General features: G+C 44.0%; 1 protein-coding gene across 13 annotated transcripts; it reads left to right on the top strand.

Annotated features, from left to right (window-relative positions):
- The first annotated feature begins 671 nt into the window (after positions 1-671).
- Positions 672-77,667, top strand: sept9b (septin 9b). Of its 13 annotated transcripts, none has more exons than XM_036530042.1 (11): positions 672-708; positions 33,283-33,945; positions 60,723-60,914; positions 64,196-64,324; positions 65,348-65,429; positions 65,560-65,697; positions 71,709-71,826; positions 73,831-73,926; positions 74,331-74,427; positions 76,716-76,767; positions 77,506-77,667. In XM_036530042.1, exons 1-11 carry the CDS (start codon positions 687-689, stop codon positions 77,636-77,638), a joined length of 1,722 nt encoding a protein of 573 aa, XP_036385935.1. In that variant the 5' UTR covers positions 672-686; the 3' UTR covers positions 77,639-77,667. The 13 variants fall into 13 exon arrangements, with proteins under 13 accessions (XP_036385935.1, XP_036385927.1, XP_036385910.1 ...); XM_036530034.1 differs by lacking the exon at positions 672-708 and adding an exon at positions 14,612-14,701; XM_036530017.1 differs by lacking the exon at positions 672-708 and adding an exon at positions 24,874-25,014.
- Positions 77,668-144,179: the final 66,512 nt, after the last annotated feature.

A 144,179-nucleotide genomic window follows, 5' to 3' on the forward strand; every position in this document is an offset into this window, starting at 1 on the left:
CACTCTTAACAAACCTAGGAGTACTACCTGTTTCACATACGCTGCCGGTGTGTGCAAGTGGCGCTGTGAAAGTTGCACTGTCAGCCTCTGCGTACCCTACTCCTCCGTAGGACGCCGACGTCCTTAAGTAATACTATGTTTTTTGATAACATATTTATCAACCGTAATATGTTTTAATGCTATACGCGCCAGTATATCACCAGTGAGGAACACAAACGTTTCTAGGGTGCAGGAACTACACCTTAAGTTGAAAGACGAGTGCACAAGTTCGCTCCGGTGTTTTGCTGAAACGCTCAAACATCACAACTGACCGGCCTAATTCGTTTGAAAGCATGTAATTAATTGGTTCACGGCGCATGGGAGACGGTGAATTACAACGTCAGTAAGTCGTTTCTCATACTTTGTAAACACTGTTTCAGATACCACGACAGCAATACGAGGAGCGCAGGTGCCTAAAGCAGACGGACACTGCTGGAGCGGAATAAAGAACAGTAGCGCAGGGAATCACAGCTCCTACGTCAAAAGCATGATAAGACAAGCTTAGAAGTACGACTACAGATGGAACCCTAGTTGGAATCTTCTTCAAGTGTGCTTCAACCAAGAGGAATATTTAACGCTACCACGAAAGCGGGGGAGTACCAAATTATTCTTCAGGTTGCTTCCCTGGTCGTTCAGTAGAACGGAACATGAAGAAAACTTCAAACTCAGGTAGATTACCAGAAAAGGTTCTGTTTTATGCCACATCAAAACAATTTTTATGACTTAGCGTACTCATTTAGCCATTTGTCATTTTACACGGACACTGTAGCTGGCAAACCATTCCGGTGATCTGATGGTAAGATATGTTTTGCTTACAATTTGCGTGACTGGGGACGTGTGGTTTTTGTTTTGAAAGTACTCTATAATACTCTGTCTGACCCTGTGCAATTTAGGGGTGGTGATTTAAATGGGCAGTACACGTGTGGTGAGTGTTACTGGAGGCGGTATAGTTCTCGTGATCTGCTGTCTTTTGACTTACTGAATAAGCAACTGTTTGGCAAACTGTGCTTATCCTAGCCTTAAACTCCGGCAATGTTTTGACATCGTAGAGGTTCAATGAATGAATGAATAAAGGTTTAGTAAATAAATTCTGAGGTAAGTCACAATCTGAAAATTATCTTTAAAATTATGTTATATGTTTTATATTTTAGTGTTATTGTAAAGATCTATTATTCTGATTCATAAATGGCGCGCTTTTAAAGAATCAATGGAATTTGATTTTTCCATTTGATTTTTAAGGTTTACAAGAAATAGCAGGATATGTAAATAAAGGACGATGGGTGGGTATTAGTAGCGCTTCAATGTATGTACAGTTTGAGGTTTTTGTCGCTGCAGGTGAGGACTGTGAGATTTTGTGTGGAAAAACATGCGCGCATGATTATGCGCATGTATGCGCATAAGAAACAGCAATAAGGGTGACGGGTTTGTATACTCAAGGTCTGTGTGTCGTTTTTCATGTTGCGTGTGATACTTGGGTGTACTTTACAGCGTGCGTTTACACTATGTAGAATCACTCAAATAGTGAGAGATGAACAATGCGGTGGTAAGGAGCTGAGCTCACACTCCAAAGATTTGATTCTCTCATGTTGTACACACGGTACTTTAACCTAATTACACCAATAAATATTCAGTTGTATAAATGAATAAAATGAAAATTATGTAAATTACTCTGAATTAGAGCATCTGCTAAGCATGTGTAATTATGTAGTGAGTAGCAAGGGCTTATTGGGCGTTTGAATATGCCATTCATGTCCTACAGAATTTCTTGTTTTTTCAATGATCTGCAGCTCAAAACCTAAGAATAATATCAATAGAGTGCAGTCATCAAACAATAACATAAATGAACAGAAAGAAATGGGAAAAACTGAAATGGCTTTGGATTATAAAGAAGTCCAATTACCAAGAAGAAGATTGTGGTTTAAATAGCAGATCTATCAAATTTAAACCATTAAACCATACATTCACAGAAGATAATATCATGGAAAATAAAAAAGATCAATGGTGTTTTTACATTTACATTTATTCATTTGGCAGACGCTTTTATCCAAAGCGACTTACATAGGTTACAGTTCTTTTACAATGTTATCCATTTATACAGCTGGATATTTACTGAGGCAACTGTGGGTTAAGTACCTTGCCCAAGGGTACAACAGCAGTGTCCCAGCGGGGATCGAACCGGCAACCTTTCGGTTACGAGTCCTGCTCCTTAACCACTATGCTACACTGCCGCCGTATTTTACAGTCAACACAGTGTAAGAAATGAGAGAACAGTCCTGGCAAGTCTTGGAAAGTAGAAAGAATGAGATTTAACATTAGCAGCATGGCCCGTCAGTCTGCTGTGCAGAAGAGAATATCTGTAGATGTGAGGAAATGACAGAGGAGCATTACAAAGGTAGGCAAGAAGCAATGTTCTGAAGGAAGTTTGAATGTCGATACAATGGAGTGAACTCTGCATGCAAACTAGCCATTATTATGAAGCTTCTGGAATACTGTGCTTGTCTTTGTGTTTGGTTACAGCAACCAACAGTAAACAACCAGTGTTTTGCTTTGGGGCACTTCATTTTTAGTTTGTGGTGTTACAAATTGTGATGAACCCTTTGGTTGACAATGATTATCATGAAGATAAATGTTCAGTACACTCATGAAAATGATAACTGGTACCGGGCCAGTTGCTGCTGTTGTAGAGATGTGGAATGCCATCCATCCATCCATCCATCCATTGTCACTAAACACACGGTCCCTTAGAGTGTCGCACTGAGCCTTAGACAAACTGAGTATGCATGATGTGCAAGGTCGGACAAGACCCTTGACTGGATGCCAGTCCCATTGGACACACACACACACACACACACACACACACACACACACACACACAAGCCCACACACACAGACTTCCACAAACAAGGTTGATGGAAAGACACTATTTGACTTGAACAGCATGTCTGTAGACTGTAGGAGGAAAGTGGAGCACCTGCAGGAATAAAACACTCAAGCAGAGCAAGGTTCCTCACTACCCAGCGCACCAACTAACAGCAAAGCTCCGGAGAGTAAACCACACTGTAAAACCCACTAACATTCATGCGGTCCTTATCACATTCTAAACTAATAAATCTATATACAGAGGAATGTATTCCTCTCACCATACCCAACAAAATAATGTAAAAAAAAAAATCCACACATGTGTACCATATATCCTGTGAAGAATGTCACCGCTGTCATCTGAATAACTTTTTAGTCATTTTGCCTCAGTGTATATTGCATGCATGGCTTGAGATCACATAAACCAAAGAAAGGAGGAGAACAACAAAGGTCAGCTACTTCCTCTGCGAGTGCAAGCTGACAGAGTGAACCCTGGGGGAAAAGCTCCAGGATATCCACAGCCATTAAAGCGGACTCATTATGCATCCTACTATGCTCTCCTTTGTGCCCCACGCTGACATGCTAGCCCTCAGGCAATTAGCTGCATTAAAAATAAAGTCTAATAATACACATGCTGTTGTCCTCTGTTACATGTGGCACAAGTCACCCTTGCTCTGTGACCGTGATCAAGCCTGCTCTCTGCTTGTTTCTCCGAATACAAGATTGCATCTTTCAGTGTGCATTGCTCATAAAGATGGAATAAAAGCCCAGAATTACTTAGGGAATGTCTGAGCCTCTGGACTTGCCACAGTCATCACCGCAGCTTTCCCCAGCGTTGCTCTCTTTCAGAGGCATGACTGTCCTGAGTGGTCATACCTTCCCATGTGAATCATTACCGCACGCAGGCTTCAGTTAATCAGTATTCTCTAAGAGGTTTATTGATCATCGGGATCTGGATAAATGTATGTTGACAGTGTATGTTCTTGATTATTCTGTATAATATTCTGAGCATTTGAGTCAGGAAACACAAAAGCCCAAAACACAACATCAGAGTTTTTTTGTCTTGCAGAAATATTGCTTTTAAGCACTGTCATTAAGATTTCACATGCTATTTTCACATGCTATGCTATTTATTCTTGAATATTTGACATTTATACATATAGTGTATTACAAAGTATCATTAGAAACATCACTTTATTCTGTGTTTTTTTGAGAAAGAAATTATATCTTGCATATTACTTAAATATTTTGGCATTATTTTTATTAATTAGACCTTAGTGATTTACCCCAATCTGATCAAATATATTGGACTGTTATATAAGTGCTCCGTCATCTCATTTGTCAGAGATGTGATTTGGGAAATTGATGAGACTTTTCAACCTGTTTCATATCAAGCCTAGAGAATCAAGACGTAATGACACAAAGAGGAACCAATACACCCAATATGTTGCTTAATAAAAGAACAATTCAGTGTGTTATCAGTATGCTACTCAGTGTCAACCGTTGCCTCCTATCTGTGGTGTTCGTAGCCAGTAATTCCATCTAAACTTGCAAGACTGCCAAATGCAGCCCCTAAATTATAGGCCATGATCTGTAAGATCATGAGTCAAAATTTAAAAGCCTGGAATTCACCATGACTAAAGTGACTATATTTCATACTGCAGTTCATATTTTGTGTTTGGTCATTTAAAGTATTTTAAAACTAATTTTGTGAAGTACATCTACACCCATAATGTTTTCACACAGTGTTGAGTAAACAATTTTATGTGAATTCCTACCTCCCAGTGGCACTCACACTCCTTTAAGTCTTTACTCCATTATTTTATTTGGTTGAAGACTGGATATATATATTTTGCCTTTTGGCCACAGGTTTTTTCTTGCACCTATTTATGTGGGTTTCAATCCAGCATTTCATCATCAGGCGAAATATAAGTGAATAAGTGAATCAGGAAAGAAGTAATCGTCGTCTTCATAAAGACAAAGCCGACGTGTACAGATGATTTGTTTTTTAGCTGTACCAGAAATAATCCTAACTTGGAAACACTTTCTAAATCTTGGGGATTTGCATCAAGAATAATATTTTCTTCACATTTTTCTAAGAGTTGTGTAAAGCATGATCTCCTTATTTGTCCATTTCTGAGCTCTCTGGAATAGCTGATGGCCACCGAGTAACGTAAGGCTCGCCTCCCATGCTAGGCTGTCCTGATGGAGTTTGTATTTGTAATCTGCAGACCCAGGAATGCACTGATAATGCCCATCTTCGAGAGTGTGTGAAACTACACAGACCCTGTTTACCAAAGGACACCTAGTAAAGATTACCCCGGCACGTCTGCTCAGGCAATCATTTGGTCTGCTCAAGAAAATGTGAAAAGCGTTGACACATTCATGTTTTTGGTGTGTTCCTTGCATTTGAAGAAGTTTTCCAACTGGCTTCTATTTGAGAGAGTCCATCCTGAAGAAAAGCATAGATTGAAGCCTACTGATACCAGTTAGCTATTTTTACTTCTGCGCTTTAGATAGATGCACAGTGATGACATGAGCTTTTTTTTTTTTTTACCTTTTTCATCTGCTTTCTTTGTTATTTTTACTGTTCATTAGTCATTGTGGCTGTGTTTCAGTAACTGTTTTCGGCTTCAAAAACATCTGGTTTGAAACAAGTATAAAGTATATTTTTTCCTTTGTCAGCTGGGAATAAGTTCTTGTTTCATCTTAAAATAATGAAAAGCAAAAAAAGCTTTCCTGTGGAAACATGTGAAACAGACACTTTCATTACCAGTAAAGACTTTCACGATACACTCAACTGACTGCTATACTTCAGAGAGAACCCTAGTCAAGCATTATATGTTTTATGTTATGTTTTTGATACTCACATCCATTACATTACATTATTGGCATTTAGCAGATGCTCTTATCCAAAGCGACTTACATAGAGTACGTTACAATGTTATTCGTTTATACAACTGGACGTTTACTGAGGCAATTTTGGGTTAAGGGTACAATAGCAGTGCCCTAACGGGGAACTGAACCGGCAGCCTTCTGGTTACAAACCCTGCTCCTTACCACTGCGCTACATTGCTGCCCACTACGCTAAATCCATAGCTGTGAGGTGGTTTGGATGCATAGACTAGAGAGATAATCTCTCCCAACATTTTGACAACTAATATTGCTGCCATTTTACAGTATTGGGTTTGCCGTGCGCTGCGCTTTCCAACTTTCCACCTTTCCACCTTCAGCTTCGTTACTGGTGGACTGAATATGGGTAATATTGGTTTCTGGACTTCCCTGTGTACTAGAACAATAGCTCAGTTGTGGATAGACCTCGTGTATTTTCCTTGAAGAGACAAAGCTTTTAAAGGCCGTTGCATGTACAGAGTACAGTGTAGTTATTTGCATGTGTACTGTAGCTATGAAGCAGGAAAGCACCTGCAAGGTATGATGTCATTGGGTAGTTAAAAATGGCCTTTCAAAATATTTTATAGGAAAGCAGTAAAATGGAGCCCATAGGCTGTAAAATACCCAGTGCAGAGTGGCTCATAAACCAGCATTGTACTGATGATCATGGGAAAATGACCCTCCACCATCCTGCCCTGCTGCTTAAACAGAGATCCACCTCTTATGCAAACAGCGCTTTATCAAGAGCCGGAGAGAACCTACTCTTGGTTGTCCCCTCTCATTGTTCTTCTACAACGAGTGACTGCATGAGGTATATTTGCTCGTATATTTTTGTTCACCCCGGTGACTTCCTCCTTATATTCAGAAACAATCCATTCTTAATTTTGCCATTTTGGAATTGCACCCAACTGAAATGCCCACAAAACAGCAGAATGTAAAAACATGTCCACACAGAGATGCACAAGGAGACATGCATATGACTCTAACTTTGGCATCACTTCTGATAATGTCTAAAAAGCAGCTGAGTCTGTGCAGGCTGTGCACATGATGAAATGCACTCAGCTGTGGTAAACACATGAAAGCATCTGTCTCTTTGGTCTTTTTTTTTTAAATTGATGTTTTGTGCCAAAATGCTCAGGGCACAGTGTTATTGCACTTTATACTGGTCTGAATATACAGGTGCTCGGTCTGTTAATGCATCAAAAATGGATGCTTGTCTGAAGACTGCTTTCATTCAGTCAACACCTAGCATGTTGGTAAAACTTAAAGCACACTGGCCACTCAAGCCGCAGGTAGTGACAAAAGAACACCGGGTATGTCTTTTCATATTCTCCTCAGAAATAATGGACATACCTGTACAATGTTGTAATGCTCACAAGTTCCAGCTTTATTTGCGAACTGCCTCTTTAAACTCAACACCACAAGTATACTGTAATCAAAACAGAAGTAAATAATTCATACACTAACGCTATTTAAAAACCGTGCTTGTAAGAATCTTTTTAACACTGACTGCCTATTGTATTGTAGCTATCAAAGCACTGACAATTTGCACCATGACACAGCAGTGAGTTATCTTTTTTTTTTATTTATTTATTGCATGTAGTTTGAATGAATAAGTATTTCACTGATGTTCTTGCACTTGGGAGATGATTTGGCTGTTTTTAAAAGTTTATGCATACAATTCTCTGCTTATTGCCATAAACCAATCAAAGGTCAGTGACTGAAATATGATGATCACGCAAATAGTTATAGGCTCTTCCGTTTAGCTGAGTGTGGTAAATTTCACCCTTTTGTGAAGGGTGGAGTTTAGGGGACAGTATGGACTCAGTCAATCCTTTGCTCACTTGCAAACCTAATACTGGTACACACTTCCTGTGGAATCACTGGTTGCAAGTATGTTTGAAACACGTGGATGAGGGAACGAGTGGTTCATCCAACACAGGGCCATAGCCACAGCAGTCATGAACAGGTGACGGAGAGGGACACTTTTGTAGCGAAACCTTACCCTGTTGCTGTGCTCCTCATCTAGTGGAAATTATTTTGATTGTTCTGGGTGCTCAATACAGTATATCTAGGATGTGAAAGTATGGAGTTATTTTTGAAATATGCCCTGCTTTTAACTCTTCTCTGGTGGGGAATGATGAGATTTTGGCAGTGAGGAACTGAATGTGCAATGGCAGATCATTTTGTTAGCTGCTCACGTAAAAAAAAAAAAAACAATGAAAAGCAGTTCAGTGCTTCCGCATTATGTCATTTCACAGTACATTTATGGAGCGAGCATTAGATCATTTATTAACTCAACAGCAAGGCACAGACTGCAGTGCTAAGGGGAGAAAATACCAGAATAGTAAATGCAGTTATTTTTTATCTTATTATGGTAATTTTTAATTTGACTAATCAAGCAGCTCAGGAAATGCATCAGAGTTCAAACAGACTCTGAAAATGTGAAAGTATTGCCCTGAAGGGCTGTTTAAAATCAGTTTTTGGTGCTTTTTAGTGCCACTTCTTTTGTAAAGGAAAAACACATGTTGTTGTTGCAAAAGGGTTGTTTTATACACTTTCATAGCTGGCTCACTGAAGTATTAATAGCAGTAGCAGTAGAGATAGTACTGGGGATTCATTTTGTCAGACAGATTGAAATTAATACATTTTCCTACTCACTGTGCACGGTGTTGTTTAATAGTTTTCAGACAGTAGTTTCTGTGGCAGAATAATTTTGTCTTTCTGACCCAAATGTTCAGGCAGGTTTTCCTGCTATCTATCACCATGACAACAGAGGTCAGCAATCCTGTATAAGTGGGGGTGAGGGGGCCCAGCGGCGTTAGGTAGGGGAGAGATTGCTGCCGTTTCAACGCTGAGAGAGCCTTGCTGGCCTCTGTATGGCCTGGCAGTTGGGGATGGAAAATGTGCATCGAGGTGCTGTTTTTTTCTGAGGACGCTGTGTGGCTCTGCCTCTGTGCTCTCCCTGACCACACAGTCGGATTCCACGAGAAAACCAATGACTGTCTTTCATCCTTCTCTCCCCCCCCCCGCCCCCATCCTTCCATTCCTCCACCCCTTCACAATGCTGGTTACAACACATGGCTCGAGATACCCAGAGTGTGAGTCATGTCTCCGCAGCTCCAACCGACTCACTGCAGCTTCTTATAGAGTTCATCACACGGGGAGCCACATCACGTAGAGCACAAACCTTCAGGCATCTGCTCCCATCCAGCTGTGTCTCTGAGCCGAACAAGAAAAACAGCGAAGTCACTGAAGCAGCAGATACTGTGCAAATCTTGTGACTCTTTAAGAAGGGTTCTGCATCGCTTTTCTTTCACAGTAAATACTGTGTGCTTTTTTTTCCCCTGGAGACATGTGTTTTTTTTTCCTATATGAAAAATGTTGATTTTCACAAATCTCAATGGGCCTATTCTTCTACCAGGAAGAGACTCCTGACTCATTGGACTCGATTCGTCACTCATCCTGTTAAAGATTTCACATTCAGAGCAGACTGCTCGGTGCATGGACCCGCAGCCATGGAATGTGGCTGGTATCTCTGAGAAGGACAGCAAACATTACTGAAATACTGTACACCATGACATCACCAGTATACAGGGTTCCTTCATAAATAGAAACTGTACTGCATTCCCCAAATTATGTATTATCTAAAACCCCAGAATCCCAAGGCTGAAAAATGCCAACATGTCACTGTGGTCTGTGCTGATGGGAAATGAGCTTATGTGCAGTTTTTGCGACGATGATCAGCCACTTCTCTGATCCAGAGCAAATACAATTAAGATGAAAAAGCTTAGCTTTTCAAAGTGTTATTAATGTGATGATACTTGTCGCTGATCAATGCAGCCTGAGCACAGCATTAGCTAATAGGCTTTGTTATTTTCAGTTGAAGCCCCTTTGTTTGTTTTACAGACTTGATGTACCATGGAAAAAAATGGTAGGAAAATACTATGGATGACCTGCTCAATTAATGGTTATATAACTGGGGGAAAATGCCACGTGTAGCACATTTTATTCACTGTGGTCCTGTATTTAGATATGTGTGCTCTGCCAAACTTTTGAGACATTGTTGCCAAATTCCACTTTCGCAAGGGTTACTATTGTATGTATCAAGAAAACGAAACCCTGTCGGACCTGTAGATCGAGACATCAGTGTCTTCCAGTGCAGAATTCACAGGCCCGCTTTATATGCCCCCTTGCTTCTGTGTGTGTGTCACAGACACGGGGACCACTGTGGAAAAAAAAAGCAGGGCCTTGTGAATCCAAATGCCTGGTCTTTCTGTCAGACCCAAAATCACAACAGGACAAGGTGAAAATAGTGAAAGTAAAAGATGGTGTGAAGCGTGAAAGGTGATCTGTGTGTTTAGAGGGCGGGGTCAAAGGGCGGTGAGCTTGTGATGGAGGTCTTCATGTGAGAGAGAGAGAGAGAGAGAGAGAGAGAGAGCGAGCCAAGCCGGGTTGGACTGTTAAACTAGAGGATATCCCATTTTACTGACTCTGCTGCTCGCTTCCTCCCGGCTTTAATGAATACCTTATGGAAAGGAAATATCTAACATCTCCATAGTCTTGCTGGGAGTGATACGCTGCAGTCAGAGCAGTTTTGAAGCTTGGGGTCAGAAATACACGATGAGGGTTGTTGCATGGAGGGCTTTTTTTGCTGATTCCAAACGCTGATCAAATCTGATGCCTGCGGTATTCAAGACCACAGCATGTTCACGTGCTCATTGTTGAGCTCCCTGTGTAATTTGCTTTTGGGGTCATGATTTTTTAAAAAATCAGTTTAATCGATTTAATTTTAATAAAAGTATGTGTAAAACAAGATACTTTTTTAATTGCAAAGCCGTAAAGGAACAACGCATATGAATGACTGGTGCCTCCTCTCTTTCCATGCCAATCACATTTTAACAGCATGTACATTTACTCAGTGCGGTGAGTAGTTGAGATTTGGCACGAGTTTGTTTTCTGGCTTTCGGTAATGAGGTTTTCCGCATTTCAGCTGTGCAGCGGCAGGAGACAGACCCTTCAGAGCAGTTAAGATAGGCCTACAGACAGCTTCCTGCCAACATGTCAAGAAACAGACCTCGGTGGTGAGAGCTGTGTAGCTGCTTCATCCCTCCCTTTTTCTGCAATGGCAGGAACTGCCAGGATAGTGAGCGATAAACAGAAGAAAGAAGAGGCCCCTGAATCCACCAGTCCCCGTCTCGTTCACTCCTCTGGAACACCGGAAGGTAACCTCAGGGGAGGGGGGTGGGGGAGCTGGGAAATATCTGGCTGCCATCAGGGACTGGAAAAACTGGATCAAATAAAGGGCATTGCTCAGTCATTGCTCAGGCAGGCTGTAAAGGCTTGATTCATCTGCACAGCAGACCAAATGGGGGCATTCGCAGTCATTCTGGAACACGTATGAAAGAACACAAGTCGGTGAGAGAGGCATTTGTGGGCCTGTGGTGCACGCGGCACAAAGGAGGAAGAGTACAGCAAAGGCGTCAAGTCGCAGACTGGGGTCGTAGTACGCCCGCTTAAGAGCAGCCCCCCTCCCTAAACCTCTCAGCACCTCTGTCAGAGGAGGTCGAAGCCCCGGGCGAGCCACGTGTGCTGGGGACACTGGAGGGGGACAGGAAATTTTATCATTCTTCTCCCTCTCACTCCCATTCTTCTCCTCTTCTTAATGTTCCTTCTGCTTCATTTCACGTCAGTGCCCTGAGGATGTCCTTATAGAATGCCCATATTGCAAACGAGCGGTCGGATTTTATGTAACTGCATTTCTGTGTTTGAGTCATGTGTTTGTTCATAGGTCACGCACAGAAGCGACGGCATAGATTAACGTCTGTTTCTGTGGCTTGACTGCATTAGTCTTTGCGTATTACATGCACAAGGGTTGTGCATGTTGTGTACGCGTTGTATCTGTGTGCTCATCTGTGTGCACATCACAATACTTAACCTGCGTGTGTGTGTGTGTGTGTGTTGCGTGTTTGTGTGTGTGTGTGTTTGTGCGTTTGCGTGTGTGTGTGCCGCGGTCTTTTGAAGCAGGCAGGTTGGGCTCACAAGCCTGTCGACAGGTATGACACAGGACTACACAGCAGTAATAAAGATGGAGGCTTTGGCTCCTCCACTGTGACCCCGAAAAGTATGCCGGTGCAGTGGGAACGACCTTTACTCGCTCCACGAGTTAGGGTCGTGCTGGACAATGACTGCAGCACTTTCACACAATCGTCCAGAATGGTGAGAAGCTGATAGGTCATCTCACCTTCTGCTTGGACAGCCAGCCAAGGCGGGCGACCAAAAATGGTGTTCATAGGTATGGGGGGATGAGGTTTGATTTGAGAAGAAATGGGTGACACTGTGATGGATTACTGTTGACTCACTGATATTCCCCAATCATATTATTTTGCTGGGCAGAGACTTTTTTTTTTCATTTGGTCAGAGAAGTTGGTGATGACAGCACATGGCAATTCTACCTGTTATAAGCTTCATGAAGTCTCACTCTACCACCATTACCAATTTCTCCAGTCACCCAGAGTTGTATCACGAGCTGCAAACAGCCCTTCTAAACAGCACACTATGTTGAGCTTAAAAAGCTATTAATATCCCACTTAAACCACCCTGAGTAACTTCCGCAGCATTGGTCACAATTGTAACTGCTGCAAACACGGTAACAGTGTTCAGTAGTACAGGAAGAATGGTTTGAGATCTAAAAATATGTTTTAGCTCGACGACTGTGTGGAGCTCAGCCTCTCAGCTGCCGCTTGTCCCTTGTGCTGAGATGAATATGAAAGCTTATATGAAGATGAAGCAAGGAAATGGGAGGGTCACGTGTTGCTAATGCAGTCACCCAGGGCCTATGGCGATTTCTAATATAGGCAGATTTGTTTACGCGCTGTGTAGAGCCCTCTGGCCAATCGTGCTCTGAGTCAGGGGATGTCATAGCTGTCGTTATGGGCTTGGGGGGAGGGGGTCTTTGCGGGGGTCCATGTAGCAATGAGTCACAGTTTTACAAGGTGGGGTTATGATGTGGCAATCTATTTTTGACAAGGAATTACATAATTTGATTAATATCGCCTTCATGCGTTCGTGCACATTTCGGATTCGCCGAAGCCATGCGTGGAGGAGGCATGTGCGTAGAAATAACACACGGATTGCCCAGGGAGTTCAAAACATTTGCGGAGCCCGAACAGCTGACCTGGGTCCTGTTCCATCTCCAGCGCGAGTGTCAGATGTGGACAGTCAGATATATACGTGGCTCCAGTTCTCAGACTGGGAAGGAGCGCTGTTAAGAAGCTCCTTGCCACTCACAGCACTTTGCTGGAGTAGATAAGAGGCTGGCCTGCGCTTCGGGGGGAGGCAGCAAGTGTTTGAAAATAAACCATTTATCTGATTTCGGCTTGAACGCCTCCCTTTGGGATGCCGTTGTTTTCTGCTTCAGCTGTTTCCCCTTTATTGCACGGCACTACAAGTCACTATTTCCAGGGCTTTGTGAGCGTGAGGAGGGGAGGGATGTGCTAGCCTGGGTTTAATACAGCTGCCATCCGAATCTAGAAAGAAAGAGACTCTCACTGGAACAACCGAGAATCCATCCGTTCGATTGTACATTGCCACATGTTTGATGGTTGGGAGTGTTTGGGACTCAAGCATTTTATTTTGCACAAAACAGAAAAAGAGCGAATCGATTAATAGAGGAGTTGATGTGGAATGGAAATGAGAACAGAAATAGTCGTCAGCTTCTAATTTGTCACACTGATCTTTGGAATGAAAAACCTTTTGAAGGGTGTAGTGTGGTGAAGTGTAATCAGGATGACTTGCAAAAAAAAAAAAGGTATGACACATGTAACTTCCCAAGGATACATTTGGAGAACATACCTCCGTTTGTGATAGAGAGAGAGCCATAAAAAATGGTGCACAAATTTATGTTACTGTGATCTCAGAAGGAAGAGGTCAGCCTTTATACCAGTAAGTAACCATGGTTGCAGTTCACAGTAAAATCAAAATGGAAGTATTCAGTATTGTAAATTTATGGCTCTTTTTACACTCGGAATTGTTTGGCATCCTTATGGAGTCATGGGCTCACAGAGTGACTCTTGAACTCAGTCAAGTGCAAAGGAGATGCCAAAGGTCAGAGTGCATTCTCTCTGTCTGAGTAACAGTCCAATCCAATAAGCGAGGGCATGGAATGCCACAGGTCCATTAAATGAGTCCTTTATTTGTTTTTCCTGATTAGTGTTAGACTGAAGAGCCATGGAGTCTGAAATTAGATTTGTTCTTAGTTGAAGAACTTGAAAGTGTGATTTGAATTTCTTCTCCTTGCAGAAGTTTTGCAGACTTTTCTCTCACTTGAGCGTGATGGAGATAGTGGCGTTTTGTTTTGCCAGAGGGTTTACTTCTTGTAAATAGCTCACACAACTCAAGACTGGGGGCACAGGAATCAGATGGGGGCTTGAATTCCCGAAGCGTTCTAGCAATAAGTGGAGTGGGTTATTTTGGGCTGGAGAGTTCAAGTCACATGGCTTGGGTTTCCATTTCAAACACACAATACAGCTTTAGTGTCAAGACAGAAAAGAAAAAAAGCAGAAAAGAAAAAAGCAAGTAAAAAAAGGCAGCAGAAACTCCGTATGATCAGCACATGGCAATGTGGTAATTCTGGATGCATTCATTATCATAGCAGACTGAAGAAATTAAACTAGAGAGAGAGCTAGAGAGAGGGAGGGAGAGGCTGAATAAGCGTGTATGTGTGTGTGTGTGTATGTGTGTGTGTGTGTGTGAGAGAGAGAGAGAGAGACAGAGAGAGAGAGAGCGAGAGAGAGAGAGACGGAGAGAGAGAGAGAGAAAGGGGAAGTCTCCAAAAAAAGGAAAAAAAAGTACACGTTCCATGTGGCTGTTTGAGGGTGTGATCTAGTTATGGAGGGAGACAAAATCGCAGGTAAGTTACGGCTCATTTACAGTCTTTATCAGTTAAGGGAATTCTTTTTTCGGGGTCATCTCAGTTTGCCTGCATTGTTTCCTCTGAGTAACTTTCAGTGCGCTGCCGCTTGCCCGTGTCGTGGAACCGCTCAGAGTCAGTCTGGTTTTGTTTGGCTGCAGTCAGCAGTCAGACTCAGAGGGCTGAAGCCTCCCTTTTACTGCTTGTCCTCCTGCTTTCCCCTTTGACTACCTGCCTGTCCGCCTGCCTGCCTACCTTACCTGACTGTCTCCCAGCAGCTGTTGGAACTAATGGATTTCATGGATCTGTCGTCTTGGTTTACAGTCAGGAATTCTGAATGACAGAACTGTGTGTGCTCTGAGTTTTCTTGTAGTTTTGCTATTTCTTCCCTTAAATTTCTGCATTAATCTAAAGGGACTATATTAACAGGAAGGGGGTTATTTATAGCATGTCTTCAGCACTACTTATATCTGTAGTGTCACTTTTCGCTGCTGTAATGGTAACCATGGGGACAGTAGTGCTCAGTTGACAGACCAGGCGTGTCCAGTGAGGGGACATATGCAGAAGTCTTTGAGGACAAGAACTGTCACTGTCGTGTACCTTTATGTGTGGATGTAGTGATTTTCTGAGGCTTCCTGTGTGTACAATGAGGAAACAAATACTTTATTTAGCTTGAGGGTCCTTTTTCCTTTGTGTAGGTTTCCTATCCGGCCACATGAGTTGTTTTAATGGCTTTATGTTAATGAGCACTTTTCAGGCGTACAAGCTGTTAACCTGAGGCTGGGAACATCTACCTAGGGGACAGAGTAATGTTTGAATGGAGTGCTTTTACTCGACCTACCATGTTCAGCAACTCCGTAACCTTCCCCCCAGAGAGATGACGTTCTCCCCACTGCATTCCCCAGTCTCCAGGGCCCCTGGTGACTAGCTCTAATGGATTCTACAGAACTAGACGCAACTCAGATTGTGAATGGGGAAGGAGGGGCCGGGGGGAAATAGTGTATGACAGAGATCTGTACACGGAGTGTGGGGGTCTTCCTGTTGCCATAGCAAATTCCCAGCTGTCCCTTGTAACCATCACGGGCCCTTCCCATGAGAGTCCTCGCTCTGGGCTTGTGCATCGTAGATATCAGATATAGCTGCAGACTGCACTATTCTTTATTGGAGTGTCTACAATGCATTTTTACTTTGCAAAAAAATGCTTTCTAAGTATGAAGTTAGTTATTAACATATGATTGAGTGGAAAACCGTTAAAGGAAACGAGTTCAATATGTTAGATCCTAAGATATCCTCAGAACGATTGATTTACTCATCATAAGATTTAAAGTACTATTAGAATCACAAGGGTTTCTTGCACTGAAAGAAAATGGGCCAGCATTCAATAGCCAAATGGAGGCTTTGATCACGTTTCAGCGATTGTTATCATTTTTGCTTTTGTCTCAAGTGACAGTGCTTTTGAAGAATGCGTGAAATCTCTGACACGTGAGCCGTGAAAATTAATTAGCGCAGCGAGTTAACCACAGGGGGTGCTCTGTGCTACCCAGAGAGAGAAGTCTGAGCCCGAGGGTCTTGTGCACCACAACCCATATTGTCACGCTCACAACGACTGGCAGAATGTCTTTCTCTTTGCAAGAGGGAAATGCTGTGGTCAACCCTTAACTAGTACCATAGACCTTCCCAAGTTGGCATTTAGCCTACTCTACTGTACTGAACATCCTTTTGTGTGAAGGAGACTGGACAAAGATTTGCAATACATATATGGGATCAGGAGATTAATGTTGCACTGTAGGAAAAGGAGTATAATCTGGATGTAATGACACATCTCAGAGTCTTCAGTCCTCAGCAGGCTATTTGGTGCCACTGCATGGATCCAATCAAAGCTGTGCCCTCATGCAGTTTTAAAGACAGCCACAGGGTGGCAGTGGTGGTTTTGTGTTGTGTATCAGTTTGTTTGAAAGCTGTAGTCCTAAACCCAGGCACCAGCTGAAGTAGATATCCATTTCAGCTTTGCAAAATGCTCCCTGGTGATAATTAATATTCAGCACGATGATAACTTTCCTGCATTTAAGTGCTGCAGCAGAATCCCGGGAGCTTGGTTTCTGCCAGGTCAATGAGGACACACTCTGTTGTTGCAGAGAGGTTTCCAAAGCCCAGGCACAGTTTTATAGGGGGAAATCGCAGGCAGTGCAACTTCCTGGTCCTGCTTACTTCTTGTTTTGGGTCAGTCTCCATGGCGACTAGCACAAAAGAACAGCAGACGAACAGTGTTCTGATACTGATTGGATCATTGTGGTGTGGGACTGCTGGCTGTGAGGCAGCACCTTTTGTGTACCTTTTTATTTCCTTTTGTGATCGCTGCCTTGCTTATTGCTTAACATTTTGATGCATGGCTTTAATTGAGATATAAAGTGATAAATAGGCGCTACAGACCTAAATAGGTGCTACAGGCTTACAATTAAGGACTAATAGCGGATTTTCAGGTACAATGCGTTGGACAACAATCCATTGCCATACTTACAGGATCTCACTGTGAAAAATCATGATGTTTTTGGCTGAGGCGTAATGACTTTGGAGCTGCCGTGACCTTGACAAAGTTGACATCACATCTGTCTGTATCCCCTCAATAAACACTCTCTATGAAAATCATCTGTAACACATGAGAAATGATATATTTTTGAATCAACATGAGTAAGCTGTGATGGCATTGTGCGGGAGCCTGGTCTTGCATCGCGGAATGTTGGCATTAGCTGACTGAGTTAATGAAGGTATATGGAGTGAAAGGGGCAGTGCTGGAGAGCAGGCAGAGACAGGTGGGTGTCATGAGTCCTGACATTGTTGGGAGCCCAACTTTCGTTCCCTAATTTGCAAGACAGCTTCTTGCGACCAGACCCATGACTGAGTGATAACAACCAGCCTTCTCCATGTGGAGTGGTGGCCTGGCTTTAAAAAGCTGAAACCTTTAAGCTTTTTCAATTTGCTATGCCTGTAACACATTTGTGAGTTAAATGATGGTTTGCTCATCCATTGTAGAATGGCTTGGCAGTTCTGTTTTTGTAACAATACTGTGACAGTATGTTTCTCTGCCAATGGGACGAGAGGTTAGGAATGAACAGATTAACAGCTGTGTTACTGGAAAAGAGAGCAGTGAGGATAGCAAGACCAAATCGAAAATAGCAATAGGCAGGGGACTGTTTGAGAGATAAGAAAATGTTTGGTTAGCTTTTGGACAATGTTCCTTTTTGTACCTCTTCTTTTACCTCTGTTAATTTTGTTTGTTTTTGCTTGAGCCGTTTTACAACTGCCCTGTGTGTAGTACATGCAGATCCACTTAGCCTTTACTCTTTTAAAACTGCGGGTCCCATCTGGACACGCCGACGCTGCACGAGGAGTGCTCCTAGCTTAGACACCACGGAGGAAGTTTGAGTGCTATCCGCTTTCCATAAAAGAACTGTATGGGATTTCCTCTCTGAGTCACAGCTTAGTGCGTTTTTTTTTTTTTTTATCTTCCTCATTCCCTCATTGCTTTGATTGTTTTTTGAATATGATTTCCACGCTAGTGAAGAAAGGTCTAAAAAGTAGCTTTGACTTTGCAGGAAACCGGGCAAGCTGAGTTCCTGGAAGCCACACCTTTGGCGTAAAAAGCACACTTCGGTGCCACTATTCTTGTCAAAGGGGGCGTTGGGTAACTTGTGGAGGCGTGCCGGGGGTAGGACCGCTCCGGCTTCCCCCGGTGGAAAAGATCTAACGTGTGAAAGTGCACACTCAGGTACTCCATGTGCTCCCCGCTGTAGAGTCCGCGTGTGAGACTTTGGAGAACAAACATACGTCGGCGCAGCGTTGGCATGTTTAGCGTTAATAGGCGCGACTGTGGAGGGAAGTTTTACAAGTCTTTTTGAGCAGTGCTTTTATGATTCTCTTTAATTTTGCAGTATTTTTCTGCTCTTGATGTTTTATTGAAGGTTTTTTTTTTTTTTGTTGACATCAGCTGCAGTGTACAGCAATGAAACCAGGCTGTCTAGAGCTGTAAAGAGCAAAGCAGTCGTGTTAAAAACACTGGAAAGTAGAGCATTACTAAAAAGCCTAAAGTAGATGCCAAAGTAAAATTTTGTCTGGGTGGAAGTATGCAAACCTTGAACGCCCTGGCCTGATTACGAGGTTAACTGGTGGTGACTGGGGCAATGAAACCTTGTGCTCTCGGGTCATGTGACCCCCCAGGTAAGAGCCAGGCGCACCCAACTGTGCGAGAGCAGCCAGGTAGATCTGCTTATCCTGTAAATGCAGCCAGGGCCCTGCAAGGCAACCGAGGCAAACAAACTGAAACCACGTGCATCTGGGGAGCGATGTGTGAGGTTCGATGAGGGAGGGGGCAGGGGAATGAACGGAGGGTCGGGGGTGTATGAGTAATCAGCTCTTCGGCGTGTGGCAAGTCAGTGCCAAGAATGAAGACTAACATACTACCCATCCCTCAGGTGTGTCATCAACAAGCCAACGCTCTAATTTACGCTACATGACAAAGCAGCTCTCTGTCTCTGCACTCCCAAGATATCTATTACTGTAGGCGTTTTTTTTTTGTTGTTGTTGCTTGTCACACATTAAGCGATTAAAAATGTGTGTTTGGACTTTTTTTTTTCTGGGGACTTCTCCAGATGTTGTTTTGTAGATCAGGGCCTGATTACTTGGCCTGAGTTGCTGATGTGGAGCGTATATATCTGTAATGTGAGTTGAACGTATACAGGCAGGGAGAGGTGAATAATACATTCAGTGTTCCGTTTGGCTCATGGAGGGCCAGGGCCGTGTGGAACATGGTGCAGCGTACACCCTGCAGAAGGACTCAACACGCAACCACACCTCCTACACACACAGCGACACATGGACTTCCTTAGTGAACTATTGCACAGAAAGTGTTTCCTATATAGCCTTGTGAGGAGCCCAGTGATGGAACCTAGACTATCAAAAGATGCCAGTTTTTTCCCACCATTTCCAGCTGCACACGGCACAAAATAGAACTCATGTGGGAATACATAAAGGCCTATACATCACCCAACTGTAGAATTGTTCGGCATTTTATGCCATTTCTACGGTTTCTAACGGAAGAATCCCTTGAACTCAAGTGCAGATTAAGGGCTCTGTACAGCGTATACTTAAAAAAATGAAATATGTCAAAGATCCCTTTTGAATATGATGTGAAAAAAATCACACGTGAATTATTTGATGAGGACTGCATGGTTGTGCACTTAAAGGTCTTTTAGTAATGCAAAGTCTTTATTACTGTTTTTGTGGACCATTTCACTGATGTACATGCAATGCCAGTTTGGAACAGATCGCTCTGAGTTTGATTCCTGTGGCAAGTTGCTATGTTTGTATTGGATGATTGTTAGATTGGATTCGTGTGAACCAAACTCTACTCTGCAATATGTCTTCAGTATATGGTAAATTAACTTCTTGACATGCTTATATGCGGATGACTTTCATCCCAAGTACACAGCTCTCATGTGCTATGCGGTGTGTGCTGTCTGGGCAGAGCACGGTGTAGAATGCAGAGCAATCACACCATTCCAGAGTGTGCCCAGTATTCAGAACACTGAACATTACTGTGTGACTGCAGGGTTTGTGTTTGCCAGTGTATGCCTGAGCCACCTAAGAGCAGGGACTGAGCAAATGGCCTGTCTTAGCACTTTCCCACTACCCTCCCGGTCTATCTTAGCCTTTGCAGGTGCTGGAGTAAGGGAGAAACAGAAAAAGAGACAGAGTGGGCCTCATAGTGTGTGCACATAGGTTGCAATGTGCAATGATCTCTGACAGATGGCGCTGTTCCCTCCTCTGGCAGCCTGCTGCGTCAGCCACCGCCTCCTGCAGGCACCGACGCCACTTCTGGAGGAGGGCCAGGCCGGCTGCCGCTGTGTCCTTGGATTACGTCTCCGTGCAGCTCTGGAATATGTTTTCCAGAGCCGTGCTGCGTTCCTCATGCCGAGTGGTGGTATATAACACTGTATGTAGCTATAGACGCTATAGAACTCCCCCGCAAACATAATGGTATACATAAAGCAATCGCATGGATTGACGTGGCAGTTAATATGGATTACAGTCCAGTTTTGTCCCGCTAGACTATTTGGCACGGAAAATGTGGAGACATACACTTATTATGCCAAGAAAACAGCAAACAAAAAAAAAATTACAGCACTCTGCCTTCCAAGTTGCAGGAGACTTCAGACTGGATAAGCGATGTCGGCAAATGGAAGTTTAGGTAAGCCTGGGTCTGTCTGTGGCCCAGGCCGTCACAGGGCGAGCCATAAATCAGCCCTCGTTTTCAGGTTAGCACACTGTGCGGCCCTGGGTGTTTCACTGCAATGATGCTACAGTGCAGTTCCCTTTGCTTCCAGAGCTGCTTCCAAATCCCCTGAAGAGGAGTAGCTGCATGCAAGCGTGAGTAATTAGTCCTATAAATAACAGGCTCCTCCAGCGGTGCAGGGCAGTGGCTGGAGGGTCCAGGGGTCATCCCAGAGCCCCGTGACGAAGGGCGTTTCCACTGCAGACAAAGAGCTCTTTGGTGAACGCTCCCGGCAGGGCAGGGGTCTGTCTTGTCTTGTGGGGCGGTCCAGAGCACCCTGCCCGTGGCGCCCGCTTCCTGTTCCCCTCAGGAGCCCTGGTGCTTCGTGCTGCGGCAGTTCGTGCGCGTCCAGCACGCTCCCCTGATCCCCTTCGCAGGGTCACGCCGGGGGTTGGCACCCCCCAGGCCAGGCCTCCTGCACATTCCTGCTAATTGCTGTAAACCAGGTGCCGGTAGAGAGGAGGAATGCGTGAGAAAGAGAAAGAGAAAGGGAAGGGAGAGTGGGAGAAAGTGTGCAGGTTCGGGTCAGGACCCTGGATGCAAACAAGGATTTTTCCAAAACGTTTCTCCTTGGGACTGTCTTTTGCTCTACTGTTTAGATCTTCTGCTTTCTTTGGTGATGCATCCCTTGATATTTTTCAGTACTGGACTTCAGGTATCTCCTTAACTTCCTGAAATGTTTTTCTGCCATTGATCATAACTACAGGAAGATCCATAAAGGAGTCAATATGTTTCATGTGTAGGGATGTAATGATAAATCGGATTTTGCGATGTTGCGATAAAAAATGTCTCAATACCGTCATGGGACTGAGACGAAATCTGTCAGGATATTACATGGTTATTTCGCTAGTACAGCTGCGTTCTACTATCTCTCCTTGTCGAAAATTGTATTGCTTTTGTTTTGCAATTGTACCAGGGGCGGATTGTTCCTTAGGGCGATTGGGCGACGCACCACCAAAGGGTGGGCTTGCACTAACGTGCTTTCATCATACGTAACCTGGTGTAGGGATCGCTGGGGCAGCCAGCGATCTTGTCACATTCAAGGTCAACATGGCTAATGTTACCCCAACTCAGAGCAACTCGATTGTGTCATTAAGAGAAATACTGTTCAGTCATCATAGTAATCATGATAAATTGGCAACTAAAGAATTAGGACCACCCAAACCAAATTTAAACATCAAGCAAGTATCTACAAAGGGGGGGGGGGGGGGGGGATCATATAATCAAGGATTTTCACAGCTAACAGGCTAACAGGCTGCAAAGTAGATAGTGCTTTGTTTGCAATGTGACTATCAAGTTAGCTATCTGACTAATTTGCACAATGCAGTGTGACAATGTCTAGTTAGCTAGCTGTTAATTTACCCATTGATTTACCCACCTTAGCCATCATTGCAGCAATTGCCCCCCCTGAGAGATTTGGCAGGAGCCGCCACTGAATTGTACATACATAGTTCAATCATTCATTGCCAAAAACAATTCATGCCAATTTTTGCACATGCTTAGGCCATGGCTGGCTACTTTTATTAAAGAAGGAAAGCAGAAGCAGTTTAAGTTAAAAGGAAAAACAAATTTTATATGAATAAAAAATGGTGATTTATTATTTAATAAAGGACATTTTTTCAAGTCATCATTTTTGTGCGTTTTTAATATCGCGATAAATATCGTATCGTGGACTTTTTATCGTGGTATTATCGTACCGAGAGTTTTTGGTATTGTTACATACTTATTAAAATGTGTATATGCCTTTAAGAATCAACTGTTCTCTCTCTGCTTTCTTTCTTATAAAGCAGCTGCGCTTCAAAACACAGTCGATTCCCACAGCATGATGATAGTGCAAGGACAGGTCAGCAGTGTTATGAGTGCATCACTGCACTGATGTGCAGTGTTTGCAGTGGTTCCCACTCATCAGAGCATGGCCTGTGTGTGTACGTGTGTTTGAGGATGAGTACCCCCCCAGTATGTGAATGAGTCAGACCTACAGAGAGGTCCAGCTCTGTGGTCTCAGACAGGAAGCTCATTATTCACCCCTCCTCAGAGATCCGTGGAGGAGGGAGGCAGTGGGATCAGGGGCAGTTGAGGCAGGGGAACTCAGAGGTGGAACGCGCGCTGCCGGGCCTATCCCGCAGCCCTGGAAACTGCTGGCCTTCCGAAAGGAAAGCGGAACACGCCGTAAAAACACGGTGTTCAGGAAAGGAGCACTCGGCACACCGTGTCCGCGGGGTGGAGGTTGTTCTCGTAATGACCTCAAAGAGCGGTTTTAGCCTGAGATGGAGCCCAACGCGCTTGCCCATTGCTCCCCGCCCCACAGCCCTCAGTCCCCTGTGAGTTTGCACTCCGCACGCTCCATGAGAGGGAACATTAGCATGTCATTGGCCGCATCATAAGGCGAGAATGTTTGTTTGGATTGGGCCAGGCCTTGCAAACCTCATGTCTCTATGTCCAGGCTGAATGTTGTTTCAATGAAATGCCTCTTGCTTAAAATCATTGTTAATTATGTAGTTGTTGTGAATGCCTTATTAATTCTGAATTGTTTGACAGATTTCTCGATAGGGAGAAAGAATAAACTCACGCAGCAGGGTAGGGGACCTATAAAAGGAAAAGATATTTTTGCCTGCTGGTGTTATTCTTTGTTCAGCATAAAGGGCTGAAAACTCTATTCTTGACAATTGTTTGTTTTTTGTTGTTTTTTTTTTGGTCACAGTATTACCACACAGACTTACTTCTATGTGAAAATCAATTAATCACTAGATGAGAGGAGGATGTATGACCAAACATTGACTTGTCAGGGAGATCTTTTCGGTAATATGTTATAATACTGCCAGGAAATTCACAGGTCTGCTCCTTCCTTTTCTCTTGGAACTTGCCTGCTGTAATAAAGAATGTGGTTATGACTCGGCGCTGAGGCAGCCTGAAGCAAGAGATAGCTGCCATTTTAGGAAATTACTGCTGCATTTTAAACAGTATTTTACTGAATGTTCCAGCCACTTTATCAAATGTCTTTTGTTTGAAAGCGGAGAAAAATTATGTAAATCAAGGTAGGCTAGTGTTAGCATTAACATAAATTGACAGTTTGAAAGGGCCCCACTGTTACTGAAAGTTTAGCCTGACACAGTCAAAGGGTCTTTGTGTCACATGTGTAGTGTACACTTTACAGTTTCTCCATGTACCATATTCACTCATTATTTTTACTTAGTATACATTCTTACCTGAATTGTGCCCACCATGCTGAAAATACACACAATCGTTCAGTGCACAAGTATGCACACAGACAAGATTTTTAAATAATCTTCAAAACAACACTACTGATTAAGGCTAGTCCTGGAATTGGCTGGCTTAATAAAAGGTAAGTGGTTTAAGGTTGTGTGTTTGCTTGTCTGTGTCTCTGTATATGCGTGTGTGTGTTTGGTGGGGGATTGTGGTGAGAATATTTGTAAATGTGTGTGAATGTGTTATGGCTCCGATTGTGCATGATTGTGTGTGAATATGCGTGTGCGCATGTGTTGTATGTGTGTGGATGTGTGTGGATGTGTGTGCGTATGTATGTGTGTGTGTGTGTGAGAAAGACAGAGAGCGAGAGTGGGCGTGGTAGTGTTTCTGAGGGGAAAGCAGGAGCATTCACATGGTGAGACTGCCCTGGTGAGTGAACCACAAGATACACAGTGAAGGAAAGAGAGGGAGTTAGTCAGAGAGACAGGGAGGGGAGGGGATTGTCAGAGCTCTTTCATTCTGAACTCGAACATGTACGAAGTAGGGGAGGAAGCAAGAAAAATAAGTTGGTCCTTTAAGAAAGTTGTGGGCTTGGATCTGTGAGTCGGTACTTTTTTTTTTTTAGCTTTGCCTCCTAATTTGGGATTTGTTTGAAATCCAGAGAGCCTCTCTAAAACGTTGCCTTGGTTGAGAAGGGACTTCTTCATCCTGGTGTTTTAAAAGATGTCTGATTCCACTGTTAATTCCCACTTGGAAGGAATTATATCTGATTTTGAAGGTTGGTCTTTTTTCATTTTATTATTTGGCTTTACTACTCTGTGTTGTTTTGTTCTTTAACTCTTTTATAGACTCTCCTGTGTAGAGTAGCTGCACCAAAACAGAACAAGATGTTTAGAAAAGAAAAAAGTTTGCTCAAGACTGTGTGTATCTGTCAGCAATGATATTTTATTTATAGAGTCTTAATGAAGTAGAGTGTGCTCTTTAGCTTCTCTTGGTCTGACTCAGTTCCTTCTGCTGTTTGTGTCAGGGGGATCATGTGGGCATCTTGCGCCGGGGTCTTTCCAGAGCAGTGTGCTATTGATTTACCAACCGCGGCCTTTGAGGCGAATGGTATTGACAGCCGAGCACAACAGGAAATCTCGGCGCTCAGATAAATGAGCGAGGCGCTTTAAAGAGAAATCTGTCTGACTGATTAAGTCTGCAGGCTAACATCTGGCTCCCCCTGCTCTTTCCTTACACTGGTCTCTTTTTCAGCATTCTGCCCTCCTTTCATCTCCATGATGCTGGCATTGATTTTCTCTGTCATCCCCCCTCCTCCTCCTTCTGTCTGATTCTCTCTCTCCAGCTGCGTGGGGGCCTGACAGATGCTGTACTCTCCGATTATTGAAGCACATGGCTCCTCATTTTTTTCCCTCAAATTCCTTTCAGAAACACCTAAGCACTTGTTGAGCTCTGTCTCTGTCAACACCAGTTAGCTTCTGGCTTTGTCAGGCGTATACAGGAACAGGGGGGAATTTGGCCCTCCGAACTGCACAGAGATTGCCCTAAATTGTCAGTTCGCCTCTGAAACTGGAGAGCAGTCAAAAAAAAAAACTTTCAGTGTCTTATCAGGCTCATCCTTTACTGTGATACCTAAGCATTGGTCATCCAGGGAGTTGCCCAGGACCTGATGCAGCACAGCAGTACCTTGCAGGAAGGAAATATGCATTTTTTAGTTGATAGTTTCTAAAAATCGCACCATTTGTTCTGTTGTTCCTCATTGGGTCACAGACAGGACTGGTGGCAAATTCTGACAGTACGCCACACGTCCAGAGCTTAGTCAGTGGAATGAGTCAGGCAGTTCAGCTGAATGCATAATGTTATGTCAGTGGATTTAGGCCAGAGCCATGACAATACGATATTTGTGCAGTGTTGTGTGCTATTGTGTGTCGGTACGCGTGTGTTTCCTCTTCTCGCTGCCGTATTCCTGTTTTATGATTCTGCTGTCTGTGCCGGTCCCCTCTGAGACCAGAGATGGTGGGAGACGCTGTAGGTTTCGCAGGGGATGAGGGACCGAGGGCCGGGAGAGGAAATTCCACAGAATGTGCAAATTCTGTGGCCAGACAGAATGCGTGTTTCAGTGCCTAGCCTCTTCAATATGGCCTTACATAGGCCTGTGAGTGCTCTCCCCCCAGTCTGTGACCAGGACACTGTGTGTTTTTCCAGATCGGCTATAGCTTTGCACACAATGTTCAGGGAAGAATCAGGGAAAGCTGGAAGTTAGGACAGAACAGAATAATATGTGCACGTGCATGGATGCATGCATGCGCGTAGGAAGTGCCAGGCACTCAAATGAGGCTAGATGAGCCATTTAAACAACGTACGCTGTAATTTTGCGTATATTCATATCTCTAAAATGAGAATGCTAAGAGGAAGTGAGAGTGCTTTAATAAGCATGGAGACAGAATGACAAATGAGAATGTGTTAGCATGTCAGGGACGTATCTGAAATAATGAGCCGCAGTTTGGAAATTAATGCTGCAGGCCAGTTGTGTTATGAAATAAATACATTGCAGTGTCAAATGCAGTGTGGATAGATCAGTGTTTTGTTCAGGCAATGACAACGTGCCTCCCTCTTCACCACTGTCTTCCAGCATTTGTCATTGCTTCCTGTGTGCTTCCCTCACTATCACGCCTGCATTACATCATCTGCTTTTGGAAGCGTCCTCTCACATCCAGCAGACTCTGTGGTGTCATAGCTCCTTATATGCTGCAGTTTAAAGCGTGTGAGGAAGCGTCAGTCAAAGCAGAGAGACTCCTGTCTCCATCCTTATCACTTGTGTCAGCCTATAATTCCTGCTGATTAGGGCCATAGCCTCAGAGTGGGGGTTTCAGAAACTGTGAATGCAGCCAGCCCCTTTGCGGGATGGAGCTTAAGTTTTAGTACTTTTCTTCTTGGACGCACAATTTGAAACCTATACCCTAACCATAACCTGCCCTAACCACAGTGGGATTGCCTGTGAAGTTGAAGCCTCTCCAAACCAGCAGAGCCCTACAATCCACTAGTCATCTCAACAGGACAAATACAATACTCAGTTTAGATCTGAGATTGGTCCTGGAACTGTCCACGTTTGTCAATGGCACTCCCTCTATGGGGTCAGCTGATCATTGTTTAAAACCATGTGAGGATTTTTGGGTAGGAAATTGGTCTGAATGGCAATTCAAGTTTCAAGAGATTGTCATGATTGCAACGTGTGACAATTGTATTGAAAGGCAGGCACTTTCATGGCAAAGTGGATTGCAGTAGATAAGCAAATATCAAACTAGACGGGAACTGGGTTTTGTCACTACCTGCAATTCATGTCTAGACTCTTTTCCCTGGAAATACTGACATCAATGGCATCGTTTAGCGCAGGCAGGTTTACGCTTTCAAATTTTCAACACTTTTCGTTACACTTTTCAACACAAATGTTTACGCTTTCAAACCTTTTTTTAGGGCTGAAGAAGTAGGAAGTGCGCATGCTCTACCTGCTGGTGAACTGTGAGGTGGGATCGGCCTGCAGCCAAACGGCACACATTTCCAACAGCTGCATGTTACTCTGAGTCTTCTCTCTCCCCCTCCAGATTCTTTTGAGATGCACAGGGGGGTGGCAGCTGGGGTGGGAGTACCACCCTTAGTGTTTGTGCTATTGAAAGACTGTGATTTAAAAGCTGCTGAGCTTTAAATAGCCTAACATGTTTTGAAAGAGTGTCCACGGGATTAAGAAAATGTTACTGGGTGTGAGAGTGTGAAACCAATAAAACCTTGTGCAATCAGATAGGACAGGCAGCAAATATATGCTCCCTTTTGGTATATTAGAACTAAAAAGTGGTGTATTGAAACTTCCTGGTATGTCAGTGAGTATTTGGTTATCCTCGTGCAGCCATACTATTCTATTGCAATATGTGTTCTCGCGAATTGCGATTCTGTTTCTCTGTGTGATTCTGTGTGATTCACCTGAACTTGTGGTTGGACAGAAGGGGGTTGTGATTTCTGTTAAAGAGCACTGTTAAAAGAATGTTAGTGATGTGAATTGTGAAACAAAGAATAAGTGGTTTGGTAAGAGTCAGCAGGAGCAGATCTCAGGTCCCAGTATGGTGAAAATATCCTGTTTTCCAGCAGAAAAACACTCAGGAGAGTGACAAGAGAAACTGTAGTTAAATGACTACCATCAGTCCTATGCTGAGAGAGGTGTAATTTTTCTCATGATCTATTTAGAATAGCAACCAGAGGGACAGCGCAGAAGCTTGGAAGATTTAGCAGGTTAGGATAAAGAGATCAGGCACACATACACACACCAGCACACACACCCACACACACACCGGCACACACACCCACACACCCACATGCGTGCACGCGCACACACACACACACACACACACACACACCGGCACATGCACCCACACACCCACATGCGTGCGCGCGCACACACACACACACACACACAGAGCTACATTCCTGCTCCCAGCATTGCAGGGCTGATACAGGGAGGCAGTATCAGAAGAGTACGGTATGTGTTTTAAACTGTACTTGAGTGAAGCTGGTTGAGGGAGGCGCAAGGCGTCTGCCAGGTCCAGAGAGAAAGGCTGTGTGTTTACCTCACAGTGCAGCGGAGAGCGGCCCTGACTCCAGCCTGTCTGCAGAGGCCCACTCTCCTCCAGTCTTTCCCACCACAGCCGAGCCCCATCTCAGAGTGCGGAGGATCCAAGGCAGGCACTTCCAGGGCTTGAGCTTCCAAATTGCTGTGGGACCTTGCTCTGTCTTGGCTATCTTCATGAGGTCATTGGTTCCAGTTTAATATTCTCATATTTGTTATACACAAATCTGCCCAAAATTGTTTTCACTGAGCTGAGCTGGAGGTCATGTCTCAAAACCTCAAAACCACCTCAAACTGTTCAGACTTTGCTGCGTTGCTTTACTATTGAATGCTGGCACTTCCTGTGCTCTGTAAAATAGTACATTACGGGCCTGGTATGAGCTCTATCCGGTTACAAGTATACTAAAATTTTATTTCCCCAATTACTCTGTTGTCTTGGAAATACATTTTCTATAAAAATACAAAGAACACACTCACACACACACACTGTCTCACACACACACACACTCACACACACTGTACACACACACACACACACACACACACACACACACACCCGCATATACACACATGCACATTTCTGCCCTAATTGGGAAACCTCGTCAGTCAAACGCGTCTGGCGTTCGGGCCTCAGAGAGGCCCTCTCACTCCTCAGATGTGGGCAGCCGTCTGGGCCTTCTGTGAGAGTCCCACACAGCTGCTCCTGAGGGGATCTGTCGAGTCCGGTCTATGCACTGATAGAACTGACCACTTGCAGCACCACTTGTTAGTGTGTTTTCCTGCTGCTGGTGACAGACACTGCAGACACATACCCTTGGGGGACTCTGCCCACGCTTCGCTTCTCTATGTGTCTCCATGCCTCAATATGGAGGACTTATTTGAGACAGCTCCCTCTCCTCACCCTTATTACCATCACACACAGATATCACATTCATACCGATTACGTGTTTAACCTGGTAGGAACTTGTGATCTCAGCATTGTGTTTGGAACAGACAGACATTCGACTGTGGTCAGTGGTGTCCTGTTTGTGAAACTTTTCATGCCAATTTATTAGATGCCCCTTGTGCTCGCTACCTTGCAAGTCTCCCTGGATAAGAGGACCCGCTAAATGATGAAAAGTGTAAAAATGAAGCAATGTTTATTGGGATTATGTTGACAATTTTATATATTATAGCCTGCAGTTAAGAAAAATGATAATAATCCTAAAGATTGGTGTTGTATCATCAGTATTGGAGGATTTTGCTACAAAAATTAATTATTGGAAAGATTTTTTTTTTTTCAATTTTATATTCACAGGGTAACTGCACTGCTGGTGTGGGGAGATAACATACTTTATCAGTAATGAAAAATCCATGCACGTGCACATTGCGCTCTGGAATTGCACCTGTGTCTTTATCAGCAGTTTTTATCACAGTGTCCTTCTGGATCTGTGACAGTAGAGCTGAAGCAAAAGGATTCAGGGGTAATGCAGGTCGGCGTTAGCCTTGGGTAGTGAAATAAAGAGAAATGGAAACCCATTTGGACTACAGCAGTGGACTCCTTCCTTCTCAGCTGCACCTTAAAGCACAAGACAGGATATGCAAGGTGTGGAGAAACTTAACAGTGCATCTTATTTCTGTTGAAAGAAATCTCACACTGTAGTTCACATAATTTATCCACCGAACACTGACACATTTCCAGGGAAAAGGTCCTCTGTGGGGTTCTTCTGGGTGTGTATAGTGCTGTTGTGCAGTGGCCAGAACAGTTAGAGAAAGGACACTCGTAAACACATGCTTCTGCCTAAGAATGTGGGGTTCGCTGACTGCTGGTGTGACTCAGGCATTTTCCTGTATGATTGCTCGTAGTGCTGCGCTGTGGTGATCCAGCAGCAGCTGGTTGCAAAGCCCTCTCATAAATTACAGCCTCCTATGAGGATAGATTTAACAATGTGCTTCCTTTGAGGATAAATTGCGCATGAAATGCATAGGTCAGTAGGGCAGGGCATCAGCAGTAGAATGCAAACAAAGCTACGCTGCTCAACTGTGTAAAGACATTTTGAATCGAAGAATTTATATTACAAAAATACCCTACATTAGAGGGATAGACAGTTACGAACTGTAACGAACATCTGTCCAACCACAACTGTACTGTATATCAGGCAGCTTGGTTAGATGGACTTTGTACTCATTCTTTGCAAGTCACTCTTATTAAGAGCTTCTGTCGAATGCCAGAATGTAATATAACGTATAACAGCACATGTCTTTAGTGTTAACAAGCCATAAGTGAGAAAACACATGGGCAGGGCTTGCGAGAGTCAGAGCAGACTATCCAGGGCTCTTTGCTGGACCGTCATCCAGGCACCCGTAGAGAGAGAGCTCACCAACTTTGATGGCTCCTGCTGACAGTGGTCCGATGTTTTCTCTGGAGGAAAAGTGAGTCGTGGGTCCAAACAGCATGACAGCAGTGTGAGCTGTATTGGCCTGCTAGCTGCCCGCTGTCACGGGATGCAGGGATAAAGCACTCCATTCTGCTGTGCCGTGCGTGGGGGAGCACCCCCCTCCCCAGGACCTGCTGAAAGGTCGCTGGGTAGGAATTCCCAACAGTCCTCAGCAGCTTCCACAGACAGGGATGCCTTGTGCTGTGGTTTAAAGCTCGGGAATGCAGTGTCCCAGGAAGTGAAAGCAAAACTCTCCGAGGCTTGCTTATCGGGAACAATGCAACACAGACCTCTGAAATGTACTGTACGTTCGGTTTCAATTTTCTGAACACAAAATTGCATGTAATGTCGTCGATCAATCTGGGCAACTGGGGACTGGGTGTTACTTTTTTGCTGAATCATTGCCAGTCTATTATATATATCACCATGCTTCAGCAATAAACCAAAAGTGTGTTTAAGTGTAAAACAGTTTAACATGTTCCAAAAAAGGAACAATTCCTTGAGTGTTGCCTTTGGATTGAATCCCTTGATTGAAGCCCAACCCACAGTCATCAAAGAGTATGAGAAAAACTGTTTGGTCTGTTAAGGAGCATTACCCCGGTAGAATTCTTGATTAGATCCCAATAAAATCACACCGCTTGTCCTGTTCTTATTTATTTGGGCAGGTTATACTATTCCACAGGGATAACCGAGGTCGGCCAGCTATCACAGAGATGGGATGTGGGGGCGGAGGGGTGCATGTCACTGAAATAACGAGGACACAGGATCACACAAGTGTTTTTACTACACTGAGCTGACAGACGTCAAGAGATATTCTCCTGGCAGGAAGCTTTGACCTGATGCTTGAAGGTTGCAGCTCTGGCACAGCAAGTGGGTATTCTACACATCGGAAATTTGTCTAGCTCTAAGCATCCGGTGTCATTTTCAAAATATGTCTTTTGGGAGCTTAGGGCAAGAAATTGGATTATATCTCCAGCTTGTGCATATAGAAAAACCTTTTGATGAAACCGGATGAATCTAACACTGGCTCCTGTACAGCTTTGGGTTTAAAGAGAGGGCAATGGGAGAAGGGACAATTACCCTGTCTTTTAGTGCACCGTTCCCAGCTCCAGGTTTTTATTATACATGCACAGGAGCTAAGAACTATCCCCCTGGCTGTCACAGGTTCTGGGACAAGCTGCAGTGAGGGGAAGTTCTATGCACTTTTAGCCGGTATGGCCTGGATGTCTGTGTGCTTACCTTCAATACTGATACTGAGACCTGCCAGAAATGGGTTCTGCATTTTATAGATATGACACAAATTGGTTCCTGTCCAAATTCATCTCACCAGCAAAAAAGTATTTTGATCTTGGCCTGCAGTTTTTACTGTTCTGTCCCAGGGAAAGACTTCCTTTAAGAGATTATTGCTAACAGTGTAAGTGTTTTGCTTGCATCTGTCTACTGTTTTCTTTTAATTTTCTTTGTTGGTTGCATGGTTTGCTTTATTATTGAAATACCTTATAATCTTGCCGTTTTCCTGGTGGTGACTTTGCTTATTTATATAGAGGAAGGGGGTTCCCATGATGCTGACTGTGACTGTGTTTTGGATAGACTACTCTGCTGTGACCTTCCCAGCAGTTATTCATGCTGATATAACTTGGGTTTTATTGTTGACTGAAATGTTTACTTATTGCTATACTTTATCTTTTTTATGCTTGTGTGTCGTCAAATGATTTTTGTTTAGCAACAAATCAATAAAAGCACATTAGAGTTCTGTAAGTGAGTGTTTGTAAAGGAATTCAAGTTTGTAAACAAACACATTTCAGTTTATGTAATTTTAAACAGAATATTTTCATATGCCAAGGAAGTTAGACATTGACATATAATTTAGTGCTGCTATGGAACTCATATTTTTTCGGTATATGAGCTGCAACCATGTATCAGTTCATAACTGATCTCAGTCCAGTGTTTTAAATATATGATCAAACTTCATCAATGTAAATGTCAATGACCACAACTGTGTCCTGTTCTGCAGCTCTAAAGAGGTCATTTGAAGTGGAGGACGTAGACACGTCAACGCACCCCTCCCCGCACACTCGCCGAACGGCCAACCTGAGGACGCCGATTTCATCTCCGAGCCAGCGCTACCAGGACCAAGGGGCCCGCAATTCCGACCTGAGCCCAAAGGTGACCCCAGAGGCCAACCAGCGCTCACCCAAGCCCACCGTGCGACGCGCGGAGCTTCCGGGAGGACGCACCCCAGAGCCCGTGTCCCGTAGGACGGAGATTTCTATCGACATTTCCTCCAAGCAGGTGGACAGCTCCCCCAGCGCCGGCATCTCCCGGTTCGGGCTGAAGAGGCCAGAGGTGCTCGGCCACAGCAAAACCCCAGAGATGGCACACAGACGGGCGGAGATCAGCCTGAGCAGGCCCCAGGAGACCCCACCGACCAGGAGGGCCGAGGGCCCCGTACCCGCCTCCAGGATCCCTGAGCCTGTCCACAGGAAGGTGGAGCCCCCCAGCCCGGGGGATGCTCCGACCCGCAGACCTGAGATTAACATCATCAAGTCCCCTGAGGTGCCGGCTCCTGCCAAGTCCCCGGTGAACAACATCACCCATGCGCCCAGCGTCCCGCCCGGCCACGCCCAGAACAAAGCACACCCACCGCGTGCGGAGGTCTGCATGCGGAGTCCTGATGGTAAGACAGCTTATATGCTGACTCCCCCTTGCCTCTGCCACTGTTACCACAGTTCTAAACACTGTGGCTTTTAGAGGGTTTTCACTTCATTTAAATAATAGTTTATTATTTAATTATTTATTTTTGTACTTTACGTTTCATATTTCACAAAGTTAATATCGCCTTGTTTGCCAGAAAGTTGTCTCATTTATCATGATTTATCAATGCCTGTCTATGATACAGACTTAGAAATGAGCCCCTGGCCATATAGAGCTGGCCACTCTTTTAACTATGGCAAGAGCTAGTGGATAGATCTAGATCTCTGTTGATATCACTATGAGCTAGAGAGGCTTAAATGGCCTTAAAGAGTATTTGCACCCATTGCTATTTCATTGCTTAGGTAACATTGGAAGCATAACATGTTTTTCTGCTAGACAGAAATTTGTAAGATTGTAAAAAGTGGCCATACTCTAAGTAAGGCACATGAGAATTTACCAGGGTGGGATGTTATGTGATTATAGGGCTGCAGTGGAACCTGAGGATCACAGGGTCATGGGTTTGAATCCAAGCAGTTGGTGAGGATTTGAGGGAGGATGAAAGAGAGGGCAAAATACTGTCTAAGCAAATGAGACATGACATGTGAAAGTTTTACTGTGTTTTGCAAAAACACAGAAACACAGAATCACAGCCTTTTCTGTTGTGAGGCTGAGCAAACTGTCCTCCATAGGGCTGGCAGTTTAGCATAGTGGTAAGGAGCACGACTTGCTGGTTAGATTCCCCACCAGGGCGCTGCTGCTGCAAGGTACTTAGCCCATAATTGCCTCAGTAAATGTCCAGCTGTGTAAATGGATAACCATGTAAAAAACAATAACCTATGTGAGTCGCTCTGGATAAGAGCATCTGCTAAAATGCCAATAATGTAATGTAATGTAATATGGGGGTCTGTGTTGTCAGTGACAGAAGTGTCCCTATTGGAAAGAATGAGTTAAGCGTGAAAGGGCCTCATCTGATCATTCACACTAACTCCCCTGAGGAATGGGCCTAATGTGGCATTGCTGACTTTGTTGGGGGGCTGACTGCTCTGCTCTGCTTGGTGTAGTACTGTGATCTTTTAATGAATGGGCTCTTTTAATGAGTGAAACCATCAACAGTACTTGCTCACGGAGAGGAATCATGAGATCTCATGGTCAAGTCGCCATGTTTTTTTTCCTTTTTTTTTCCAAAAGACATGAGATTAAAAGCATTTGAGTGAAGTTAACCAAAGCGATGGAGATTTACCCTGGCCAGCATTTGATCTCTGCTGGAGATCTGTGAAGTGTGTGTGGGTCACTGAGTATCAACACTGCTCCTACACGAGAGACTGCAGAGGCCCACTGAGCCAGGGAGAGGAGCAGAGCTCCTTTAAGTTCCCTCATATGGGAATTGCGTCCAGACAGTGGAGAGAGGAGTGCCTTTGTTTAGTCTTGGCAGTCAAACCACAGGAGAAACATCACAGAGCAGTGAGATTGCACTTAAATGAGATAAGGAGAGATTAATCTGGTCCGACTGGAAAATGAAACATAAATATTGATTTTCACTAGCCGGCATTTCAGAAAGTGGAGGATTCAGCTTGGTGCACCATTAGGAAGTGTACAGACAAAGTATGATCCAACAGGCTGGCAGCCCATCTCATCGTGAATGCGCTACAGCTGAATCAGTCTGCCTGCGTCTTTTTCAGAGTAACACTAATGACAGAGAAACCCTCAAAGGGTGTACGCGATGTTACTCTCTCTGAGAAATGTCAGAAATGCATATGATTAAGTTGTAACTGAGTCACGACTGGGTAAAAATAAAATAAATACAGCATAAAGATGGAAACGTTGAGTATGAATAAAGTGTGTGCTACAGAGCCAAGGCTTAGGGGGCCTGCTGTGTAACTTCTGTAAATCCCATTTTATATCCCTGAGGTAGCCTTGCTTGGGCTGAGCTGCTCTTAGTCACAGGGACAGGTGTGAGGGAGATCATGGCCAGCGTAGATCAGAGACTTCCCCTCTGATGGCTCCAGTCGCTGCCTTTCTGCTGGCTTTGGGGAGACAATGACCTCACCAAATCCTACTGCCCGTCCCTCCACTCACTCTCTCATTCACACACTTCCTCACTCACACTCTCTCTAAATGGCTGACTTACTCATTCACTCACTCACACACCCACTAACTGGTCACTTGCTCATTCACTCGTTCACACACTCAGTCACCCACTCCCTTACTCATTCACACACTCGGTCACTCACACATTCTGTTTCTCGCACCCATTGAGCAAACAGGCAAACACAGGCAAACATTTACTGTACAGCACCATTTCAGAGAGCTCCATGTGCACAAAGCTAACAACTGTCACAAAAACACACACACACATTGTAACACACCCCAGAAAGGGGGAATTTTCCCTCGTTGTTGTGTAGCTGTGTGATATATCTAATAAGTGTGAAATGAATTCAGCAGGTTTGGCTGTGGTAGTTTGAGAGAGGGTGACACAGACCATGTGCTGATGTGTTTCTACTCTAAAGGGCTTGGTGGTCTACACCCGGCCGGGAGTGCAGGGAGGTGTGACATTCCAAATCTGGATTTCATAACGGCGCAGTGTAAAAATAGGGACCCTTCCATTTGCAGTGTTTACGCTTCCTCTGAGAGTAAGTCACTGCTCTGTCTGTCACCACGTCCCCTGCTCATTTTCACGCCACATGTGCATTTGACCAAGGGCCCTCACGATATTGAACGAAGTGAGGATTTATTGTTCTAAAATCTTGTGAGAAGGGTTTGTTGTAATAATTCATAAGTCCTTAATTGACTAAATGAGATTATTTTTGCAGCACAATATGTCATAGAGCCTGAAGTAATATGTGGCGTGTGGTTAATGTGGATTAATATAACTCACAGGACAAAAACAGGAAAGCAATTCATAATACCCACTTTTTGTTCTGAGAGAGTTATAAAGGCCTGTTTGATTAAAGTCGCTGTTATGGTACGTGTCCATTAGTGCCGTGATTCCTGTTCAGTGCAATGGCTCAAATTTTCCTCTTTGGAAGCATGAGACAGAGGAGAAATATCCAGTCTAGGGGGAAACATTTTCAAGATGTTTGAAAGGCAGCGTCTGACACATTTGGGTTCGATTACTGGTCCTCTACTCACAGTGCAGATTGAACGCTTCTCGGCCCAAGAGAGGGAGGCAGAATTGGGCCAAATAGATTCCTGTAAACTTGTGGAAAAAAAGACAGGCAATGTGAAAAGCCAACTATGATCTAATATGTCAGCATTTAGACAGAGGGTCCACAGTGTGAAGATTGCTGAGGGTTGCACCTCCTTGGTTTTCGGGGGATGAAAGCTGCTTTGTCTGTGTCAGAACATCATGCAGAATAGTGTAAGGTTATCCATTTTTAGACAAGGCACTGTTTTTATGATCTGACCTAATGCAGTTATTTGTATGTTGGGTTTGGCCCTCATCGGGAGATTTAGCCTTATAAACAGGAATTATAAGAGCTCTCCTCAGAGCTATAAACTTTCAGAGTACTGTCTTCGTTTTACATACGTGCTCTTCACAATGTCCCTGGTGACCCACAGGGTCTGACAGCAGGTAGTATTCTTACATACCTGCTATCTCAGGAAACAAAATAGCCTTGTTTGTAAAACTATAATTGACTGCCTGGCTTGTAACCTGAAGGTTGTAGGATCAACGACCAGGTGCCTGAATTACCTTAAGTGCATACCCAGATGCTGCAGTGGGTAATTGGTAAAGACTGACAGGTATGGAAGGTTCCCAGGATAATTGTGTTTGCTAAGCAAACAAATAGTATAACTTGCTGGCCATGTCATATTTCTTGGGATTGCAGTGGTTAAGGTATCTGAGTATTAGGTTCAGTTCCCAAGTGGGCTACTGCCATTGTATGAGAAAGATATTCAACCTGAATTACATTACTAAAATACCCTGCTGTGTTATTGGATGATATCTTAAAAACACAAAGTTATGTAAGTCGCCCTGGATAAGTGTGTCTGCCAAATAAATAAATATGAGGAGGTCTTGCTGTGCTCCATCTGGGGAAGAGGGGTATGTAGGGATTTTCTACCTCTGTATTACACTGCTGAGTTCCTTCTCACTTCAGGAGGTCTGAGTGAGTTATTTGCCTACAGGGACTGGTCTTATTAAGGTCATTTTCTCCCCAAATTAAGCGTGACCCCGCCTTGAGGCCCTAGGCCACCCTGATGGAGTGCTCTGTCTGAGTATGTGAAGATGTAATCAGCAGGTCGCCAGTTTCATTGAAACAGAAGGAGTATCATTATATCATTTTCAAAGCTCCTAAGTACTTATAATACACTACAATTAATCAATTTTAAAGTCTGAAGTTGTATAACTGAAAAAATGTATCTATTCTACTAAAGTGGATGTCATGTACAAAATAGTATTCCTTGGCCAGTTAATAGTGAACGAGCACTTCTGCTCCGGCTATAGAGTGACCGCATTCAGAACTTTTTTCCGCTGTGTGATAGAGGTGTCCATTTGTTGTGGATGTGTCAGATAGGCTGCTTCCTTTCAAGTTCTTTTTTTCCAAAAGGAAATGACCTCACATGCGTACACGCACACTTCCCCGGTTTCCTTCCGCCTGCTGTCAGAGCGATTGTTTCCCCTCGTATTGACCTCGCTGCAGTCCCTCTGGAGCGTCACCAGCCCAGTTCAGAAAAACACTCCAGCGCAGCTCAGTGGTCTGCGCTGAACCGAACCCGAGACATTATCGAGCTTGTTATATTCGAGCATTCCTCACCGCTAAACCATTCAACTGTGTACACGTTTCAGTGCATTTCGACGTCAGGTTGCCAAAACAGCAAATCTTGCAGATTTGAAGTTCGCTTTAGTGTTTGTTCTTAGGAGACCATTGAACAGTAACAGCAGTCCTAAGATGATCAGCATGTTTCTGTTAGCTTACGTCTTAGCTTGAGTCAATAGCTTATCACATCAGCATCATCATCATCATCTTTATCATCATTGTATTTGGTCTATTGTTGTGTACTTTCATTATGAGGGCAGCATTTTGTACAGAATGTAGCATAAGCTGTGACAAACAGGTTATATTAAAGAATAAAAAATATATACTGTAGTTTGTAAGTATAGTTCTTTACATGGCTGTAGACTCTATTTCCCAATGTCTGTGATTCACGCCCTGATCTTCCCACAAAGCATATGATCAGTGGGCAGTTGCTTGAATGTTGCAGTTCTCACACTGCCACTCCACAATAAGAGCCTCTGAAGTTTGCTGTTGTCATGCATAGTAATTATTGAGTCCAGGTCCATGAGTCATATGCCTAAAAAGGTTCTTCTTTCGCATGGGGCAGGTGACTGCTCTTTTTTTTCTCTTCTCAGGAATGAAGTCTAATGATACGGGTCTAATGAGACTGCTGTATCTACATTTCATTAATGTTGCTGCTTGTTATCCTGGGGTCTGGCAGCATGGCAGGTGCATTGCCTAAATTAAAACACGGTGAGAGGAGCCCGAGCTGCTGAGTCATTGTCAATAATGTTCTGACCTGGACATAAAGCACCGTCAACAACCCTTTCTCACCTCCTTCATTTGCTCACCTCTGAAAAAACACGACCTTTCTCCCCGGTGACCCCCTGGGAAGGCAGTCAAGTATTTGCAGGTGTGAAACTGAGCGGGGAAGAACTCGGTCACTGAGAGAAGGAGCGAAAGCTGTGTGCTGCAGTGGGGCTGATAGATTGGAGGCATCCAGAGAGGAGGCAGAGCGTGGCAGGCGGTCCGCACAGGAGCGCCCGGGCAGCTGCGGACAAGCCGGGCCTGAATGGACCCCCCCCCCCCCCCCCATCTGCAGCACGCCTGGCTGCGCTGGCCCCTCACTGACACGGCCTGATGACACCTTGAAAGAGACCCGTGACGGCATAGGAGCCACGTGAAGGGTCCGTAAGTAGCAGCAATCAGAGCTCACCCGAGCGTGTTGAAATGACACGAGGAAAGAAGAGACGCCCAGGTCCCGTTTTCTTAACCTTTTGAGGGAGGGAGGGAGCAAGGAAGGGTGGGTTGGCTGGGGGTTTATCATCAGCTACGCCTGCATTCCAGGGTCTGTAACCAAACACCTATAGTGTAGTAATTTCACAGCTGCCCCCCAACCTCAAAACCGCTGGTACACAAGTGGAAAATTAGCGATGACAGAGGTTTCCTCGAGTCAGAGGCCATCCCACGTTGGGGCGAGCCTTCTAGTGTTTTGTCTGGCTCCGTTCGCTATCCTGTGTGTCACAACATGAACCTCTGAGAGTCTCACACCAGATGAACCCTTGAGAGGAGAGCAGGAAGGCCCTGGAGCCATGTATTCCAGAGTGGCAGATGTGCAAAAAAGATCCCAGGCTGATTGGAGCAGCGGCCCGCAGGAGCTGTGCTGTGGTAACGGTATTTTGCACCTCATTGTGTGCATTTGTATTGTTAACACAAGTTTATTGCTGTTTTTGTACTATTCTTGGAAAGACTTTTACTTTACTGTTCTTTTGTAACTGGAATGGAAGACAAAACTCAGTTGCTGCGGAGTCCTGACACACATTACCTTTCCCCTCTTGAAATCCAGGGCTTTTTAGAAGTCTCTTATCAGCCTGTTTCGCAAGCATTGCCCTGCCCTTTTACAATGGGTCCAGCTCTTTATGAGTACCCCAAAGCCGCTCCACCCTTCTCAACCTGTGCAAATTTTGGCAACGTGTGAGAACCTGGCCCTAATTCGTTGCCCTCCCTTAGCAAATCATGTAATTCTAGTCAGACAGTTCATCATTTGTCAGGACATTGGATCCCTTTTTGGCTCTCCATGTCTTCAGCTTCCCCAAGAGCCAAAATGATGACCTGACCTTCTCATCACTAAAAACTGATCTATATGTTCACACATGTAAGTTGTGAGGTGAGGTGTGTGATAGAGGATTTCTGCACCACACTCATCTGCAGATTGTGAGTGAGTGGAGCAGATGGAAGTGGTTACACCTCTCAAGCGGGAGGTTGTGAGTTCTTCCGTAAAATAAATCTCTGCTATCAGATGAAGGTGCTTCCTTTTGGAATATTCAAGAACCGATCTGGTTTCTTTTTGTTGTTTGTGTTTTTTTATCTTATCATTTATCATATGAAAATCAGGGAACTCTGTGTTTTTCTAAGGGTAAGGTGGGGGTAAATGTTTGTTTTGTTTCCTCAGAGAAGTCAGCTGAAGACAATATCCTAACAAAAATACATTTTCTTAATTTCTCAAAGACGTGTCTGAGAGAGATGATCACCATTACAGGGAGGGAATTGAACGTTGTCTCAGGGACATCCAAAGTTTTTGTCCCTTTACATAGATCTTGTGGTAGAAAACATGTTGGGTGCCGTGAAAATCACAACAGCTGGAAATAGTAAACTTTCACAGATGAATACTTTGCTGCTTGCTCCCAAGAGAGCGGCCAATCTGATCCACTCCGACAGAAAGTGTAAACAGGAATTAAAGCATTTAACACAACCAGGTGCTTAAAATAGACATATGCTTGTGCTTGTGATTCTTTTGGATTTGATTTCTTCTGAGAATATATGAGGGGGGAGTCTGACAAGGATTTAGAATCCCACCAGTTCCACAAACGCCGTCTCTAGAGGAAGAAATTATTGCGGTGAAGGAGGTAGTCTGAGCTTTGTCCCAATACCAAGGGAGCAGGCAGTCAGACACAGACATCCCCCAGCTTTGGGCAGTGGTGTGGCCCAGGTCAGTAATCTCACAGTGTAATTGCATGCTCTGCTGGTCATAGTCTGTTACTCAGCACTTCCAGCAATGTAATTACACTGGTCTTCTGGAGAGGTAGGTGGGGAGGCAAGGCAAAAAAGAATCAATCAGAAGTAGTTATTGGCAGCAAAAGGTTACTCGTGGAGTATGGCACCATTGCTAATCTGAGGCTGCACAGCTGTTTATAGAGCTGCATTCCTTCCAAATGTAGTCTTGCCTCGGTTTTCTTTAAAGGTGCAGGACTGAGGTAATTGCACACCACAGATGGGGAGTTGCATTTTAATTGGTTGTAGCTAACAGCCCCCAGCTACTGTGCAGGTTCTGCAATAAACAGTAAGGGGCGCTGTCACACAGGTGATGTTTGATCTGTGTGTGCAACAGACAGGCAGGTAGTGTCAGTGGAGAGTGACTAGATCTTGTGACAGCATGGCGGCATAGTGGTGAGGAGCAGCACTTGTAAGTGAAAGGTTGCTGGTTTGATTCCCCACTGGGGCACTGCTGCTGTATCCTTGGGCAAGGTACTAAACCTAGAATTGCCTCAGCAAATATCCAGCGGTATAAATAGATAAAATTGTAAACTAAGCTGCTCTGGATAAGGGCATCTGCTAATTGACAATAATGTACTGTAATGTAATGTAAATCAGGGTGAAAACAACCTGCAGCAGACAAACGCGTCACACACGCCTGTGCACATGAATGTACATGCACTCACATACACATGCGGCCTCTGATCTCTGGCTGCCGTTCCAGGACCGTGTTCAGTATGAGCAGTGGCATTCACGGCTGTCCTCTGCCCTGGTAACAGACTTTCAGTGAAAGTGTTTGCTTCTCTGTTTCCCCTATTATTTTTAGCCACCTGTAAAGTAAGTACCTCCTCCTGTCTGAACCTCCCCAAGATAGGATGTCAGGCAGATACTGTTAATAAATGATGAAATTTTAATTGGTGTGCTCTTATGCTGTTGTAAAAAAATTCCCATGAGGCAGCAGTACACTTGGAGGGAAGTGCTTTTGAAGGAAAACAAGTACCATAGCTGAAATTTTTGATAATCTCTATTCTTGATGCTAATCCCCCCTGTTTTTCTCAGAGGTGGCAGAAGCTGATGTCTTCACAAAGCCAATGTGTGTGTCCATAGTGTGTATCAGGGCAGGAAGCCCCCCCCCCCCCCCCCACCAATCCCCAATTCCGCTTGAGTGAGGTTAATTCACACTGCATCAGAGGTCTGGGGGCGGGAGTTCAGAGTTGGTCTCTGACTCTTGGAGTAGGCTTTCCAGTGGAAACGGAGAGCCGCCTCCAGATAAGGGTCTGCGGAAACGTCCGCTTGCTCTGTGCCGCTGGCGGAGGTCTGGGGTTAGAGAAGTTTCCCACCACGGAGGAGTCCTGCAGAGTGATCCTTCCCCTGACGTCTGCCAGGGCCCCCCTGCTGTGTGTACTCTTGCTGGGCTGCTATCTTCCAGCAGACCCCCACTACACTCTTACACACACCACTTCCTGTGACCCGTGTGGGGATCACTGCTCCCGGCTCCGGAACCGTTCTGTCTTTTCCACAGTGCTGCTTCTTTCCACACTGACATTTGAATAAATGAAACAAAGTGAAACCTCTTACCTTTGTCTGGGGGCCTTGCGTATGAAGATGAGGCCTTGATGTCAGGTCCATTATTCTATAGCCGCTGAGTGTAGCAGTTGTTCCGTCTGTAACCACTGTGTGAGTAGTGGACCTTTTTCTTGCCGCTTTGTGTGGTAGTGTTGTCTGTAAGAGTGTTTTTTAATGCTTTTTAATGCTTTATTCCCCTTTATGCAATCCTATTTGAGAATTGCCAATTCTGCACTCATGCAGGAGTGTTGAGGTGGGATAGATGTAATCCTCAGATATGCTTGCATGGAGCCAACAGCTATTTTTCACACTATAAGCCACATAGCACACCACAGCGGAGTGGGTGATCATTAAAGCATCGCTACTCCTCAAAGATCATCTAAATAAATTGCTAGTGCCATATCAATCACAGGGTGCCAGAGAGCAGTGAGATGAGGGTACCTTGGCCAACCTACCCACCCCTGTCCCCAGCAGAGCCCCCTGTCTCTAGTCACTGTTTCTAAAAGTGGTTCTGTTTCTGGCCATTTGGGTGTTGCAGTGGTCCAGTCACTAGCAACTGTGTATAGCTGTCCTCCTGTCCTCCTCCTAGCAGCTGTGATGTTGTAAGTAAGTGTAGCATAGCGGTTAAGGAGCTGGACTTATAACCAAAAGGTTGCCAGTTCGATTCCCCACTGCGGAACTGCTGCTGTACCCTTGGGCAAGGTACTTAACCCGCAATTGCCTCAGCAATTGCTGGGTAAATGGATAACATTGTAAAGGACTGTAACCTATGTAAGTTGCTCTGGGTAAGAGCATCTGCTAAAGAATGTAATGTAATGTTTGCAGCCATTAGGTATAGAAGTGGTTCTGTCTCTAGCCAAGTTCTGTGTATAGCAGTGGTCTTTGGTTGCTTGAGACATTAATGGTGTCTCATGCTGGCTGTAACAGACCTTTCTGCTGCAGTCTTGACATACCACAGACCTTATCCCAGCATTAACCACAAGGATAGACAGGATTCAGGCCAGTTGTTTGATACCGATAGGGGATTAACTCTCCCTAGCCAAGACCCCATTCAGAGTTAGGAACCCTGCAATGGCAGCTGCTCTTTTCTGGACCTGCCTTTCATGCAGCCTTGGTGCCTGGGTTTGAGTCAACCAGCAAAGTCACTATCACTCAGCTGCAGTACGCTGATAAAAGCACTGGCAAGGTCTGACTGGCAAAGACTGGCTCGTGGGATCTCTCTGGAGTCAATGAATTTTGATGACTCAAGAGTTTTTTTGTTGGTAATTCCTATGATTAACTGTATAACTTTTAACCAAAAATAAATAATATTCTGCACTGTGTATTTTTCTGATTAATGTTGAAACTTCTCTGGTATTGATTCCTTTGGGACTAAGGAAAAGCTTAATAGAAAACAACATCAGGTAACTTGTGGCTCTGTAAAAATGTAGTAACTCCTGGTGATGAGATTAGTTGCAGGCAGCCATATCAAGTTGTAACAAAATGCTGTAAAGTGGATAATCCAGGTAGTGCTGTGCCTGGTCAAAACTAGGATGAAAGGCATCACAAGAAAACCAGTTCACTGCATGTGATATAGAAGGTAGGAGTGTGACTTTCCTTTTGGACATTATAATAGCTGTGTTCCAGAGCAATGATGGGGGCACTGTACTACAGGAGATGTTATGCAGAGACATTAGCAACAGTCTGCTTGTTAAATACCATGTTTCTTTTTTTCCGTCTGGAGATCTAAAAAACCTTTCCCCTCCTTGGCCCCCTTGCTTAAATGGCCGAATAAATCCTTTCCTTTCGACTACAATGAATTTCTGGAGAGGAGCTGCACATTGGTGGTGGACATGTTATACCGCCAACTCTATAGTGCTGTCAAATCCTATTGTTGATAGTGATACTATTATTACAGACACAGCACTGTACCGCAGAATATGGCTGATGTTTGTCTGTTATGCATTTGACCTGAGATAATACACGGAGAATGCATCCACAACTGGAAAGTACGGGATTAATGAGTGTGCCTCAAACAAAGCCCTTATCCGCTCGACTGAACTCTTGTTTCTTCTTAATCACTGGGGTGCGTAGCATAAACAAATGCCACTACCTTGGGATTAATTATCTGTAGCGGCCTTGCCAATACAACGTAGTACGCCATTACAACTTTCCGTGCAATCATAGTGGTAATGTCACACAAGGGAATGTTTCTGCAGAGAGGAATGCGAGTTGGAACATTGCTGTACAGTGGTGTTTCTGGAGCAAAGGGCAGAGGTATTGCTTCAGTAATACTCTACATATTATTTCTGGTTTCCAGATAGACAAGAATCACCACTGAAATTGTCAGTTGTTAGTAGAGGCTTGCTAGCTTATAGGATTTGGTAAGCAGTTCAGTTACTGATTTTGAGGGATTTCTCATACTACTTATTTTTGTTTGTGACTTTCAAAAGGGAAAACATCAACCAATAGCTTCAAAAAAGACGACATAGATGAGTAGCCTGAGTAACGTTTCTTGACCAGCGAACATACTTTATCGGTTCCTGCAGGGAGCTTTATAATGCTAGCTTGTCAGCATATCCCACTAGATCTCATGTGTCGTTCGGGACCTTCGTTTCCCTCTCCAGTCCATGAAGCAGTGAAGGATTTTCATTCCCGATCACTCTGACTCTGAGCGCTGTCCTCCCTGCGCTGGAAAGTTGCGCAATCGATCCTCGACATCAGAACGCGAGCCTGCAAGAACAACCACCAAAAAATATAATTACAGATTGCGTTTTTTTTTCCAGGGTGACTCACACGGCTCCCCTTGCTGTGATGAATTAGGAGCATGGACTTCCCGCGGGGACTGATCCGTGACCAGTGTTTATTATTAAGGTTGAAGGCGCAGAGTAAACTCTGTGCTCAGTGCTGAGCGGCGGTCAGATTGAGAGCGTAGCTGCATGAAAACCTCCACATCTGAAAGTTCAGCTCCGCGGCTCTTCGCTGGGAGGGAGGACAGACCAGACCCGCCTGTAGTTGAGAATCCGTAGCTCCGGAGGCAACGGAATTCTGTAAGTATCCGTGTCTGTTGAAGGCAGAAACGGATTGAAAATTTCAGGCTGCGAATGGTTTGTGTTAAATTCAAAGGAGGTTGTGTTTTCATCTTTTAATTTAGGGGGGGATCGGAAAAGTTCAAAACCCCTCTCTTTTCTCTCTTGGCATACGACCATTGTTTATCTCAAATAAGGGCTCTCCATGGTTATAACAAAGATGTTGCTCTCTCTCTCTCACTCTCTCTCTTTCTCTCTCTCTCCTCCTCCTCCTCCTCCTCCTTCTCCTCTTCCCCTTTATCTTTAAAGACGCTGTGGAGTAGGCCTAGATAAATGTAGCCAAACTAATACTTGATTAAAGACGATAAAGGAGGAATGGAAAAAGACAAGGGGGAAAAGATGGTTAGAATGTGTGTTTTGTGGCTTTGTGGAAGCTTTGCATCCTGTCAGTGGATACAGCACAGGCTAGCCTTTGATTACAGCACCGTCCACACAGACTTTTTCCTGTGTCCTGGGAGCTGACTGGCGGAGAACTGAGCAACACAGCTGGGAAAGCTTCAACGGCTTTCAGCTTGCGGAAACACCGTGATAGAAAAAGCCTCCTGTTAAACAAATGGCTTCGCTGTTAAAACCACAGATTCCGACAGTTTATCCACTTTGTGGTCGCTGTTCAAACATGAAATTCAGGTTTCCCCAGCACATTAAAAATATTACGGGTGAAAATGAAAGCATGAATTTTCCTGTTGCAAGAAGGGCTCTGGTTTCAAAAGAAAATCTAAAATATGTTAAAAACAAGTAAAATCTGCTTCAGTTTTGGTATTTTCATGAATGTAATACATCAGCAGGAAGCCAGCTGCTGCTACATGTTCTGGAGGTTCTGGTCCTGACATGCTTGCATGGGTGGCAGCAGCTTTGAGCCCCAAGCTTCACTGTACATGGCGGATGATCTTTTTAAAGGCTGTCATTCTGATTGTACAAAAATGCAAAAGGGTATGTGTTTCTTTACCTGATATAAAAATGTATATCTTGTCCTTTGGTTGCATTAGACCATAAATCCCTCATGCATGAGGAAGTCATATGTGCAGCTCTCGCTTATCTATGCAGATAGTAGATAGTCATGCAAGGCAGAGAGCTGCTTTAGTGAGCATCCTTGGGCTGGTTTGGTAATTTGTTCCATACGCTCACAGCTCTCTGTGCCTCCCACAATCAAACCTGATCTCACTGTGGAACACAGAGCTATCTCCAGGGAGAACTTGGACTGCTGGGGTTTCAGTTGCCTCTTTGTATGAGCTCATAATGGACATGTTGCTGACTTTGAGCAACATCAAAATGGCTGCATGAGGGAACGAATTCAAACCAAAACAAAACACAAATATGGATCGAGACATGCTACGATTCAAACCCGATTTTCTGGGAGCCAGCTAGTTTTTGGAAAATACAGCGCCATAACTCAAAATTTTTTTCTTAATTGTAAGCAGGGAAGTTCTGATGACAAACCTCTTGGGTTTCATTTCAGTTATTATTTACATGCAGTTAAGAAAGTGGAGAAAGATGTTATTCCTCTCTCAACAAACACATTTGCTGCTCTCTAAAGAGCATCAACCACATTGTGCCAAATGACTGCGTAAAGTGCTGTAAACTTTAGTTATTTTTAGATATACCTTTTCTTTTTGTGCATTACATTGCAAACAAAGTCACTTCTCTTGCAGTGACAAGTAATTTATGCATTGTGTTAACTCGTTTTCTGTACATAAACAGTCAGTCAGCATCCATCACATAGCGTAGTGTCACCCTTTCAGCTTCACCTTAGATGCTGAACCACTTGTGGTCACAGACAACCTGCTACGGTTGCTTGCTGGTGATACACAGCTTCACCTGTGATGAGAAACAACCTTTGGCTGTATTAAACATTGCCTTGGTTTATCTCAATATTTGTAAGAAGTCTCTATTTGAAAAGGAGAATTGTTTAAGAGCTACTTTTAGCACAAATGCAGTATGGCGCATCATATGTTGGTTATCTGATGCAAAGTAGTTATTGATACAAATCTACAAATACATAATCTGCTTGAAACTGTGGACATGACATATTGACATGTCATATTGACATGACTTCCAAACCATGATTTATATCTATATTCACATTATTGCACATTATTCTTAATTTAGCCCTGTTCTACCTTGTTATTCATTTTGTTGTGTGGGTAGGCAGGGAATTCATGTTGGAGTGAATTCATTCTGGAGTAAATAATTTGCACCAGGAGCATATTCATGGACTGCCATAACCATTGCAATGTGACATATTTCTGTTTCTGAGTTCATCTCAAATCCATGAATACCTGAAAACCCTTTTCAGAGAACAACTGTTTTGCTGAATCATCATTTGGGGAGGATTTGGGGGGGGGGCTTTTTGAAAGCTATAAATTCTTTGATGACACAAAGGACAGAGAACTGTCTGTTTCATCTGAAGTTAGCCCGGGGGGGGACCGTAGACCCAAATACAATGCAATGACAGCCTGGATTCACATTGTGCTGCATGCTATGTGAAGAGGCTTTGCACCACAGAGCTAAAAAGGGGTAAAGATGCCAGCTCTCTCTGCTACAGCAGACGCAGGCTGCATCCACAATGCTCCCCATTGACGACCAATGAATGAGGGGTGTGGTATGCCTGGCTGTGTGTCACGTGATGAGGGAGTGGGCGGGGCTTCAGAGTGCCTGTGAGTGCAGCTGGAGCTCACAACGGGATGATTGAGAGTGAGCAGGGAAGGGTGGGTAAGTGAGAAAGCTCAGTGTCTCTTTATGTTCACGGTGCCGTTGTTTCTCTGAATTCTTATTCTCCTCACAGCTGCTCTACCTGCAGAGGCAGGCTGCAGCAGGGGTTTCGCACAGACAACGCGCGCGAGAGAGGGAGGTTGTGCAACTACGTTTGGCTCGCGAGAAACTTTGTCAGGTGTCTTGTGTCCTCGCTGGAGAGAGAGAGAGAGAGAGAGAGAGAGAGGGAGAGAGGGAGAGAGGGACTGAGTTTATTACCAAGGTGAGAGAGCAGATATAGGCACTTTAGCTTTGCGTTAAGTTCAGTGCTACACAAGTCTTTTTTTGCTTAGTGTTTCACATTGCAGTGGTGAGAAAGGAGAGAGAAGGTGCCTGTGTTGCTCTCGTTTCTCCTTTTTTTCATGTGTCTGCAGCTCCTCAGTGCGCTTGGCAATCAGTCAAGCAAGGTGGGGAGGGCTCTTCCTCATCAGGTTCACTCTGACTGCTTGTCATGTTTAGAGGCTCTGTGTAATTTTGCCTTTTTTGAATTTGTTCCCTACTTGAATTCGTTCCCTTCTTTTTTGCCTACATTAGGGATTGTTCAAAGTTGATTTTGATCCATTGCAATGTATCAACAAATTGTAGGGCAAACATTCAAGGCAATTTGCTGCAGGCAATTATATACATCTGCTTTCAAAATCACTCTTAGTTCAAGGTGAGTTTAGATTCCAGGCTTCTTTTAATAGACTAAATATCTGAGACTTCCTTGAGTGCTTTGAGTTCAGAGTATCCTCTCAGACTTGCACTGCTTGCATGGCAGTTCAGTTCTTATTAGCCGGTTTCACTTGCACATGTACAGAAACATTGCCGGTTGATAATTTCATTAAGAGCATAGTTTCAGCCTGTTTGTCTCAATCATGTTTTTCAAGGCATTGCTGAGGACATACTGTCCAAGGACTGCATGTCTAAGGACTTTTGCCTCAATGTCCTCTCCTCACTGTCTAGAATCAGATTCAATTTCAAGGCGAGGAGATACAGTGTCCTTTCAGCGGCTGCTGTTTTGGTGCTGAGTTGATACTTATTATATATCAGTGTGTTTGTTGTTTTTGAAATATTCAAGTTCTTGGTACAGCATCCATGTCCAATGTTTCAGCCTGGATTTTCACTCCAGGTGTCATAGAGAGGTGCATTCTGGGTTAGTTTTGACACAAACATGCCCTCAGTGTAGGCTGCGGGTCAGCTCTTGAATCCCATGTTCCCTACAGTCAGGCTGGTTGCTACTGACGGCCTTCATTTTCAAATGACACAGAGCGTGAATAATATAAATACAGCTTCTGAGCTATGCTTTACCTGTAGAGGGAGTCAATTTGACTAAAGCCGTCTGAAATGGCAGGTGTCTCACTCCCGGAGAGTGCTGATCTGTGATGAGTGTCAGGGCCTTGTGTTCAACCCTTCATTTTCACATAAACCGTAGTGACACAGCTCCTGAACCAAAATGTATATGTAGTAATTTATTCTTGATAGCTTTGATTGTTATGCTGCATTTCTGCGCCAGAACTGAGTACTTCAAGCAATTTCAGGGGGCTGCGGTTGTGAGGAAAGAGCAAGGGTTGGTGCGTGAGCACAGAACAGATTTATAGCTTGGGAGGGTAGGCATCACCAAGCAACATGACAGAGAGCAAACCAGGCTAAGCAGTCGCATAGCAAGGGGAAAAAAGTCACATGGCGACAGTGTGGAAGTCACCACTGACTATAATGAAATGTGACTTTATTTTTTTAAAGTAGGCCAAAATGGCCTCTTTGTGTGGGAGGCATGTGTCCTGCCCTGCAGATACTACTATTGGGTGTTGTTGTAACGTGGGCAGTTGACTGGAGCTGAGGTCAGAGAGGCAGATTCTAGCACCTGCAGCCCTGTCCCCATTCTGCTGACTCTGTGGCTGGAGGTCATTCTCCTATAAAGTCAGTCATTTGAGGATGAGGGATTTTGCATGCTTTTGGTTTTTGTATCCAAGTGAGCAGTGGAAAGTGGAATACTCATTAAAGTACTGTACTGTATATTTACATAAAAAGTCAGTGATTCCTTCTATTCTCTGGAAAATGCATAAAGAGTATGTTTCAGCATATGACTAATTCCTAAACATCTGTGAGTCTGTAAAATCAATTTTGATGTTGTGGGTGATGTTGCTAATGTGGCTTTGAATTAATGAAAATGTGCATTTCTTATGAAAATGTGGCATACAAACTGAGGTAATTGGTGATCTCATTTTGAGGACATTTAATTAAAATGTTTGAGTTCTAAAATAAAAATCTCAAAGGCCAGCGCACCACTCTTTTCATTTAATTTCTCTGATGGAATGCCACGGTTACAGTCGTACTGGATTTTTACAAACCAGCCAATAATTTCCACTTCATATTTGGTGGATATTTGGTTTGCTACGTTTTAAGTCACTCACCACCATTTGCAAAATCCCCAGAATGTTGAATTTATTGCATCTGTGGCTGAAAGAAAAGAAACGTGCCATGCTTTTTGAAGAGTGTAATTACAGGAAGCGGGGGGAGGTTGGATGAACTGTTTAGCCTACGGACAAACAGTCAGAAGAACTTTGTTGAGGGAGGAGGTGTGTGTGCGCGCGCTTGTGTGTGGGCGGGCTCTTCAGGTGTCTGGATGCTGACAGGAGACACTTTTCTCTGGCTGCTGCAGAGCAGATTTTTAGCAACCTGTGTGTTTGTGTGTAAGTACACACACTTCAATGGATAATGCTCTGAAACAGTGGCTATGTGCTCAGTGTTCAGTTACATTACATTACATTACATAGGTTACAGTTCTTTACAATGTTATCCATTTATACAGCTGGATATTTACTGAGCACCACAATTTACTATTGTGGGTTAAGTACCTTACCCAAGGGTACAGCAGCAGCGTCCCAGCAGGGATCGAACCAACAACCTTCCGGTTACGAGTCCTGCTCCTTAACCACTATGCTACACTGCCGCCCAGTTATGGTAATAGTCTCGTACTGTACCTCTGTCTGCATGCCTAGTTGGAACTGTGTAGTATTTCTCCCAGGACTCCTGCTTTTGTCCCCCACCCTCCCATCCTTCACCCTCAGGGGTCTGCTCGGGTTGTTTTTAAAGTTCTCCTCACCTGGTTTTCGCGGAGCGGTTTCTTGTGATTCTCAGTGTCTCGGTTTTGCGTTTTCTGCATGTGTGCGCTTCCTGCTTCACTCTTTCTCTCACTCCGCCACTGTCTCGCACTGTGGCAGCAGGTCATTATCTTGCCTTCCAGAAGTTCATGTGTAGAAAGCCGTATTTTAACACCCGGTGACACCATCTGCTTCATGCTGCACAGTGGCAAAGGTCACATTCTGAGGGTTTTTTTTTGGGGGGGGGGGGGGTTGAAATCACGGTACTGAAAGATGAGGTGGACTGGTGGCATTCTTTATCTACTCACAGGGGCAGATATAGCACAAGGCATTAGAAATGCACACAGTGCTACGACAGCATTATCACACAGCAGACTGGATTATACTAGGTCTTCTTACCTTTTGGGTCTCTCCTCTGACCTTCAACTATACTGCATGTGTAAATGAATTTCAGTGTGGGTCATTTCCTTGTAATGCAGCTTAATGCCAGAGCTCAGCAGTGCTCTTATAGTAAGCACACCTCTGTGATGTAAGTCCTTGCCATCTCTATATGATAGGGTGTCTGTTGTCATCTTCATGGTTTGCACAAGGGTACACCGTGTAACATAGCTGTGTGTATATCTGCAAGACTGCATACAGGATAACATTTAACCATTACTTCCCCCTCGTTTACTGTAAGCAATGGAAATGCCATCTCCTTCCAAAAATGTTGGATGAAGCTTGACATTTATTTAGCTCCATGTTCACATTAAGTCATACTGTTCACATACTTATAAGCCGGAAAAAGTGGGCTTTCCTCCCTTGTCATTCACAGTCTGGGAAACCACCTTCCACTATGTTCCTTCACCCCTGTTAAGGTTTCACTGGGCTTCACCCTGACTGCCTAGAGAATGGTGCTCTGTACAACCCCTGTCTAGAGAAAGGGGCCCTGTGGAACTGGGTTAGACCCTTGGACTGCTGGCGGCTGGACAATCCTTTGGTCGTGCAGTTTGGTAAAACAATCACGCAAAATTACATGCTGCACAGGGAATGAATCATTGTCATAGTTTCTAGATTCATGTTTCCTTTTCTTTTCTGTGGTATTTGGATTTCTGGTATTAAATTTTTGGATTATACACAAAGGGGAAAAAATGCTGTTACTGTACTTGAATTGAAAACAGGAAAGCAATGTCCAGTTAAGAGTCCCTAATGGAACCTTTGTTGAAACACTTAAAGTTCTGGAACAGCATTGTTTAGTTTCTCAGTTTTGATTGTCGTTGACCGTAAACACACACACACACAAATGCCAGCACAGTGTAATAAGAGATCAATTCTTATCAACGTGATTCCTAGAACAAGTATGATAAATGAGGCGTGTAGGGGGAAAAAAGTGTACGGAAAACCGAAGTTGGTCAGGATTTATTATTTGAATTGCAATGTGCAGTATTGGGTTTCGCGTGAATGCAAATAAGGAGAGGTATCCACTGGAACTGTGGCGGCATTGTAGTGGAGCGGGCTGTGGGCGCACAAAGAGAACATTCCTCTGGAACAGAGGTGTTGGCAGGACAGGCATGCTGGGCGTTAGCGGCGCAGGGGTGATGGGGGAGGAGCTGGGGGGGTCTGTGGCAGGGAAGCTGCACTCTGGCCTTTCTTACAGCTATGAGATCCACGGCTTAGTGCAGAAGTGGAAGGGACACAGCATGGACATAAGCAATCTTTTGACTGGTCTAAATTCAAGCTGAATGTGAGGCTTGAACCTGGACCTAAAGTCTGTGGCTTTTTTCTTTGTTTTTTAAAATTAACAGTATGATGGGAGATGAGTGGTCTCCAGTAAGTTCAGGTATGTGAAAGTCCCTGTTCCCTGAGTCTGTGGGTGGGGCAGTGTGGGTCAGGGCCTGTGTGGGTGTCTCTCTGCTGTTGAGAGAAGCTAAGGGAGGCTACTTGCTTACAACATTTAATTTACATTTTTGCTACATGATTTATTTCCTAATTATTTATTATTCAGATGCCTTTGTCCAGGGTGACCTGTAGAGGATTAGACATTACAGTCTAACCCTTACTTAGCACCTTTATATAGGACATCATTTTAAACATCCTGTATTCTGTTCAGATACATTCACAAGTATAAGTGCGTTGCCCAAGGTTCCAGCAGCAGTGTCTCTGGCAGGTGACTCATAACCATGCTGTTTCGAGTCCCATGCACTAACCACTACACCCTGTGCTGCTCTACATAACAGTGGCTGAGTGGTTAAGTGTGGCAGGTAAATGTCGTCCCAGCAGCCAGACTAACTTCCCTTGCACGCTTTTGATATTTGTGGCTACACAGTCTGCATTAATGTTTTTATTTGTATTCTTTTTAAAAGTGATTTCCAGACACTCAACATTAATCTGAGGCTCTGTGATGAGGCAGAGTGGGCTAATATTCACTGCATATGCATTTGACTTTGTGTGCATTGATTATTCCTGCTCTGTTCAGTCAAATCAATACACCATCACTTGCCACTGAACTTCAAAAATCAGCTGTGAAAAATGATTTCTGATATTGTTCTTGCGTACACAATCATTCAGTGGTTCTTCAGAAACAGACGCTTGTCTAATTTTAAGTACTTTACCACAGAAAAAATCTTCACTGTATAATATGTAGCTACTTCAAAGTTTTTGTATTGGAAATGACCAGTATTATTGTATAACAACAATGAGGATGTCTGCTGCAGACTGGATGATGAATATTTTTTTGCTTAGCTTCTCAAAACCTGAGGTGGTTGTCAGTCCCACAGACTTCCTGTGGTGACATTATTCTCCAGAGATGGCAGTTGAAAGCTTTTTGACAATAACATAAACTGTGTTAATATGCAACTAAATTACTTAAGATGCTGTCATTTGGTGTGATTCCTCCAGCCTGTCTTGAGAATTCTCCTTTTGAAATGACATTCTACTCATTTATTTGCAGTTGGTTATAAAGTCAACCATCAACTAAAACTAATGCTAACCAGATCAAATCTGGTTAGTTATTTTATAGATACTCTAGGGGCCTATGCCTTTGAAGGCCCTACAACTCTGTTTGATTGTCAGACTGAAGAAATGATGTAGTTATTTTGTAATCTGGTAACAAGAAAAGTCCTGTAGCTAGAATAAGGAGGAAAGGAACCCTTATATGGAGGCGAGTCTTGTCTGTGTAGGACAAGTGACTTGTTCACTTCTCTTATGCCAGCAAGGTCATTAGACAGAGGGTAAGTTTAGATCTGTGATTTATGTTGGTTTAATTTATCAGACAGCAGAGCCAAGAGATTGGAGCACGAGACAGAAAGTCTGGATGTAAATGCTTACCCTGCTCTATAGCATGTCTTTCCGTCTGACTTACTCAAGCTCTGACATGCAATCAAAGGTGATGGGAACCACTCTGAGAAACCACCCATTTATTTTTATGGTTAGATTTTTTTTTTTTTTTTTGCATAATGTTGGCAAACATTTTAGACTTAAAGTAAACATTTTTACGAGTGTCAGCACTGAGGTAATAAAGATTTGACAGCTCAGAACTTCTCTGGGCAGTTCTATCATTGCAGATTCACCTCTAGTCTACCTTACTAACAAGGATGGTGTAGGTCTCATACTGAAATCAGATTTGACAGAGGCAGTTGATCTGAGACATGTGAAAGCAGCTCATTTCTTCTCAGTTCTGTTTTAATTCGAAGGAGAACTGAGCTGAGGTCTGTGCAGTGTTCCCACAGAGTATCACCTGGTCCAGGCTGAGGGAACATCTGTGAGAGACAGCACAGAAAGTCCTTGAGATTCCTGCTCTGTCCCTTTACGGCCTGCTATGTAAACAGTTTGCGTCTCTCAGGGTGCAGAGCACAGTCGGGCAGATTTATGCCCTGCAGTAATGCTCCCGGTCCAAACAGAGAGGAGCAGGAGAGGCGAGAGTGTGGTGCCACTGTCTGGGACTCTGGTTTGGATTGGGGGTGGTGGCAGTGTGGGGGGAAGCAGGAGGAGGAGGAGGGGGAGGTGTGGGGGAGGGTTGTGCATTTGCACAGTAGGACATCCGGCTCCATAACGCAGTGATGGATTGACTGCCCGCTAAATCAACAGATGTGCAAAGCAGGTCACTGTGACGCAGAGCCGTAAATGCCACTGAGTCACCGTTTTCCTACCTCCTTCCACTAATTGAATGCTCCACTTTGTGAGTGATATTTACACAGTGCAGAGACGTTGGGTCAGAGAGAGGTAGGCCAGCGGAGATTGCCGTATTGCCATGGATACAGCAGGCAAAAGAGGGATTACCAGGCTATCAGGGTTGGGTTTACATTTTAATGATTGGCTGTGGAGTCTTCTGCCAGGTTCAGACAAAACAGTCATGTGGGGAAGTGAAGATCTGATGCCCTGTTAGTGGAGATTATCGATATATTGTGAGAAGAATGGTTAATTTTTCATCAGCAGGGGTCGGAGCCAAGTTTTCAAACAGCGCCATAAATGTAATCAATCTCCCAGAGTTTGGAGACCGAAGCAGAGATAACACCCTGAAGGTGGGGTCCCTTTTCTCAGTCTCTCTGCTGCGTGTTATTGTGTCTAACACAGCGGTGAAGAATATCCATTCAGATCACAAAGATAGAGTTTCGGCAGCGGCTCCACTGGGACCTCATGAGAACCATTCACTCTGAGAGGAAGCTGACTGGAGAGAAGCCCTGAGCTGCTGTAGTTACAGATCATAAAGCTCGGCCTGGAAATAGTGCGGTTTATTAAGAGCTGGGTTCCCAGGGTAAGTGAACATGGAAAGAGATGAGACCTTTTGTTGTATGGGAAGATTGGCCTTCTGAGGGCGGTGGTAAGAGGAACAATTAATGCAGGCTGCAACTGCTGAATCACCGCAGTAAACGCAGATGATTCAGATACTGTTCACCAAACGTTTTGTGTTGTTTCGGCATCTCTCTACAGAAGCAATGATGCCGGTTGCTGAAAAGGTTCCACAGTTCAGGTGGAAACAGTTCAGTTAAATTAATTTCATAATTGTAAACATCAAAAGCATCTTTGGTTCTTACTGGGGCACTGTTGGCTGACATTGCCAGTTTTTTTTTCTCTTGAAGGCACACTGCCCTGAAGAATAACCAGCACAATCCCCAGAGGAAGGCAACAAAAAAGCAACACTCAGCACACAGAACCTTCTATTAGGAGTCTAGATAATGTAGAACAAGGGCTGTGTTCCAAGTGGCATTTTTACTCACTCACCCTAAGCACTTTTTCTAAAAATGGCAAGTCATCTAGAGGATTGTGTCACAAATGAGACTAAGGAGCTTGGTGTCTCCCTAATGCTCCCTTGTTTCACCAAATTTACCATAGATTATAAGGTAATATAGCACTTAAAGAGTTAAACAACTACATTTATATGCAGATGTTTTTTTGGGTTTTTTTTTTGGCGATATCAGGTGATCTAAATATAAATACAGTGAATGCCAGTTGAAGGAGAGCTTGTGTTACAGGCTTTTGGAATGTTTCTTTCTTTGCCAGCCTGACTACTTACGCTGTGTTTCAGTGTTCAGTAGCCAGTACAACCCTCATACTTGGCATGTGTATTTTAGCGGTTTGCAGTTCAGTTGTTTGCCTGGTAGGGAACAAACTGAAAGTGAATAGTCTCATTAACCCAAAGTGAAATTGCAGTGTTTACTTAAGAAAATTTTAAAACTTTGCTTCCTGGAGCTGAAAGCACAGGCACAGCTTATTTGCCTTTTTTTAAACTCACTGAAAATATGGAAGAAAAAGCATTATCTTTATCAGCTTTGATTTTTCATCATTGGATGCTTAGGCTTGCTAGTTTCAAGAAATCAGGGTTATTATTTACTAAATTTTATTGTTTAATCTGTTGCCAAACTTTCTTGGATTTCAAGGCACAATTGTTGGCAAAATTCTATTTCAAAGGCCAATGCCCCTGTCCCCCAACTGATCTGTCCACAACCAAACATGTCAAAAGTAGCAGAGACATGGTTGACAGCCAGCACATGGCAATCTTGAAGACATGCCAGCCTGATGTCAGTGTTTGCCGTGGTCAGCTGGGAGAAGTCTGCCTGAAGTGCGACGGGGCTAAGTCATTTGAGTGTGCTCACAACAAACTCTCACATGATGCATTTGTATCAGCGCGTGCTAGGAAAACAACTCGAAAATAAGGGCCAGTGACAAGGGTGCCTGTGCACTGTAACTAAGGATGTTTGGATAGATGGGGCTTTGTTCAGACCCACTGGGTTGAGGAGTGCTACTGCGCAAACACGTCTCGCTGTGAGATGTGGCTTCTGTGTCACGCACACAGGTTTCTCAATTATCTCTCTGCCCTATCTCCTGACTTCCTGCTCTTTCAGTTACCACAGAATGAAGGGGCGGCGGGGGGAGGGGGGAGGGGGGAGGGTGGCTAGGGCTGTGTGAAGGGTAACCTGTACACTTGCACATGTATTCTGTAGAGTAAAACTAAAGAAGTCCATTAAAAAGAAAAAAACTAGCACTAGTGTATTAAACAATAAGAACAGACATTATACAGTGGCTGTGACTACTGTAGTTGATCCCCTTATTAGTACCTTTTTGCCATCTGTTGGTGAAACAAAGGTAGTGCCATAATTCTGGGGGACCCCCTTGGAGACCAGTTAAATGACAATTCTCCATCATGGCCTGTGCAATCACAGCCAAAGATGCTTTTTGTGTGTATAACCATACCCTGATCAACAGTCTGAAAATGCAAATGCTAATTTCAAACATGCAGCCTACATTCTAACTTATTCTGTAAATGAACTTTACAGCTTAATTCATTCTATGGTGTCTTTTTCTTTCTGCAATGCTGGAGTGTTTAAGGATTGGTTAAGCAACCTTCTTTTGTGATAAATAAATTGCAAATAAATGTTAAATTAAATTGGTAAATAAATGTTAGAGAAGTGTCACAAAATTTAAAGATTAAATTTTCAACATTTCTTGTATCTCTGATTATCACACAATCAGGAATTTTTTTTTCCCTTCTGAAGTTGTGTCTGCACAATTTTTGTACAGTATGTGTGAAGTTTTGGAAGTCTGTTATACGTCCATTCGGTGTTTGTGTGTAAGCTGTGGTAGTTGGCACATTTATCTCTCTGATCATAAGTGTATGCAAATGCTTCTGTGTCTGCACACCTCACTGACAGGATCATATCTGTCAGAACGAGACAGACATTGGTGCCCCTCCTCCTGTGAGGTTCTTCACTTTGTGTGTGTGTGTGTGTGTGTGTGTGTGTGTGTGTGTGTGTGTGTGTGTGTGTGTGTGTGCGCGTGCGTGCGTGTGTGTACGCGTGCGCTACCCCGGCAGACGCAGAGAAAAGCCGACGTACGTTAGGATCCTGTAGAAACTGCTGTGGCTGCCAGCCCTCAAGCTCTCACCCACGTGTGAATTGCAGCCGTCTTTTTCTTTAGGTCTTTAGAGCCAAACCTCCCTCGCTCAGGTAAGGGGTTGCGTTTACAACTTGTGCTTGATCAGCTCTTTAAGCGTCCATGATCTGATTCTGGATGACAGTGTGAGCAGGATTTCCTTACCCTGCTGTGAGAACTTAACTGACACAGACGAAAGGGCACATGAGTCAGAGGAGTTTACAACAGGCTTCACATAGTCGTTATGCACTTGGAACGCTCAGGTTTATTTGAAAGAGGAAGTTGGTTATATCTGTTGTGAGTACCGGAATGCGCTGGTTTGAAGTCATTGGACCGAGCCCAGAGCAGTTCTGCGGCAGGGTCCAGTTTCAGCAGGGCTGATATTTCACTCTCACTAGCTGGACCAAGATGTAAGCCTGTAGAGGATGTGCTGTACCTATGTTCTCGATATGTTTTATTGTATGTGAATATACTCAGCAAGAGATTGTAGATTTACCATTCACAGAGGAAATGTTTCCATATTTCTCGTAGTGATTGTCTCCATTTTAGAACCTGGATTGTCAAGTGTTTTCTTGAGTATTTATAATATTCATGCTCTGTCCTATGCAGAGCCCAGTGATTTGTTTTTATGTATTATTCTGCCAGTAGTCTGTAATAAACCCCACCCCTTGACAAACTTTGACTTGTGGTGCTATGTCTGTTCAACATCCTGTGCTGTTCACTGAATGCATGTAACGCTCTGCCACATGTCTGTTAGAATAGCATTGTTTCATAACATGATCCAAAATGCACTCTACTTGTGCATGCATGTTTTATTGAATGTCAACTCCACCACAGTTTAAGGTTTCATGATATGTCTGTGAAAGATTTTTTTTTTCCACCAATTTATCCATTGCATCTACATAAAGTATCAGGTGGAAATACAAAATTTCATTTTTTTTTCCTGTGTTCCTCAGTCTTTGTACTCTAAAAATGTTTGATTTGCCAGTGTATTTACCTGAATATCCCTTCTCTCTGTCTCTCTCTGTCTGCCTCTCTCTACTGATGCATAGGGAGAGACAGAGAGGAGGGATATTCAGGTAAATACAGAATTTCATTTTTTTCCTGTGTTCCTCAGTCTTTGTACTCTAAAGACGTTTGATTTGCCAGTGTATTTACTTGAGTATGCCTCCTCTCTGTCTGCCTCTCTCTATGCATCAGTAGGGTCAGAGGTCATTCCCAGCTACACCAGCACCATGTCAGAGTCCGCCAAGCCAGCCCAGCCCCCCCAGCCGCCTGTACGCAGCGAGAAGCCTAATGCAGACTTCAGCTACGTGGGCATCGATGCCATCCTGGAGCAGATGAGGCGGAAGGCAATGAAGCAGGGCTTTGAGCTCAACATTATGGTAGTGGGTGAGTCCAGGCCAAGCAAATATGGACAAAATCACATTTAGATACCTTCAACCCAACCAGCAAGTTTTCCTGGTAAAAAAATAAATAACAGTTTGTTATAGTCAATGGTGTCTTCTACACTGCTGCTGCTACTGCCAAGTGATGTTTTCTAATGCACGATTGTCTAGTTTGGTGCTATTTCTGTGTTGCCATTTGGTGATGTCTCTGGTGTGAATTTATCAGTAGCCTCACAGAAAAACTTGTAGAACCACCCCCAAATCACGTGCGCCTCGCGATTCTGGTTTGGAAAAGCTAACGCATGCAGTTATCATAAATGAATCTGCACTGGCAGGCTTCAGTTTGAGAGATGTTTCACTGCAGCAATGAAAAGAAAAAACAAAACATAGAGACATTCAGGAAAAACAAAACAAATGATATATACTGGAAGGAAAAGTCCCTGACTTTAATGACCATAAGAGGGAGAGCTTTCTTACTTCGCAATGATATATCGTGCACAGTGCACTTAAATGCTTGTGTGCATTTTCACAGGCACGCACCCACAAGCATTTAAGCCAATAAAAGGCCACCTCTGTGTCTGAGAGCTTCCCAGCACAACAGTCTGGGGGGTCATAAACCCACCCTTTACTTCACTTCCTTTTGATGGTGTCCTGTCTCACAGTGTGTGTCTCACTGGATAAAGAACTTTCAGAAAGCACAAGCCCTAAGGAAGTGAAAGGAAGGTAAGATGAGTAGGGACTATGATGCGAGTAAGTGGTGATTTGGGCTGCTTACAAGGAAGACAAATAATTTCAGTTCTGTCCCCCCACACAAAAATGAATGTAACTCTAATCATTTAGATATGAAGGCACATTTTCCAGAGGAAAATGTTTGTGTTTGAGCTGAGCAGATTGCTGTTGTGTAAACACGGTACAGATGTCATGGTTACAAGGAGTTCACAAAGAGATAACCAGGATGTTGAATATAGGGCATATTTAAATGATGTCTCATGGTGCAAGTGGCAGTACCATGAGTAGGGCCACTTTCCTTAGGGGTGATCTGAGGATGAGACTTTTGGAGTTCTTTACTGTTCTTTTTCAATGTGCATATTTTGCAGAATTTCAGGCCCGAAGCACCCACAAGCTCACAGGAAGTACCACATGTGATAGGCAGCAACTATCACACATACAGCTCCTGCACACTAAAGTGTCAAGAATACTATTGCTATGGTCAGGGTTTCAGCCGTGGTTTAACAGAAACCTTTGTAAACTGTAACAGCAGAATTTTCTGTTTGAGAATTTTCTATTGTCTGTGATGATGTATGCTCAGTGAATTTAGATTAATGTAGATACTTTTGTTTTGGCTAGTTTGAGTCAAGTTCAGTGCCACTGGTATCAAAGTGAAGGACTTTATATATTTTGTCATGCCAATTTTTCTTAATTTAGTATTAGGCAAGGAGACATTATAGTCTGGACAGAGATTCGGGTCAAGGGGAGTGACTTTGTGTCTGGCAGCCTGTATATCCAACACAGCTGATGTGAGTTTTAATGTCGTGTTCACATTCCTGGTGATGCAATTCGTGCAAGATAGAACTAAGCTGATGGAACACGGCCAGCAATTGTGTTAAGGAATTTAAAAGGATCCACCACGTGTGTGGGTCTGTTTCCATTGCAGAACGAAACGGCCGCTTGCAGTGCGCAAACGGCAATCACTGAAAGCAGATACTCGCATGGAAGAGATGAGTGTTTTGCACACGCTCTCAGCAGGCAAGCCTCTGGGCTGATACAGCTCTGGAGCCAGAGACGAGAGTCTGGAGCCATTTGAAAAATAAGACGCTGGCAGCTTTTAACCTATGATTCATGCTGCTGTGCTCTGTCTGCTCTTAGGAGGCGGGGGGTCTGTAAAGCCATGGTTTTGTTGGTCAGCGTGCAAATTATGAATGAGGAATTGGTATAAAAAAAAAAAAAAAATCACAAACCCTGAAGTATTTTTCCCTTCTGCTTGGTGGCTGAAGGAGCTCCTTGAGGTTCTTCTCATTTCCCTCTGTTGATTAGAGCAGCCGCGGAAGTGTGTGGGGCCCAGTGGAAGGCGCTGATCTCCCAGGCTTGACTTTACAGGCTATCATCCTGCTCTGACCTCCTGTGCCCCCCCCCCCCCGCGCACGTTTATTTTGTGCCCTCTTTTTTGTAGTTTGACACAGAACAGATGGTTTCTCTGAAAGGATACCCATGTGTTTCTGGGCCCTGGGAGGCAGGCTGTTTCCAGGCTTATGACACTGTGGCTCCATGCTTTGTGAATTGGAGCACTGTGCTATAGCTCAGGTGTGAGCTCTCACTCTCTCTCCACACTCACTGTTCATCTATGTAAAAGCTGCTCTGTGTTCAGCATGGGAGTTAAAGCTCCTCCCTCCCTCCCTCCCGAATGAAAAAAATAATTTTCCTGAAGAACATGCCCTCCTTAAATATCTCTTGATTATAATCCAGTGCAAGTGGGAACTGGATCAAACACCCCAATCACAAACCTTTTATTTTCCTTGGGTTGCATTACCTCAGCTGTGGAGAGGGGTGTTGTATAGTAAACGTCCCACAGCAGTAATCAAGGGCCTTGCTTTTCCTACTTGGATTAGATCAAAAATGCCATTAATGCACTGCCCTTTAGAACCTGTCCTGCTGCTAATGCAAATGCAAGAATTTCGTTTTGCATTTTGTTTTCAAGAGAACTGTGAAACCACAGCTCTGTAGCAGTCACTTGAGGTTTCCATTAGAGACAGATAGCAACTCAAACTTTGACATTTTGCTCAGTTTGTATTGCGGTATGTGTGTACAGCATGTATGTGCAGGGTGTTTGCCTGTCTTGTATTTTAAGCCACCTGTGTGGTAATGTCTGTGATGGACCAGGCTGTAAAGATGCCCATGTTGAGAGAGAGAAAAGGGGAGCTGGCTTCCCTGGCCTGACTCCAGCTGGCCCTGTTGTGTGCTGGTGATGGATGTTGATGGGGAGGTGGACCGTGGCTCTCTTTGCTTCTCAGGAAACAGTGGGCCTTTGTGTTCTGTCGCTCATTGTGCTACCAGTCAGTTTGCCCACTGTGGCTGAAGTAACGGCAAAGCTGACCCTCTCCTGCCACCTACTTGCGCTCAGTAAGCAAGCGTAGCACCTTGTGTAAAGCGTCTGTGCCAAGGATGCAGTTGCCTTCTCACAAAAGGTTCTGTGGGAAGGGCCTGGTCACAATTGATCCCCAAGGTTTAGTTTCTTTTTCAGCACCTGCTTGAGAAGGTAACTGATCCGCTTGCCTTCTCTCCATACAGGACAGAGCGGTTTGGGAAAGTCTACGCTGATGAACACCCTCTTCAAATCCAAGGTGAGCCGTAAGTCTGTGCTTGCCACAGATGAGGAGAGGATCCCTAAGACCATCGAGATCAAGTCCATCAGTCATGGTAAGCAGGGAACGGCAGGCAGTTCCTGTTGTTGGTCATTCATGTTACATTAGTGAAATGCCGCAAAATTGCAATAAACTGTCTGGATATGATGCTTCACACATGAAGTATTATTTTAGAGAATTTCATTGCCGTAGTTAATCATGTTGAACATCAAAACTTTGAAGGGCAGAACAAATAATGAAAGGACTGTAAATAGCCCACTGTTGGGCTAGTCTGGTTTGTCTATGTGTCTGTATGACTCACAGATGTCACATCTCCATGCACAGTGTGTTAAGTTGCCATAATGTTAACAGCTGCTGCTCATATCTCGTGAATGTGGCCATTTGTCTGTCTTCAGCACAAGAACAAATGCTAAGAAATTGGCGGAAAATGGCTGGAAACTGAATTCAGGCAGTGATATTTAGCCATAGTTTTCATCAATGTTATGCCAGCATACTGGAGGGAAATAACCTAGACATTGCCGATGAAATGTGAAAAACGTGCAAGCACGAACATAGATATTCTCAGACTCCATATATTGCACTTTGTAAAAGCCGTTTTTCCACCTTTTTACCTGGCAATTTCCCACAATTCAGCATGTTAAGTCAAAGGTGGCTGTTGGGAGGAATCCAGGAATGCACATTGCTCCACGCAATCAATCCAATCGGACAACAGGGATCTAGATGTCTGTTTCTAGCATTGGGGAAAATGTTTAACCCTTACGTAACCCTAACATCAGGAAAGCGAAACTGCCTGATGTGACTGAAAGACGAGCACTTTCCTAATTCAAACTTTTCCCAGTACTTCATACAAAATTTTCAAACATTTTGTGTCCACATGCACATCTAAATTTGGTGTTCCTCTGTAAACCCATCACTTACTTAGGGTACTGAGAGCAACCACAGATATAAGTCTCTTGAAATTGTGTTCCTACACATACATTGAGGAGAAGAGGAGGATAATGATGATAACTATTGTTATGATTATTAGTATAATTATGATTATTGTATAGCTCTTAACCCTCACTATTTCCCTCTGCAGACATTGAGGAGAAGGGCGTGAGGATGAAACTGACGGTAATCGATACTCCAGGCTTTGGGGATCAGATCAACAATGAGAACTGGTGAGTGCTGGTTTAGATATATGAGTGCAGAGTGTGCAATTGATAAGGCCTTTCACTGGACCCTCACTGACTGCCTGACTCGCTCACTCATTCATTCACCCACTCACTAAGTCTCTGTCTTGTACCAAAGCTGGCAGCCCATCATGAAGTTCATCAATGACCAGTATGAGCAGTACCTGCAGGAAGAAATCAACATCAACAGGAAGAAGAGGATCCCAGACTCGCGCATCCACTGCTGTATATACTTCATTCCTCCCACTGGACACTGGTCAGTGCTCCATTACATACACACTACCCAGAGCACATACACTATATGGACAAAAGTATTCGGACGCCTGACCAATACATTGTAATGACATAGTATTCAAATACATATACTATAATATGGAGTTGGTCCCCCTTTTGCAGCTATAACAGCTTCCACTCTTCTTGGAAGGCTTTCCACAAGATTTTGGAGTGTTTCTGTGGGAATTTGTGCCCGTTCATTCTGTAGAGCATTTATGAGGTCAAGCACTGATGTTGGACTAGAAGGCCTGGCTCGCAATCTCCGTTCCAGTTCATCCCAAAGGTGCTCGATGGGGTTGAGGTCAGGGCTCTGTGCGGGCCAGTCATGTTCTTCCACACCGAACTCATCAAACCATGTCTTTATAGTCCTTGCTTTGTGCACTGGGGCACAGTCATGTTGGAATAGAAAAGGGCCTTCCCCAAACTGTTGCCACAAAGTTGGAAGCATAGCATTGTCCAAAATGTCTTGGTATGCTGAAGCATTAATATTGCCCTTCACTGGAGATAAGGGGCCTAGCCCAAACCCTGAAAAACAGGTGCCAAATACTTGTGTCCATATCGTGTACATGCACATGCACATGCTCTTACCTCTATCCACAAAGCAGAGGTCCAAAAGTGCAACCAACAAAATCACAACAGCAATGGTGCACACAAAAAGCAAAAGATCCAGCCTGAACATGTGAGAATCCATCGCTCGACGCTGTACTAGCCAGTGCCATGATGAATATGGAATGTATTACACCCTAAGTTCGGTATGCGTACATATACATACAAGTGGAAGAAACGGATTTAAAAGGAAGGAAAAGGGGGAAAAAATGACATGTAGTGGATGTCAACACTGTGTACGCTCTGTAAAAATGTGCACATCAGAGGGTGGATGTTTCCTGTAGGAAGGGCACAGTCATAGATCAGTCATGTCTCCAGAGGTGGTGTGGTGAGCTGAACTTTAGGCAATGTGACTTTGAGGTCGTTGTAGAGAAGTGACTGACAGTCAGACCCGAAGTAGGCTTTCTGCATCCCTACCCTTCCCCTACCCAACCTCAATGCCCCCCACCCCTTCATACTTTGGACCACTGTTTGCTTCTTGCCCTTAACCATTTCTTCCCCTTTCTCCATAACCCACAAGTGAAACTGATCCTTTTCATTGAGGCTCCTATCATATCTGGAATCGGGTTTCATAAAGGCTCCTTTCTCTGTGTAATTAGACAACATCTGGCAAAAGAGGGTGTGGCCGGGATCTTAGTTTCTTTTCTTTCATGCATCATCTGTGCCCGGTGTTCACTTGGAAATGTCCAATGATTGATTTTTATACATTTACATCTATGGTGACAAGTAACTGAAGCCAAGTCTCTCTACAATGTTTAGCTCTTGAATGTTTTGCTGTATGAGACTGCACAAAGACAAGCTTCTGTGGTGATCTGGAGTGTAACACAGATAAAATACACAACGAAAGATCAACAGTCAATTAATCTTGGTAGACATGTCAAAACAAACGTCCATCACTGACAGTTTCTGCACGTATTTTGTATGTGCTTGTAATAGCTTAGCCGTTGTCATGTTTGTATTTTGCTTGTACATGAGACACTAAACCCTGCTGTGTTGAGGTCAGTGTGTGGATGGGTTTCAGAGGGGAGGCCAGTGGTGGTTCTTTGCTGTCTTGGAAGTGAGAGCTCTGTGTTTAATGAGTGACATGCTGTGAAGAACAATAACGCAGTATACACCACTAATGCAGCGTGTCAGGAGGTCTTGCAGAAATGAGCAAACCTTCATTTATTTGCAGTCTGACCCACAATTTTGGTTTTCCAAGAAAGAGGCATCACTGAAGATGTCCTCCCACTTTCTGCAATGAGAAAGAATGGGAAGATGAGCAGATCTACAGTGAGTGACTTTAGGGAGAGCAGATGTGTAGATGAGGGGGGACTGCGGGGAGAGTAGGGCTTCGTTGAAAGGGGTCTGCAAGATGAGCATGTCTGCAGCGAGTGACAGCAGGGAAAGTCGGTCTGTAGGTGAGAGGGCACTGCAGGCAGAGCAGAACTGTAGTATGAGGGGACTGAAAGGAGAGAGGGTCTACAGTAGGAGAATCATTCCTATTAAATCCACTGATAATCAGCTAGATCTGAAGTGTTGCAGGAGACTGAACAGAGCTTGCCAGCCCTGGAGATGGAATTGCTCTGTTGGAGCCGAGGAACACAGATGGAGAAACGTTTGCTAACCAGACTGCAGTCTCTCTCCTGCTCTCTTCACGTCCAGTAACAATAGTTTTTCCGTGACTGGAAACATGGCACGGTTCCATTTAGCCCTGAAACGCTGCCTTTCCTTGTGTCTGGAAGTTTCTATTTCTTCTTCTGCTGTACAGACATCTGGATTTGATTTTGCTGTATTCTGCTGTTTCCTTTCTTTAACTCTTCTCTACCCACAATCCCACACAGAGACTGAGGGGTATTGCAGCAGGTCAGGAGTGGGCCATGGCCCAGTTGTAGATGTCTTCTTGTACCACCACTATTTTTTTTTTTCCTGGATACTTTTCATGAAATTGCCAGCTAAGGTATTTACAACAGTCTCAAAGTGGTTTATTATTACTTTTTTTTCCCTTGCAAACAAGTTTTTCTCCTGTATACATTTTTGGAATGTAGATGAAAGGAAAGTCTGTAATGTATACAGTGTTGTAATTAAGGAAGCTACAGGCGCATGTTCTGTCACTTCAACTATTTACAGTATGTCAGGCATCAGTCTGACCTGACACTGTACCATATGTCTGAGGTGTATAACCTGTGCCAAATATGTGCATGGAGTATTAGTGTCTGGGGAAGATGGTGTGACCCAATGTGACCTTCTCCATTTACACGTCATGGCTCACAAACGCACCCCGTCATCCCCTGTGTTGTAGAGCAGTTGCTGTTCATGTGTGTGTGTGCGTGCGTGTGTGCATGCGTGTGTGCGTGCATGTGTGCGTGTGTGCGTGTGTGTGTGTGTGTGTGTGTGCGCGTGTGTGCGTATGTGTGTGCATGTGTGTGAGACTGAGCCTCCCAGTGAGGGCTGCTATGTCAGGCACACTCCTCCTCCTCCTCCTCCTCCTCCTCCTCCTCCCCCTCCCCCCTCCATCCTCAAAGCAGCTGCCCGAGGACCGCACTCTGCTGGCAGTGTGTCAGCTGCTGGGACCGTGTTGTCAGTTCCTGTGTGTCACACAGTATAAGCCTGGGCCCAGTTAAGAAGTCCAAAAAAAACAAAAAAACAACAAAATAAAAAAAATCCAAGCCACCCCCATAACCCCCCCCCCCCCCCCCCCCAGCCCTCTACCGGAAGCCTGCAGCACCTGCTCTCCCAGGGGCCCTCTATGTGGGAGAGGAAATGGTCAAACAGGAAGTTACAGGCTTCCTTACTGCCACCCGGAGATTTTGGGAGTGCACTTGACCGGCTGAGCGGTTTTTTGCTGTGGAGTTGCACCCTCGAACCCACCCTGGTTATCTGGGGTTGGGAAAGAGGCGTGGGTATAAAGACATCATGAGTTAAACACATCGTGAGTGGTATTTTGCCCTGCGGCTCGGTTAAACATCGACAAAACGGCCAAGAAGACAGAGGGGGGTATGTTCTGTCACCAACTGAGCTTTTCCCTTCCAGGGGATTTCTTCCCGGGTGGAATCTGTCTCATGTCTTAAAAGGGGGTTCTTAACTGTGCTCTCTGTCTGTGTTTTCAGGTCATGTGCTTTCATAAATGAATACTCTTTTCAGTGCGCTAGCTAGTGTCTGTAACCAATTACTTCGATGTGCTGCCAAATTCATATTTTATTGCTCCTCCTGTCTGTGCCATCAAAGCATAATGAAGAAATTACAAGGAAAAGAATGATTATAGTCTGAATGTAAATTCAGTAGTACTGGTAGCATGACGGTATATGACAGTGCAGGAGATGCTGCGACAGTATAGTCTGGCTTTAAGCTATTTCCTTTTAAAAAAAGTCCAAAGCAAGTACAAGTGTGATCCAAAAGAAGAAATCCATACCTATGGTTTTAGTGTACGTGTTTGTGGTACAGCAGAACATTGTTCATTGTTCGTTGAGGAGATGACAGCAACACTTCCCCCTTGGATTCCTCCTCATGTCCTTCACCAGCAGTTCCCTGAGAGAGCAGGCCTAGCCTCAAAGTGAGAAAATAGCGCCATGACACAACCAAGAACTGCAACTGTAGGAGTCGTCCTCATTTGCGGACGGTTTCAAAGAGGAAAGAGCGGGTCAAAGCAAAGCTGTCTGCTCTGTGTGGTTGCTCTTTCCTTTATATGGTAACATCTTTCTCTTCCTGTTTTTTTTTTTTTTTAATGAGACCACAAATTGACTTTCGGCTGAATGATTCAAGACACTTAAGCCCTCTCTTCAAGTAGTTATGTACGATGACTTATTTTAAGAGTCCAGGGGGTAGGTCTGTCTGTGTGTGTGTGTCTGTGTGTGTGTGTGTGTCTGTGTGTGTGTGTGTGTGTGTGTGTGTGTGTGTGTGTGTGTGTGTGTGAGAGAGAGAGGGAGAGGTGTGAGTCAGAGACCAAGTACATGGGGATGTGTGTTTCTGTGTGTATGTATTTTACACACTTGTGCCCATGACCATGCTTATGCATGCGTATGTCTCTGAGCATCTCCTGTCGGCACAGCTGAGGACACGGTGCCCCCCCCCCCCCGGTCCCTGGGCTGCGCCATGTGAAACTGACAGCTGGCAGGGCCGGCGAGGGGGCCGGCGAGGGCTCCGGTGCGACGGGCGCATTTGCCATGGGTGTTTGGGGTGTGATGTATGGGAGCGTGTGCTATCGCGTGTCTCCCCCTATAAAAATGGATTAGCCTTTCATGTTTATCCAGCGTTGCAGATGTCAGTCTCATGAGCCTCCCTGCAGCTGCTGCAGAGCTTTTGAACTCTGGCGCAGAGTTTCACAAGTCTAATTGGAGAGGATTGAAATTTGTATTAACCAGAGGCTCCGCTGACAATGCGTTTCACTCCGAACCGAACAAGCGCCTGCTGCAGAAAGCAAAAGTGGCATCCTCACAAAGGAGAGAAAATGGCCGTCTGAGAGAATTTTCAGTCTGTCTTACCAGGACTCCGCCACATTTCCCCCACTCTGTCTCACATCCTAAGGGAAGCAGGGCTGCTGTTTACGAAACAAAGCAAGATGGTTAGATTAAAGGATGAGAACTGCCCCTGATTTTGTAATGCCGATTGAAGTCAATTCACTGACTTATTAGGCATCGCCATGATAGTCACCGTAACACGGTGCAGATTAAAGATATCGACACCATCTTCAGGTCGCATTGCTTTTGCATGCATTTGCTGTCATTTCAAGGGTGTTGGACTCTGGTGAGCGGTCATACTTGATATACAGTTGCGGGTGTAACTGTGCTGAAAGGGAATATATCTCAGTAATTAGCTTTTACTTCTGTCCAGTCAGCGAGAACTTGGAGTGTTCATAAAACTGTTTCCTGTTTTCTCTCTTTAATGTTTGATGTCAGTTCCAAATGCAGATTTTGGGCCACTGCCGACAGTGTCGTATTTGCTGCTGAAAAACCTCCCTGCCAGTTTTGTGAACATTCATACTGACTTACTTTTGATTTCTCCATAGACACCCTTGTGCCATAGTACCTGAGAGGGGGGCAGGAGACATGCAGAACATTATGGAGATTACAACTGGAAGTGCAAGCATTGATCTAGCACTACTCTTTTATCAGATGTGAATCAGTGAGTGCAGTGATGTTGCCCCCTGGTGGCTTTTCTGTTAACCTGCAGGCAAACACAGACAGTGGGGAAAGTGTGTTTCATTGCCTGCATGCCATGGTCATATGATCCATGTGGTTGTTTACTGCATCATGCCGTTTCCTGGTGGCAAGCAGAATGAATGGATTAATTGTATCCCCTCTGTTCTGACATGTCTGGCACATGCTGGCCAAGTTCCCATCTGAAGCTGAGGGGTAGGAGGAGCTGTCTTCTCAGCTGTGTTTCCCACTGAATTCCTCTTGTCTGTTTCAGCCTGAGGCCCCTGGATGTGGAGTTCATGAGGCGCCTCAGTAAAGTGGTCAACATCGTCCCTGTCATCGCCAAGGCTGACACCCTAACTCTGGAGGAGAGAGACTTCTTTAAAAAGAAGGTAAATGCAACCCCCCCCCCCCCCCCCACCTCCACACACATTAAACAGGTATGCATGCGGTTCTGTGTAGCTTCTGCCAGAGCTATGATATGTTGGCAGCTACTTTGTAGGGCAATATTAGAAGTCTGCAGAAGGGAAGGGGTATGAACACTTTTAGCTACTGGACAGATACCAAAGATTTAAATTCATAGGGGTGAAGGACAAAAAAATACCACATAAGCATTATAGTATTTGCCTTGTAGCTAATTAGCTGCGTTGCAGGATCACTGAAGTCCACAACTGAGGGTAGCACCCCTTGAAGGTATACGTGCCCTGTAGGGGTGGAGGTTGGAGTGGTGTGGGTCAGCTGCAGAGCCTGCTCCCCAAGAAACACCCCCCCCCCCCCCGGACAGCACTCTGAGGGGCAGAGAGCTCTTAACTTCCTGCGGCTCTCCTGCATGAGAGGAGGGTGGGGAGAGGAACAGGGTGCCGTCCGCTTCCTGTTTTTCCCGCCCCGGCTCCCCGCAGCGGTGCCGCGCAGGCCGTGAAAGAAGAGGCTGTGATCCCCCGTTGTTTCCTTGTGTTCCTCTTGGATGGCACTCAGCCCTGAGTGGAGGTGAAGGCGGATGGGGGATGTGCATTTCCCTCGCTCTGGCAACCCCTCGCTCTGGCAACCCCTGTCTTGTTTTATTACAGCAGGATACATACTGAGAGCCGCTGGCTTCTGTTCCAGTGAGAATAAACAAGAAAATTGTCCAAATTTGATTGAAGCACGTGGGCTTGTAATGGGATGTTTTGATTGGCTTGTAAGGGCAGTGTCCAGCCCACAGACTTTGATGTTGTTCCCTACGGCCAGTGACTTGCTCAGGGAACAAGGAAAGCTTTTTGTATCAGTGGCTTTCTGTGTTAAAACAGCTGCGCTTCTTTCTTGCTACATGCTGATGTAACTGTGGTGAGGCTTGATCACATTACTTTCCTTGCTTTATGGCAAGCAGACATTTGATCATCATCTAACAAGACAACCATTCATTTAAATACTATTTTTGACAACTGTTTTCCTGCCTCTGGTTTATAATGAGCGCACACAGGAAATCACTCATTTTATATGCAGACAATTTGCGAACAACGATATGTTTTTGCAATTAACCTCTGTTTTTAGATGGTTGGAAAGGGTTGTATGTCAGTGCCCTATAAAAGCTTTGCTAAAGGTCATCTTGAACAGAGCTTCAATTTTTTGTGGCACTGTAACTTCACTAATCTTTTTAGGTGTTTTTTTTTCATCACTGCTCTAAATGAAAATTCAATAAACTCATCCTCTTTCCATTCTGAAATTTTTTTTGTGGAGTGTCTCTCTTAGCTGGAGATGCATGTGATTTTTTTCAGTCTTCTTCTCTGTCTTTGTATGAGAGAGCACAGGACTGGCAGCTGTTGGTCAGCAGAGGGCTCATGCCTTTTTGATTCCAGTGACTCGGACTTCTTGAGCCCTCCCTTCTTCCCTGTGTGGGGTCACTAGACCCTCCCTGGAGCCCCACCTAGCTTCCCCTCCGTGCCCCTCAGCCTCTGCGCCTGACGAGGGCAGTGAGTGTTGTTGTACTGGGCTGGACGACACCCTCCTCCACCTCCACAGTTCCTGCACAGTCAAGGCAATGTGTGGGATGACTAGACGGCTGCGTCAGTGCGTCGGGATAGGCCATTGTTTCAGACACATCCTGCCTGCGGACTCTCCCTTCTCATTCCAGAAGTGTGATTTGCGTTGACCACATACTGGTGCCTGCCGTCATCTTTCTGGTGTTCATGATTTTACTGTTGCAATCTGACTGCAGTGCTGACCGGATGTGTAATCTGCATGTAGATATGTAATGTAACACAGTTAGGGAGCACAATGTCATGTCTGGCTCTGCTTTTAATGATGACCTTAATTTCAGCTGGGGTGTCATGTCGGTAGAATGTGTGCACTTGTGTCCACACTGTACATTGACTGTATTTTATGTGTGTGTGTGTGTGTGTGTTTGTGTGCCCACACAGATCAGGGAGGAGCTGAGAGCCAATGGGATCGATGTGTATCCGCAGAAGGAGTTTGACGAGGATGCAGAGGACAGGATGATCAATGAGAAGATCAGAGTGAGTGTGTGGCAGTGTCACCTTACCTGACCAAACACAGTCCCCAGTGTCATGATCCCACTCACCCATTGTGAGGCCAACATCTACCCTATGCCTGTGACAAGATTCATTTCACTTTTGACTTTCAGTGTGTGAAGATAAATGTATACATTAATATATGTTTTCACTTTGTTTGAACTGCTTGATGATGGTTTAAAGGTAAATTCATTATTAGTTCTTTTGGGTTGAGTGCTTTCTGAAACGACTTGAGTTCATGTCTGCGCTGATCAACATGAGGGTGGGAATTGCGGGAAATATGTTTGCGTATACTTTGCATGGGTTGTCTTTCTCTTTGCATCTTTCTGTGGCGATTATTATAATGATGAACCCCAGCCCTGTGCTCTCTCTCTCTCTTCATCCCTCAGGAGATGATCCCCTTTGCTGTGGTCGGGAGTGACCAGGAGTACCAGGTCAATGGGAGGAGGCTTCTGGGAAGGAAAACAAAGTGGGGTACCATAGAAGGTAATATCCTCTCGGCTCCAGATTCTTCCATTATTTCATCCGCCATCTAGACAATGGAAAATAGTTCACGCAGCACTGCTGTTCCCGTGATTAGACAAGACTTTCACCTCAGCATAAGTAAAAATGATTTAAGGGCCTCCTGTGTGATCCCAGGGAACTATATTTTTATGTCCATATTCATGGTTTGTGGCTGTTGTGATTTAATGTACAGTATATGGGCTCAAAGCCAGTGATATAATGGTAAGAGAGCGTGCATGATTGGCCATGTCTAACCACTTTTGGAAGGTCAGATTTTCGGACCCAAGTACATTTTTCATGTCAGCACTGCCAAAAGAAATCACAGTTGAGGAAAGTCCCTTCTCAGTAGGAGGTGTCCTGTTTGTAAGAGCACAGTGAAATCATTGGGGTGAGAAAAGAAAACTGCCTATGGAAAAGAGGATGCGAGCAACTCTGGCTACACGTACTGAGACACCTTTACAATGTTTGTCTGGTGTGTTGTAAAAGTATACAGAGTTTATAACAGCACTTGATCCAGAATGCAGTGTTGATTTATGCACATCATTCCTGCAGTATCCACTGCATTCCTTTTCGGTGTCACTTTTTGTTGTTCTCCAGCATTTTATTTTATATTTGCAATTTTGGCAGACTTTTCATCCTGTGTAGTTATATGAAAATAATAAAAATTACAAAGATGATAATGAAAACAGTTTCACCACATCTTTGCCCCTGGGGCCCACTTAAATAAATTTAATTGTGATTACAGCCCACCAATGCACACTTCTATAATATCGTCAATCCAATTTCCAAATTGTCACAGAGCACACACTGTCTGGCATACGGTTTTGTAATGTAATGTGAATTGCATTTGCATCTTTATCTTGTCAGGCATTTTGAGACCCAGTATTGAAGTTGGCGTGACCCCCACGGTGAAACTCGGAAATAAATACTGAAATAAAATACAGAAAGAAATAAATACTGAAAGATCAAGCGTAAGAAGCTGACTGTGTGTGTGTGAGAGAGAGAGAGAGACAGACACACACACACACACACACACACACACACACACAGAGTACACACTGCTCCAGCAGAGAGCACAATGTCTCCATTCTGCCCCGGACAGGCGATGTGCTTGGCGGTCAGGAGGCGCAGGCTGTTTCACACGTCCCTGCCGCCGCAGTAAATGAAGAGCCACAAAGGGATGCTGTGTGTGCCTGATCTGAAATCAGTTTCCCACAGCGAGAGCCCCCCCCCTTTTCCCCCAGCCAGTGTTGTCCACACTGCGGCATTGGCCCGCTGCGTGTTCGCCCCGCCCGCCCCCCTCCGCTGCCAGCGTGCCACCCATTGTTTCAGCGCTCGGGATCCGCCCGCTGGCTGCCATGTGGCGGCTCTGTGGACGTCTGCAGCACTGCAGCTGTAGATGCCATTTGCTTGTGGTGTGGTGTGTGACGGCAGCTCTATGGAGACGGTTTTTAACGAGGCACGTTCCAACCAAACCAGCCTCTTTATTTTCGCACGATTGAAAGCTGATCGTCTTGCATTTTGATGTGGACATTTTAGCTCCCCTCCGCCTTACTGTGCTAGGAGACCAATGGCGTCTCAACGGTTAAGAGCGCCACGCAGCTGTGACTGGCGCTGAATCCGGCTGGAGGACTCTCCCCTGTCTCAGCTGTCCTTTTGGATGCACCAGATGGAAATTCATTTCCCGCTTAGGAATTTCAAATGCTTGATAGCATTTTTACCATATGCAGTCTTGACACTGATAATCCCCTATGCATGCATGTGTTCCCAACTGTGGGACTACCATACAATTAACAGTATTGCAGTAGTATTAGCAGTAATGCAGAATTGGGTACACCTATTTTTTGAAAAGAAGCATAATTATACTAAATTAGCTGCTGTAGTTGCTAAAGAAAGAACTTCTTACTATTGTTATCACGTCACATTTTGTCCTGTCTTCTGAGAATTGCGCTGTAGCTCTGCCCTCTAGTGACATATGTGAGATTTGCACTCATTCAAGTTTGAATGGTATACGACATGGGAAATATAATATTTTATTTTTAAACATAGTTGCGTATTTTAAAACAGGGTTTTTAACAACTGGATTTGCTGATGACAAAACATGCAGTGGTATATTGCCTTCATCTGTCATCTGAATGAAGCAAAATGATATTGGAGGCCTAAATAAAGCTGATTAAAAAAAAAACATTAAATTGTTAAAATGAATCCCTACACCTGCATGGAGCTGCTGTTAAAAGCTTTTTACCCATTCTCAATGCTCTGTTTTTCAGTGGAGAACATTGCACACTGTGAGTTTGCCTACTTGCGGGACCTGCTTATTAGGTGAGTGGTTTTTCCTGTTTTTTCCTCTCTGCTGAAGTAATTTGCTGTTTATGATTTTGGTGTAGAAGTGTGTGTGGACTTGTGATGTGGATCGGTGTCAAAGTAAATACAACGCAGCTGCTTTCACAGGTGACAGAGAAAAAGCACTTGGGCACTGTACAATCGAAGCACGTAAACACTAGTTATTACAGCACTAAGGGGCTTACGCATATGGTCACGTGTCCAGATTTATCATATTTCATACCACTTTTAGATGCACTTTGTACATATTTTTGTAGGTTTCTCTGAATAAGAGCATCTGCTAAATGACAAAATTTAAATGTAAAATGTTGTCACTGGTGCTTTGTAATGTTCCATGTGTAAATATGTGCATCTGATTTATGAACACATGCAACAGTGCAATTGAATTGCAGTGGAAGTGACATGTGGGGGATTGCTTGAAGATACCACCCACTGCAAGGACTGTGAGTGTTCAGGAAACACAGTCTCAAGTTCCACTTTCCTGAGGGGGTTCTGACAAGAGACTGGCCAGTTCTTCCTGGCTATAAGAACTGGCCAGTTCTTTCAAAGACTTTGGCTCATCCCCTAAGTTTGAGTCCTTCTGGTATTTATTATTGTTTGTGCATAAATAGTTTCTCTGTGTGTGTGTGTGTGTGTGTGTGTGCGTGTGTGCGTGTGTGTATTCGTGCGTGAAACTAAAATTCTAACACACTTTCCCCTTCTATATCTGTCTCTCAGAACCCACATGCAGAACATCAAGGACATCACCAGTAATATCCACTATGAGGCATACCGTGTCCGCAGGCTCAACGAGACCAACACGCAGGCCAATGGAATGTCCGAGCATGACGTGTCCTCCCACGAGATGTAGATGTCCACCCGCCACCCCCGCCCACCCCTGTCCCCCCATGACCCCTTCACTTTTGTCTGTCCTGGCCTGCCGCACCCACCTCACCACCTCTTGCTCTGAAACCAAACCTCAGAGAGGACATTAAGTGCTCAGTCCCATCTTCAAGGCCCAGAGGCAGTAGATAAACAGTTTCCTTTTGTTTTTCGGTTGTTGACAGAACCCCTCCAACAACAACATATTTTTTAAGTGATGGGTTAAAGCTTTTGAAACTAATGCAACTTCTTAGTGTAATTTTATGTGCTGTTACAGTGTCTTGTTGCCCTAGAATACTCCCTTCTGCATCATCCTAGTTTTCTGGCAGTTCGCGAGGAGTATCATAATGGTGGGTTCAGAGGGACAAAGACAAGGAGGAAAGAGGAGTGAAAAAGTTGCCAAGTCTGTGCGCTGAAAGCCACCTCAGTTCTGTCAAAACATGCTTCAATAAAATGTACCATTGTCTTTTTTCTGTCTAATTAAGTAGAGACGTAGTAATGATTTTAAAATCCAGCATCTCTCTGCTTGTTGCTAACAAAGAAACACAATATCATAAAGCTTATTTTTCTCAGGGGGGGGGTAAGACAGGATTTTTCTAAAACGAGGACCTTAGAGGTGGTTATGCCAGACATACAGATGGATTTGGATGGTCTGCCCTTCCCATGAGGCTGTGGAGCTGAGCCTCACTGCACAACAGCAGAGGGAGAGATGAACTGTGGAGGCTGTGAGAGGGTTTGCATCACACGGTTCCACTCCAGTAGAGCAGGACAATAGGAACAAGCAAGTGCTGTAGACAAAGGTGAAAGAAAAAAAAAAAAAAAAAAAAAAAAGATTTGTAGGCTACATTGTATTATGTTGTGTGCTGTAGTGTTGTGAAGATATGGGGGGCGGGAGGGGTTGGTTTTCTGTGTTTTTTGGGGAAAATGTTGACACATCTGCACTGCTCGTTACACCGCAATGCAGTGTGGAGCAGCTCTGTTCTCCCTTTTTTCATTTTGTCTTGTTCTGTTCAGACACTTTGCAGAAAAATCCGCCAATACCATATGCCAATGTTTTGTTTGCTGTGTTCGCATCATGCCATTCATACAGTATTTGTTCCATTTATAATGTTGGTGTTGTTATAATTATTATTATGCAGTTTATTTAGGAGGGGAGCCTAAGGAATACAGTATTGCTCATTTCTTATGCTCTCTGTGCCTTATGTAAACCAAATAATAAATGGTCTTTTTGTTCTGAAGAGAAACAATTATATAGAATTGATTTAAAAATAAGTGAGTAATATTTAAATGTATCAAAAGTTAAATGTATACTCTTTCAGTGGAGTTAGTGACACCCCCTAACTACTGTAAAACAAGAAATGTTTGGTTGCAAGTTGTTTTCACTATTTACTAGCTTACATAAATTTGCAAAATTATCATGCAGCAAAACGAAATTGTTTTACAGTACGCTCCTTTTCTCCCCCCACAGAATCGTGGTTTTTGCTGGGTGGTATTTCTGTGCCTTCCCTGACATTACTCCTTTATTTATTTGGTATTTGTCCACTAGCACATTTATTTAACTGGAACCTGGGGCACATAGTGTTAATTGGAAACTAATGGGGTAATCTTAGACAGCAGCATCAGGTTACAGAGAAGCGCTAGTGAAACACAGCTGAAATCTGCTGCGGCATCAATATACAGTAAGCTCAGTATATATACAGTAAACCGTTGGGAGGCAGCTGCCGGAAATCCAGAAACCACAATCAGAATCTGTGATCGCCATTTCCCTCCCCTAGTAGGTGAGGTCTAGTTGGCTGGAGCGTGATAGAAGTGCCTCCGCTTTAACTGTCTGTTCCAGAACGCGTCATGCTAATGCTGTCTTTAGCCAGAGAGGGTAGCGTGAGAGTGGGGGCACAATGCTGGCAGTGTTTTGGTGTCACAGCGGACGAGGGCCTTTCCGGAAAACTGCCTCCCTCTGAGAGAGGACCGGAATATTGACTGGGCAATTAAATCAGGTTAAAGGTACCCCAGGAAAGAGATGTTTTTGTCCTCTTAGTTTCAAAGTCAATTACTCAAAGCTGTGGTTTATATTTTAAACCAGGGTATCTTTTAAACCTTGGCTGTTTTCAGTTTGTTTGCCATCAGTAATGTCTCATAAGAATAATACAAATTATGGAAAAAAAAATTAAAGAAGAGATGACTTCCCTCATTTTTCAACAAATAAAATGAATGGGAATAAAATGTTGATGCTTAACAGTAAACTAGAGGAGAGTGGTAATTTCATTTGTCTTTCAACCGAAATATCTAAAAAATAAGAAAAAAGGCAATAGATTTATTGTGTTCTGTAATGTATATTCATTGTGTCAAATCAATTTTTTGTACTGGTATAAATATTAAGATTTATCTTTGATATGTTATTTCAAAGAAATAAAGATTGCATTTTTTCATTGTTTATTTATTCTTTTCTATAAATATTTAAAATGAAAACAATAATCCTCAACATGATTTGAGTATTTTCCAAATCCTGGTCCAAGGTGATGGTATTGAGTACTTTCCAAATTATGGTCCACCACGTTCAGAAAGCTCTTAGATACCCATTGCCTGTTTTTAACAAATTAAGCGCTGGGATTCTACACATTGTTGTTCAGCCTCTAAAATGGCACTTTTTATGTCTGAGTGCTGGAGGCTGAGACTTTGAGACTGGGATTTTCAGAGCTTTTCACATCTCAAAGTGCAGAATCACAAGAGCCCCTGGTTCTGAGCCAAACACTGATTCCTCCGTATGACCTGAGTTAACCGCTGACCCAGCACTGGCAGGCTGTGAATTCTGTGGGGTATCCTGTCCTTATGAGACTGGGTTGGATAATCAGGGTAAGAATGTAGTGGTACTTGAAGGCTTGACTGGTACTTAGGTGTGCTGAAATGACCACAAGTCATGGAGAGTTACGGTCTTTGTTGTTCTTAAGCAATCCAGTATTGCAGCTTGCATTTCAACTGATCAGACCTTGTCTACTGTGACCTTGATGCCCACCGAGATTGTTTGTAAATGACTTTGAAATTACTTTTCCTACCATCTTATGACTGAGGGGGGACCTTATGACTGAGGGCGAATATCTGCTGCTTATGTTTTCACCATTTGCCATTTTGGAAGGACCACATCAAAAATGACCGTAACAAATGGTGATGTGTATATAGTAATTGGGCATGCAGCACAGGATGTAAATACTTCTGTTTGAGCATGACCCAGGCTCTTCTAGATAGCCAAGGACATGCATTGTCAAAGAAACTTTATGATTCCAGATTAGGCATTACTTTTGCAATCTGCCTGCCTAACTGCTGGCTCACAAAACCAGTCAATCCCTAGAGCTGTGTTTCCCAACCCTGCTCCTGGAGGCACACTGTCCTGCATATCTTCTATGTATCCTTCCTGCTTGACTAAATCAGGTGTGCTCAGCTAATCAAAAGTGCCACTGATGAGTTCAGTCAGGTAGGTAGAGCAGGGATAGATAGAAGATATGCAGGACGGTGTGCCTTCAGGAGCAGGGTTGGGAAACGCTGGTCTAGAGGTACTGTGTAGACCTGCTTATTGTTTCCAGGCTTTCTCTTTCTTGTTGTCGTCTTTGTTTGTATGAGGGACTCGTTTTAAACAGTTGTGACTGGGGCAAATTCACAGTAAGAACACACGCAAGAACGCCTACTGTGCATGCATTTATTTCTTCTATAAGAGGTGACACATTTCTGCTGAAATCAGTTTTGACTGCGGCGGGGGGGAAACAGTTGAATTTAATAGCCGTATTACTGGTGAGTCTCCCTCCCGTGGCCCGGCTTCCACCACAGGTTAGCAGATGGAGCTACAGCTGACGCAGGCTCGTGTCTCCTGGGGGAAATCCAGCATTTGTACATTTTAGCCTGGAGACATTTTGTTCACATTGCTTTTAATTAGCCTTAAAATGAATTTGTAATATCAAGTGCAAATGACAGAATTTTGAAAATATGTTTTTAATAAATGGCTTAATTTATTCCCAGGCAGTGTAAATTGCTCTATATTTAATCCATTACTCAGATTAATTATGAAACAGGAGGAAAAAAAAACAAACAATTATTGCTCACTTTGTTTGCAGAAGACTTGTTAGAGTAATAACACCCAGATGACACGTTCTCACACTGGAAAGCCTGCAGTTTGATCACTGCTGCTAGGAGAGAATGAATTGAGAGTGCCAGACAGTGCACCCCCCCAACACACAATCAGACACACACACACACACACTGGAACCCCAGAGGCTGGTGACATAACTGACAGCTCTGTAATTAGCAGCATTAGAGGAATACAATCAGCAGGTATACTCCAGGCAGGCTCCAACCTGCAGAAAGTGACACTTGAAAAAACACTGCCTTATTCAAGCATACCATACTCCTTTGCTTTTGTCAGGATTCTGGAATTAAAATATATCCTTTCAACTGGCCATTTTATTTTTCTGAGATGCAGTGTCAGAAAGCAGCATGACATACATTCACCTTGTTGGCTTTTCTCATGCATTCCTACATAAGTCTTGTTTCAGGTGAGATATTACTGTATTATGGGGGAGCGGGCCTGGACTAACCAGATTGTGGATAATGGTGTGGTTTAATGCACATGCAAATGCTGTGCAAAGTTCTAAGAGACATATAAGCTGTGAAGTTACACAAGTTACTGTTAAAAACGTATTGTTTAAACGAGATTATTTTACGCACTATTTTTGTTGTTTTTCTTCAGTTGATATGGAAATTCTTTAAATCAAATTTATGAAGTTGCAATTTGATTCGCAGGGAGTTTAGTTTCCTGTCAGAATGAAATTTTAGAAAGGCCCAAAGGAATCCATCCTTATATAAATGTTCTTTTACCAGCTGGGTGTTTGAGTAGCTTTTCTGTCTGGTGAACACTCTGGCTTGGTATGCTCTCCATTTTGTGTATTCTCATCCCTCTAAGAAATATTAAGCCAGCCAGCAAGTATGTCAGTCATGGTCAGGGCTTTCAAGTCCTTTTTTTTCCTCTCTTGTGAAGCTATATTTCAAGCATTGTGTTCTGAAGCTGTTTTCTCTGGCCTATGTCACAGCTCTGGCACCCTAAAATAAATTTCTGAGGAAACATGAAAAGTCTATACGTCCTACCTCACCACTACCTCTTCACAGTCGTAAACTGCTTCAAAAACTGGTGGGTATTGCCTGAAATTTTTTTTTATGTAATAAAACCCGGCGGATCAAAAGAACTCAATGGCAAACAGCACCATGTCATTTCTTGAGGCCTTGTGCCAATGTAATTGCATCTGCAATATAAAATGGCATCTGCACTATAAACTGGGATCTGGGATCTTTGCATGTTTTAGTATATTAGAGGTTACAGTACCCACTTCATACTCTCTCCCTCCCTGGAACCATAGAACAGTGAGCAGACAATACATTCTTGGTAAAGAGATTCATTGTCCAAAATACATTTCTGCAAATTTCCCACAGTTACACAGTGTTTTCGTAGGCATGGGCAAACCTATTCCAGATTTTTTTAGAGTGAACAATACTAAATCTGAAAGGATCCTTTTTTTTTTTTGCTGATATCATGGATATAAGATGTGGCTAAATGGCTAAAATGTTATTCTTGTGAAACCCAGGATTTAAAACCCTGAAGCAAAGGCCTCTTTCTACAGAATCTACAGATGGTATGGGATTACATATGTGAGCTAAGGACTACTTATAAAATACATACTTTGAAACCTGGTATAAAGCAAATGGCTGACTAGCAACATAGCCTGTGGTTGTCATTGAATGACTTTCTTGCAAATCAGCTAACAAACCAAAGCAACACTTTTTACAACTAGATAAGAGTGAAAATGAATTAACCAGCTAAAAATATAGCTAAAAGAGGTATAGCTATGCAAGATATGAAACGCTGGTGCTCCAGTCTGCATAAAGAAGCTATGTTGACAACTATGCTGTAGTAAAAACAAATGTGTTGCAGTTCTAAGACTGTGAGAAACATTGGCATTATGTAAGTTGTTTGTCTCACCACTCATTGACTTATGTTTTATAGGAAACTGGATGTACATAAATCTATTTTCTCATTTTTGTAAATAGCAAAAACCAGAATGGCATAGTGGTTTGGGAACAGGGTTTTTAACCCAAACATTTCCAGTGTGCTTCCTCGGTGGGACTCTGCTGTTGGAGTTTTGGACAAAGCATTTAATCCAAATAGCCTCAGCTGTAAACTAGAGTATGTAGGTAAGAATATGAGCATCTGCTAAGCCATAATAATAATAATAGTAATAATAATAAATGTAAATGTAGCATCCAAAACCAGCTGGTGTTCAAGTGGACAAGCGCCAAGCATTCAGTGAGCAGTGTGTAACAAGCTACACTTATGTACTAATAATTTGCGTAATTACACAAGTTCGGCGCCACTGCAGTGTAAAGTGGCACTGATAAATGCAAAAGGAACATCAGGGGAATAACAGTGGGGGAGCATGCTATTGCTGCCTGCATGCATTTGTATGCATTGTGTGCTTGTACGCACGCATGCATGTGTGAGTATCCGTGCGTGCGCGCATGTAAGCATTGTTTTGTGTGTGTGTGTGTGTGTGTGTGTGTGTGTGTGTGTGTGTGTGTGTGTGTCGGGGCATCCAAGGTTTCCCTCTATAAAATGGCGAGAGAGAGGGGTACGCTCTCAAAATGGCGCCCGCCTCTTTCTCACCTTTGCTGCAGGAGACAGATGGCATGCGTTCTTCGTCTTGCCCCCTCCCTCTGTATGTGCCTCCACTGTGCACTGTCTACTTCCTCCAGCTTAAGAGCTGCTCACTCTCTGCCTCCTGTTTGCAGAGCCCAGCTGTATCCCTGGGAGAATGAGAGAGAGAGAGAAACAGAGAGAGAGAGAGGGAGAGGGAGAGAGGGAGAGGGAGAGGGACAGCTGATGTAGTTGACCACAGAGCCAACCCCCACCCCAACTGCCCCCCCTCCCCAACCCTCCTTTTTTTTATTTGCAACAGCACAGCTTTTGTATCCCAGTGTAATTGAATTAATTTGCCGTTCAGTGGAACTTGATTCGCTTTTAGCCAGGCTCTTCAGGCAGATAAAGGAGTCCACAGAGTGCCGTTAGGAGCAGGCAGAGCCCAGCTCCTTCGGCAATAAGCGACCGCAAACTGGTTTGCTTCGATCACATGCGAGGACTGTGCCCTCAGTGCGGTGTATACAACTGCTTTGTGCACAGGTCTGTAAAACAGGGCGCTGCATGGAGGCACGGCGGTCTGATTTAATTAGCGTGCTGTATCCACACTAGTGCCATATGGATGGGCAGCTGGCATTAGCGCCAACACTCAGACCTGAGGAAGGCTGTGGGAAAGATTTGTTATGGCAGCGAGTGTGTGTCATTGTTTATAGTGTGTTTGGATGAATTACCGCTGTAATGAAAGGGATGGTACAGCCGTAGCTTGAGGGGTTGGGAGTGTGTCCACAGCTCGTGTCGCTGAATCTCCTCTGATTTCGTGCTCAGGAAGTGGTACAAGACATGTCCTGGGCTCGCTCTGTGGAGATGGAGCACTGGAAGCTCTGTCACTGTCACTCCCGGAGGGGGATAATGGAATATAGGGAAATGATTGATGGCTTTTAAAGCTAAAACGATGATTTCAATGCATTCCTCAGGAAAGGAGAACGGAAGACCACACGGCACTGTTATCAGAGGTTGCCAACCAATGTAAAATCAACTGGAAAAAAAAATAGCCTCAGAGAACTGAGTGTGTGACTGTGTGTGTGTGTGTGTGTGTGTGTGTGTGTGTGTGTGCGTGTGTGTGTGTGTGTGTGTGTGTGTGTGTGTGTGTGTGTGTGTGTGTGTGTGTGGGCGCGCGCGTGTGCATTTACACCCGGGGGCGTAAAAGAAACGAAATAATCAAACTGACTTTTGGGGAACGGGGTCTTTCACCACATTCCTTGCTGCTCGTTGCGTTAGTGAGGGATGGACACGTCATCAATCTGGCATCGGTCTGCCTGGTTGGCCAGCACAGTTCAGATGACACCAAAAAAAAAAAAAAAAATGTCACCATGGAAATGAAAATAAATGAGCAGAGAGGGAACAAGAGGGGAAGCAGTCTGTGTGTGCACGACAGGTAAGCAGTGGGGGTGGGAGTGAGAGGAAAGAGGGCATTGTTTCACACATTTTTCACCAGTCATTCCTCTCTGTGTGGGATCATGATGTCATAATAAACCAGCAGAGCACCTGCCGGCACGTGCCGTCTTTGATTATGTGCACGACAATTACGTTCAATCAGCAGGTAATTCTGCAGCTTTCTCAACCACCTAAGCAGTGTACCACCACTCTCCTCTCTTTCTTCATGAAAACGTACAAAAATTACCATACAAAATTACAAAACAGTACTTCCCCTTGCAACGGACTCCTCGATGTGCTAGCCCTGCTAATCTGCTTGATGGTGATATGTTGCTAATTAACAGCAAATTGACAGTTGGTAACAGGTTTGTAATACGGCTTCGATTTTTAGCATGCGTGGTTTCCTCTCTCTTTAATTAGCCACCTGAAAAACGCTGGCCATATTTTGTGTCAGTGTGGTACACCAGAGACCATGTTTCTCCCTGACTCCAGCCTCTTCCCACCGCGCCCTGAGTTCGCTCTCTGAGCCAGTCCTCGTTTGTTGTTGGTCTGTTTTAATTTTTCGTGTCCATCTGTTTAGTTTTCTTCATTTTAATTTTACTTACTGCCAGCAACCCACCCGCCCCATTCCCCACCCCCACAACACCTCCCCCCCTTTTCCCATGTCAAACTCTCTGCCTCTGTCTTCTGGCACATTGCCAAGTGTTCAGACATGCAAGAGGAGGGGAAGAAGGACCACCCATATGCAAATCAGCCCGGTTTTGATTAAATACAGCTGCGAATTCAACTGAATTCAGAGAAAGGGAAAAAGGCATTATTATTTTTGGGGGGTGGGGATAGGAGGGTGTTAGCAGATAGAATGAGCATTTCAGTTTATAGGAGAACGGATTGCAAATAGTCGATGGGGGAGGGGTAAGATAAAATGGATTGAGGGGTTATAGGGTTCACACAGGGGATAGCAGGTAGTAGGCCATGCCAGGGTGACATGTGGGTCTTAGTCTGAGGGAACCTTGGCTGTCATACATAAAAAGAGAGGCACCAGGGGCAGAGAGAATCCTCCCTGGTGTGATTTGTTTAGCCTATGGCTAATCACTGTGAGTAATTGGGCAGCACTGCAGTGTAGCGGTAAGGAGCAGGACTTGTAATTGGGCAGCATTATGGATTAGTGATAAGGAGCAGGACTCATAACTGAAAGGTTGCTGGTTTGACTCCCTGCTGGGGCACTGCTGTTGTACCCTTAGGCAGGGTACATAATCTAGAATTGCCTCAGTAAATATCCAGCTGTATAAATGGATAAAATTGTAACCAATGTAAGTCACTCTGCATAAGAGCATCTGCCAAATGAAAATAATGGAATGTGATGTAATTATGCCTTTCACAGTTTTGGCTACTTGGATAGCATCCCACTGCAAGTGGGCAAGTACAGTGTACCTGCCCTCACCTCAGTCCTTACTCCAGGTGACATTTTAACCGCATCATATAAGTATACACCTGCAAATGGATGGGTCGGGTTTGAAAATGGGTGCATTTAGGGACATACCCTATTGTCATCATTCTGGCACCTTTACCATGGAAACAGCAGACATGAAGGCTTTTCAAGCACAAGATTTTTTCATCCCGGTCTGGGAATTATACCAGAATGTCGGTATCACAATGCTTAAGAGTTTTAATGTGTATGGTGTTTACTTTACTAAACCCTCAGCCAAGTTTACTTCACGCATTGTTACTACATCGCAGGTAGCTTGCTAAGTGGGAAATCCTTCCTTTTGCCCGGTCGCCATCTCGCAGTATCTCTATATTGTTTTCATTTTACTTGGCAGAGCTAGGGATGCAAGTTGCTGCTTTCCTTGGGTTAATGTAAACTAGCTTTCGTTTCTGACGTTTTTCTGTCTCCGCAGTTGCCAAAGGTCTGGCAGAGTAGTGTTTAGTGAAGTAGTCGTCATGACGATGTACTTGAAATATCCCTCTCTGTTTGTATGGGTTCTGGTTTATGGCGCTTTCGGCTTCAGAGCCCCAGACCAGTGAGGATGTTTTGGGGAGCCCTGCTGATGAATTGGGGGGTGGTGTGTGCATCTTGGGGTCAGAGGGAGGGAGCATTGGCATTCAGCCAGGCCCAGAGGAATGCGTGGTGGGAGGGGCCGCATGACATTAATCATGTGCCAGAGGTAGGTGTTGACCCCAGACAGTGTGCAGGGGTGTGGGGCTGGGTGGGATGGGAGGGGCTGCCAGGCAGACGCTGGGAGCAATACATGTCTGCATCACAGAGCCCGGGGTGAAGGGAAGAGAGAGAGACTGGCATGAATGGGTTATCTAACCCATCAGGTAAAATGAGGGCTAGCAAACCAGGATGCTGATACTCTCCTTTAATCCTGCCCTTTCTTGTGATTTTCTTGACATTCAAAATATGAAATTTAGCAAAACCTACATTTTAACAAACAGAGCTCAATAATAACTTCACTGTGAATTTGTGAATTGTTTTTGCAGTTACAGTTGAAATTGATTGATATCCCATCACTTACTCAGTTACTCAAAAGTCTCCATGTGAAATTAAACTTTCAAAGATACCTGAGGGCTTCTCTGAAATATTATCATCAGTTTACGTTCCAATATTTTTTAACAGTTAGAGTGTGTTTAGGAATAAAGAAAAGGCAAATTACAAGGCAGTCTTTACAAGGCTAATTTATAAACACTTGATATGCTCAATCAAGCATTCTCCTTGGATTTCATTACGACACAGAAAAAGCTTGGTGGCTTCTAAATATTACAAAGAACTCTGCCTTTTAACAGCCTATTGTAGCTTTGTAGCTTTTTGAAATTTAAGAATGAACTTGAAAAACTGTTGTACAAAATTGTGTAGGCCTCATTAAAGTATGCTTTGGAGTTTACAGTATACTTCAAATGTCACTCTCAGACATACGTGCATATTGGGGCAGTAGGTGGCAGCAATACACAGAGTGTTGTGTTTTTTTGACATACAGAGTGTTCAGCTCTTACCTGACTCAAGTCAAAGAAGTGTTTTTTTTCCCTTTATGGAAAGTTACTTTGACTGTGTTTTAGTATCTGAAATCATTATTTGGCAGGTGTTCATTAGTTTCCACTTTTATAATAAGAACAGCACGGCACCAGCACTTGGTAGTTATCAAACTAATATCTTTACCAGCGGTTATTTATGCATGAATAGAAAGATAATGATGCTGCTTTATTTGAAATAGCCTTCCTACTTTGATATGAATACAATCAAATTTATATACTCTGAATATAAAGCTTTGGTCTATTTTGTTATTTTTGAATTGGTGATAGAAGTGTTTGATATGCTTAACTCTTGTATCCCTCTGAGTGACTGATTTTTTTTTTTCAAAGTTTCTGCTTTGTTTTCACAAATCCAAAGTAGTTTTACTTAATTATCAAAAAGTACTCTGCTTGCTTGGTTGCAGACAACCTGCAGCTGTGATTGGCACTCAGAAAATAAGCAGTCAACTTACAGCAATGGAAGACAAATGTAGAGGATCAACAGTTCAAGATTTAGTGCCTGTTCTGATGCCGTTTGTTTGGAGTTATATTTATCTCTCAGTCACAGCATTTTTGATGGAATTATGTATGCTGTATTGGCGTTCTGTTGTTGAGGGTTTGCCAAGGGTTAGCTGTAGCCAATATGCTGTTGTAATGTTTTGAAATGCTGCCCTTGCAGCTGTCAATAGCATTAGATGTCTTTATCTGTTTCTTTCATTTTCTGCTTTGGCATGCGTATGTCTCATCATTCTGGCAATCTCCTGGGTTACCATGCTGACTGAGTCCTGCAGTACAATGCTCTGTCCACAGCAGAAACGAGGTCACTTATGCTGCTCCCGACAACCACTGGACTGTGAGCCCTTGTCTGCTTTTAGGAGAGCTAGTCATTGATCCAGATCCGCATCTTTCCTCATGGTTTAATTACAACCTTCTACGTGGTGGATTTACAGTACACAATTGCTGCCATTTCAGAGCAGCATCCGTTCTGTAAAATTGTGGCAACACTGCCCCCGTGTGTCTGTATCTGTTATTGCATGGGCCAATGAGAAAGACTAAAGAGGTTTTCTTTTCGTGCTATGACGCTTCATCATCAGTGATCTGCAATGGCTCTAACTCTCGACACACCGTGGCACCTCTCCGCCCGCTTTTCACTCACGTTGTCAATTTTTTCTTGACGGAAACATAAGTTAAGCATATCTTATTTACATTTATATTATCAGATTTTCTCCCCTTATGGATATTATGCAAATTTGCCCTTTCCCGGGACTTGGTCACTGAGCACACAGATTTGTTGTGGAGAAAAAAATAATAAAATTGCCCTCCAGGAAGAAAAATACCAAGTTTGGATTTGTAGTCCTCATGAATTTGGTAATAACTAATTTGTTTTCTCTGTCCACTTAAGCTTTGACACTGCGAGTGGTGGTTCTATGTAACCGCTAAATTGTATACACTTCTTCTTCTCCTTATTTGTTTAAACAAAAGTAAATTAAAAAATGAATGTCTAAATTTAATTTCAATTTCTATTCTGAGCTCTTGAATCCCCTCTATATTCAACCACAATGTGTGCTTTGGATGTTGTGTTACCTCTTGGAAGCATATTCAAAGGCACGCACGTCTTTCAGAACCCCCGTTTGGTGGTGAGCTGGAATGAAAGGGAATTTAAGGATTGTTTGATGTATTCAGTCAGATTTAGTTTATTTGAAAGCTCTCGGCTGGCTGTGCTCTGCTCAACCGTGACTCCCGGACGATTGTAAATGGGCATCAAATAGGGGGTGTCTGGTCTGAGGAAGGGGAAGAGGACCGGAGCAAATTGCTTTCTGCCAGCATATTGCCAACGCCAGTCTTTATTCCTGGGGACGGGGAGCTGCGTTTCAGGCCATTACTGCTCCAGCGCCGGCCTGCCTCATGAAATGCTGATGTGGAATATTTAACAGACACTCGAAGCGAAACCTAATAATATAATCAGGTAATAAGAAATTAATTTTCTCCCTGGCTGCACTTTGACTGCGGTGTTGATACAAGGAGAAGTTGTGGCGAGGGATTCGGGTCTTTCTGGATCCTAACACACTCCAGCGCCTTAGCGTCCCCATAACCTCATCCTCCCTGCGCCCACCCCCCTGACTGATACGCCCCCCAACTGCTTCTCATGACATCTTTCCGCCAGAAGGTTAGAGGTCATATTGTAGACTAGATTAACTGGGCAATAGCATACGACTGGGAGAATAGCGTTTGCATTTTGGCAACGTTTGCTTTATTCTGGTTTGGGTTTTTTTAAACACTGTTCCACTCTAGCGAAGTATAACTTCGTCTAAGTGACATTTGTCTCTAAATGTGTTTAGCAGGTGGAGATGTACAGCATATTTACCTTTTCAAACATCAAAGACCTGCCCCGCGATTTTGTTTTGCTGTTGAGATAGAACCTATAATCCTAAGGATAGTGATTTTCTTCATTGCCCTCGGTCGGGATTGTCTACCTGTTAATTAACCGGCGGGAGTCCATTGGTGTCAGGGCACCGGTATTTATTGTTCTTCCCAGTCTGTCTCAGGCTCCAGATGAGAAGCCATCAATAACAGCGCGTGCACCCCGGTGCCAGCACGCTGCTCTGCTCCCGCCTGGCAAGCCCATCCGTCTCCCTGCCCTGCGAGCGCCGCTCCACCTGATCGCATTTGTTATCCGCCGCTCCTGTTTATGAGCCCAGCCGCCTGACGCTGATGGAAATTCGCAGCAATATGCAAAAACGCAAAGGTAAATGCGAGTTGCCCCGGCAACGGCGGGGTTATTTCCAAGCTCTGATGGAAATCAATGTCACGCGCTCGGCTCGTCCGTCCTCGGGAAAATTAGAAAAGGGGGGGGAAAAAAAAGGAAAGGACAAAGACAAATGTAGCGAAGAAGGAGAAATCAGGTTCTCCTTCTGCTCCTCAGGGCGCCCCGCTTCTTTTCAAAGCATGCGACACACGTTGCCATTTCATTAGCGCATTTTCAGTCATCATAAATTTGCTGCCCTTATTTGTTTATGCACAAAGAAAAAAAACAACCCCCCGTTGTAAGGTTACAGAACCAAAAAGACAAATAAGTGCCTTCGGGGAGCTGTAAATTGGCTTCCTGACAGATGCATCGTGTGTTGCTTCGCACACCTTCATTGTGTCGTTTTGATAACGTAAACAGTGTCTGGTGGCAGGATCATTTGTGAATTTAGAGGCAGTAGTGCTTTTTGGTTCAGCATAGGGATGTAAGAGTTGATTATTTATTTATTCATTTATTTTTGTTTTGTTAGCATTTAGAAAACCTATAAGAGAATTTGTGCAATCGAACACTATATTTCCATTGTGAAGAATGTGAGAAGAACTCTGATTTGAATTTAAATCATCATTGCAGTTGCTAATGTAGTGTAGTGGACAAGCAGCTACTTTTTTAAAAAACACTGAGCATGTGATTGTCCCCAAACAAGCTGACTACCTCTTGTGAAAAGTAGCCTATAGGTATTGGCTGGTAGCCTGGAGATGGGGAATCGCTCACCAGGAATTGGCTGGTTTTATTGCTTCCTTTATGTCAGCTGCCCAGGAACTGGAAACAATGTTCAATTTGTCCACTTAAACACATAGTGATTTTAATTAGGTATCTTCAAGGGATGGAGTGGAAGAGGAGCCGAGAGCCGGAGGCCACTGGGGTCCCGGGAGCAGTGAGTGTTGATGTGCAGGATACCTGCCGCACAGCAGCTTCCAGCGTGTCGAATTAGCGGGAGTTTTGTGCAGCTCTGTTTGTGAGACGTCATCTGTCGGTTCTTGGGAAAAGCTGGCATTAAGAGTGATCCCTGCCCAACTCTTTACACTGTAATTGATTAGAGAGAGGGTGTTTTTTCTCTGAATCAGCCCTCTGCTGTTTCCTGCTTGGAACTTGTCTGCTGTCAAAGCTAGTTTGTACTCTCTGACCCCTGTTTGGCTAATTGGGAATGACTGCCGGAACAGCATCTAAACACTGAGTCTTTGTTTTTTTTTTTTTTTTTAAAGTTTCACTCTGTTTTTTAAAGCAGTTGTAAGGAACAAGGACACTAAAGGTCAGCATTGTACTCGAGAGTTGAGGAACACCATGTCCTAATGCTACAGTGCCAAATTCTAAGGCTTTCCTCTAGCTCTCTTGTTTCTGACTTCTAGGGTATGGAATTGGCGTAAGAATTTTTTTGAAATTGAAAGAACATCAAGGAAAATGCAGGTGCTGTGTGATGTACTGCAGGGTATGCATTAGAAATCTTTTTGTTCCCAGCCTGTGTGCAGAGAGAGAGCGAGAGACAGGCAGAGAGAGAGAGAGAGAGAGGGAGAGGGAGAGGGAGAGGGAGAGAGCGAGCGAGCAAGTGCCTCTGTGCCATGTGGCAGCAAGACGCTGGTCGCGGCATTGTGGGGAAGGTCGTGGCCGTGGCGTTTACACAGGCGCACACGCACAATGGGTGCATTAATGTGTGGGATGTTTTTGTGCACTTATGTAACAGAGATGAATAGAGCCTTTAGTTCCTGTGGGAGAGCTGGTGGGGAAATGCAGGAGAGGGGAGACACACACTCTCATGCTGCCCAAGCGCACAGCCAGGGTGTTACTGAGATTGGTGCTTAACCCTAGGAAGGAGAAAAATATGCTTCCCTCCCTACCCCCGTCATAATGAAGTTAGAAGAAATTTTGTATCAGCTACCCATAAAGTGTCAGTAACCAGGTGTATGCGGCATTTGATTTGGTATATGTAGTGTTTATGTGAATATGTGTGGGATCAATGTGTTCATATTAACACTTGAACATTAAACAGTACCTGGATAGTACTGTAAGTAGCTAAAAAGGATTCTATCTGACTATACATTTGAGTTGATGCTTTTCCTTGTGCAGTTGAATGGACTTTCTCCTGCTTGAAATCATTCTACTGACGTAAATGCTCTTGAAGACACAGTATGGGGGGTATGACCAATACTGCACATCCATTAAGTGCTTTGTTACATCACTTCTGTTAAAGTGTTTAAGAGCATCCTTCACTATTCCATTTGAACTATCAAGCCATTTCAGACAGTACTAATGGAGTCCAATCCTGAAACACAGTAGCTTTTCTGAGACACAGCCTTTTGCAAGACCTATTGATAATGGGAGTCTGAATGGCAGCCTGAATAGAAATTAATATCAGACTAAACATGTGATGAATTAATGCAGTTGAACTAAGCAGAGCTCTCCCTTCCCTGTGTTTAAAAGGTTATTAATATGCCATAATTTATCATTAAGGTTTTAATTTGGGGAAGAGCCTTTTGCTCAGGCTGTTTAATTTAATCCTTAAATAAACTCCCCGGCTGGCCCTGCAGCTGTCTCCCTCTCTGTGCTTTCCCCGTTGCAGCACTGCTTTAGGGAAGGGGAAGATTTCTCTGAAGGAGCACAGCGCAGATAAGTGCCAGATATTAAGCAATAAACAAAAAATGCCATTGCCTGCACAGTGATTTGCCTCGCTGTGACTTTCGGCCGTAATGCGTTTCAGCTGGGGTTGACTTTGGCTTTAAAACTATGAACATTTAATAAAGTAAAAAGAAATAAAATTACATTCTCGCTTTTACCTGCCCCCCTCCTGTTCCAAGTCTGGCATTCTATGAAACATTGGCGGGAGAAACCAACCGGTGCCATCAGTGGTCTGTGTTTCACCAAACAGAATATGATGGGGTGAAGTTATTCTGTTTCTTGTCTTATGACAGTAATCGCCAGCCATGGAAAATGTTCTGTGTCAACGGTTTTGTGGGGTCTGTGATTACGTTGTCTTGTCTTCTGCAACGATCTTTGAGGGTAGTAGTTTCAGCATTGTTACGCTGCTGTTAGATGCCATTAAAGGTCTGGATCGGCTGTCATGTTTTTGTCGCTTCTGCCATTTAATGTAAATGCCTGTGTGTGCTTAACCATATGGAGTAGTGAAATATCTGTGATGTCTATTCAGCATCATAACCCCTGCTAAGCTGATGACAAGGGGAAAAAGAAAATGCAGTCACCTTAAAAAATAGTTTGTCTTTTGTATCATTACACGAGTGCACAGCCAAGAATGCATGCAGTTCATATAGTGTGTATCAAGCATTCAGTGATTCAGAACAGAGACTCAGAGTTGTGTAACTTTGAAACATGGTAACCGTAACTGCAAGAAACTGTTACTATCTGATATTATGGTAATCTGAATTCATCAGTCGTTCTATACATGCAATTCTTGAAATAACCATATTAGCTGCTGGCAGATAAATCTCGTCCAAATTTGGTTAAAAGAGTTGTATCACAGCAGTGTGCTCCTCAGTCTGGGAGAGATACTGTAGTTCAGTTTTCAAACACTAAAAGAAAAAGAAAAATATATTGAAATTCTATTTATTCTGAGGATAAATAAGCCCAAGCATAATCAAGTCAGATCACCTACTTTGAAGTGAAACCGTAGCTCTCCCTATCCATGTTGTTTTTAATTAGTGTGACATGCTCATAAGCAGCTAACATATGTCCATACATTTTTAATGGAGGCAATTTTTTTCAGTAAGCTGTTTTTTTCCCACACGGTGAGATACACAGAGCTTGGCTGAACACACCGTACGTGCACTGTGTCAGGCATGCTGATTGTTACTGTTAGGAGAAAGCAGGTGAAAAGGCTAACCGTTATAAAGTCAAACCACCAATACCTTAGTTAAACCAGATGAAGCCCTTACGCTAGAATGACTTAAACTCGAACGCATGCTGCTCTGAGCCGCTCATTGTTCAGCATATCTTCAGTATAAGCGTGTCCTCTCTTCTTGTTTTGTGTGAGGCGCCAGGGAAAGGTCGTCTTCATTTGGTTGAAGGGAAAATGGTGACACACGCACAATGGCTGCGTTCCAGTTGGAAAGCCTGCACCCTGCGAAGTACACCACAGAGTCTGCGTGCACTTCTGAGGTTGAAATGGCACCAAGAGCACAACAAGTATTCATTTGGGGCACACTTCGGTTGCATTGGTTACAAAGAGGATAAGTCACGAGATGTAGGAAGGACACGATGCTGTGGGACTTTTTCTGTACCCAGCAGCTATTTAAATGTGGTATTCATACAAAAACTGAACTTGAATCCGTTCTAGGCCAGTGTTTTAATAATAAACAGATAAAGTGTTTGCCAGTACTCTTGTGCAAACCCTTTCCCTGTAAAGGGAGCTATAGCTAGCAATCCTCTCATTAGCTTGCTAAATTAGCGGACTAGACTAATTGGGTTGATTAGCAACAGGATGGCTATTTTGTTATTTAATTTAGAGCTAATGTTAGGCAGTTGGCTTTGCTCCCTACAGTAGCTTCATGTGAAAATTTGTGAATGTAAAATTTTCATTATGAAAATAGCAATCAGCTATTGGGCTGGGCTCACCTATTCTGTTCTTTCTTTCTTTATTCTGTTTACATACACTGTATGCTGTATGTATACCGCTTTCATTATTCATTAACCAAGTTTTACCTGTATCACATTCTTATGTAATAACACATAATAATTACTTGTTTATTGCATTATTGTAATACATTTAATATGTATTATATACATATATACATTATATACATTTTAAAATGTCCCTGTGATTTCAGTTCAGTTCAACATTTGCAGATTTCCAAATCTTATGGGATCTCAAAACATTCCCCACACGAAATGCATGGGTCTCTGTAGTCTCTTCCTTGAACCATGTTTGAATAAAACCTTCTGTTTGGATCAGGATAACTTCCACCACCCCGCCCCCTCCAGAGAATTCATTGCAGGGTGTCATTTTGCCATTTGGTATGCAGTGTTTTTGCCAGTTGACTGCTTACATATCAACACGAAGTGGTATGAATGTCACCACAAAGGCAAAACAAAATCTAAGTCATTACTTAGAGACTGATTCCTGAAAAAGATCCAAATTCGGGATGAGGCAGAATTTTTGGCATGTTTTCCGACCTCGGTGAATGTGCTGTTGGCAGTCTTTAGCTATAAGTCACTATAAAATGTCACCAATGGTGCACAGGTTAAAAAGAAGAGCACTGCCAATAAGAGATGCCACTGTACTCAGTAGAAGGAATGAGAACTCAGTGTTCAAATGAGCTCTCAACTCATGGCAGCAAACCCAAACAAAACTTAAAAGGAGATCACTGTGATTCCATTCTAAATAGATTGTGTTCGTTTTTTTTTTTTTTTTTAAATCCATGACTCACAAGCAACAATATTGTTTTCAGAATAAACATTTAATTTTTGTGATTGTCTATTCCTATGAAGCACACGTAATCTTTGCCCGAGGTGTTTGATTGGCATAATGCTCTTTTGTTCCACATTGTAAATGCAGGAGGCACATCAGGAATTCATATGTGGTCAGGATGAAAGACGACCTGTGACTGGAACATGGCCAAAAGGTCTTTTTGTTGTGAGACCTGGAAACCATGTGGCTTTATGACTGCTGGCCACTGAGCGGTGAGGCCACAGTGTGGGAACATATGACTGCAGTAGGTCATAAGGTCATTTTTTTCATCAGGCCAGGAAGACTGTGGCATAGTCTCACCTTAATGTCTGCATTGCTGACCAAAATACAGATGCTTTTGTTGTTTGTTTGTTTTGACTGGTTTGATAAATAGTCTTATGGATGGTGTTTACATGAAGAAATGAGGTGGTGAACCTGGAAGCTGAAACTACTGTCTGTGCCTCAACATGCCATTTATTTCTTTTATTTCCCTGTTTCATTTTCATTCTTCTGGGTTTTTGGTAATATTATTCTGCTTGTTTTTGCCATATTTTTGTATTGTTTTTGTCCATTTCCTGCTGGGGGTTAGAGGCATGAAAGAGCTGTTTGTTGAGAGAGCTGTTGCTCCTGGTTTGGTGTACCTTTGAAGCATATCTGACTAAATAGATATGTTTGGTTTGATTCTCTCCCCCTCAATTGATTTTACACTAATCGAACATTCAGTCACAAGTGAAATCCTGAAATCCATTACTGCATTTTCTTAATTTTCCACTCTTCCCTTAATCCCTCATTATTAATTTACCCAATTTACTCCTGCAAAAGCTTCTTCACTTTCTTTGATCGAAAATACAGATATTGTTATTTTAGCCACAAAGTAGATTCTAACTGAGGTTTGGGGAAAATTCCTTGTTTGGTAACAAGCTGGATTGCAGATGCATATTTTTTTATTAGTATCTGTTTAGCAGAAGCCCTTGTCAAGAGTGACTGACATATCATCTGTTTATACAGCTGGACATTCACTGAGACAAACCAGACTTTGTCCCTTAGTAAAGGCTATACAGCAATGCACTATATTTGGGAATCAAAATGGCAACCTTTAGTTTAGTGGGGTACATACTCGATAATCCTTTGCCTCTCCCCCTCTCCTCTCACTTTGTGCAGGTTATTCTGGTTTTACTGCTAGCTTTGTGTATTACTCCAAGCCCAAATCCAAGCAGGTAGAGGTAGGCTATGGGCTTGGGGAGCCCCCTCCTGAAACCGAAGAAGCTTCTGTCGAAACCGTAATTGCACATATGACAAACATGCACACACAGACACACACACACACACACACACACACACACCACACACATCTGCAGTGAGGTCATGACCTGCTCTCTGTAAAATATGCACACACTCCCCTCTGCTTCCAGACGCACACATTCAGCTCATACACGGACACACACATATGCATGCTCACACATGTAAGCACAGAAACACACAAACCAGGACTGGCACTGAATGAAAGGAAGAAGATGAAAAAAGACATAAATGGTTATAGAAGAGAATGGAAGGAGAGAAAAGCAAAAAAGCAAAAGTATAAATGATAAAAAGGAAAGAGAGAGAGAGAGGGGGAGACACCCTTCTAGGGCTGCAGCTGTCTGACGGACTGTGGAGCTGTACTCAGCCAGTTCATTGCCGTCATTCCTTACATCTTTTGACATTTTCAATTATGTCTTTCACACTCGACTGAGCACTTGTTTTTTCCCAGTCTTCTTTTCCCTTTTTTTCCACCTCCATTCTATTTTCTTTTTAACTACATGCTCCTTCTGTCTGTTTGCCATGCCATTAAATATGTGGGGGTCAGATTACCCCAAGAACCCATTTTTTTTCCTGGCCCCTGCAGCGGTGAGAGCGAAAGGGTGGGGGGTGTGGGGGGGTGTGGGGGGGTGAGAGTGGTGGGGCGGAGGGGAGAGGAGGTTGTTGTCAGATTTGTCAAGGACTCCGTTCAATCTCCGCTGCGCTCCTGAGCGGTGCCAGGGAAACAGCATCGGTGGGGCGTGCGCGGGCATCCCGGCGCCGCGCGTTCCGTATCAATCCCCACGCGATGCCTGTGCAAGCTCGCTCAGCCAGCGCTCACTGCAAGCATCTTGTAATGCGGTATCTACACAGCGGTGATTGAAGGGACCGATATTTGGATCCAGCACCTCATCAGTGCTGAGCATCCCAATGTCGACGGTAGAGCGAGATGACGTGCAGTACTCCGCTGCAGAGATATGGAGACATATGTTACACACTGCATCGCATGAAGGCTGAGGTGTGGTAGCGCACGGGTCTCTGAGGGAATGTCTCTGCTTGTTGGGATATTTCTGCACGGGGTATTTCAGTAACCCGCGTTTGGTGCATCGTCTTGGTCTTGGCCAAAGACCAAGTGCTTTAATGCTCTGAAAAATTTTTGGCTTGTTATTGATAATGAGTCAGCTTTGAGCTGAAAAGGAAATGTCATTGCACCTGCTGTTAGTTGGGGTGAGGTGGGGTTGGTGGCTTTCTAAGACATGATCAAGGACATCATAAAGAAAAATGAAGTCTGCACACTACTGTATGACTCCCAAGATGTTAACATTTATTTGCACATGCAAATAAATCACACAATGTTTCGATCCCTGAGGGTCTTTGTTCTGGCAATGGCATTTTATGTCTATGTGTAAATAAGTGTTAACCGTATGGGAGCGTCACAGGAGTGTGAGGACTATCCTTTTTCTTATGACCTCATATTTTTTGTCCTCCTGCATGGGATGGCAAGAGAGAGGATGTGCATTTTAATTATTTCATATGATCAAGGACATTTTCATTGTCATAAAACATTTTCTACAGGGACGCGTGTCTGACTGTGTTGAACTGAAGTACCAATGAATGAGACCACTCAGAGGAGGGACTTGTTTCCAATGACCTACCGCTGTCCAAGGTTGAAAATATGTTCGGAACAAATCTGAACTCAGAAGGGCGTTCTCACCGACAGCATCAAGAACTGTCTCCCTCTCTTCTCAGGTGTTGGTCCACTGGGTGTTAGTGCAGTGTCTTCGCGTTAACAGCCTGTTTCTGCCACCGTCTACAGTCCTATTGTGCCTTTGCCGAATATAAAAAGGCAGCGACATGTCATGCTCATGAGTGATGTGCTTATCATACCCCCCACCCTCCATTTTATGTTGCCTTCCAGAGACTTCTCGTGAATTTCTCCAGCCTTGGGGTGCAAGGTCAGCATGGAGAGCCAGGCCCAGCGCGCTCCCTCCGCCTCACTGCTGGAGTGTGGCCGTTGTGTGCGCCGGCCTGGTGGAGGGTGACTCTCCATGTCAGGGAAGAATAATTGCCGGTGCGAGACGCACTGGAGAAGTGGGGAGTCAAGGGCTGAGTAATGAGACTTTAATTTAATCAGTTATCCCTGTCTCGCCCGCATGCAACATGGTTCTGTAGCAGCTTATTATTTTTAACAAGTGTGTGATCTCTCCCCATTTTATTCTCGCTGTCTTTTTTTTTTTTTGATGGGCCTCATCAGTGTCATTCCCAAAAGTGTGAATGAAAGAGCAGTGATTAATGGAGATTTAAGGCCCACAGAGGGGATCTAATCACTCCCTCTCCTCCTCCAATAAAGCTCGATGGTCAGATAACCTTCGCCCTGACTATGCCCATTCATCGGAAATCAGGCTGGTGAATTCCAGGAATGTGATTCAGAGATTATGCCCCAGGCCCCTGTCAAATGTCAACTATCACTTGTGTATGTAGAAGGGGTGGGTATGTATGTATGTCTACTGGACAGTATGTGCTTGCCTGCCTGTTCTTGGATATACATGTGCGTTTATTAGGAATACTTTCTCTTGGGGTCTTAGATGTCTTGTCAGTAGAGATATATCTTATGTAAGTAGGTGGTGGGTTGTAAACTAAATTGATTTGCTAGTGTCAGATCAGGAGGAGTAAGATCACAGGGATTGGGTGCTCCAGCCTCTACGCATCAGGTCACCTCTCTTTGTTTCTGCTGAAAATTATTGGTACATCTTCAACCTTAAGGATGAGCCAATGTCCAGCCAACAGCCCAAAGGGTGCTGGGGCTGGGCCTTGCAAACTAACCCACAAGCCACTGTCAGGTTACTGCTCACTGTGCAACGTCTCCGCATGGTTTCTGTTTACCTGATGAAAAAAAGATAAATCCTGTCCTACACAGTGGCCGTGGCCCTGATCAGATATTGAAGAGGGAGTCAATTCGCATGAGGGCACTGGGTTCACAGGACCAACGTACGACTGAAATTAACGAGACGGCAGGACACACATGCGCTGAGAGATCCTGTTCCTCTTTCACATTGGAACATTGCTAAATCTCATCATGCGGTTATATGGAGGATGGGCCCATCGGATTGAGTGCAGTAGAAACGCGGAGGAGGAAATTGCTTGTCTTTCCGTACGAATTGTTCTCTATAAGTTAAAGAAGACGCCTTGCACATGTACTGTGGTCTAGTCTGATGTCGTGTAGGATAATGTGCTGGCCTTTTTTCGGTGAGGATGGAGGTAGCCCAGCTAATGGAATACGTGTTCCAGTGGGAGAGGTATTGCTTTCCTTATTGCCACTGAAAAGCCACATCACTGCCAGGTGGCTGATTTATGTGTCTGAGTCCCACTCTGAGAGCACTTCCATTAGGTTTACAATATTACCATTGTTCACTCACACATTATCGCCAGCACCCTGACTTGTCAAAAGCACACTAATAAAATCAAGCATAAAGGTGTGGGGGTGGGGATGGGGGGGTTGTACACTAATACAGGGAGCGAATCACTTGAAAGCGGCTCATGTTCAATGTACAGTATAGAGGAGTCTTATGGGTCTGAAGCAGGGGAGGCTAAGAATGTATCTTCAAGCTACTAATTGTCTTAAACGTGTTCTTCAGGTATGCTAATTTGAGGAACACCTTTCGGCAGGTGATTCCTTTTTACTTATTTACGTGTAATTCAGTTTCAGTGTAACGTAGTGCAGTGCCTGTAATGCAGTACTGTAAAGCGCATTACTGTTGCCACGGTGTGTGTACTCTCGTGTTGTTTGCTGGCTTGTGCATGCCGTCTTTGGCAAAAACCGTTCAGGTGTTTCAGAGGCTGCCGAGGAAAGGAAAGACGTTTAGCATGAAAGTCATCGAATGGTTATGCAATCAGTCACAGACTATGCCTGGCCCACACTCCCTAGCAGGTGCTTACACATAATTCATCTGACGCCCTGAGAGGCACTGTGGAGATTGCCTCGTGCACGTCTCTTAATGGAAGGTGCCAACGTCACCACTTTCACAGTGTGCTGAGAATGATGAAAATTGTTCTTCTTTCTCCCCCACCATTCCCTTTGCATTGTCATTAAGACAACACTTCAGGTGAGTCTGTCTACTGTGAGGTTAATGGGATATAATGGTGTGGTAATTGTGATTGATGAAGACTAATGATGATTTTACTCGGCTGGTAAGCTGTGAATGCGTTAGGACCGTCTGAAAGGTTTGGTGTCTTTTTCATGGTAAGAGGCAACAATGGAGTTGTTGGCGTTGTTGGTGTTGTTGGAGACTGCTGGCTCTGAGACAAACATCATAACATGTGATGTGAAGCCAAGGCCATTTGGTCGCAAGACCAAAATCAAGGCAGAGATACAAAATGGTCTCAGGTTTATGTGTACCATACTGCATGTGAACATAACCTATACCAAGACCAAGACTGAGTCCTAGCCTAAGACCAGTGGTGTGGTCTCATAAGTAGCCACAAGGTCACCTTTAAGGCCAAAAGGCTGACCACTATTAGATATAAGTAATATATATGACACTGTGAAACCAGTGTGATTTTATTTTCTTCTGTTTTTGATTTTTTTCTGGTTTTAGATTTCTATGATTTATTATTTTTCTTTGTTTTCTTATGCATAGATGCATTGACTGAAATTGCAAACTGACAAGCAAGCACAATCACAAACAAATGTCAAGACTTGTAATGATTTCAAACAGTTCTTTCAGTACAGACAAAATAGCAATGCAACAACAATTGAGCATTGTAAACTTGTCTGACAAAAAGAACACATAATCAAATTATTAACATCTTTGTTTATTGAAAACTGCAAATGATAAAACACAATTAATGTTTCTGACTGAAATCAGGCCTACAGGTTTATTTTGCATATGTATACAAGAATGTATATGAGAATAAGTTTTAATATTACTGTGATGAGCATTGTGAGTTACAAAATAAATGTGATGATACAAAATAATAATGTGATGATAATGACGATGATTATGACTATGATGGGGACGATGATGATGATGATGATGGTGATGATGATGATGGTGATGGTGATCATTATTATTATTATTATTATTATTGTTGTTGTTGTTATCATCATCATCATCACCATCACTGCTATTAGTATTGTTGCACTGGATACTGGATATAAATCTTTTTTCATATTTTGTGGTAGTTATACCCATGCTTTTACATCCGGTAAACAGAGTGCTGATGCAGTTTTCTACAGTAATCCCCCTTTCATTATAATAATTTATTTATTTATTTTTTTTTTTTTATTTTTTTTTTTTTATATTTCTTTTTTTTTTTTTTTTTTTTTTTTTTTTTCTTTTATTAAAGGAGAAGGGGAGAAGAAGGAAGAAGGGGGAGAGAGAGGAAGAAAAAGAGAGAAAAAAAAAAAAAAAAAAAAAGGGGGGGGGGTCAATTTGTTGGAAAGTTCAGAGCTACAAGGATGGGTTCCCAGGTGTTACTGAATAATTTGGTCTGTTTATTGTTTTTAGCTGTGATTCGTTCCATTGAGAGGTAGTCTGTTAACAGATTAAGCCATTGTGATATTGAAAGTTTGTGCCTGTATTTCCAGTTTAGGAGTATTGTTTTTTTGGCTATTGTTAAGGTGACAAGTATGATCTTGTGGTATTTGTGAATATGACTGATGGGTGTGAGATCTCCTAGAAGGCAAAGGGACGGGGACAGTGGAATGCTGTGACCCAGAAATTTGGAGAGTTCAAATATTATGGCTTGCCAGAAATTTTTGGTTGGTGTGCATTGCCAGAAAGAGTGATAATAACAATCTATTGTGTTGAGGGTGCATTGTGGACAGATATCTGTGTTGGTGAAGCCCATGAGGCGCATTCTACGGGTGGTGATGTGTGTTCTGTGCATGACCTTATACTGGATTAGCTGTAGTTGGGAGTTGTTTGTCATGGAGAAGATGTTGCTACATATTTGTTTCCAGAAACTGAGATCAGTCTTAATTTTTAAATCTTTTTCCCAGTTTGTTATTGGTATAGGTAGTGCTTCTTCTTTTGGTGATGATATGTGTTTGTATATTTTAGATAAAGGTTTCTCAGATGTTGAAATGGATGCTATCTTTTCTATTAATGGTGGTGGTTGTAGATCAATGTTGGAAAGTTGTATTTTATTTTTTAGTGCATTTTTAAGCTGGAGGTACTGTAAAAAGTTTGGTTGGGTCATGTTATATTTCTGTGTTAGTTCATGGATGGTTAAGAATTTATCATTTGCAAACAGGTGTTGTAAGTGGGTGATTCCCTTACTTTTCCAGGTATTAAATGTGAAGGCGGTCTTATTGATTAAGAAATCGGGGTTGTTCCAAATTGGTGTGAGTTTACATGGTTTAAGTGGGTGATTTGTGATCTTATTGGTTTTCCACCAAGCTTCCAGGGTTGTTGAAATGGTGATGACCTTATAGCAGTTATGTTTTTTGATTGATTGGGGTAAGAATGGCAAGTCTTTAATAGAGAATTCTTCACAAGCTGACTGTTCAGTTTCAAGCCAAGGATCTTGTTGCATGTCTGAATATGTCCATTTCATTATGTACTGTAACTGATGAGCTAAGAAGTAATGGAGAAAGTTTGGGGCATTTAAGCCACCAAACTGTTTGCTTTCCTGGAGTGTTGAGAGTTTAATTCTTGGTTGTTTATTTTTCCAGTAAAATTTTGTGATTATTGAGTTTAGAGTAGAAAACCAGTTGGGTGTTGGGAAGACGGGAGTCATTGAAAAGAGATAGTTGATTCTTGGTAGGATTGACATTTTCACTGCAGCTATGCGGCCAGCAAGTGAGAGTGGTAAGTTATTCCAACAACTTAAACACTTTTCAGTGGTTTTAAGAATTGGTGTGAAGTTCAATTCAAACAAATCTGAAAGGTTGGAGGAAATATCAATGCCAAGATATCGAATGTTACCTGTAGGGATGTTTAGTGAGAGCCTGGGTGTCACAGCATTCCACTGGTCCTGGTTAACTGGGAGAATAATGGATTTTGACCAGTTGATTGAATATTCTGAGATGGCAGAAAATGTCCCAATCAGATTGAAAATGGCTGGGAGTGATGTAAGAGGGTTTTGTGCATATAGTAATAGGTCATCTGCATATAGACTGACTTTGTGGGTTGTGTTCAGAGTGGTGATACCAGTGATTTGGGTGTTTTGGCGGATGGCAGCTGCTAGGGGTTCAATAAACAGGGCAAATAGTAGGGGTGAGAGTGGGCATCCTTGTCTTGTACCTCTGTGAAGTGTGAAACGTTGTGAAATTATGCCATTTGTGATTACTGATGCTGTGGGTGAGTTGTACAAAATTTTAATCCATTGGATAAATGAATCCCCAAAACCAAATCTTTCTAATGTGGAGAATAAGAATGTCCAGTTAACACGGTCAAATGCTTTTTCTGCATCTAATGACAGGATGACTGTATTGTTTGTTTGGGTTTTGGCTATACTGATTAGATTGAATAGACGGCGCATGTTATTTGATGAATGCCTACCTTTAATGAAGCCTGTTTGATCAGGGTGTATTATAGAAGAGATGACTGTTTCTAATCTCATAGCTAGTGCTTTACTGATGATTTTAATGTCTGTGTTAATGAGAGATAATGGGCGATAGCTTGAGCAGAGAGTTGGGTCTTTATTAGGCTTAAGGAGGAGTGATATAAGTGCTGTATTCATATGGGGTGGAATGACAGAGGAATGTTGAATTTCAGCGGTCATTTTTATGAATAATGGTGATATTGTTGGCCAGAAATGTTTGTAAAATTCTGCTGGGAAACCATCGGCTCCAGGTGCTTTGTTATTTGGCATTGAAAACAGTGCTTTTTTAAAATCGTCTGATGAAAGTGGTCGATCTAGATTTATTACTTGAGTTTTATTTAGCCTGGGGAGTTTGATATTGTCAAGAAAAGTTTGAATTGCAGAGGGATCACATGTACAGTTGGATTTGTAAAGGTTGTAATAAAAGGACTGAAAGGTTGCTGAGATATCATTTGGAGTGGACACGGTTTTCCCTTCAGAGTTTTTAATGACTGGTATGATTGTTTTTTCTTGTTGTCTTTTTAGTTGATTTGCCAGATACTGTCCAGATTTGTCATTTTGTTCAAAATGGTTATGCCGGAGTCTCTGTATAAGGAATTGGGTTTTCTTATTTATGATGGTATCAAGTTCGTATTTTGTTTCAATGAGTTCTTTACGAAGGTCATCAGATGGATTTTCAGCTACTGACAGAGTAAGCTCACCAATTCTCTGCTCAAGCTTTTTTTCCAAGTCTTGTTCTTTCTTTTTTCTGTGAGTGGAGTATGAAATGATTTTTCCTCTTAATACTGCCTTAGCTGTTTCCCATAATAATGTAGATGAGGTGAATGGGGAGTCATTCAGTTCAATAAAGGATGTCCACTCTTGTATCAGGTATGTGTTGAATTCTGAATCTTGCAGTAATGATGTGTTGAAGCGCCATCTAGTCTGTGGTTTTATGGAGATTTTGTTTATGAGATTGAAGCTAACTGGGGCATGGTCAGAAATGATAATTGGGTGAATCTTTGCATTTCCTGTTTTAGATATAATAGAATTACTTATTAAGAAGTAATCGATCCGGGAAAGTGAATTGTGGTGTGGAGAGTAATAAGTATATTCTCTGCTGGTGGGGTTATGTAGTCGCCAATTGTCACTGAGACCAAAGTCATTTATGTATTGTTGCAGTGTTTCTGATGATTTCATTGGTCTGGAGAATTTTGTAGTGTTTGAGCGGTCGAGGTTAAAGTCCATAATTGTATTGAAGTCACCTCCAAGAATGATGGTCGTGTCAGAGAAGTTCATAAGCTGAGCAAAGAAGTTGTGAAAAAATGTGGGGTTGTCCTCATTGGGTGCATATATGTTTGCTACTGTTAATTTGATATTGCCAATGGAACCACTGATTATTAGGTAACGTCCCTCAGGATCTGCTGTGACTGAATTGCTGGTGTAAGGTGTATTTTTGCTGATTAATATTGCCACTCCTCTTTTTTTAGAGGTGTAAGATGCTGCAAAAACTTGGTTAACCCATTGATTTTTTAATTTTTCATGGTCTGAATTAATGAGGTGTGTTTCTTGTAATAGACAGATGTCTCCTTTAAGGTTTTGCAGGTGAGTGAGTATTTTGACTCTCTTTGCCAACAAGTTAAGACCCCTGACATTCCAACTTATAAATTTTGTTGAAGACATTACATGTGTTTACTGTGTGTCATTGGTAGTAGAATCAATTGGAGTCAACAAAGAAAAAGTAAAAGTAAAATAAGATAAATAATAATAAAATAAAACTGGGGAGGGAAAAAAAAAAAAAAAAGGGGATAGATAGGAGAAAATAGAATAGAATAAAAATGGTGGGAGGTGAACTCCACATGAACTCCAAATATGTGTGATGTTACCATATAACAAAGAAAAGAGACACTCAGTTTATATACAGACACAGACTCAGACAGAAGGACATTTGAACACAGACCACAGAAACAGACAGTGCAGAAGGGTATTACAGAAACATAAGTCTGGATAAGATGTGACAGTGTATTAGAAGGAGAGCAGGTAGGGAAAACAGAGTGAGGAAAGGGGTGAATGGTTGGAGTCATTGGAATAGGAAAAAATAAGGTGAGAGATAGAGTAAAGAATCAAACAAATAAATTTAAATAAACAAAACAGAAAAAACAGGGGGTATGTGGGTAATGTTTAATAATTTAAACAATTAATTAATTTAATTTAATAATTTAATGGGATCTGTGGAGTGGCAGCATGTAGAACATCACTCAGGGAGATGGCCTGGTCTGTTTAAGACATACTTATTTGGGTCTCCCTGCCAAATAACATGACATTGCTGTGTCACTTTGAACCTTTTAGTAGAAACGTAAATTGTGGCTGAAAGGGCATCAGTCATGTCTCTAATTTTATATTATCTGTTTGTTATAGTACTTTTGAAGTTACTTTTACAGTGTTTACACTTTACAATATTCTATGCTGAATATTTATAACCATTAAAAGCCTGTCCGTGGGGCTGCTGATGGCAATTACCTTTGGCTATAAACACTCAAAGCAATTAACAAGATATGAGTGTTACATAACATTGTGTTGGTGTTTTAACTGTATACGTCCTATCGAATAAATATTTGTGGTCTTTCTCGTCTAAGGTGAAGGCTGCTGTAAGAGCATGATGGCAGTTAAAACAGATTGGGAACCAGCTTGTTAACAAATGGTGACAGTAAAAATTCAGTTGCAATGATAGCTCATCCTCCAAGAGGTGAGAGACGGTGGCAGAGAGGAGCCAAAAGCCTAGTTATCCATTTAAATGATAGTTCACTGCACTTATAAAAATGACATCAGTCCAGGATGATCTGATTGTTATGAGTGAATCTTAAAATCACAGTTGCAGTTGAATGGATAAAATGGACAAGTTTTAAATAAAATTTCATTTCTCTACATTTACATTTTGTTGCTTAGCTTGTTGGTGACCATATGTGCTTTGCCAGTTCACATACATTTTCTTTCTGTTTTGCTCTTCATTCTGGCACATGTAAAAACTGTAAAGCTATGTACATTGCTCTGTGTGAGAGTGTCTGCTAAGCAAATGTAATGCCATGCTATACAGTCAAAAATATTACACAAAAAACACCGAGAGTGTACCTATCCTTGTGATTTCTCCTCGTCCCTTTTAGAACAGTATTCTGTCATCTCCATCTCAGGAGACGTGTGATTCATCCTTTTTTATGCTATGGATCATATAGGGCACTAACACCTGGATGAGATCAACTTTCATCCTTAACATTGTTTTACACATGCTATGCATTTCATTTTTTTTTTCAAAACAAACACGATTTTTTTTTAATTAGTTCATTGCATAACTCTCTGAACCGTCTATAATGGACAACGTGCAAGTATTGCTAGTATTTATCATTTAGTCACAGTCAAGGAGAAATGTTGATTGAATCCAGGGTTTTATGTGTTATTACTCGTGCATAACTGGGGGCAATGCATGTTGCATTTCAAAAATAATTGTTTAGAGAGTAATATTCTTGTATGGAAGCAACTCTACATGATCTCAGTTCTCAAATAGCTTGCTCACTTAAAGCAAAGGGCCAGCAGAAATATACCTTTAAGAGGAAGACGAGAGAAAAAAAGAGGCTGAAGCGTGGATTAGGGCATAGTGGTTGCAGTAATAGTTTGCCTTTAACTCAGCTGCGGTTAGGGAGAAGTTTTAATATCTCTAAATCAGCAGCTCTATATTGAAAGTGTCACCTAATTGAAAATGATTTAGGACATGCTGCTGCTTGGCAATCATATATAAATTCACTCCTGACAGCCATTCCAAAGTCTCTCTCTCTACTTTATGAGTCATTTGCATGGGAGCCTTGGAGATTATAAACCATGCAAATGATATGGCATGTTGCACAAGGTGATTTCAGCCCCTCCTCCCTACTCCCCTTCCCCCTGAAGAAATACAAGCCACTTCACATCCTTTGTCCAGGAAGTAATTGCTCTTGTTGTTTTCTCAGTGCCAGTATATTTATGGCTTCCTTACAGGGCATCTAAAGGCACCCTCTCGAGCTGCTAAATAAGAGTCACCTGGGTCTTTCCACGCAAGGACCCTGAGCAAGGCAAGAAACCTTTATTCTCAGATGTAGCTGCCTTACTGATCAGGGTTTATGCCTTATGCCAGAGCATATTGTTTATTACAAATCGAAATTTGTAATAAACAATATAATAAACTAATGTAAATCTGTGTATACATACATACATACATACACACACACACACATTTTTAGGGTTTTAGGAATTTTTTAGAAATTTTAGGTTTTTTGAATATTGAGTGCTGACCTAGCAATATGCCATTTAATCATGTAAAAATCAGTTTCGCACAATGTTAAGTATGGTTAATTACTATGTCTGTGGTTACAAATGTTGTAATTTGCTAGCTCTGTTCGCAAAGCTGTTTGGTATTACAGTGTGTACAAATAGCATGTGATAGCCATGTCCATGTCCAAATGGACATTTTATGATGTTGCCCTGTGTGTGAGGTGAAGACTCTCGACCTGAGGAGAAATACGCCTGGCATGCATCATCAAGGCGTGTGAGTATGGGGGTTGGGGTGATGATGGTGGTGGGGGGGGGGGGTTGGGTCACACCTGGAGCTGAATGTTGTGAGCCTCCACCGCACAGTGCCTATCATTTGGTCCCCTGCCCTTGTGCATTGCTGGTGACCTTGCTCTGCAGGATGGATGTCCTGTCAGAGTACTCAATCAGCCAGGCGGAGGGGCCTTGAGAGAGGAGCGCTGGAACCGTCCGATCCCCTGCACCGCCTCTTTATTGCACCACATAAACACGGGGAGGGTGCGGGCACCGATGCCCCCCCTCTCGGGCTGTAAAGAGCCTCGCTCAAGGCTACCGCCGTTAAGTGCACCTGGGAATGAGTCCTGCTGCAAGGCTGTCCCACAATCTGGAGACATACCTGCGAAAATCACTGTTTCAGCTTTGAAAGCTGGGCTCCTGTGAGCTCGGGGTGGGCTTGCAGCTGTGCAGCACAGGTACACGCTTGTATTGGTTTGTTTGGATCTTGGATCTGAAAGGGCTTCCCGTTGTGTTGGGGCGTCTCTCTGCGCTGGTGCGCTCCGTTAAAAAATAGAACATTCAGGAAAGCTGCTGTAGCACACAAGACATTCACAAATGTCTTTTTTGCGTTACTGCAAAATAGAAGGGGTTGCATGCACTTGCCTTAAGATGGGGCGAGAGACTTCCTGAATGAGATGGTGCTGTCCTGCTGAATACATTAATACAGCAAACATTGATAAAGGCCTCAAAAGGCATTGATTTGACAAAGGTCTAACTGTTCCTCTTTCTATACCAGTCCTATTAACAGCAGTTCCATTGGGGAGCCAAGATGCAGTCTGATTGGCCTTTATTCTGCAGGGGAAGATTTCTGGTGACCCTGCTGGCCAGGAGCTGATCTGGTGGTGAGGAATGGAGGGACTCTTTAGATGTGGTAGATGTTGTTTACCTCCAATATCTGCCGGGGCTGCCGGCACAGCTGCCGACTGCAGTCTCAAGCAGTGCCCACAGAGATTCTCAGTGCAACTCCAGGCTTATTTAGGGAGCTGTTCTAACATTGTGTCCCCTTGGAGGATCCTGTGAGCCTAATTAAGAGGGAGCAGGCTGATCTTATAGCAGACCGACAGAGGGCCACATGCAGTAGGAGCAGTCTTTGAGAATGGAGACGTGTATACAAAACACTGGCCCTCATGCTTGCACATACAGTAGCATTTTTGTGAGATATGCACTGTAGCATTCTCATCACTGTAGCATTCTCACTGTAGACGTAGAAGTAGAAGTTTGAGTATTGCACTTGAAAATTTAAATGAAGGACAGGTATTAACAGTGCCACAAAACAGGGTCAAATACTGGATAGCTCATGTATCTGCAGGAACAAATACTGCATCTGTAGGTGCGGCCTATTGGTTGTGCTTGACAAAGATATACAGGACATTTTCTAATGCTTCTTTGCTATTACTTCCTCCTTTGGTCTAAAGTGCTCTGTATCCAACTCTCCACCGATGCCCAGGAGATTTTTACTGACACCTGTAAGTGCTGGAACAGCCGCAGCTTAGCGCAGTGCCCATTAGTCTTGAGGAGGGCTACTACCACGAGGATAACTGCAGAAACAAGTGGATTTGGAGTTATCACAAAGACGGGCAATACCCCTTGATGGATGACACCCTTCATGGTGGTTATAAACCGTTTTTCATCGCTGAGTTAAATAAAATAAAAGAAAGAGAGGGAGGGGGGCATGCGACAGGAACTCAGAACACAGGGGGAAGAGCCTTGTGTTTGACAAAACTGCAATAACATTTTTCTCCTCCTCCTCTTGGTCCAGACCCCATTTTCATTTTTTTTTAAAGAAAGAAATTCTAATGCAGAGCTGTTTTTGCACCTTCTTTTCTGCAGAAATGCATAGATTCATTGTCAGTGGTTTTGCTCTGTAGCTCCATGAGTTCATTCACTTATAACAGAATACACAAGCTGGAGTTGTAGGCACTTAATTTGTCAATGGGCTATTTAAAAGCAATCTAATGGGTGGAAAACATGTGCGTCGTAACAACACCGACGGCGGTGTCTTTCAGAGAGGCTTCAAGGCTATTTAGGAATGATAGCGTAGCATGTCTGATTAAGATGCTTGAGTTCAAAGAGGAACAACACAATGCTAAGTGAATATGGAAATAACCTCATGTTTCTCATTCGCTGTGCCCCTGACACACTGTTAAAATGGGGAGGGGGGGGGAGCCCACAGAGCCACACTGTTCAAGTGTCCTGTTCTGATTAATTAAATGTCTGCTGCTGTTAGGCCACTTAACACAGGAGAAATGTACTGCCTTATCTACACTGATCAGAAAACCAGTCTTCTAATGGCTCAGAGCAAGATTACACAAGGGCTTATGGTTAAATATTAAAAGAGCTCCTTGGACCCCCCTCCCCCCCACCACCACCACCACAAGACATACATTTTAAATACAAATATATGCGTTTAAGTAAAACAGCATTTTAGCCAATTCCTTGAATTCCTCTCTTGCGTCTGTGATATGTAACATGTAATCTGTAGTCAAACTAATGTAGAGTGGAAAGAAAAAGCATCAACCAGTATGTGGTAATTACCCCCCAACATAATCGTGCTGTAATTGGATATCAAACTCTTAGCTATACTTCATCTGCCTTCACTTGTTGTACTTTTTAGCCTTGAGGACAAACATACAAAATCTAAAGTTCATTCAACCAGACAAATGTTTACAGTAACATTTTTGTTTGCAGTAACTTGTTCAGTTTATATCATGTGCATTTGGCCTTCAAGATAAGATGAAAGCCATTCCAGACTTTCTTCCAGACAGCTCACTGCATGCAAACATATACAAATATATATATATTTATATATATATATATATATATATACATGTACATATGTATGTATATATATATATATATATATATATATATATATTTATGTATTTTTTTCTGAAATTTCTGAAATGTGCTAGTGCAGTGTAAAAACGTAGTTACGAACACACCATAACATTGACATAAAAAAGAAAATACCAGTAGCAGGGGGATAGCAGTATGATACCCAACAGTAAAATAGGATCTTTCTCTTATTATAGAAGTCTGGTGTGGGGGTGGGCAGGAGGCGAAGTGCATTTTATTTTGCCAAGCTTTTTTTATATGCACATGCACACAACCATTGTACGCACGCGGTGTGCAGCGTTCACATAGCCACAGCTTCGGTTCTTGTATTACAGGGGGGCAGATGGCGTTACTGTACAAACCCAGTGCATTAATAATAATAACAATAAAAAAGTAATCAAATCTGTAAAAACAATATATACTTAATGTTCATCCAGGATTCTCTGCTAAAAGCCCACCTCATCAAACTGCAAATTAGTCGCAGCCATAAGTTTATTATGCCCCTGCTCGACGACAGGCTCCTATAAATAATTCACTGGGCTGTCTCTGGGAGCGGCTGATTTAATTCTGCGGAATGGAGTGCGGAGCGCGCCTGCGATATGAAATAAGAGCCTCCCCGGGCTTTTATTGGCAAGCGGCCTGCGGTAGCACAATGGATGGCCCTCTGCCGCAACACATTCCTCGTAGTCAGGTAGCGCCATGGCAACGCGCACATCGACCACATCAATCATCCCGCGTGCGTGCCCTCCCAGCAGCGGCGGGGAGCGCTGGGGGTCTAGAAGGAGCAGCGAGGGGGGCGGGGAAGGTTTTCTCTCTCCCCCCCCCCCCCCCCCCCCCCCCCTTGCACAACAGAGAACGACTGTTTCTCACTGCACCATCCGTACCTGCTATCTGCTGCGCCGAATGCACGACTGCAGGACTCGCCTTTGTGATGTGCCTTTTTAGAGATTCCTAAAGCGCGCTCTCCATTTCCTGCCTGTGCTTTTGCCTCATCGGCACGCTCCCTCTCGCGTAATGCAGCGGACCGGACCGCAGTGGAGGTTTTTAGGGTGTGAGTGGACCCAGCGGTTCTATGAGAATGCGTGCATGCGCATTCTGTGTGGGTTTACTCTCATGTCCCGGTGCTGTTTACTGCTGCGGGTGCTCAGCGTTGCAGAGGAAATAGGGGGAGAGGGACTGTTTTCTGCATCCAGTTTCAGCATCTGTAGCTTGTTTACACAGAGCGCTGTCCTTTCCTCACGTACGAGAGAGCAGGGAAGGGGGAAAAAAAGAGAAGAGAAAGCGAGAGAGAGAGAGAGAGGGAGAATGAAATGGCGTTTCCCTCCAGTATCAGAGGACTCATATGGCGGTATTGCCTGGAGGGTGCAGGTTTGAGTGATGTAACATCAGGGCAATATCAGCGGCAATATTGTGGGTCTGGAAGTGACTTAGGAGAGCGAGACCTGGGGGGAGTAATGTAGTGCAGCAGTGGCCACTCGCAATCAGTCCCGCCGCGCTGACATTCTCCGTCCCCCGCCCGTCCCGTCCCCCCCCCCCCCCGGCTTCTGTTGCCACGCTGATGCAGCGCAGAGGCGATAAGGCAATATTGCCGGGATAAGTCTGGAATTAGTTATCCGTCATGAAAACAGGACCCGCAGCCGTGATGGAGTGCTCGGGCAGGAAGCAAGGCATTACTGGGATCACCGTGATATTAGATAGCTCTGAAAAATAGAAAATACACCAGACCTCTGGCTTCCCGGAGACAGATGCCTTTACTGTTGCACGGTTTCATTTCAGCAAACCCGACCCGCTCCCCCCCCCCCCCCCCCCCAGCCCCCCTCCACACCTTCCAAATGTTAAAAGAGAGAGGGAATAATGAACAATCAGTTTTGAGTTCAAAGCAAACAGGGAATTGATGTTGCTGGATGCTTGCCAGGGCCGACCTCTGCTTTTCTTGGTGGCGTCTGCTATCACACTTGGGTTTGGACTAAAGAGATTGGAACCATTAATTGTCTCTGAAGAGCGAGTCTTTTATTTTTGTTCCAGGCGTGTAAACAGTGAAGATGTGAGGCGTTTGCTGCCTTTAAAGCTGCTATTTCCATAATGTCATGTGATGTAAAATAAACAACGGAGGCAACGGCAATGAGTCATGCTTGGCTCATGTTGTAGGGGTTCGCCTAATGCTAACTGCTCATGCATAGAAGCAACATGATGATTTGGAAAGTGCATGAATAAATAATGAAAAAAAAAAAACATACAACTGGAATCTCAAATAGGACGCGTAAGCCCGGAACTTTGTCAGCGTTTTCTCAAAAGTGTCGCCCTCAAAAAGCCGTGGACAAACATCAGGGTCACGCCGGCGAAGAGCTGGTTTGCTGCTGCCATACACACTCAGTGTTTCTCTCTGTACTGCTGGACTAATGGATATCCCAGGTGCTTTGAGTACATTACAGGATTGCCATGCCAGGCAATCAGCAGATCTCACACAGCCACATGAGGCAGGGAGAGGAATTCCAATCAGAGGATGCTGAGCGCACGCGGTTCTCCATGCAGGGCGCATGGCTGGGAATCCCACACTGGCTCTTTATTACAAAGCCTCATTTCAGTAATCACTGATTAAAAGGTGGAGCCCCCCCCCCCCCCCCCCCCCCACCATCCCCAAAACCCCTAGATGCTTACTGTGTTATGTTTAGGCCCAATGAGTGAAATGCTGGAGGTGTCCCTTGGTGAGCAGAATTAAAAGGAGAGAGAGAGAGAGAGAACATGGGATGGCTTTTCACTGCGGGCTGGAGGAATGGGGGCAGACGCCCGGGATCTCAGACATTCACTTTCCCTTAATAATTACATATGACTTTGAAGGAAAAATACTGCAAACTCTCATCCCTGTTGGGTACCATTGCTTTCTCTATCTTTCTCTGTATCTCATTGTCTATCCCAATTATGTTATCCCATTCAGGCTTTTACACATTCCAAAGGGTGCTAAATATTTTTTTATTTCTTAAGTTAGGGGTAGATTTCTTAACTGATCAGAAATCATTTGATAGTGTTTACTTATATGGTAACTGTAGCAAACCTCATGTAGGAACATGTAGGTACAGCACATAAAAAGGACTAGCATTTGTATCCAAACCCCCGAACCCTCATAACCTTGACAAAGTGGCTGACATGGTCAAATAGCCACTCTGACTAGGATTAGATAATTGCTGGTGATGTAGAGCCAAGAGATTGTCTGCTTCCTTGCTCTTCACAGTACACTTGAATTAATATAGGGTCTGTCTGGGACAGCATCATAGGAGAAAGAGAGAGACAGAGAGACAGAGAGAGAGGAGGATGATGGGATAGGAGGGAGATATCCATTGGATGTTGCCCTGCTCCGGCAGAGGCTTATCTGTGGAAAAGAGGAGGAGATTGATGTTATTGATGTGGGATTCAGTGGAAGAATGTGAGCCCGTGTCAGATTGTGCTATGGTGACTGATAGAACAGTATAGGACTGAACGGGCTGCAGGCCCCTGGGCCTCAGTGCATGGAGTGGTTTATCAGCCTCATGTATAATTGAGCAGCGAGAGCCCTCACAGTCCCGCGAGAGGGGGATGGGGTTTGGCCTGGATGCCTATGTGTTTCTGTTGGGTGTGCTTTAGAAGTGTCTTTTGGGGGTGTGGGGGAGCTGTGCAGACCTGTGCCCCAATGAGCTGTTAGGAAGGAGACACATATAAACCTCTTCCACTGCTTCAGGTTTAATTGGACATCATTTATTTGGCTAATGCTGCAGAAACCCCCTGGTGGATCAGTGATTTAACAGCTCTGAGGGGGTGAGTGCCATTATTTATCTGTGCTCCTGTCTCTCTGCCCCCAGCTACTGTCTGGCTCCATGAACACAACTCCACACTCTTTGAGACTAGCTGCCTCAGTTACAGATGACCGAAGGAGTGTAGCACAGGTGGGGCTGAACCCACTGAGAGGTCCCCCCCTATTTGGGCTGCAGTGTAGCATAAGGAACAGGAAGGAACAGGACTCTTAAGCGAAAGGTTTCCGGTTCGATACCCCTCTGGGGTACTGTCGTTGTACCCTTGGGCAAAGTACTTAACCCACAATTACCTCAGTAAATATCCAGCTGTATAAATGGACAACATGTAACAACTGTAACCTATGTAAGTTACTCTGGATAAGAGCGTCCGCTGAAATGACAACAATGTGATGTAATGTATTTCCGCTTCCTGTGTGCCTTTCATCCACCTCACGGCGTCTGCTGGCTCCATTCACAGTGACGCCAGCATGTCATGTCCCTGCTCCTGCCGTCCCTCAGAGTTTTGTAATGCACATAACTTCCGCTTAATTTGCCCCTCCTGCACGGTGAGTGGCGTCCTGGGAAAGGAGGGGAGTTATGGAGATGCGTGCGTCTGGTCCTGCACTAAGTGCAGTGTGTCATCGGGGCCCCCGAACAAGCAGAGCGCAGCTTTGCAGGGCAACCCGAGCCCCAACAGGGATTTAGGCCCAACACTTCTCACCAACCCAAACACGGGCCAGCAGGGGGGGGGGGAGGGTCTCGTTTAAGCCGGGCTGAATCGACCTTCACTGCGTTTCACTGCGGTGTTCGTGTATTCCGTTCTGCCAGCTGGACACGTTAAAGTCATTGAATGAAATCTGTTTGTAGGTGCCTGGTTGAACTGACAGCACATTCCTGTGCCTTCAGTAGAACACAGGTGTCTGACGCTGTTAGACAATAGAGACCTGTCTCTCTGTGGAGCCGAGCGTGGTGTCTTGCCTTCTCATAAAATAACACATACTGTGCTGCAGGCTACAATGTCCGCCCGCACATGTCATTACATGTAAAGGGCAGCAAATGTCAAGTCTGTGTGTGTGTGAATATTTTTGACTGGATGAATGAGTGTGTGTGTCTGTCTATATGTGTATGTGTGTGTGTGTGTATGTGTGTGTGTGTGTGTGTGTGTGTGCGTGTATGTCTGTACATCTGTGTGTCTGCGCCAGTATGTGTGAGTGCCCGGGCTGTGTGCAGCTCTGAAATTGGGGTCATCCTCTGAGCACTGTGCTCGGCTGCTTAGCCTTGGCTAGGCTTCAAAAGTGCTTATGCCCAGCAGCACCCCACAAGCACTGTCCTCTCCACCAACACATTGTGCTCATGCTATCACCACTCTCACCACACTGAACTAGTACTATCTTCATTCCCACCGCACTGCGCTAATGCTGTCATCACTCCAAACACAACACATTAGTGGTATCATCACTCTTACCACACTGTGTTAGCATTGTCATCACTCTCACCACACTGTACTAGTGTTGTCATCACTCCCACCACTTTGCACCACAATACGCTAGTGCCTACCTGATTTCCACTCCCACCACGCCCCAATGGCACTCTCTTTCCTCTCGCTCCCAGCAGAAAACTGCATAGCTCTAATTACAGATTGCAGCCTTTCCTCTCCCCTATGCGATGGGCCTCCTGTAATTCCTGCCTCACCAGACCAGCAGCCCTTGCCAAATGGCCAGGCATGGTGGCTCTGCCGTAGGGAAATGGCTGTTTGTTTGGTAATGCAAAGATTACAGAGGGTAGGAAGAGACCTGGGCTTTGAGAGTCTTCCTTTAGGTGTCCATCTCAATTCTTTAATTAGAGCTGTGCAGTACACTGCTGAGAGTAAGAGAGGGCAGAGCACGGCCACTGTTCTGCAGGGGTGCTAATTAAGCTGGGGGGGGGGGGGGGGCTGAGCAGGGTTTGATTGTATGAGTGAGGAAGGTGTACAGACGAACCTGTTATTTTCTATAATTACCACGTAATTGTGTCTTTGACTATCGCTGATTGCTTTGTTTACAGTGGAATAAAGGGGGAATTAACTCCTCTTTGGAACCATCCCTGCTCATCACTTCTGTGCTGCTACCATGTGTGTGTCATCATGTACATGTTGTTTTTGGGTGTACAGGTGAAAGCATTTTAATTTTGAATTTAAAGGAAAAGGAAACTTAATACCACCCATTTTTCCATATGCTTCTTTTGTCATTGGATGAGATAAATACAGTCGGATAGAGTATGTCTGAACACAGCTGGTGGGTGATTATCCTGTTAAATGAAATTGAACAGGCAGTTAATTAATTCAGATGAGAGAACTGCGCAGAGTGTGTCTGTGACCCACCTGATGCTGGGGCCCTGACCGTGCCATTGCTGACCTTTAGAAAAGGTGGCGCCAGCAGAGAATAGGCCAATCAGAAATCCACTGCACCTTTTATTACCTTCCTCTTCTTTTATTCAGCAATGAACCCTCACCCAGGATCATTTACAATGCTTACAATTATACCTCCATCTTAAGCATTCTTACAGATGAACTTTTACTGATGCGATTGAGTGTAAAATAGCACGCAAAAGGGTCCAGCAGCAGTATCCCACTCTTCATTTGAACCCAACCCCCCCGCATTTCCAGACTCGAGTGCTCTAACCAGTACACCTCAAGCTTTCTCTCCATGGAGACTGGCTAGGTGGCTCTGCTGCCTTTTAATTACTGGTGGTCTTCTTGAGGAGCATTTGATAGTTCAGCTAATTAGGGATGAATTTGAAATGCTAAGTCTTTAATTAAGCTCTGTAGGCATTGACTTGAGTCCGAGTGCTCCAATGGAGAGCCCTACATACGGCCAAACCATTTTTGCTCTCTGGGTACTTTCAATATTCAAACATGAGCGTTCCAAGAACTCTGACAGTGCAGCACAGCCTGGGTAGCATTCACACTGAAATCTTCCGCATTGGGAAATTTGCATAGGTCATGTGACTGTCAGCGTAGTCATTAAAAAAACTCACATGCACACAGCTGTGCATACATACAAAGACAAACATACAGACATGCAGGCATACACACACACACACACACACACACACGCACACACAAACACACACTCCACACAGCACAGTAAAAGTGACCTTCAGCTGTGTTTCAATGCCAAGTCCTTTTTTTTGTTGTTTTCTAAAAATAACAGCCCAGTCATCAGCGGAGTGGAACAGCTGACCCTCTGGGTGCAAGTGTGACGAGGGGGTGCCAGCGATGCGCTTAATTAACTCATTGAGGATCAGGGAGAGGCGTAGGGAGAGGCCGGGGGGCTGCAGGGGGGAGCTAATTAGATTGAGTAAAGCAGAGCCTGGGTGTTGGGGAGTGGGAATGAGGAAATGGAGATAGATGGCAGAGCCCGGCTGCTGCTACGCGATATGAAAGGGAAATATGTAATCTTCAAGTGAGGGGAATAGTGGCAATCCAACCAACTCAATTAGCCGCCGTCCATAAAACAAACTACTCTTAATCTCGTCTGTCACACAAACTGGCAGCCGTCCGCTTCCTGCATGAGGGAGAGTGAAATAAAGTCAGCGGCAAAGGAGGGCTCCAGTGCTTTCCCATTTTATTTCCCATCGATTGCTTATTGCTGTGGTTACGCATGTGGGTTTGTTATATTGGCGGCGGTGCAGTGGGTGGACACCTCTCTTTCACGCCTTCTTTCCTTTTTTCCCTCTGCCCCTCTCTCTAGCTTTCTCTCTGTCTGTCACACCATCTCTCTCTCTCTCTCTCTCTCTCTCTCTCCCTCTTCCTCTGTCCATTTTCTTCTCCCTTTTGTCTCTCTCCTTCTCGCAGTCTCCCTCCCTTTCTTTGTCTTTCTCCTTTTCCTCTCTCTGTCTCTCTCTCTCTTGCCGTCTCACGGGGATGAATGCTGACTGTGTATGGACATGTACCTCATCATTATGAGAGGTGTGAGAATCTCTTTCACAGGGATTCCCAGGGGAAAAGCTGGCACTGTGCCTCCAGCCTGTCTTTTCTGTGTCCACGCACCTCCTTCACATCGGAGCGCGCCCTGCTCTGCCATCCACGCGCACCTACTAATGCGACAGGAGGCCCGTGCTGGTTTTAATTACAGGTAACTTCAGGCTGGCTAATTAACACATTAATTAGCTGAGGTGCGATTGGCCAGCGCTTGCCGCGTGGAGCTGTGATGGCTTCATCCTCATCTGTCACTGTGGAATGAAACATTGAGGCAGACAGGAAGCTCTGACCTGAACAACATTGTCAAATCCACCAAACCAGGTCACATGACTCTTCCTTAAAAACCCAAGCAGTGGACTATTTTTTAATGGCACAAATCACATAGAGGAGAGGTGAGAAACCTTGGTGTGTTTCTGTACATGTACTATCAAACAGGGTAAAACATAACAGTGGATGAGTGAGTGGCACTCTGATGTACTGGATAGAGCAGTATATTGATGCTGTGTTCAGACCTGACCTGGCTGGTTGAAATGCATTGCTGTGTATCACTGTCAGTGCTGTTGGCTGACTTAAAATTGTCTGTCCATCAACATCTTTTTTGAGCTGTGTTTGTGCACTCATTGTTACATTACATTACATTACATTACATGCATTTACATTTACATTTAATCATTTAGCAGACGCTTTTATCCAAAGCGACTTACATAGGTTACAGTTCTTTACAATGTTATCCATTTATACAGCTGGATATTTACTGAGGCAATTGTGGGTTAAGTACCTTGCCCAGGGGTACAGCAGCGCCCCAGCGGGGATCGAACCGGCAACCTTTCGGTTAAGAGTCCTGTTCCTTCCTGTTCCTTATGCTACACTGCAGCCCAAATAGGGGGGGACCTCTCAGTGGGTTCAGCCCCACCTGTGCTACACTCCTTCGGTCATCTGTAACTGAGGCAGCTAGTTTCAAAGAGTGTGGAGTAGTGTAGTGGAGTAGGAGAAGCTCTTATCAAGAGCGACTTCCAGCACAATAGAACAGAAGTGTATCCGTTCAATTTAAACAAGCAACAGTGTCAGACCAGGCTAATGACACTCCCAGAGTAGTGAGTGTGGGGAATAGTGAGTAGCACTATTCAAGCCCTACCACAAGTTAACTTGTGTAATCTGACAGAAGCCAAGTATACTATGATACAAAGTCCCTAGAACACAGAATCAAAATACATCACTATACTACACATAAGATAAACATCAAATACTAGAGCTAGCAGGTGGTAGGGGGCGGGGATTAAAGTGGGACTGAGATGCTGTCTGAAGAGGTGGCCAGTGATTCCATTGTCCTAACCTCTGTAGGGAGTTCATTCCACCAATAAGGGACCAGTACAGACAGGGATCGTGTCTGAAAAGGGTGACCCCGTCAGGTCAGGACAGTCAGTTACCCTGTAGATGCAGAGCGCAGTGATCTTTTGGGAACATAGGGTTTGAAGAGCGGTTGTAGGTGGGGCTGTCCCATTCACTGTCCTGTATGCCAGCATCAAGGTTTTGAACTTGATGCAAGCAACAACAGGAAGCCAGTGAAGTGAGGTGAGGAGAGGAGTAACTTGACCACGTTTAGGGAGGTTATAGACAAGTTGTACAGTTGCGTTCTGGATTAGTTGTAGAGGTTTGATTGCACAGGCAGGAAGGCAAGCAAGGAGGGAGTTACAGTAGTCCAGGCATGAGAGGACTAGGGCCTGAACTAGGAGCTGTGTTAAATGCGTAGTGAGATAGGGGCGGATCCTTTGGATGTTGTACAAGAAGAATTTGCATGCCCGACTCACCGCTGCCACCTGAGAGGAGAGTTGGCTATCAAGCATTACACAAAGGCTGCAGAGAGGTCTAGAAGAATCAAGACTGAGGAGTGGGAGGAAGCTTCGGCTGATTGAAGAGCTTCAGTAATAGAGAATAGGTCAGTCTCTGTGGAATGGCCAGCCCTGAAGCCAGACTGAGAAGGGTCAAGAAGGTCGTTCCGGGAGAGAAAGGAGGATAGCTGGTGAGCCAAGGCTCGTTCAAGCATTTTAGACAAAAGGAAAGAGAGAGACCGGCCGATAGTTCTGGGCATCAGATGGGTCTAGAGTCCTTTTCTTCAGCAGGGGTGTGACTCACGCCTCCTTGAAGGCTGCGGGTAAACTCCCAGTGGAGAGTGACAGATTCATTAGACCGGTGATGAATGGAAGAAGACTGGGACCGACAGTCTGCAGGAGAGGTGAAGGAATGGGATCCAGAGTACAGGTAGTGGGTCGATGTGATGTAAGGAGGTGAGCAACATCAGCATCTGAAAAAACTTAGAGAGAGGAGGGGTGGCGAGTGGGAGGGAGGAAAAAGAGTGTATGAATGCTTACAGTCTTTAGGTTGAAATGATCTGCGAAGTCAGAGGGGGGTTGGGGGAGCCAGAGGATTGAGTACACTTTACACCCTTTTCTAATGAACAGACTGAAATCACTGAGTTTTCACCAAGGCTCCTCACCTCTTTTCCACAGCTTTTGCACCTTTATGCTGCATGTCAAACCACATGCTCCTCTCTCAGCATTTTGCTAACATTGTGCTAATCAACGCTAATGAAGCACAAAATTCCATTTCATTGTGGTGGTTGGTTATTAAGATCTCTATCATGCATTTCAGCACTATGGTCTTTGCTTTCCAGCAGCGAGGAAAGCTCTGTGGGTAGGATTCCGTAGAAGGAACCTTCTGTGTGCGTGTGAGAATGTGAAATCATTGTGTTCATCTAAAGTGGGTCAGGAAAATACGCTCTGTGATGGATGATTGCCTACAACTAGTAGGTGTTAGAGACTGCATGAGGCTGATGCATTTAGCTATTTATCAGTACCTGTGAACATGATCTTTTTTCTAACATGTTGGTTACTCCTAAGAGACTGTAAAGAGATGAGCTCCAAGGAATAGGTTCCATAGTTTGCTCTCAGCAGTACCACTGATTCGCTGCAGGTTATTGGAGGCGGAGCTTGTAACATGTTTTTGTGAGCCTCTGACAACCCACTCTCCAGAGTCCTCGAGAGGCACAGGCAGGCTGGTCGTGTCTTTGGATCCTGCAAACAGCAAAAGACGAAGGAGCTGGATTTCTGACAACAGACAGGTGGCATCCTGCTTCCGAAATGAAGCCCACCCATGTCCCTGGACAGTCCCCTACAGGAGGGGTTGTAAAAACATTGACCGGGCTCCCCAGGTATGCCCTACTGCACAGGTACAGAGCAGGCTGCTCATCTGACCTGAAAACAGCCCTGCCCACTTCCTGTCTCCGGCCGTGCTGTTTCTGCTGCCTTTTATGGCTTCGGCTTGCGATCTTCCCTAATGCATTCATAATGCGTTCCTCCGTGACCGTGTTTCGCCGCTGAGAACGATGTCTTCCCCCCCCCCGTGAGGTACCCGGCTGCTTTGAGCCTCACACAGGAGCGAATATCCGGAGGCAGGGGAAACAGCTGGCCGCTGCGTGAGCGCAGGAGCCCTGCAGTGTGTGTGTGCGCAGCCAGTGACGCAGAGAGAGCGCGTTAAATAAGAGCCAGTCCTACAGTCAGAACACAGCGCGGCCAACAGTCGCCGCCACACCGCTGTGTGTACCGAGGAGGACACCCTCCACTCCCTCTTGCTTTGTGGGTTTACTCTCACTGAGAGGTTATTATTATGTCAACGAAGATTATTATCATGTCAATGAATAATATCATTTTAATAACTTCCATGTTTGTGTCCAGGTCAAGTTCTATGCAAAGATCATTATATTGCAAATAGCTTTTATCCATCGCTGAGTCCTATGTGTTTGTTCAGGACACCCCCCCATGGTTATCATCAGGTTAACTCCACTGGACTTGACCTGACCAGACACCGCCCATTCACAGAACCTTAAGAATCCTGACATTCAGCTGCACTAGTAGAGTGTAATGGAGACACACACATACAAGCATTTTAGATCAACATGTCTTTGAATGCATGTTTCCCATTTTCTTAATCAGGTGTGTCCAAACTTTTGACTGGTACTGTATGTGAACACCCATCTCCGTAAGTACAATTGCAGTTTCAATGGCAGCTTCTTCTGTTTCAAGAAGAGGCTCCCTACGCCCATAGCCTACATCTGCCTGCCTGGATTTGGGCTTGGAGTAACACACAATGCAAGAGGTAAAAACGGAATAGCCTGTGCAAGACTGAGAGGAGAGAGGGAGTGTGTGTGTCTCTGTGGAAGCATCTGGTGAGGTACCAGTATTTTTCATCATTGTTTGGGAGTGTAACAGCATTATAACGCAGTAGAGAAGACCATATATTTTCTGATGAAAAGGTCAAACAGTCCATGCATTTATCAGTGCAGCTTTATTAAAACGTTCAGCAAACCTCCAACCCACGTTGACTGAGTGGTGATCCATTCGGTTTTATGTACAGCACTCTCTTAATGGAGATAGCCAGGTGCACTGCCTTCGCGTCCATACTAGCCTGTGGGGTACATGAGTGCACTTTGTGTTTGCGCGTAGAAGAAAAGCTCGCTCCCTCTGCCGGCACGTCTCTCACTCATAGGCCTGCAGCGTGCACATGCCAGTTTAGTGTAAGATAGATAAAGGCCCCACCTCAACACGCATCTATGTCTGTATGTATCACGGTGCAGTCTTGTGATGTGTTCGTGCATGTGTGTGTGCGTGTGTGCGTGTGTGTGTGTGTGTTTATGTGTGTATGCATGCATGTGTATGAATGCGTGTGTGTGTGCATGTGGACACGTACAGATGTTTTTGCAAGCGTTATCAGGCATGTGCGTGATTTGTCTTCAGCGCGAGCGGCGCGCACACACATCTCCGCTCATCCCCCTGCTCCAGAGCTCTGTCCTTTTTCCACATTCCTCTCGCAGCGAGAAGGCTCCTCGACCCTGCCGCCGCCGCTGCTGCTGCTGCTCCTTTGTTGTCAAGACGACCGACAGGTTTTGAGGCACATAGCAGCAGAGCCTGGAACGCTGTGTGTGCGTGTGTGTGAGCATGCGTTTGTGTGTGTGAACTCGGAACTCAGACACTACTGCGTCAGCTAATTGGCAGATACATCTAATTATAAGATACACGACATTACCAATATTGAACGATGAAATTACAGAAATTATATTAATTTTCATTTCATTTTGTTGGAGTATAAACTGTAACAAAATGATATATATTTGCTTTTATTAGTAGTGTTCCAATTAAGGCCATTCTTTGATCAAGAGCTTTGACATTAGTCATGAAACGTGGCACTGAAATTACCCTGCCATTTCATTGACCATGGTACTCAGTGGGCAATTGTTTCAGTAGTAGTTCAATGCTACATCCCTAAACTCTAAACTAGCTGGCTGCCTGCTGACTTTGCAGGCCAATTGTAATCAACCAAAGTAACAGAATACCACAAGATAATGCCTTAATTAGCTAACAACGCTAACACAGCTGCTGTTCATGCTGTTCAAATTACCATGTGCCTGAAGTTCAAACTGTAACAAACAATAGCACCGCCGAGTCTTGAGTGAAATAAATCCAGAATAAAACAAACTCTATTTTACCGCTACTGCCCCTAGAGGATGTTAATATTAATGACTAATCTCAGACAGCCTCTTTCTAAGGAAGGTAGGGAGAAGATGGCATATTGAGAGGAAGGAACTCCCTTTGTGCATAACTAAATTTTGCAAAGCTTTACCAATTCACAATTATATTGATCTAAGCATGCAAAAAAGATTGTGTAGTGCAGGTATAATCATCAGATTACTTCACTGATGGTGCCTCTGATATACAGCACCTGGAGGAAATATTAACTGCTCGGTGCTGTAATTTTTATTTCTCGCCAATATAATCCAAGATCTCAAGATTTCTGATTTGTTCTACCTACAACAGCTCGAGAAATAAAATAAAATTTGTTTCTAGGAAAAAGAGTAACAACTTACAACAAATTACAACAAAAATAAGTGAGAACTCTTTGTATTTTCTTTGTAGTTTCTCTCTAATCTCTCTTGTTATTGGGGCTATACATAAAAACAAGTGAGCAACTTGGCATGTGTAACACAGTATTAGATAGGGAGACATTAACATTGCAAGGGTATAAGGCTGTGTACAGGTAGTGTTTGTGTGGCCGTGTCAGCAAGACTGTCAGCAAATTTCAGCAATTGTCAGCACATTTCAAAGCTAATTGAGTAGATAGTTTTGCCCATCGTGTCTGTTTTTTGATGTGGGCAAGAACAATAATTCTTCTTAAGAAACTTTCTGAATTCCACAGATGGCACTGTAGTTTTTATTTTTCTCTCATTTTAAAATAATGGATATGGGAAAAATAACAGACAATGTGACTGAAATACATTCCCCGCTTGCTAGAAAAAAAAATCTTGGATGGACAATCTGACCCATGGCCCAAGCCACCACTGCTACAGTAAAAATTTGGCGCTGTTGAATGGAAGTTTAATATCGTAATGGAGAGAGTGTTTCAGTTCCTGATCCAGTTCTCCGGTCCCTGCTGGTCATTCAGGGTCTCTAACACAGTGTGCAGTGTACTGCTGGAATGTTGGCTCTTTTCTGTGGAGGGTTATTCAGTTGGGTCTTTTGTTTATTCTGAATCCAGTTCACTCTTTGAGACAATAAAATGCATACCACAAGTATTTTCTTTTTCCATATAAAGACTGGATCCTGTATTACTTTAAAAACACAGAGAATAATGTATTCAGAATGGGCAGGCAATACTGGTAGACTTCTAAAAGCCAGTGTGTGAATTCCATTAGTGCCAGTAGCTGTCAATCTGCAACAATAGGGTGTAATTTTACTTATTTTGACAAATACCAGACCCATATTCACACCAAAGCATTTCAGATGATGTCATTTAAGACATTCTCCTTTCTTCTTAAGGTTTCAGGTGATGAGTCAGAGGGGCCATTTTGATTAGCATTTTGTTCAGAATTTTATCTCAATCATGAGTTTACAAACCTATGGTTGTCTTTATCCTGTAGTCTGTGTTAAAAAGACTAAAATATCATTCAGACACCGTATGTATACTGTAATGAAATATATGTTCTTCTCAGATTCAAAATAAGGTCCGTAAAAAACATACAAATGGGAACCATTTGAATTTGAGTGATTGAATTGATTTATAAATGGATGTATTTAAACATCACAAATCAGAGCATTTCAAAATAATGTTTTCACTAAATGTTCAGCAGGAAGTTATCCATGTATCTGTGTATGTATTTGCATTTTCAATTAATTGGTGTCGCCTTGGCATATTATTCCAAAAGCAACCCCTTAGCTTTGTGTTTGACCCTTAATTGAAGTCGTTATCCATGCAACATAGTGGATTTTGAGTGTTTGATTGTAAACAAGGCTTAATTACACAGCAGACCTGAGAGCATCACTCACACACGGCTCAGATACAAAGCCCAGATGTAAACCTGCTAAGGCAGCAGAAGTAATTAGTCACGATGATGCTTGTAGTGAGACTTGGGTTCCGTGCTATTCATCAGCCAGCGTCAGCGTCCCGGTTCCACATTGTGCCACTGCTGTGTTCTTGAACAGGATGCTAAGCAGCAGCAGAGAATTTGCATTCCATCAGAGGCACAGCCGCCTCCACATTCCAGTCCCCAGTGCCTCACCTGGATGGAGGTGCATCAGGAGAGGACAAAGAGTGATTGATAGGTGTCCATCCAGATATGCCATCATGCATGCAAAAGCTGTCTAAGGAAACATGCACGTGTACATATACATGCACGCACACATATACACAGGGATGGATGGGTGTGCATGTACTTGTACATGTGTGCACTTGCACACACACATATATGCACACACACACACACACACACACAGGCACACACACACACACTTGCACAAGATTTTTGAAATCACATTCACTGGTCTTGAACAAAGAAGTGCACCGCTGCAGGGCTGGGGAGTTTGGGCTAAAAAAAAAAGCAATTACCCCTGCCCACGATACATTAGCTACTGTTTGACTCCTGGGTAAATGAGTTGATGTTGGTGTGTGTTCATGTACAAGACAAGGATCTCAGAGAGACAGAGAGGAACACACACTCCATCTCACAGTTCCCTTTTTTAAAAAAAAAAAAAATGTCCTCGATTCTCCCTGCAATTACGGCCTCCCAGTTTGCTGCGTTCACGCTCCGCCACAGAAGTAATAACATCGAACCCGCAGCACAATGCTGCACTCCCTCACGCGGGCCAGATAAGAGATCGCCCTGTCGCCGTGATGAGAGGAAGCCATGGCAATTTGACTGGAGAGGAGAGGGGAGCGATTGTGTACTTGTCACCGAGTACCAGACTTCTGATATAAATCTTAATATCCTATTTAAAGCTCTTATTCATCATGGCGCTGATTTATTAGAGGGCTTCCCCCTCAATTTATCAAAATGAATAAGAGCTCAGGGCCTGAGCCACAGAGCAAATTAAAGCCAACATTAGAGGAGCTGGGGCTGGTAGTGGGATTGGCAGTGCTGGATGCTGAGTGTCCAGGCATCCCTGGCAGGAGGAGTGGATTTGGCCAAAATAAATCCCTTGTGTATCTTTAAATAAGAACAAGAAAGATTTGTCCAGTTTGACTGTGAGAGAAATGTAAGGAAGCATATCATATGTGTATGTGTGAGTGTGTGTGTGTGCGTGTGTGTGCGCATGCATATTTGTGTGGTTATTTGTGTGTGTATGTGTGTGTGTTTTAATGATCCGGGGAGATCCTCCCATGCCTGTGTTCCTGTTTGAGAGAGTGCATCCACTCAATTAGAGGTCGGCAGGGGGTCTGCCGTGCGAGTGCATCTTAATGGCGCTGGAGTAATTGTGCTGAACGGGGGTTGAAGGAGGTGGCCCGCTCACGGAGGAACCGCGAGTGCTCGATTTGGGGGTCTTTTTGCCCGAGGCAGCCGCACGCTCTTTAGATCCACAGGAGCGGGGATGATACACCTTTCAAAGCAAATTAACAACTGAAGTTGGCCGGGCTCTGGGGACAGGCCTGATAGATCTCCCCCACTAGCCACCCCCCCCCCCAACCGCCCCCCCCCCCCCCCCCCCCCGCTCTGTCTGTCAGTCTGTCCGGGAGGGGTGCCCGCCTGCAGCTTTCTGATGCGAGGCGCTGGGAGAGAGGAGCGAGGCGTGATCGGCCTTATCAGCAGCCGGCTGAGCTGCGTAGTGAAATGAGCTTCAGGCCCAGCTGGGGAAAGAGTAAATGCAACTGTAATCTCATTAGAAACTGAATTCACCTTGGTATGAAGTATTCCAGTCTGACGGCAGGAAAAGTAATAGAGTTTGGGTATATCTCCGCTGCATGCAGGTTAGATGCTGTCAGTCTGGGCATGCTTTTTTTTTGATAAAAAAAAAAAAAATACAGCAAGACACATTCGGCTTGCAGAATGTGACAGCTAGTTTCCAAACCACAGGGGATCAAGCCATCCCTATGGACAGGCAGTGTTGTTAAGTGTTGCACTTACAGAAAAAAATAACAGCACAAAAATGTTTTAAAGATATCTTTATTTGGGATCTATATAAGCACTGAGTTCTTACAGGAAAGATTGTTATTCTGTATTTCTCCATTCAAGGATCTTGCATACTCTTGCAAAATCATTCGGGCACAGGTGCCACATATAGCATTGTATGGAAACCAATCATACATGTATGTTGATTCAAAAGGCCCAGTTCAGGCTGGTTAGGCCAGTCTGTGGTACTAAGCGGGCCTTTTCCTCCGGGAGCTGGGCCAAGAGGTGAATCAGGTGAATCAATGGCAGGGCTGCTTCCAGTCTACAGGGTCACATGATGCCGACATGGACACATGACCAGGAAGACACCCTGTCAGAAACGTTCACTTGCTCACCCATCACATCTGCAATCACCTGTGCGCCTCTTTCAGATGTCCAGGTCCAAAGTACGCCAGGGGCAGCTCACTGGCAGAGGAAGGTGAGGCGCGGCTTACAGTACAACTTCAAAAGGGGTCTGTTGTTTTATTTAGTCAATGAGTAAAAAAAAAATCAAGGACGTCCAAATTTATTGTTTATGTGCTAGAATCAATTCATATCTGCAGTGCAAGGGTTGTAGCAAATGCAATATGCCAACGGAGGCAACACTGCTACTCTCCTAGCCTCAAACCCATCTATCGCAATGATTACCATGACAACATGTTAGGCTTAAATTGATTTCACCATTGTCATTAATGCATAGAGGCTAGGTGCCTGACATGTAACCGCTTGCAGTTCACAGTACTTGGCCCCCTGCTTGGCATGACCGCCCACTGAGTGTCATTCTTCAAAATATTCTTTGCTAACTAGACACCAAGTTATATTTATATGCTGGTTTCACTGAGTGATGGCATGTTTGCATGGTGTATCATGCATGCAACACATTGACTGTTATTTTCTGTTAGAGACCTTGTAGTGACAGAGAGGTACAGAGAAACATAGTGATATGACATGAAACTACCGCACAAGCAGCAACAGAAAAGGGTGAGCGGTAGAGACATCTGTTAATGAGTCCTTTCATTATTGCAAAAGTCACCAATTATTTTTATTAGAGGCATTTTTTTCATCTACATCAGGAGGCAGTCTGTTTCTTAGATGGGTAAGACCAGCATGATTCCTTTGGTTGGTTCAGAAGTCATGCTGGTTGCCACGGCATACGCACACACATATGTCCATGTACTGTATGTCCAAACAAAAAATGTATAAATAATCCATATAAACTCATGTCAGATGTCAGACACATTGAGAGATGGATTACCTGGCATACAACGTAGAGAACTGGGGGGAGGGGGGGGGGGGAGAGACAGAAGCCATGTGATTTTCATCCCGTGTACACATGAAAAAAAAAAACACTCACCCAGCACATATCAGAAGGGTGTGATGGTAGGAGGTCTTTGGTGCTCGCTCTCCTGTTTGCGTTCTTCCCGCCCACATCAAACCCTAATCCGGCCTGCATCCCTCCTGCATAATCCTCCCCTCTTTGAGGTGACAAGCAGCTGTTGGCCGGGGCCGTCCGCGTGTTAATGAGCAGTAACCTGGGGGTCAGGTTATTATGTAAATAAGTGGGTGTGGGGTTGAGAGGTGAAGGACCCCGCTAATGGGGGAGTCCGCGGCCTCCCTCGCACCAGAGTGCCCGCTTAATGAAGAGGCCAACATGCTAAACACAGGCCGGGATGAGCCTTTTCATCCCCCCCTCGGAAAAGTGCCTCGTTTGAAGACGCTCCTCTCCTCTTCGCCACTTGCCGTTCCCTCCCCCCCCCCCCCCCCCCCCCCCCCCCACCATGTCCCCAGGTCCGTCCTTATCGGGGCGTCCATCGCCTCATCGCAGGCTCCTCATTTTTATCAAACGCTTCCTCCTTCAGTGCAGGGGCCTGCTTTGAAATGAATTCAGCTCTATCCTGGGGTTTAAGCAGCAGGAACCGTTACCTTTTTTTTTTTTTTTAAATGAGATCTGAGGGAGAGGACTCATTAACTCGATCCTCTCTGCGGCAAAAGCGCTGGTGCGGTGTGTTTTGAAGGGCAAGGCTGTGAATCATTGAGCAAATTTGATTTTTTTTTCTTTTTTCAGAAAAATACTGTTTATTTTGAATTATGGCCTTTATTAATCCATTAGACTGTGCTGAGTTCGAGAGGCCCGTTTCTGCACAGCAGGGCCACTCGTACGATTGTGCAGGTCATTGACTCATCAATGCATGGGGTTTGCTTTACAAACACTTGATGTGAAGTAGATGGCAGATATTTCAGATGATCTTTACTGAACCGGAACTGTTCTGTGACGCTTAACCTTGAAGGGAGCTTGGGGTTACTCCTCCAGAGTAGCGCAGATAAAGACTGCATTGTCAAGGTGAGAGCTCTACGATATTTGCTTTGAGGAGCAGAATTACTCTCTTTGACCCGTGGGGAATAATAGGCATTGTTTACTCCCCCGGCAAAGGTTTATGGGACAAAAGATGACGTGGTATTGAGGCAATGTTTGAGCACAGAACAGGCAGTCCTTAGCTCTCGGCTACTGTTAAACTCCCAGTGGTATCCCTTCACTGCAATGAGCTGAGGTTTCCAAACTGGGTGAAATGTGTTGGCTGGGAACCTTTGTGAGCCTTGGATTACTTGCTAATGTTATCCTTTAAACCTCTGATAATGGCCAAGGAAACAACAGCAGCTGATCTCAGATCAGATTAGAGTCATCCAGCTCAGATGTGCTGGATTCCACACACACACACAAACACACACACACACACACACACACACACACATAAACACACACTGTAGGCATGTAGGTCCTCTGGAAGATTATGGGGGCATACAGGGAGAGGACCGCAATGGAAGTGACTTGTGTCAGCCTCTGTCTGTGTTTAGGATACTTAGCATTCACACCCCAAGCCAGTGTGTTTTTCCTGTCAGTTACAGTATATCTTATTAACCATGGCCATTCATAGATGGCAGCCAAAACACATATAGGTAATGTGTGACTCTAATTTTCCATTTGATATGACAACATGATTCAAGATATCTGGTACCAAAACTATATACCCTTGCAAATACCAGTTTAGACTTCACGAATCCTCCAAAATTATGCAAATATTGTCAAGAGTAGTTCTTTACACCAATTATGGAGAGGGTCATTTTATGCTTGGTTCATACCTTTGAATCAGGTGATTTGTCAACAGTGTGTGATATCAGTTGTGCACACAAAGAGGACTGTCTCATTGATTAGCAGGTTGAGGGGGATATAAAAGCTGACAGCCAATCACGGGGCTGACAGCCTCGATGTGGAGTGTATGCGGCTTCCTATTTGAGTCTGTTTTGAAAGAAACCCGTCAGAGACTTTTATAAAAACAGACATAAATACCGGGCAAATACCGGCAAAGGCCACGTGCACGGCTGTAGAATGCGCTATGGTGAAGGGCTGGGGGGGCTGGTGCTATGTTTCAATACAGCCTCTTTAAAGACCTCCTGTGAGCTGCGTGCTGGTGATAGATAGTCTCTTAAGCCATCACTGACATCCAATTCAAAATCTTTGATTATAAAGCTCCTTTGCACATTTCCTCAGACACCTATCTTTGAAGGTGGCAAAAGGAAAAAAAACTAATTTTGTGTCCCAGAGCTGAGGGAGATTGAGAAAGCATGTGCATGTGTATGTATAAGTGTGTATGTGTGTGTGTCCATATGCATGTGCGTATGCCAATGTAACTCAATATGTGTGTGAGCATGTGCGTATGTGGATGTCTGGGTGTGTGCATGCATTTGATTGTGATTGTGATTGTGTGTGTCTATGTGCATGTGTGCATGTATACATGTGTGTGTCTATGTGTGTGTGTGTGTGTGTGTGTGTGTGTGTATGTGTGTGTATCTGTGTCTCTGTTTGTGTGACCCCTGGCCAGTCAACCTGCTCCTAACACAGAGCGAATATGTATCAAGGCTTCTTCTCTTCAGCATTGCCTGAATTAGCCCGGCAGGGGAATCTTATTAGTGTGATCAACAGCTAAATAGATCTTGATTAAATGGGGCTTTCTGTTGCCACAGCTGGAGAGGCTGAATCAATGGATGGTCTATAGGGAAAATATGGGCACTGTGTGTGGAACTGGGGAAGAGGGCAATGAGGGTAAGAAAGATGACAGCAGGGCCATGTGCACAGTGAGGATCCTCTTTTCCAGTTGTAATACAAAAGGCTTCCCTAATGTTTCTTAAACCTATAGTAGAGAGACTGGGTGGCGTGTAAGATTTGAGTCATACATTGTATGTGACTTTCTCAATGACATCATGGGCAGGTGTTAGTGCTGCAGATTTTCGTGAATGATGTTTCGCAGTTTCACAGTAGTTACAGTTACAGTTTATTTGTTGTTTTTTTTTTAATTTGCAAACTTTCAGATCTCACACTTAATTGTGGCAGGTCACAGATGACAAGTGTATACCAATCATAAACTATAATATGTCCTACGGAAAGGTGTGAATCTCCAGCTAAGACAGCCATGTTACATTATGCCATTATGTGGGTAAATTCACAGGAAGATCACAGGCAAGGAGCACGAGGAGCTCGCAATAGGTGTGTCCACGCACATGCAATACACACAGACAAACGCACACCCACCCACACATATACTCACTATAACAGTAAAAGCACATGTTCTTTTGAGGCTGAGATACTGCATAAACTGGGAGTAAAATGTAAGCAATACAGTACTGTGGCTTTTTCCCCTCATCCATTTGAGTCTTGTCATACATTCTGTTTCCTATCAGTACATTCATGATCACACAAAAGAAACACAGAGCAGCACAATGTTTCACGCACAGGGCAAAATGATGTTTTGTGGTGGTGAAATCTTGGAAATGTCCTGGAAGAAAGTGAAGGTGATTTTTAATGGGATGGTTCACTGGCATCTCCCTGCGTGTTAAGGGCGAGACAGAGCAAGTGCTGAAACAGGAGGTGATAAAAGGCTTTAAACATGCAACGTTTGCATTCTGTTCAGGCGCACAGACAATGAGAAACACTAAGAGCCGGGGGAATATGAAAGCCTTCCTCAAATATTCACTTCCGTTACAATGAGACAGTAAATGCCATTTTAAAGCACTGACCCAACATTAATGTGTGTCTTATGGACATATGCAAATGTGTATTTATTTATGTCTGTGTGCGTAATGTGTATGGAACATGAACCTTATGTACATATACATGTGCACAAATATATGTACTGAATGTAATGTGCAAATACTTTTGTTCAAGCTTTTGCTAGCTGTTGTAACAGGTTACATGACTGCAGTGTAATGACACAGCAGGAAGGTGATGTTCATGATTCAGTGTCCGGAACTTTGACAGAGAATGGGGCAGCGCTGCAGCCCTGGGGGTGTAGACCACTGATTCTCAATCCTGTTCCTGGGGCCCCCCTGCTCCACACGTTTTCCATCTTTCCCTGCTCTACCTACCTGACTGAACTCATCAGTGGCGCTTTTGATTAGCTGAGCACACCTGATTTAATCAAGAGCATGTTAATCACACTAGTAATTTCAGTCAGGTGTGTTTGGAGCAAGGATAGATTGAAGATATGCAGGACAAGGGGGCTCCAGGAGTAGGATTGAGAAACACTGGTCTGGAGCTCACCCCTGCCTGGGGTTGTGTCCAGTGCTCCAGGGCCCCCTCCTGACCCACCCCATCCAGACTCATCTTCGTCTCCAGCACCAAATAGCCTTTACCTACTAATTGACTTTAATCCTCTCCAAAATGGCTCAGGGATTTATCTGGTGACTACATGCCCTTCTGCTGAGGGGAGGTGTGCCGTTGTGGTGGGGTGGGGTGGGCGGGTTCCTCTAGCCCAGCGTACAGTGGCCTTGTTCCACCCTGCATTCAGCTCCCACTTGTTTCTCCCTGGGAAAGGAAACAACATGACAAGCAGGGCCATCGCAGGGATGTTCTCAACTGCTCCTCACCTCCTCCAGGGCCGTTCCCATTCTGTGTTGAAAGGCCAAGACCATTCATTCAGTTAGTCAAAGGATGATGCCTAAGTGGGGTGACACAAGTTGTACCAATAGATTCGAAAACAAACAGATCCTCCATTCTCCATTACAGCACACTTGAAGTGTGGAGCTAAAAGAGCGCACGCTTAGTCTTTTTACTATCGGACTTTAGTCCTGTCAGTCTGCACCTCATTGACCAAGGTGTGTATTTCCTCATTCACTAATAACTGTATTGGGGTGCAGAACATAGTAATGCACTTCCAGAAGGTTGTAATTCCTCCATCGTCTACATATAGTACCTGCTATATCCGTGCTTACAGGTTCTCATCCAGCCAAAAAAAAAAAAAAGATGTCTGAAGATTATTCCCTTATGATGATAGCATACTTAAGTGGAGCTTCTAGTCTCACAGAAGAGATCAGTAATGAACCCTGTGTAGGGTTCACAGTAAAACTGAACATTACACGCAGTGGATGATTGCACAAGAGTGCTCCACGTGAGATTTGCACACAGATATCTCTTCGCTGGTTCTCTACCAACAAAGAGACTGCTACAATAGAGGTGATTACATAAGTGCATCTGTTGGTCCTGGCACATCAGAGCAGAAGGACTCTCCACCAGCAGAAATTGGTACTTCTGTTCCATCATTCTTTTCCCTGGCTACCACTGATGTCTCGAGAGTTTTAACCCCCCCCCCACCCCACCCCTACCCCCACCCCCTTCACCACCCCACCCCCACCATCACTGCCAGCCCTTTTTCAGGATGAGCATTGGAGGGGGTGAATGGAACCTTGCAATAATGCTGATCTTGATGCTTTCCATTGTGTCTGTCTCCTTCCAGCCCGTGAAGGACACTCTAGAGGCAGCAGTAGGTCATACAGTCAGGTACAATGAGAGATCTCAGCTAAGGTCATGGTCTCAGTCTCACTCTCTGGGAGGAATGAATCACCGGTCTTTTTTACTCAGCCACACACTTTAACGTTTGTGTGGGCTTGGTTATTCACTTATCCAGTTGTGAATGCAGCACACGGTTGACAACGTGAGTCTCGTCTCGCTGCAGCATTCAGCATGGTGAAGAGGAGCCACGGAGGAGTTGTCCAGTCGCTCCTCTTTGGCTTCACCATCATGGGAGATGAAGAACCAAACTGGAAGGCGCAAACCTAAAGCTGAGAAGATGCTGGCCAGCTGGCCAACCTTCAATGGGAGGGAAAAAAAATGAAGTGGCACACTCTGTTGGCCAGATTCTTCTGTTAATGAACTCACGCAAACATCCCTGAAGTCGGGACAGTAATCCCAATGAAGGCATCGTTTGTTCTGATTTTGTACCTGTCCATAAGTAAAAAGAATATGGAGTGATATTCCACTGTTTATTCAGTCCACAAAGCTCACTTGGGCGAGTGGAAGGTAGCTGATCAGAGACTTAATGGTACTTAATTACTTTATGCTGGAGCAAAAGTCAATGTACATATGAGCTCTAATAATAACGCAATGTGATACAGAATATTGCTGTTTAAATTTTGTTTTTTAGGTCATTTATATCATCTACATATTATATATACAGATATATTAATGTAGAAAAGCTTTCACTGCTGGCTGCCAATATTAGCGTTATAGTTGAATTATGAGGTGTCAGAACAGTGTTTTCATGACACTTTGTCTTTTTGATTTGTCACATCAAAATTGTCTGCGGAACACCACTTATGTCTTTGTATTCAGTGTGAAAAGCGATATCCTTGGCTCTCCGAGGGTGGCAGTAGGCCAATTAGTGTCTGTGATAACGATGTATGTTGAATGCAACAAACAATGCCACTTCCTCCAAAACATCTCCAAGCGTGCATGTTGTTTGCGGTTGTTTGCATGTGTTCAATGATGTGTTTACACAGGTTCGGGCTTTGTGTGCATGTGTGTAAAGGATGGAGGGTGGAGTGTCTACATGTGTAATGGGTGGAGGGACTATGTTTTGTGTGTGTGTAAAGGAGTAGCAGCAGAGTGTATATGTGTGGATGGAGGGTCTAGGTGTGTGTAAAGGATAGAGGGTGGAGTATCTATGTGTCTGCAAAGGATGGAGTGTCTATATGTGTGTAAAGAATGGAGGGCAGATGTGTGTGTGTAAAAGACGCAGGGTGGAGTGTGAATATGTACAGGGGAGGGTGGGGTGTGTATGTCTGTGGTAAAGATTAGGAAGGGTAATGTGTTTATAGAAAGCAGCGGGGAGTGATGAATGTGTGTGGAAGTGTGGGGGTAGTGTGGTAATGGACCAAGAAACAGAATTACTGTATCCCTGTGTGTGTGTGTGTGTGTGTGTGTGTGTGTGTGTGTGTGTGTGTGTGTGGACTGGGCGGTCGAAGGGGCGGCACAGTATGTGTGCTGACCAATAAATAAATAAATAAATAAAACAGGCAGGTTGTGGAGACTCGATTATCACCCGAGCTTAACGGTATACACAAGCACCACCCGCCTTCCCAGCAGTCCCCGCAGCGTAAGGTAAAAACGGCGCGCGCGCATCGGAACACTGTCCTAATGCACTCGTCCCCAGCAGGGAGCCAGGCTGCGCGTTTCACACCAGCCCCGTTTGCTCCTGCTCTCCTGGAGGCCCACCGATACATCCTGCTAATTGGATTAGCCCGACAGTAATGCGCTACCGGGCTCCGCGCAAACCAACTAATAAATTGTGTGCAGGAATTAGGCATATCAATTGTGAGGGAAGATTAAAAGAGATTATATTAGAATTAAGTAAGTGTAGCCCCCTTGATGTTAATAAAGGATTTCCCACCTATTTTCATTTTGGTTCTCTCGTGCACGTTGCTGTGCTTTCCTGGAAGATTCTGCTCGAGTTGCCACAGCCGCGGCGCTGAATGCGGTGAAAGCGGGAATAAGCGGGAACGGTGAAAATATTGCTATTGTTGATATTGATGGCGATAATGATGCTTGTAATTATGATGATAATAACCATAATGACATAAATCACACGCGTAGTCGGCATCATAATCGCGTTGTTTATCTGCTATTTGTTATTCGGAGGCAATTTATTTTCTTTTGGCTGTCTTCACCGACAATGAGAGTGTAAATCTTGCAAAGATGCGTCGTGTGATGTCATTAACGTGTCAAGTGTGATGATCCTCGTGAGTGTTTTCTTCAGATTTTTCTTTAGTAAATTTTTTTTTTACATGATGCTGTTTATGTGTCGTCATCTCCGTAATGCTCTGAATGAGACACCTCCTGTGCTACAGATGATGCTTCTCTGATTAGAACCCAAAGTTTGTCCGTTGAACCCTTTGTTTGTCATGGACACGCACATGCACAAATATGCGCTCATGTGCCCAAACACAGATCACCATTGAATTTCCTTGTGCATAAATATGTAAATGCAGTATGTCAGAAATAGTTATATGCTTGAAAACATAGGAAAAACACCTCAACAAACATAGTATTTTGGATTAAGAAGTGTCATTGGATTAAGGAAGGGAAAAAACGTTGAGTGAAAGCTCTTCTTTTCTTGCAGGTCTTTTGCTTGTACTTCTGTAGCAGCTGGATGAAATACACAAAGCCTTGGACCAGGAGGTCAGCTGACAAGCCATAGGAGGTGCTCTATCCTTAATCCCAGACTGTGAGTGTCAGCTGCATACACGACCCACAGTTCTCCATGAAATTCAATTCATCCACAATTTAGATCAATTTTATGGTCCCCTTAACACCTTGGTGACTCTCTGGGTTCTCGTGCTCAGATCACTATATGCAGGCTCTGGCTCCAAGCCCCACCGTTGCAGATGAAATACATCCCCGGAGGGGGCCCGTGTACTCAGCAGTCCTGGGGGAAGTTCTATCCGAAGTGGAAATAGCTTCCCATGTTCCCCTCGCTGTGTGAAGCATGTGTGCAATGTCACCCCAGTGTGCTGGCCTTCCACAGTTTCAGTGCACAAGCTTCACAAGAGATTTGAAATGAACACTTCCACCACCTCACTGGCATTTGACAGGGATTTTAAACAGAACCTCCCCCATACCCCCCACCCTTACCCACACACACACACACACACACACACACACATACTCCGTCATTTTCTCCCCTCCCGCTCCACGGATAATATCATTCTTTACATTCAGACTTAACCTTTTTTACACTGTACGGTTGACCTTTTCCAGTGCATTTCCTCTTTTGCTCTCCTTGACCTTTTCCCATTCCTTCAGCCGCTTTGTCCTTTCATTTTGCCCTGAGGTTGCGTCTAACCTACTGGCTGGCTGATTTATTCAGCATGCCCCCCCCTTCTCTTCCCACTTCAGTCTCTCCCTTCTCCAGACAGAACCCTGCGCCACTCTCTCTCTCCTCCCTCAGACAGAACCCTGCGCCACTCTCTCTCTCCTCCCTCAGACAGAACCCTGCACCACTCTCTCTCTCCCCTTCCTCTGACAGCACCCTCTGCCACTCTTTCCCCTCCCTCAGACATAACTCTCCATCACTCTCTCTCTCCCCTTCCTCAGACAGAACCCTGTGCCACTCTTTCCCCTCCCTCAGACAGAACCCTCCATCACTCTCTCTCCCCCTCCCTCAGACAGAACCCTGTGTCACTCTCTCTCTCCCTCCCTCAGACAGAACCCTCTGGCACTGACACCAGGCCAGTTGGAGAATGCATCCACTTTGTACCCTGACTGTTCCCTGTTCATTCTCCCTGTTCCTCTTCAGTCCCCTCAATTAGCACCATTAGGCAGCGGGGCTGTTGTTAAATAAGGATCTCAGAATTGGAGAGACAAGGTTGTAGGATGGGGGGGGTGTCTTGGTGCAGTAATTCTGACAGATTAGGTATGACAGCAACGCAAAAACAGCAAAATGACAGACAGGAAGTGGCACAATATCATTTTGCTTGAGTTGAACCCAGCAAGTCATGGCTATAAAATCCCGAGATAACAGTAAATCACCTGTCTGATCACTCCTTCCTGTTTCTAACTTTTTTAGGCCCAAAGATTGTTTTTTTTCATATTGCTTATACTTTGTTTGGGCAAACCTTTGACCACTAATTTGGAGCAGATGTCTCTTATGCTGGGACAGCGGACACTGGAACTAGATGAGGCCCTGACTAGCACACAGAAATGACAGAACTACAGAGCCTCTAATTACTTTTAATCTGCAGGCTTAGCAAATTAACTGTAGGTGGCAGCATCTCTCATACCAGCTGTGACACAAATGTAAGGATAAAATTGCATCCCTTCACTAAGTAACATCCTGCTGTATTACTGCTGATCCTCCCACAGCTACTGTTAGAGTTATTAGTAATAACATTCACACAGTAAGGGTACACAGGCCGTCCATTCATCTTTTGAAAAGTGGTATTTCTTAACCACAAGGACTCCCATTCAGAACAATAGCGTGGTGTAAAGGTTAAGTCTGGTCTTATAGGTTCAAACACTCAGCTGAGCATTCCTGCTATGAAAGCGCATAACATTCATGCGTACTCAAAGATTTCTCATGATTCTTATTATTCATCTTGATAATAGCGGGAAAGGGAGTGAATAACAGTTGGGTGTGTTATCACCTGTATTTACCTTTGTCGGAGGTCATCCACTCCTGGGTTGGAGTTTATCGTTGAGAAGAAGGGCCCTATTTGCAAGGAACATCATCACAGTCAGGCAGAGTATCGGATGGAATGAAGGCAAACAGTGCGCCCAGGGCTCAGATCAATAGCAGTGGCTGACCAGTGAGCGTTACTCTCAGGCTATGTTTATTAACTAGAGGCTGCTGGCGGCACCTGGTTTTCTGGGAATGACCTCCGCCTTCGTACACGAACACAGAGAGCGAGGCCGTGGACTCCGTGCGTGCTGCACTTTGGTGCGATCTCGCGCACCAGAAATAATTGGAGGTGATGATTTGACACTGGGTGATGTCGGGGACCAAAGCCTTGGGATGCTGGAGAGAATACTTATGTTAATTCCCATGTGTGAAAGGAGCACGAGGGTGAACCTGGCTGCATGTTGTGCGCGAGCCAGCACATGTGATAGCCACCACTCTGCTTGCTCTGAGACAAAACTAAACCTTAAAGGAGCAAGAGGCCATTTTAAAGCAGCTTGCGCCGTAATGATGAATATTGCCCCATCTCCTTTCCTGCGGATTTGGTGGCGGAAATGTACTGCATCCCAGCCTCCTCTGCCCCTGCTGTAGTCGCCTCCCTCCCCCCCAATCTGCGTTATCCCATCAAGCAGAAGGGGCATCAGGACGCTGTGTAAGAACTCCCCTGGCTGACCCCCATTTTCTTTAATTACCCGAGATTTCATTTGATTGGGCGAGGAAGGGGGAAAGGCCACTGTCATTTGGTGATGTAGCTGGACTTGTTCCTGGAGTGTGGGATGAGAGATTGGGGGGGGGTGGGAGGGATGTGTGAGCCCTGCGTATGGGTCACTGACCTCCACAGCGCACAAATAGCAAACCTGCTTCTGAAGCTCACCCTCAGAGGAAACGGGCTGCAGAGAGGGATGCTGTCCATGGAGGTTGGGTCGCGGGGGATACTGGCAGAGGAAGGGGGGGGGGGGGGTAGAAAACCAGCGCATGTGAACCACAACACTGTGGATCCACACATGTGTTTCATAAGGGCTGCATATGATGATGTCATCATAGGCCCCCCACCCACCCACTGAAAAAAAAAAGAAACGCCCCCACCCATCGAATTCCTCCTGCCATTGATGAAGTAGCCATCTGTCAGAAGCATGTTTGCATCACAAATGAGGACGAGGAGCTGAATTCAGAAGCGTGACAGTAATGAATGAAGCGGATTCTTAGCGCCAGGCAACCACCACTCCAGACATAGCTAGATGGCAGGATGTGTGTTTGAAAACATAAATTATTTTCTTCTTTGCTTTCCTTCTCCTCTGAAGACATCATCACACCTAGGTCAGAGGAGAGTCATGGCATGCCTGTTGTAAGATAATAAGTTGATTCTGTTTTTGACTTTTTTGTCATTGTGTGACTGTAGTCTGGTAAGGGTAATTTCATATTAGTAGACTTAATCTGAAACTCTGAAAGTTGTTGGGGTGACCAGGATGATTCTTTGTGCTCGTGGATGTGAACTGTTAGTTTTGATAAATCATTTTTCAGTACAATAATAGCTAAACCATTTGTAGAATACATACACACAATGCAGTGTGAAACGGATTAGAAATGGAGTCCATACAGCTTTATGCCATAATAATTTTTGGTCCAGGCAGTCTACAGTTACCATTGTAAAATTTTCATCACTATTTATTTGTGTAGCTCTTTTTGATGCAGTAATGGCCAAATACCTTTTATTGGTGCACAGTGTTTTTTACACAGTAAGAGCATGATGTCTGTGTTTTATTGCAGCAGTCCAGAATAAGTGAGGTAAAGTACCAGAGCTGGAGCCACAAGATCCCCAACAAAACACCTGATAGACTGGCATTCTTTAGCTCAGCTCATCTATTCCAGCTTCATTTCAGTGGTATGGGAGAAACATGCTACACTTTCCAACATCAATGAAACGACCTTGGCACCTGAAATATCTATTTAACTTCTGGTTGAATTCTATCGCAATACATATGACTGATTCTGTATTTCATTTTGTATATGTATTGTATTTATTTCTTATTTCTTTGTGAAGAAAGGCAGAGTATATTGCTGTTGGTATTATGTAACTAGCACCAGTACTAAATGCAGACCCTTCAGTATCAGGTAAAGTTCTTGAGTCCTATCCCCTGCGTGACAATTAATACTTGTCTTAATAACAGAGGGGAAAAAAGTCAAATCTAACAGATCCAAGCCTGAAATTCAGTCTTTTGGCCTTTTATATAAACAGAGTAGGATCATCTGTCATGACCGATGGAAAATTAATACCA

Source organism: Megalops cyprinoides, chromosome 1 (assembly GCF_013368585.1).
Source record: "Megalops cyprinoides isolate fMegCyp1 chromosome 1, fMegCyp1.pri, whole genome shotgun sequence".
NCBI lineage: Eukaryota > Metazoa > Chordata > Actinopteri > Elopiformes > Megalopidae > Megalops > Megalops cyprinoides.

What these genes read in the sequence shown, in the direction of transcription:
- sept9b (XM_036530017.1), top strand. Translation starts at nt 24,960, where the DNA reads ATGTCTGATTCCACTGTTAATTCCCACTTGGAAGGAATTATATCTGAT. An exon ending in GATCAAGTCCATCAGTCATG is followed by an intron (nt 64,325 to 65,347) that starts GTAAGCAGGGAA and finishes TTCCCTCTGCAG; the next exon opens with ACATTGAGGAGAAGGGCGTG. An exon ending in ATTCCTCCCACTGGACACTG is followed by an intron (nt 65,698 to 71,708) that starts GTCAGTGCTCCA and finishes TGTCTGTTTCAG; the next exon opens with CCTGAGGCCCCTGGATGTGG.